The sequence below is a fragment of the Adiantum capillus-veneris genome, chromosome 7 (assembly GCF_014529385.1).
Source record: "Adiantum capillus-veneris isolate H3 chromosome 7, ASM1452938v2, whole genome shotgun sequence".
NCBI classification, from domain to species: domain Eukaryota; kingdom Viridiplantae; phylum Streptophyta; class Polypodiopsida; order Polypodiales; family Pteridaceae; genus Adiantum; species Adiantum capillus-veneris.
In genome coordinates this window covers 25266002-25367313 of record NC_140937.1, presented here as the reverse complement: position 1 = coordinate 25367313, position 101312 = coordinate 25266002, and the positions used below count along the sequence as shown (strand labels likewise).

Below are 101312 nucleotides of genomic sequence, written 5' to 3'. Positions count from 1 at the left end.
AGAGTGCAGATCCTCCAAGGTTGCAGATCTGCCTTCTCTCCCACTCTCTCTTCCTTTATTGTCTCTCTCTCTCTCCCTCCCTCCCTCCCTCTCTCTCTCTCATGCTTCTCCCACTCCAACTCGAACTGAGAGCAATGAAAAACTCCATTACCTCTGTGTTCAGCAGCATTTCTCTCTCTACACTCATGATCAACAATTCAAATTCAAAGGAGATTGAGCTGCACTCCCTCTCTTTCTTCCCTCCACAACATAATCATTTTCTCCTATCTCTATGTACTCTCCACTTCTATCCTCCATAGCAACCTTCACCTACTTGTACAGTCACCATTACACATTCTCTCTAATTTGCTTGATTAACTAACACAAATGTCATTCAATCCCCTACCACTGCAAAACATTACTAACAAGTTAAAACTGTAAAGAAAGAGGATGCAAGAGAGCTACACAAGACAAGCACAAAGCACACATAGATGGAAAGCTTCTTCTTCTTCTTGGATAAGAAAAGAGAGTACAAAATGACTTAGTGCTAAAGCTGAAAAGTAGCACATATGTACATGCGGTCACTAAGTGTGAACTCGCTAGAAGCATACTAGGCTGACACTATAAGTGTAGTCCAGCTATAGAATCACTGGCAAAGATCCTCCATGTCGGTCACCTAACGCGCCAGTGAGTAAATTCCGTATGCGGCCAAGACCCGTAGTGGATGCCAGCTCAAGATGTAGAGCTCGACATCTCAACACTCCCCCTTGAGCTCTGCATGTCGCAGAGTCCAAGCATAGTTCGAAAACGTCGAAGCTTCTCAGCTCCGAGGGCCTTGGTAAAGATATCCGCTATCTGCTCCTCTGTGCTGACGTAGACCAAGTCGATGTCGCCCGCCAACACTCGCTCTCGAACGTAGTGGTAATGGACCTCTATGTGCTTGGTCCTGGCATGGAACACTGGGTTCCTAGCCAACTGCATGCTGCTGAGGTTGTCACAATGGATGACAATCTGCTGGTCCACCTGCACTCCCAAGTCCTCAAGTAATGTGCGTAGCCAATCTACCTCACACGCCGCAACTGTTGCACCTCTGTACTCGGCCTCTGTGCTCGATAAAGCAACCATAGGCTGCTTTTTGTTGCTCTAGGTAACAACAACACTCCCAAAAGAGAACATGAAGCCACTCGTAGATCTCCTATCAACAATGATACCTGCCCAATCTGCATTTGTATACCCACACAATGCTAAGGGCGCATCTGCTGCATAGAACAATGCGTAGTCAAGAGTCCCTTGCACATACCGAAGTGTGCGTCGTACTCCATCCAAATGTGGCTTCCTCGGAAGTTGCATGAACTGACTCTCCAAGCCTACTATGTAGCTCAAGTCTGGCCTCGTGATAGTTAAGTAGATTAGACTACCCACAATCTTCCTGTACATCTTGACATCCTCAACAACATCACCCTTCTCTGCACTCAGCTTTGCATTCACAACCAAGGGAATAGAAATTGGCTTACAATCAGCCATACCATACTTTGACAACATGTCCAAAGCATACTGTCTCTGTGCCATACACCCTCTGGAGTCCTGATCACCTCAATGCCAAGAAAGTAGCACAACTCGCCCAAATCTTTCATTTCAAATTCTTGTTTGAGAAGACCCTTCACATGGTCAATCTCCATAGCATTGTCACCCACAATAATAAGGTCATCCACATATATGGTAATGACCACAATCCCCATATCACTCTCACGTACATAGAGTGAATGATCAGCATGAGCTCTCCTAAAACCAATACTGACAAGATGCGTGGCAATCCTGTCATACCATGCTCTAGAGCCCTGCTTCAAACCATACAAAGCTTTGAGAAGCCTGCATACATAATCTAGGTAACCTGGATCAACATAACCAGGTGGCTGATCCATATACACTTCCTCTTGCAACTCACCATTCAAGAAGGCATTCTTTACATCCATTTGATGCATAATCCATCCTCTAGATGCAGCCACTGCTATGACAGCTCTCACAGTCGTCATCTTTGCCACTGGAGCAAAGGTCTCCTCGTAGTCTATGCCATACGTCTGTGCATAACCCTTTGCGACCAGCCTTGCCTTGTGACGCTCAATGTTACCATCAGCCTTATGCTTGGTTTTATACACCCATTTACAGCCAATAGCTTTCTTGCCACTTGGCAATGGCACCAACTCCCATGTGTCGTTTGCTTCCAATGCAGCCATCTCTTCATTCATTGCATCATCCCAATGCACATTTCCAACTACATCCTCAAAACATGTGGGCTCCACATCCTGTATCACCTTAGCCATGTAGGCTTGGTGATGCGCTAGATACCCATCATAAGTCAATTTCTAAACTGGATTTCTGACTCTGTTAGATCTGCGCGGTCCTGGGTCACTCCTTTGCCTTGTAGCATCTTCTTGTACTTTCCTTACACCAGGTGTCCTGACAGCCGGAATTCCAAATTCCTCATCAAGACTTTGTTCAGAACCATCTGAATCCATGTCTACATGTGAAAAACCTGATGATGCATCAGCCATAAAGGGAGGTTCATCAACCTTTTCCTTCCCTTTACGTGATACATTCTCTGTACCTGCTAGTGGAGTGACCTGCGTACGTAGTCTACCATTCCGTGGCTTCTCAATAGAGCCACGAGAAGAGGACTCTTGTGGTCCACTCAAAACCTGTGACTGTGGCCTCACATTTTGTACAACCACATCATCTTTTACATCAGCCCCAATAGTGCCATGTGCATTACTGTACCAACTGCTCATCTCATCGAATACTACATCTCTGCTCACTCGTAATTCTCATGTAGTAGGATTGTAGCACCTGTACCCCTTTTGTTCAAGGGAATATCCCACAAGAATACATTTCTCTGCTTTAGGATCCAATTTCCTACGCAACTCATCTGGTACATGCACGTAAGCTATGCAGCCAAACACTTTCAAGTGTGCCGAATCAGGCTTTGTACCTGTAAACTTTTTCTCAGGTGTCACATCATGCACCGCAGCTGTAGGTGTCCTATTCATAATGTACATAGCTGTATTTACAGCTTCATCCCAGAAATGATGAGGCATGTTCTTCCCATTCATCAATGCACGTGCAACCTCTACAATGTGCCTGTTTTCCCTTTCTGCGACCCCATTCTGTTGTGGAGTATATATGCATGTAAACTGCCTGCGTAAACCATGCATTCGCAGAAAATCTGAAAAATCGTTGGAGAAGTACTGTCCCCCTCCATTTGACCTCAATGTATTGATTTGTATATCTGTCTCCTTCTCAATCATGACTTTGACGTCCTGAAAGTGACCAAACACTTCACTTTTGTTATGCATGAAGTAGACCCATACTTTCCTTGTATGGTCATCAATGAAAGAGACATAATACCTACAACCATGTATACTTGCAGTATCGGTTGGACCCCAAACATCTGTGTGCACCACCTCAAGTGGCTTTTTACATACATTGCGCTCATGTGGAAATGAGCCCTTTGACTGTTTTCCAAACTGGCATGCTGCACACACTTTATGCATACCATCCACCTTGGGGCAAATATTTTACAATCTGTTTTTGATTGCATGCTGCGCAATCTCTGCTCATTGACATGGCCAATGCGGTTGTGCCAAATGTCAACATCAGCCACAACACCTGTGCCCTATGCAAACAATGCAGCTTTTACCTCAGACATGTCTACATTCAACGTAAACATTCTGCCCACACATTTGCCCTCTATGATCAGCTTACAGCCATTCTGGAAATCTTCTACATAACAGCCATTCGGATTGAAGCGAACCTGCAAACCCTGCTCAACCATTTGTCCAACAGAAACAAGATTCTTTGTAATGTTTGGGACATGAAGTACATCTGCTACGTACTTTGATTTCCCATTCTTTGTATTTAGAGGTATGTCCCCTACATGAGCAATGGGGTGAGCTGTGTCATCTCCTGTCCGCACATAGCCTGACACATCTGGTTTGCGCATATCTCTAAATCACTCTCCACGAGACGTCATGTGATTAGAGGCACCTGAATCCACATACCAAACATCATCTTGGGTGGAATTCTCTGCAGTCATTGTATTCATTACATGCTGCATAACAAACATGCGCTCGCTTCTGCTGTCATCTGCATCTCTGCTAGTAGATGCATAGTTGCCATGTTCTCTCTTTCCACTTGCTTTTCCCTTTGGACAGTCACGTGACATGTGACTTTTTTCCAACATTCTCTGCTATCTGCAGTATGTTGCTTCCTGCTTGATCCTGCACCACGACCTCTTTGACTCCCCCTGCCTTGAGACCGGTTTCCCCTGCCACCTGTATTGTTTTGATTTGATTGACCTTCTCGAAATTGGCCCCTGCAACCACTTGGGCCTCGACCACGACCTCTACCTCTGTTGGAGTTAGAATAGAAGGTCTGTTCAGACCTATTTCTGCACGAGAAGAAGATGTGTCAAGACCAAGGTTCTTCTCCTCAAGAATAAGCATAGAAATCAAATCTTGGAACACGGGGATGTCGTCTCTTGTATTCATGGAAGACCTGAAATGTACATACTCATCTCCTAAACCATCCAAGCATGCACGGACAATGTCATCGTCTTCCACTGAGACTTTAATAGATCCAAGAGCCTCAATGATACTCTTGATCTTCAAGGCATAATCATTGATGGAGAGGTTGTTCCTCTTAACCTGATTTAGCTTTGACTTTAGTTGAACCTTCCTGGCCTTGGTGTTCACCTCGAACACTCTGCCTAAGTTTTTCCATGCAATGGCGGGGGTTTCAGCATCTTGTAGATAGCCCATCATGCCATCTGTGATGCTTATAGAAAGCCAATACATCACTTTGCTCTAGCCTTGTTGCCAGTCCCTCAAAGCTTTTCTTTGTTCTGCTGTAGCATTTTCTTCGGGAATCTCTGGTTCCTTTTCATTGTCTCCTTCTACATAGTCCCAATAACCTTTTCCTTTTAGGAAATTTGTTATTCTGAACCTCCATGCAGGGTAGTTATTTTTCTCAAGATTCTCAGTGACAATCTGACTGAAACCGTCAGACATCTTGAAGCACTAAGACAAAATAGCTGCAATTTGCAAAAACCTGCAAATCTGTTGAACCTGCTATCGTGGTACCGTAACGCTTTCTACACTCAACGAGTGTCCACAATCAAGCGTACATACAACCATTGTACTTGTACAGTAAATCTCTGTATACTGCACTTTGGATTGCGAACGAAGAGATTGTGATGCTCTTGCTCTCTTAGCCTCTCTTGCCTGCACCAGGCTCTGATACCATGTAAAGAAAGAGGATGCAAGAGAGCTACACAAGACAAGCACAAAGCACACAGAGATGGAAAGCTTCTTCTTCTTCTTGGATAAGAAAAGAGAGTACAAAATGACTTAGTGCTAAATCTGAAAAGTAGCACATATGTACATGCGGTCACTAAGTGTGAACTCGCTAGAAGCGTACTAGGCTGGCACTATAAGTGTAGTCCAGCTGTAGAATCACTGGCAGAGATCCTCCGTGTCGGTCACCTAACGCGCCAGTGAGTAAATGCCATAAGCGGCCAAGACCCGTAGTGGATGCCAGCTCAAGATGTAGAGCTCGACATCTCAACAAAAACAATATCGATTAAACACTGATTTACAGCGGGAGTACGCTATTGTGCGACTTGGCACATCTAATCTCAATGCTAGAGATCAGCTACAAAACCTTGGGTGCAAGGCAATCAATTTATGGGTTGATGGCAATATTTACCGTGGCGATCCAATGACCAATGCATCACCACCTTTTCATAATATCACTGAGCTACTGAGTTTTATTGGAGATGGGAGAGACGGATTGTTTGGCTACTGCTAGAGATTAGATTTAACTTTTGTCAATGAAAGGGAAGCAAAAAAACATCTCTGTGTTGCCTATTCATCATTGCAAGAGAAGTATGTGAAAGACATTTAGCAAGTCAGAGAGGAAGACAATGAGAAGACGAAGCAGCTAAACGACAAGATGCCAAAGCTTGTTAAAAAAGCAGAGCATCAAAAAATGGAGCAAGAGCACTGTCTAGACAATTATGTTCAGATACAACACATTGTGCGTAATATGCGTCGGCGAATCGATCATCTCACACACATCCCATTGGGCTACCACATTCACAAGCGTAAGAGACATGCGATGTCTATGCTATCTTCAAGCAATGGAGCTCGAAAGAAACATATCCGTCAAACTCGGTAGGAATACAAATGCAAGCTTCTAATTTCTTACATTTTTTGCAGGTTGTTGTAGTATCATTTCAATATGCAGGAACTTGGCTCGGATGATGATGGGGATCGATATGCTCAAACGACTGGACATACTCTACTGGAACATATCATCAAATCAAAGGAGTCGGTGGAGCTATTGGATGATCCATCCAATCCTAGCATTGCTAATGTTTATGCTAGGAGTATTTTAGTGAGCGAAAGAGCATTGTGTCGCATTAGGTGATGATGGAGGTGTGTGACAGCGCAGGAATAAGTTTCAAGGCCTACGAAGCTTTGTATAGACTTGTAACACTAGGTCACAGAGCAAAAGGTTATAGTGTCAGCGTTCCGAAAAGGTGCACCTATAATGATGTTGCAAGCTTATTGGGTGGATTTCAATATGTAGAGGATGCCCTGCCATTAGAAGAGAGCAAATCCTTCTGTTACAACGAGTTCAATAATGCCTATGTTGACTTGTTGAAGCTTTAAGAGTAAATGATTAGATTTTATGGCTTGACACAAGAAGAGTGTGATGGAAAAGTCATATTTGTGATGAAGCTTGATGAGTGCCAGATTGTCAAAGGTCAACGACTCAAAAGGGTAAGCGTTACGCTTATGAACAGAGCTTTAGTGGGCGTCGATGTTGAGCTAAATGCCAACAAGAAGGAAAACACATGTTTAGGTGTTCAGTCCGAGAAGAATATTTGGTGGCTGACAGTTTTTCATCTTCCACACGAGACACATGAGTCCCTCAAATGGTATTTTAATCACACCCCAATCGTTGATGTCATTCGGCAATAACAAGAAGGACAACGATTGCAGCTTTCAGGTTTGGGTACGTTCCAAGTGGAGTGGTAGTTGACAGGAGACTTGAAAACTCTCAAGTATATGTTAGGGTGCAAGGAAGGTGCAATGATCCTCTTTCCGTGTATTTATTGTTGCCACAATAAAGTCTCTTTAGGAACTGAGGGCAAGGGTTCAAAGGTCAGCAAGTCAAAGGGCGGTAAGGATAAGGGTGGCAAAGCTGTAGTCAACTCTGTGAAAGGTATGCCCACTACACAAACAATGGGTAAAGCACTACAACAATGGTTTCAAGGTATCCTCAGTTGTAACCAAAGTGTACCTCCTAATCCAGGCATGGACGATCCAAATTAGGATCCTATTCTATCGATTCCTCTAATAAGTGTGCATGTGTGCACTCTTCATGCCTGTCTACGAATTCGTGACAAGTTGCTTATACTCCATATTAATTATGCTTGGAATATGGAGCCTGCAGAAAGAAGGAAAGAGTGTATCAGAGAACTCGAATCTATTCCTATCAAGTATTGGCCTACATGGGGGTGCAGTAGAGTTATCAAAGGACAGGAAGGCATCTAGAAGTACACGGGGTCGTTTTAATAAAATATGTTTGGGTGGTAGTAAATCTAGGCATATGCTTTCAGACTATTCTGACTCCCAAAGTCCCAACGAGTTTTAATTGTGGAAAAAGGTGTGTGACATTACCACCTACAAGGGTAACGAAGCAGCCCTATGAATTAAACGTGATCATGTGTGGCAATTTGTAGATGATATTTTTCATTTGCTTGAAAAGGTAAAGCTAACCTGTGCTGAGATATCCACTTTAAAGTTTGTAATCAATAGTTTCACAACGCAAATGGTGGATGCCTGAGGAGAGACGCACATAACACATTACATGGTGGGTTGAATACTTTGTCTTTGCAGTAAAAAAACATCAGTGTTTAAAGTAAAGTTTTATTATTTTTGTAGCACATTCTTTTTTCTAATAGTTCATTTTTTCTCGACACATTCGGTTCATTGGGCATCTGGAGTAGCCAAGGAATGGAGCGCTAGCACTATCAAGCAAAAACAGTGTATTTTAAAAATACATGGCTTGGAGGTGGGAGGAAAAAGAGTAATTCCCTACACTAAATGTTCAATTGGTTCTACAGAGTTTTAGCGCGAGGAGAGAAAGAAAGAAGACTAGAGTCCAAAGAAGTTTGAAATGCAAAATAGAGAAAGTGGTTAGCGTGAGACGATCACAATAATATCATGCTTCTAGTGCAAAAGATTGATTTCGACGATGGTTGGAGACAAGGCAACGAAATGGCAACCGTTGGGTGAAAAACCAATAAATTTCTGACACTAAGCACTTCTATAGTAAACATACATTATAATGCCACGTGATTTGTTGACGCCCCAATCAGTAGTTCCATGGGTCAAATTTCACCAATTTTTGAGTTTTTATTTTATTTTATTAATATTATTGATTTTTTAAGGTTTTTTTAAAATTTAGTACTATATAAGTCAAAACTCACAACTTGAATTTCATTTCTTGTTTGCACATTCTAAAAGATGCTCTCGAGCACAAACGTGCACGCACTCATATCTTACACCACATAGACGATTCACACGAGCAGACTGGCACTACGTAGAACAATACCATCACAGCCACTCACACCGCAAAAAATCCACAGCCAGAACCCCATGTAGAATCTACGGCTTTAAATCCATATCCTCAACAACAAGTGGATAACCCAACGTCCCAACCCGCTCCAGACACCTAAGAGCCTCCCCAACCATCGAATCCAGATGATTTAACCACCATGCGACACAGTTTTGGAGATCTCAAAGAATTAAACCATGCCAATCACACACCTCTGCCAGATTCCCCACTAATTTCATCTCTACACAGATCCACGCAAGAGACAAGAGCAACAGAAGAAGAATACCAAGGTCCGCTTCAAAATCTGGCAAATCATACGACAAAGCATTGAAGGACACCAACATTGAAAGTATGTGTACTCCACATCAAAGAAATTGCACATTTCAATCAAAAATTTGAACAAGTTGAGAATAAACAAGTATGCACAGAAACGAGATTCAAAATACCGTATGTATTAATAGGAGCAAAATCCCTATCAGTGACAAGCTTTTACAAAATATATCGCAAAAATGGAACGTTCTCACACAGAAAGCTCTTCTCTTTTCTGGAGCGAACAACCTTTTCATTGATTAAAAAGAGAAATTGCTTCGACAAGGTATATTTGAGATTAAGATACTCACGAAGGTGACTGAGGTGCCAGTCATTGTTCACTGTAATGTGGTGCGTTGCATTGTCATGGAGACGTATTTGTAGGTCAAATGATTCTCTAGCAGCAACCTGAGAGTCTAGTGCCTCCTATTCTCCCATCGTCGTCTTCCATCTTCTATAGGGAAAGACCATCGACAAGATTTGCTTCGCAATATGGTATCTGAACACCACATTGTCAGCAACTACAGAGTACTTGATTCTATCTCCCTGGTGGTTGACCACCTTAGTTTCCCATCCAACTACAAGGAATTCGTTGATCGCACTTCCCCCTTTGCAAGTCCACATTGTTGGTGTCCTGTGAACACAGCCTGCCACCGTGGTAAGTCATGGCAGAGCTGCCTTCGAAGTCATTCTGCAGTATTTTGTGAAATTCTCCATTGCTGTTCCTCTTCCCCCTAAGCACAAATCCTTAAATTCTCTCCTCTTCGTCTTCTTCTTCTGTCAAGGAGTTAGTCAGTAGTGCGCGTCAGCTGGGGTGCACGAGTAAAGTACTCGCTCTCTCTTTTTCAACAAGTCTTGAGTTCAAGACTCGTCACTGGATATTTGAGGCCTCCTCAGATCCTACCCTCTTCGCCAACACGTCGGTAGATCTGAGAGGTTCCTTGGGATTGTTTTTGACCCTGTGTGTGTGTGTGTGTGTGTGTGTGTGTGTGTGTGTGTGTGTGTCCTAGGATGACTTGTTTTGGACATGGAATTTGATGTTTGCTACTCTAGTTTTCTACATGCGAGAGATGATGACGAGCAGACATGCTATCACATTTTGTCTTGCAACCAGAGTTCACCAAAAACCAGGGTGGGTTTGGTGCATTTCTAATTGGCTAAAATTGCAAAATCCATGCTAGGTTTCGAGCTTACCATAAGAAAACACAAAAAATTTAACAAATTTTAGTGTAATTACCAACAACAACCTAAAACTAGAAGAGTTTTAAGTGTGCCCTTATATTCTTCCGTTAGGAAACACATTTTTCGCAAGCCTTGCCTACAATGTGCACCTAGGTGTGTTCTAGTATGATGTAGTACACTACTGAAATCTAACATAATCCAACCTGCCAGCCCATGTGTATCCACAGCCCAAACATGGTGCCTCTCTGGTAGCATTCATATGATATGGTTTGAAGGTTCCTATCATGCAAGAGAAACAAGAGGTTTACTATCCATGAGCTAGCATGCCACAAGTGTAGCAAAAAGCCTTTGATGAGTGTCCATACACGATAACCTCTGACAGTGGCAACTTCCTTAGTTGTTCTGCTCTACGATTATGGACTCTATCCACAAGAGTGTGGCACCACATTCAATGCCATAAGCAAAAAAGAACTCGAGGGGTTGTCAACATAAGGGAGAAGAGAAAATCTCAATAAGCGAGAAAAACTTGCTTCTTTCTCTATTGGCCTAATTTACCTACACCTCTTATTAGGCACATCTCCATAGAAAGAAGCAATAAGGGGACTAGTCCAACAAGTTTTTAGAATGTCCCTGCTTTCTACTTGATTTTCATACACGGGAGGCTATAGGACCAGTACACGAGCCAGTGTCATAGGAATCTTGGACTTCATGACTGATGGGGCATTGCTAACTCTTATGGAAAGTCATGGTCGACCTATGGCCAAGTCTTACAACCCATATTGGGTACGATTTCAGAGCTTTGCCTACCCATAATAGTCAAGTTTCAAAAAAGAATGAGCATTCTCTAAGAAGTTGAATTTACGAGTTAACGGGCCACATTTGTTGTTCAACGCTTGAATGCAATATCTTATGTGCTTTGCTATGCCGGTAAATGCAGAGCAAGAATGGCTAAACGTTTAGTCATGTAGAGGTGTAGTTTCTGCTTTGTAGCACTATAAATAAGTGTTCAAGAAGGCCACAAGTTGACATCATTGCTCGAGGCTAACATGTAACTTCTTTGCTCGAGGCAGGTATGCCTCTAGTAATGTTTATAGTCCACTTTGTATCAAGATGATTCTGAAGACAGTTTCCTGCTGAGTTGGTAGTTCTTCAACAGGACAGAACTTAACATATCTTTTTAGTCTTAGGGCTGCCTTTCGTACAGATTCTCCATCTTTCTGTTTGAATTTATGGATCTGTGAGACGGTATTATGAGCGATTCCCCTTTGAGATAATTCCTCGATAAACTCGTCAAACACTTCCTCCATCGACTCAAAGTCTCTACGCTCTACAGAGTCAAACCAAGTGGCAGCATCATCCTCTAGGGTTAGTCCAAACCCTGCAAATTGGGTAGGAAAATCTAACACCTCTTCGGCCCTAATTACACGCACAAAGGCTGCTACATGATCTCTTGGGTCTCTGCTTCCTGTGTATTTCTTGTTTACCCATTTTTGTACTTGAGAAGGTCTAATCCTTCGATGTTCTACAAACCTCATCATTGGATCTCCCCGTCCTAGTCGATATAACTCCTCAGGCCTTCTGTAATAGGCTGGTTCCTCTCCCAATGGTGCTCCTAAGCCATAATTTCTAACGGTTCTTGTTGGAGGTGGTTCTTCTCTTCGAACTCGTTCCATGGGTGGTCATCTAGGCTCTATTGACCCCTGTGTCTTTGGCTTACTCTCTGCCTGATACCTTGAATAGAGTGGTGGTTCTTACAAATCCCTGAGCCCTCGTGAGGCTTGATAACCATCTCGGTTTCGGTCTGCTTCCATTGTTGCACTCTGTTGAAGCCATGCCTACAATGATGGCTAGTTTGCTGGTTAGTCTTGGTTGTTGAATGCTTGCGATCGGGTGGAATGTGAGGTAGCGTCATACTCATCTGAAAAAGGATTCGTTGACTTGCTTGGGGTGTAGGCGGCTCTTGGCACTTCCTCAAGGGCATATACTGATGCTCCTGGACCTGTTGCTCTCTCTACTTCCTCTGGGAGAATACGTTGGTATTCTCGCCCGTATCTATCAACAAAAACTATGCCCTTCCCCGTAGCAGTTTCATAAGAGAATAAGTAAAGAACCTTGTTTTTGCTTAATTCGTTTACGTATGGTTCTTTGCTGCGAAAGTAAGAGACTATACCCTCACTCTCATGCTTGTAGATTCCCACGTTTTCGTTATAAGTTGGAACCCTGGTTGTTTTCTTATCATACATAAAAATAGCTCCAGGCCGATCAATGTTTGGAGGTGGTTCTTGAGTTTCTGAAATCATTTTCCCTTTCGCCACGTTATCTCCATATCTGTTGTAATCTTCAGGGTTACTAACTATTAAATAGTGGTTCCCCTTTTCGTCTTGGAATCTATCTCCATCATCATACACTCGGATTATCTCCAATCTTTGAGCTAGCCTCTCTTCGATACAAATGCACTTGCGGCCTCGATAGTCAAAATAGACTAGGGCTCCTCTCGAGTTTGTTCCCTCCAAGAAGATCATCGTGAGCTTAGAATCACTCAAAGGATTTTGGGAGGTGCTTCCTCCTCGCATAGGTCCATCATAGGTGAAACCTCTTGGCTGTTGACTACCCATCATGAAGAAAGATTTTTCTGACGAAGTGTCAGTATCACTACCTTCTTCAATAATCGGTGCTAGCGGATCTAGCCGTGCTTGAGTTACACTCTCTTCGGTGGACACTAAGCTACCTTGGTCACCTACCACCTTCTGGTCTCTAACAATGTATCTTCCTGATCTTAAATTCATCAAACTTATCAATGCAATTTATCACAAATCCAATCACTCACCTGGCAAAGGTCAGTTTCTGCTCAACTTCTTGCTTTGTTGCTGAATATACCTGTACATAAGCATTTTAATTTCGGCAATTTGAATCAAAGCATTTATCTGTTAGGGGTTATCTTAGTAATGATTGTATAACTGGAGAGTTAATCTCAATTACTACTGTATTTTATACACTGCTGTTGTTCTGGATTAGGTTTGCTAATCTGAAACAGTACTACCCTCAGATGTTGGTCAATTTACGCGAAAAAGTCTGAATTCAGTCTTTGCTTCGTCAAGTGGGCAAACAAGGTCCAAATTCACTTCTGAAAGAAGTTCTGGAACCCTTAAGCCAAATGGAATCTCACTGTCTATACCAGGTCAAATTTTCCTTGCAGTATGCCCCAATAGACATCCTACGCGTAGGATGTCTCCTGCTGTGTTTTGCCTGGATTTTTGCACTGTTGTTTCCCCTTGTTGTGCTGAGCCTACAGCTGCTTTTACTTTTTGGTTTGGACACCTATTAGCTGGTCAATGAGTCAGAGATCTGTTTCGACGGCTTGTTGTTGGTATTGATCAGTCTAATCAACTCCAAATTGGACCAAAATTGACTAGGAGGCTTGCCTTAGGCTATATAACACCTTACTATGCTCAAAGTCAAAATCTGGCTTCATTTTCTTGCATTAGACATCCTACGCGTAGGATGTCTTTTTCATCTGAATGGCTTCAAACTCAATGCTCAGGCTCTCCTTGAGTTGCTGATCACTTTGGTATACTCAGAATTCAGTTTGGAGTCCCAAATCACTCAGAAGACTTCCTACGCGTAGGATGTCTTTTTGGCTTGTTTGACCCCAGATTTGTCCCACAGCTTCCCCTTGATGTCAGTAACCCAGTGGTATGCTTAGATTTTGGTTTGGATGTCAAAAGTCCCAAATTTCAGCTGTTTTTGTTTTTTCAGTCAAAAGTGCTAAAGTCCGCTTTGAATCCAATTTTCTTACCCAAATGAGGTGAAACCCCTTTCAGTCACTCAATATATCATGAAAGACATGCTCATGTAGCCATCTTATGGTTTTGTTCTCAAAATAATGTTTTGGCACTATTTGGGTAGGTAGTCTGGTAATTTCATTCTATCTGGCCTTATCCTGTCAAGATATGGCCAAATTTCCAGTTTCCAGTTGAAATTAGGGTAAACCCTACCTTCTGAACACACTGGTCAACTCAAAATCCCAAAATTTCTCCCAAATTAGCCTGTAGATATCCTACGCGTAGGATGTCTACTGGCTTAAAATTAAAGTTTTTTCTGACAGGAATGCTCCTGATGCTCTGTAGATCTATCAGACACACTCACAGTAACTTTTGGACTTCAATTAGGCTTTCAAACACACTTTTACGTCTTTTTGCGTCTTTTGCAAACTTGTAATGATTTTACCAAGCAAGTGTACATGCATGAAATGCTCTAGATCCTAAATCATGATGTCCTACTTACTCTACTCCTACCTATCATGTGAAATGGTGATAATGGTGTTTTTGGTTGCTTTTTGGCCTCTTCGGACTCTCAAGCTCTCCTCTCACCGCTTCTACCACTCCAACTCCTACTCTAGAACTCAACTACCACCTAAAACTACCTAAGTCTACCTCATCTACTTAAGTCGAAGGATCTAGGCCAGACACACGCTTCCTAGACTCCCTCTAAGACCTAGAGAGTCCTTCACCCTCTGATCCTATCTAAATGTAAAGCGAGACTCTTGGCAAGCCAAAAATCCCAATCCTCAAGGATTAGTCTCGGTCACCTACCTAAGGTTTTCGTCCCCGGCAACGGCGCCAATGTTGGACGGATACGCAGCGACGGACGTCAGCACAGCGAGAACTCACCTAGCATGTAATGTCAGCTAAGGACGAAGCTCGACCCGTAGGCGCGTGGAAGCAAGCATAAGGTGTCAACCTCGACTCCTAACTAATTCGTACAGAGGTCTCTACCAATTGTCTAAGTCACAGCCCTCTAGAGTGCATAAGAGGAAACTTCCTACAACGCTTTCTAGAGCCGAACACCCATCAAACAATCTCGAAACACCATAGAACTTGAAGGAGACCCTACTAATACCAATAGGTCGCTCTCCCTAGGGTCTATGAACCAAAATCCATACCCAAAACACCCGGTGCAGAAACACGTAGGATGTCTGGCTGAAATCTGCAGGTCTTTGTTTCCGAAATCTAAAGTGCCTAATGTGTAGTTCTACTCAATGTGAACGCGTGGATATGCTGCAATGCAAAATCGGACAATGTATACTCACCCAAACACCCGATGAAGCTCCTAGAAGGAGCTCGCAAGACCGAACCGTACACGCGCAATGTAGGTATCGGCGCGTAGCTCTCGTCGGGGGCAACACGCTGCACCACTCCGCACTCAATTCCGACCACCAGAGCACACGTAGCGTCAAGATGAAGCTCACACTCTCTCTCTCTCTCTCATACACAGTACGCTCACTCACAGACTTCAAACTTGTTTTTAAAATGACAAAAGGTTTTTTCATTAAGGTCAAAAAGTGGTATATATACCTTACAATTTCTCAAACCCTAAAGTTCCAAAATCAACCACCTACTCAATCTAACTATCAAAACTGGGATACAATCTGGAAACTTCTGTAAGTCCCAATAATTACAAGGTGAAAAATCAGGTTTTCCTCAATGAATGAATAATTACAAAAAATAAGAGTCCTCCGAGTAGTTACTGCCGTGGGGTGTGTCCAGCTTCTAACAGCCAATGTAACTATTCGTTTGTCTAAGCTGTTGATGCCATAGCTCGAAAGGAGCATGGCTACCTATGTAATCTTTTTTGGTTTCTTGATATAAATATACACTCACTATTGTGAGTTTGGGAAAAAAAACAATGACATATAGTGCCAAATGAAAATGTGACAATGCCAAAGTGGAATGACATATAGATATAAACATGATTGTTGAAATACAAAATTAGAGAACCATGTCATCCCTAAATAGATAAACACACACACACACACATATGCACATGTGTGTGTGTGTGTGTGTACATGTATTAAAAAAGAAACATATGAAATCATATGAGTGTGCTACTCCGGTGAAGAGGTCTCATCATGTTGCAACAACATTTAAGTTAGATTCTACAAATAAAAAAGAGACAATAAAAAAAGTTTGAATAGCAAAACTAAATACCAAAACACCGTGCTCAAAGTTTTTATAGCTTACATCATTGAGTCAAAATCTCAAAATGTCCATGAGCACATTGACACCGTCTCTTGTTCCATAACTGCACTCGAGCAGAGTAGGATCGCGATTGTTCATCGTCCATTGTTTAAAAGCGTTTAAAAGCAACAAAAAAATAGATCAAGCAATTACAAATTGACAATTTTTAACCATAAAAGTAATGCAAAAACGCTTGCAAGTCACCCTCGGAGCTTACCCATCTATTGATGCCCAAGTGATACGAGCTCATCAACTTCACTCACACTTTAGCAACCTCTCTCTATCGGCTTCACTTATTGGGGTTTTGCGTCTTTTTTTTTTCTTTGTCAAGGAAAAACAACTTGCATTTATCATGCTTTACCGCTTTTTATACTTTTGAGTGCTTGTGATTGCAATAATTGTGTCTCTTTGTGTGCATCCCTTTGGTGGAAACACGATTTTCCACATCCTCCATGTAAAAGGCATCGTTAAGTAGGGTTATGAACTTTTCCTTGTGGTAAAAATGATATTTCTATCAATTTTTTCATGATGTGGTGACAAAATACATGTAAACAAAAGCCACGCATGGCAATAGTCACCTTTCTACCGGGCTCATTGATGGGTATCTTACTAGTGTCAATATGTATGGTGTAAGGGAGCTCCACCCATGTATTATGGGGGTATTGAGGGGTCACAATGGTAGTCTTGACGAGGGTGAATCTAGGGGTGAGCCGAGGTGGTGGCAATTCTAAAACAAGTGGTGTTAATTGGTGTGGTCTTGACGAGGGTGAATCTAGGGGTGAGCCGAGGTGGTGGCAATTCTAAAACAAGTGGTGTTAATTGGTGTGGTCTTGACGAGGGTGAATCTAGGGGTGAGCTGAGGTGGTGGCAATTCTAAAACAAGTGGTGTTAATTGGTGTGTCTTGAATGTGAAGCAAGGAGTGGCCACTATTGATGGGCAAAAGCCAAAGTAGATAGCGATCCTATAACAAATGTGAAATCAAGAAGAGAGGGGGGAGGTATGGGCACTGGCTGTGAGGTGGAGTGGAAGCATCAATGGAACCCCTTCCACAACATTCATCTCCTCCACCATTGGAGCGTTAGCCTTGCAAGAACTCCCGTAAGTGTTGGATGGAGATGGATGACTCAGAGCGTTACGGTCACTCCAAAGATATAGATGGTGAATGGGGTGGTAGTGTGGTTGGCCGGCACTACGATGGTAAGTGAAGGGAGTGGATGGTGTGACTGGCCAATTCCATGGGATGGTAAAGAGAAAGGTTAGTGTGATGGGCCAATACCATTAGTCATGGTAGGGTGAATCTCCTCATACCATCTCCTTTTCTCGGGTGACAAAGATGCTAAGAAGTGCTCCATGCCCCCTGACCATAGCCACCCATGTGTGAATGGCTATGAGTAGTGAAAAATGTACAAAAAGATAAAGAAACAAAAGGAAAGTGTAAGAATGATTGCTAGCCTACATAATAAACGAGCAAACCTAGAGGTAAAAACCATTTTTCTTCAAACTTTGCAAAACCATCACAAATTTTAATTGCCTCAATTTTTCTTTTGCAAAACTCACCATTGTGAGTATATTATATTAACATAACCAAAAAATTGCAAATATTTGCCATGTTTGTGACGAGCCATGATACACCATTGGAAATGAGCATACATGTGCTATTACGCATGTGTAAAAGTAACTTTACATAGCAATCCGGCTCTTTCTCATCCAATGAAATGCGATCATACAAGTGAACTTCCTCCAACTCCGTTAAAATTTATGGCATATCAAATTGTTGAGTATCATATTGTAATGTTTTTGTGCGAGCATTCATATCCCCAAAGACAATAACATCACCTTCACCTTTAAAATAAGCAATATCCTCCTCTAAATAAAAAATGTCTGATCTCTATCCATGCAATCATAAAAGGGGTAATCATAATGAGGAATGTAGAAACCGGCTACAAAAATGGGTGCTCTTTTCGGTGTCATAATTTTCAGCCATACATAACTTGTACTTGTCATCTTTCACAATTGATACAAAATCTTCTAATCCTTTCTTAACCATACATGCTACCCCTCCTTGCTCTCTTTGTTTCTTGAGATCCTTTGACCACATCAATGAATGTACATTGTAATCCTCCAGCCCGTTAATCCTTTATGTATCATGCTCCCAAGTTTCAACAAGAAGTACAAATCGACTTTGTTTGTTAAGTCATCAATGTCAACCCCTGCATTCCATGGGTATCCATTGCAATTCCAAAAGCATACTCTGAATTGTAACTTGGGCTCATAGGTCGCGCATTCCTATTTACTCGAGGGACTTGCATCCTCCTTGGGCACATTTTCTTCATGAGAGATCTCCTTGTTTTTCTTATTCTTCTCCTCATATGCCTTGCGACACATATTTTATTGCTTAATAGTGTGATCTTCACATACAAAATATTTTGTATCCCTCAAATAGATCCAACTATTGTCAAGGATAATCTTTCGTCTGGTCTCATCCGGCATGGTGCATACAATTGGCCGTTCTCCCGACCGAGGAGCTCCTTGCTTACCCACTCTAGTGCTCCATAAACCATAACTCCTAGCATGTCAAAGTGGGTTTTGAAGAAGTCTTCAAGAACAATGGCAAGAGAATGATGTGTCTCTAACTTCTCTCTGGGAATCCCACAAATAACAATGTTCTTGGAGCATGGCTCCTGTTCCCTCAACTCCTCTACATCCACATTCTCAACATTGTTTGTTCTAGCCATAGCTTGCATGAGGGAGGAATTAGGAACCACATTGCTACCACATACATCAACCCAAGACTTGTTTGTGTATACATTTTTCATGTCGCATACGTCCCGACTCATGGTGTCAAATTTCTCCTCTTTCAATACATGGTCATGCTCTACATTGCTCATGCGCTCCTTCAAAGAATTCAAGTCTACAAGAAAGCATTTACATTCTTAACTTCCTCTTCAAGTTGCATCTGTGTTGTTTGCATCTCAAGTGTCCACTTGAGATTCTTATTTTCTACCATAAGAACCCTTAGGGTGTCATTCTCCATTGCAAGCGCTCGTAAGTGTTCACCTTGTTTGTTTACGGTCTCTTGCAATGATACCAAGTATGCCATGATCATGGTTTTCGATGTCGTCGGTGAGTGGTTGTGTTGCAACCTCCACACTTATGAGATTTTGGATCACTTTTTACAATGGTTGTGGACCTTGTTGAAGAAGAATAACCCTTGCAAGTGCCAAAAGACATTGTATGTAAAATACGAGATGAGAGTCAACTTTCCCGAACCTGTTCACTTCCAAAATGCTGTTACATGTTTTTGTTTTTACATCAATGCATAGAGGGAGTCGTTCCCTTCAATTGAGGCTATAGATCACTCAAATCGAAGTTTGGATGAAGAAGTTATGATCAAAAGAGTGAACTGATATCTACTAGGTCAAAAACGGCTGCACGAGAGAGAGAGAGAGAGAGAGAGAGAGAGAGAGAGAGAGAGAGAGAGGGGGGGGGGGGGAGAGAGAGAGAGAGAGAGAGAGAGAGAGAGAGAGAGAGAGAGAGAGAGAGAGAGAGAGAGAGAGAGAGTGGGTAATGGGGGATGGGGGTGCAGAGAGACAAGGGGGTAGGAGGTGGCTGCTTAGGAGAGGAGAGGGAATGCAATTTTTATAAAAATTATTCAATTTAAATTTTAAAAAATTATTAAATAATACTAATAATCACTAGGATTAATATATGTTGGAATTAGGGTTGCAGAGAAACACACACAATTTGGAGAAGACGAAGAAAGCTCAAGGCACACAATAGAGAGTGTGTTACTTAGTATGCAATGGAAAGATGGATAGCCCTAGAGTGATGGGCGTATATACAATGCACGGGGGAAAAAACCTCCTAAAGAGGGAAAAAATACCCCGCGGTCCTCGTGTCTTCACACATATCACTACCACATGTATATGGTAACAAATCCCCCCTGGAGTGACGCGGTGAACGAGAGCTGGCACATGAGTAAAGGGAAGTGCCATGCCCCAAGGACATGATCAGTCCACAAAGGGGAGTAATCCCAAAGCTTTGCGGAAAGCTTCAAGCTTCTCACGAGACAATGCCTTTGTGAAAAGATCTGCAAGGTTGTCCTGTGTTGGCACATAAGCCAAGCTGATCTCTCCTGTTGAGAGCCTCTCCCTGACATGGTGATAATGCACCTCAATGTGCTTTGTGCGAGCATGAAAAACTGGGTTCCTCGCAACTACCAATGCGCTCTGACTGTCAGTGTAGATAGTGTTGGCAGTGTCCTGTCCAACACCCAAATCAGCCATAAGGCGTCTGAGCCATACACACTCGACCGTAGCTGTGAAGACTGCCCTGTACTCAGCCTCACAACTTGAAGTGGCCACAGTAGGTTGCTTCTTGCTCAACCATGATATACATGAACTGCCAAGCATGAAACAAAAACCACTTGTGGACACTCGCGTGTCAAAACAACCAGCCCAATATGAGTCCGAAAAAGCATGTAAGTGTGGCGGCAATGATCCCCCCTTGGGATAAAACAAGCCAAGATGTAAAGTGCCACTAAGGTAGCGAAAAATCCTCTTGACAGCCTGCCAATGCTTAGACCCTGGGCTATGCATAAATCTGGTGACCTATGAGACTCCAAACTGAATATCTGGCCTTGTATTGCATACATAAATGAGGCAGCCAACAGCTATTTGGTAAAGAGTGACATCACCAGGATCACAAGCATCATGTAGACTCGACTTCAAACCTATTTCCATGGGAGTGGCAATAGGTTTGCAATCCTCCAGTCCAAACTTACATAGCAATGTCTCTATGTAACTTTTCTGCCTCAAGGCAATACCACCATCACACTGCTTAAACTGTATACCCAAGTAATGATGCAACAGCCCCAAATATTTCATCTTGAAAGTAGCATTCAAATCAGCCTTAAATTCAGCAATATGTCTCTCATTTGGTCCAGTGATCAACAAACCTTACAATTGGTGGAGTGTCGTAGAGTCCAGCACTCACGCACAGTGCACAGTAAGATGAGAGCACATATCCTCGTCAACGAAAACCATTCTTAAAGGAGTGCCAGATTGCAAAGCTATGTCATATGCTTTTATAGCTACACTATCTTTCTGAATAACCCCTCAAACTCTTTCTTGCACAACATATTGTTTCCCATGCATTTTTGTGTATGCATAAATAGGATGTCCCATCATCGGACATATGCATTAGACACTCTTTTTTGCTTCCACCTATGCACCTTGAGTGGACTACAACAGGCAAACCAATGTTCCATCATGCTCCCCTCTCACATATGCTGCCTCTTTATTTCCATGTCTATCAACAAATAATCCCTTCTGTACTTTATTAATATTTCCCATGCTAATAAGTACTCCAATAATTCGCTTATCCCAAAGGAACTTTTTTTCCACTTGGTTTTTTTTCCTTTGGTCATCCTGGTATTAGACCCTAATATAGACTCATCATTCTATTTCTCTTGTACATAATTTTTATAAATAAACAACAACCTCATCATTATGCTATCACAATGGACAAATGCAACATCAGACATATTCAGACCAATGAAGATGCTACAAAAAATTGAACCTCATCAATGAATTCAATGACAAATGAAGACAATCAGCCCATCAAAAACCAATCAAAAACCTTCCACGGCCTCCACAGACACTTTTCAACAGTGCCCAAGGACGGGCACTAAAATAGGAAGAGGGGAATGTTAACTGAGTCAACGTTAGTTAACAGAAGCTGCTAAAGACTGAAGACGTACGAATACACATCGAGGATGAAAAGAACCAGTAAAGATTAGAGTTGCACATTTTCCACGTTTTTCCAAAATGGTCACGTATTGTAAATTCCCAAATTATTTCAAGCCATTGTAATATTTTAATGTGTTACGGGCTCAATGGGAGTTCCAAGTTGTAAAGATAGTCCACTTATTGTGCCTAGGTTGCAGATTCAGTAAGTGGTGAGCCCTAAAGGCCTTGGGCGGCCGGACATTGTATATTTTTACCCTAGGTATATAAGGCAGTGTAACGGAAATTAGGGTTTTAAGTCATTTGTTGAGAGCACTCTTTGGTGAGAGCTCTTGAGGTGTGTGGCTATGGAGTCCTTGAGCTTCTCCTTGCTCATGAGATTTGATTAACACTAATCAATGATTCATTCTCTCTCACTATGCCTCTCTCTTACTTCTTATGATTGCTTATGATGCTTAGATTAACTAGATCTTAACTAATTAGTGGTTAATCCCTCTCTAATCTCGTGTGATTGCCCTCTTTTTCTTGTGTGTGCATGTAGGTTTGATTGGAGTGTGGTGCTCGATAGATCTATGTGTGTGTGCTTGCGATTAGTGTGTTGCATGATAGGATTAGTGTTGTGTGCGTCTTGCAATTGTAGTGTGTGTGATTGGGTTGATTAGAGGTGAAGAGGAGTGGATATGGAGATTGCCCTTCATTGCAGCTTAGCTCCTCCATAGGCCGAGAAGCTCACCTAGTAGAGTTAACCATTTGTGTTGCCACAATTAGCTCACTAACCATGTGAGTGTTTCCATGTCCTATCCGAGTAGCTCATCCCTCCGGATTGATAATTTTGTTGGTCATTGGAGTTATCGCAACGATGGGACCCCCAACAACGACGTCTCCCAAACACCAAGTAGAATTTGTCACTCTACTTTGGAAAGTATGATATGGACTAAAGAGCAGACATGCTTGTGGCAGCTAAGCCTCCCAAGCACCAAATGGATTAGTCATCCATTCTGGAATGATGTCGTAGGGTAAAAATGGATCCTCTACCCGCTAAGAAACATAGACCAATGACTAAGGCTTTATCTTCTCTACCTCATAGTCAAGGACGACTATGATTTCAAGACAGAAGTAATGGCATAAAATCTAATATCTAACTAGCCCAAATGATTTTCTCATATTGAACTGATCATTTAATGTGGGAAAATAAACGTGAACAAGAGTTAGACTATAGACATGTGCTTTTAGATCTATCTCAACACGAGGCCAAAGAGAGAGAAGGCAACGGGTCCAAAAGGGAGATGGTCTATCAAAAACAAATGATAATGGAGATTAAAAGATCTTAGAGATAGCTTCATTAAAGACCTCCAAAGGTTAGTGTTAAAAGTCCTTAGACCTAGGACCTTAAGCAAGTTGGAGCTGACCTTGAGGTGGGAACCTTGCCCAAGCTTGAGGTGCTTGTCGTGCTTGCTGACTAAGGTGCTTGAGGTGATTGTCGTGCTTGGTGATTAAGGTGCTTGTAATGCTTGAAGCCTAAGGTGCTTGAGATGCCAAAAGTATCCCTACACAAGGGGGGGCGAGCCCTAGAAGTAGGAGCAAGAGAGAGAATACTCACACACACTCTCAAGGCAAGCCAAGACTTAAGAGGCAACAAAGACACATGTCAAAATCCTACACATGCTGCCCTCATGTTGTGCCTAAAGCCTATTGGATGGCCTCTACAGGGGTCCAATGAGAATTTAGTTTATTTATTTATTCATCCTAGCTTTATTCAAGCCCTCTCTCTCAAAGGGGAAAGGAGGACACTGGTCCAAATGCTACCCTTGTTGCTTGATATGACTAAAGCATGTGATTGGCTAGGCATGGTGAGGTCTAATCAATGACAAGCTTGAGCTAGAAGAGGGGGTCGACCAAAGTAAGAAGGGGGTATGCTTGAGGGTATACCCTCTCTTCCACACACACACTCATAAATTCATTCTCATTGTGTGTTGAGCAAGAACTCCATCTCCATCTCCAAGCTTGAGAAGTTGAGAGCCTACACCAACAACTCTTGGCTATGGAATGCAAATCCAACCAACAACCATGCTTTCAAGCAAAATCTTGTCATCTTCTTCATCTCCATTACTATGCTACTCTGCTATGCTAAGCTACAAGAGTAATGAAAGTGAGGAAACTATTTATTTCTTGTATGCTACTTCTTCTTCCTCTTCCCTACCCTCACTCCTTGCTAGCTCTCAACACTTTCGAAGGCGTTTGAGGTCTTGGGACTGAGGGAAGTAGGTAACGATAACAAACATAGTTAACTGTGTACATAATGATGGGAATCAACTTGAAAAGTTGATTTTGTCCGCTACCGCTACCGCGGGGTAGATTGCGGAATTCTTTCCTTGAAAGTATAATGCGAATAGATCAAATTGTGATCCGCAATGCCTATGGAGTGATTTAGTAAGCACCCACTGGGTCTTACCCCAAAACGATGCATCCATAGACACTCATAGTGCTATAGAGAGAGCAGGAGATCCGCACAAGTGAAATGCCTAGCTCTTATGGACAGCCATGTTGTCACAATGGTTTGTTGCATCTAGACGCTGTGGTAGAGATCAACTAATGTGAGTTTATGGTTATCAAAAACTCAACTCAAGCGTCGCACTGAAAACATGTAGTGCAAAAATGACACCCGAGACATTCGTAATGACAAAACTCTTGCTTGTCCATTAACGTCGATGTGTATTCCACTGGGTAGATCTGTTCAATCGTAAGAACAGTCACCCAAGGAATGCCAACAGTTGGGTCGTACCGGAGATCTGATAATGACTCTTAGGCAGCGTGTGTGGCTCATAGCCCTTATGGCAATTAGTGTTCAATCGATGAAACGATGAAGACTAATGGCGAGGATGTCTTGCCCAATTTCTAGCTGAGAGTCAGAGCACCTTGGCTTAGGCTGACTCCCAAACAAAACATGTATCAAAAGATTCTGAAAACGTCTTCATTATTCTTCAAGAGAAATGAGAGAGAGAGAGAGAGAGAATGCTGGGCTGCGGAACTTTCCTTAAGCTACTACCTTGTATATATTGCGCCCATGCTCGTGTGTATCTTATACGTAGCATGCAGCTTATCCTATAAGCATGCAAAAATCTGGTTGTATAACACTCTCATCGAGAGAGGTAACAGAAAACACAAGTCACATCTTGCCCCACCTACCGTGTAGGGGATCGTGACTATACAAAAATGACTTAAATATGGCACTTTTCCAGTGAATTAAGTCTTAGATGTAGGTTCCTTTTAGTGTTCTTGTGCGTTGATAGCAAGCAAAAAAACATGTTAAACAATCCAGAACTTATCTTCTCTGTGACAAAGTGTCTGGTGTTATAGCGGAAGCATATTGCATAGGTGGTAGAATTGAATCTACCTAGCTAGCATGCCGTGCATGCAGAATTTTAAGCCCTTGGCAAAAGTGATGGCCTCAAACGTGAGAGCCAAAACCATAAGTGCCTTGCACAGATGTACCAGTAGGCATTCTGTGAGTGATATTCCCTATTTTGCCAGTTCCCCAAACTTGTGTGTCACTGCCCTTGATGTAAATTCATTGGGCGGTACCTTGGCACAAGGGAAAAGCCTTGCTTCATGTAAAATTGTCAACGCACTGTGCTTTGCACAAAAGTAGTAGTTTCCAATGTAAATGTATAAACATGGAAAGATAAACAAAATATTGAACATGGTCTAACCCGGTCCTCCTGTTGTAACCAGTTGTCTGGAGATGTGGAAGGAAAAGCTTGCTCAAATGTAGATCATAACCATCTCTGTTGCGCGAGAGAAAGTTGGTGTATGTATCATTTACAAGCCCTCAAATATCCTGTAGGCAGATGGAGAAATTCCCCAAGGGCGTGTGCTCATATCATACCCCAAACGGGAAAAATCTCAATGCAAGATTCCTAAATTGAAGCCTTGCTTCACATAAAGATGTTTGTGCTGAGAGCCAACGGATGTGGCTACATATATCATGACAAAAGAATCGACCGTGTCGAGCAATTTCAATTGAAATTAACCAGTACTATGTGGTAAGCATCCTCTGTCAGCTTGTAGAAACAGTGACAAGGAGTCGGCCATGCCGAGTAACTTGCTGCCTTCAACAAGTCTAATAGGCCATGCTTGTCTCCTTGAGATACTAAAAAATTGGCCCTTGGCCCTGCCTTTGAAGCAAAATGTAACCTTTGACGAGCGTGCTCTGGCAAGGTACTCAAGAGAAGCCATGCTGCGGGTCAAGACTGTGTGTACTCAAGCTGTGTTTGATTCAGGTTTGCAACTAATCACATTGATCCTTGCCATCAATGTATGCAACAAAAGTTGAGTGCTTATGATAATTGTCACAAGCCGTGCTTGTGCTTGGAGTGCTTAAAGTGCACTCACCTTTGTTGCTTGATAGAAATATTTCCTGATTGCATGAATGACAAACAACTGGCCTACAAGTCAAGCCCGAGCAACTTGCTTGACAGCGTCTTGGAATTGCAGTTAATGATCGGCCCTGCCGAATACCCTGCTGAATACCTGTGCCGCCTTTCGCACTCGAGCCTGGCGTGATGGCGAGTGGTGGTTGTGTATCATGTGCTCAAAAACCAAAATACCATGCTTGTGGGAATGCTCACAAGCTTTGCTACCACGGCAACATAAATACCGGAGTAAGTGCTCCTGCCGCCCGATCTTACTGTCGGACAAATCGAAGGAAGAAGGAAATCAAGAAAACCTCGATGTTAGATGTCGTTTCCCTTTGCTCGCATGCCTTGCATGTGTTCAAAAAGAGCTTTGCAATACTTTGCCTCCATGGTTCTTGAATTGGCTTCTCCCCAGCAAGCTATGTCCATGGTTTCCTTATCTATGATGACTATCCTTGACTGCACTTTCGTGCATGAAAACAAAAAAAAGATTTGATAACAGAAATAAATTCAACAGCTCAAAAGAATTCTGCAACTCGTGGCCGTTGAGCATGCATGCCTTGGGTTGCATGCTGCTCATCTGCCTTGGCGGGAGTCCCACTGTGGGAACAAAGCCTTCAAGGTAATAAAGCCCAAACCATTGGGCGCTTAGTGCGAAAAAAAGAAAAGGCTGCCCAAGCCTGGCGTGCGAAAAAAAAACGGGCCTAGCGATGGCGGCTCTGTGTCGGCGAGCAACAGAGAACAACACCCCTCCGCCTGAGGTGTTGAATGCAGCGTGCTCCAAAGACATGATGTTCTTGCTTGGCCGACGCGAGTACAACAAGCCTAACACCACAGCTTGTTGTGCCTGTTGTCCTGCAACCAATCCCATGGTGGGGCACCATCCCACGGACCCCTGTTTGCCTCTCGTACATAGCAGGGGAGGTTTCGTGCGGCATAAGCCAGGCGGCCACAGCCAAGCAACTGCTCCCATATACGGTACTCGAAACCCTCTCCATGGCGTGTTTCTTGACGAGTTTAAGGGAGAAAACCCAACCGAGCAGCCCATGCCTCTTCCATGCTTCATGAGAGAGAGAGAGAGAGAGAGAGAGAGAGAGAGAGAGAGAGAGAGAGAGAGAGAGAGAGAGAGAGAGAGAGAGAGAGAGATGCCAAGAGAGAAAGCTCATGCAAGTTCATCCTTCCCCATCCTCCATAGCTCCCTGCTTCTCCCTCCTCTCCACCTTGCTTTGATACCAATGTAAGACGCAGGGGACTAGACCATGCAACTCTCCACCCAACCGCTCCCTATATAGGCCTTGCCTGTGTCAATTTAGGGATCCCCTTGACCGCATGTCTGTCTTGGCCCTTGACCTGATAGTTGGTTTTCACAAGCATAACCTTTGTTTTGGATCCATTCACAATCAGCCCACTATGCAAGCAAACGATCTCAAGGACAACCATAAGCTTTTGTGCACCTTCTAAAGTGTGTGCTAGAAGCACTACATCATCCGCATACAACAAAAGCATGATTACTGCATGCAGATAGTGACCTCTTCAATGCCTTCTTCTTGCATAAAGTCAAGTACCATTTGTTCCAATTGATCGATGCATAGACCAAAGAGAGTTGGTGACAACGGACATCCTTGTTTAACCCCAATAGTGCTTATAATTTTTTTTGAAATTCTTCCCATGCGCAATTGACAAATCACCTTCTCATAGATTCGAGAAACCGCAAGCATAAATTCACTTGGCACTTAGAGTTCTTCCATCCTTCTCCACAAATTGTTATGTGGAATCATATCAAAGGCTTTCTTAAAGTCCACAAAACAACAATACAATCGCTTGCCTTTCAACCGACTTTCCTCCGTGAGAACACGAAGAGTGACAAGATGATCAATGGGGCTATGACATCAACAAGAACCCGCTTGTCCTTGTGCACGCTTGTTATTCTCTTCAGCTCAATCACTCAATTTCATCTCCATTATGCACCCAAACAACTTTGACATAAGAGAACCCATCATTATAGTCCAGTAGTTGTTTACATTCTTTACATCCCCTCCTTTATGTAAAGGCTTAACCCAATTAGTACTCCAATCATAAGGCATACCATGTTGAAGTGCAAGGTTGAACATATCACACATCCACTCCTGGGTAAAACCTCTCGTCCATTTGATCATCTCCGGCTTGATATCTTGAAGATCTCCCGCTTTGTGAGTGGCTAATTTTTCAAGCCCACCGCATACATCCTCAATAGTAAAAAAAGAGGGCATACATGGGAGTGAACCATAAAATGACATTTTTTCAGCATTTGCTTGCTCATATAATTGCTTACAATGTGTGTACATATCCACAAGACTCAAGTTACCAAATTTCTCAACCCGCTTGCCCCTCAAGTTTCTCCAAAATCTTCCACATGCATGTGCCTTTTCTTGGAGTTGAAAAAGTTGTTGCTTTACGTCCCATCTTCTTCTCTTCTTTTGAATCAGTGCCTTTTATGTATGCAAATGACTTTCATAGTTGTTTTTGTTTATAGTTGCATCAAGCTTTATCAAGGACTTTCGGGCATCTTGACATTCTTTATCAAATCACCTTTTGCGTGATCTATCTCTTGTTGATACCATGGATATGCTTTATGGCTAAGTATTCTTTGGCACAAGAACAAATAACTTTCTTGAAAGCTTCCCATTTAGTTTCCAATGGTGCGTCATATTAAAGCTTTGTCATCCATAACTTTCGTTCAACCATTTCAATGTACATTGGTGCCCGTTTGAAATCCATACATAGTGATAAATTCTCTTTCCTTTGGCGGAGATTATCATGCTTAGTTGCTTCTCCACATGAAAGGTCAATACATAAGGTTCGATGGTCAGATTCCAAGGTCCATTGTCCAAACATAAAACTCTTTATGCGATACATGATGGCTTCAGAGAGTAGCATATAGTCAATCACATTGTCTCCATTATGTTTCCTACATGTAAATCCATTGGTTCCACTCCACAAAGATACACCATTGGCAATGAGCATACCCGTGCTATTACACATGTGTAAAAGTAACTTTCCATAGTGATCCGGCTCTTTCTCATCCATTGAAGTATGATACAAGTGAACTTCCTCCAACTCCCTTGAAATGTATGGCATATCAAATCGTTAAGTATCATGTTGCAATGTTTTTGTGCGATCATTCATATCCCCAAATACAATAATATCACCTTTGCCTTTGAAATAAGAAATGTCCTCTTCTAAATAAAAAAATGGATGATCTCTATCCATGCAAGCATAAAAGGAGGATCATGATGAGGAATGTAGCAACCGGCTACAAAAATGGGTGCTCTTTTTGGTGTCATAATTTTTAGCCATACATAAAATTTGTACTTGTCATCTTTCATAATTGATACAAAATCTTCTAATCCTTTCTTAACCATACATGCTGCCCCTCCTTGCCCTCTTTGTTTCTTGAGATTCTTTGACCACATCAATTAATGTACATTGTAATCCTCCAAGCCGTTAATCCTTTGTGTATCATGCTCCCAAGTTTCAACAAGAAGTACAACATCGGCTTTGCTTGTTAGTTCATCAATGCCAACCCCCACATTCCATGGGTATACATTACAATTCCAAAAGCATATTTTCAATTGTAACTTGGTCTCATATGTCACACATCCCTATTTGCTTGAGGGACTTACCTCCTCCTTGGGCACATTTTCGTCGTGAGAGATCTTCTTGTTTTTCTTATTCTTTTCATCACATGCCTTGCGACGCATATTTGTTGCTTAATAGTGCGATCTTCACATACAAAACATTTTGTATCTCTCAAATAGATCCAACTACTATCAAGGATAATCTTTCATTTGGTCTCATCCGGCATGGTGCATACAATTGGCGGTTGTCCCGAGCGAAGAGCTCCTTGCTTCCCCACTCTATGTGCTCCATAGACCATAACTCTGGACATGCCAAAGTGGGTTTTGAAGAAATCTTCGAATTCAATGGCAAGAGAAGGAGGTGTCTCTAAATTCTCTTTGAGAATTCCACGAATAACAATGTTCTTGGAACGTTGCTCCCGTTCCTTCAACTCCTCCATATCCACATTCTCAACATTCTTTGTTTGAATCATAGCTTGCATGAGCGAGGAATTAGGAACCACATTGTTACCACATACATCAGCCTGAGACTTGTTTGTGCATACATTTTTCATGTCACATACATCCCGGCTCATGGTGTCAAATTTCTCCCTTTCAATACATAGTAATGCTCTACTTTGCTCATGCGTTCCTTCAAAGCATTCAAGTCCATAAGAGAGCGTTTACATTCCTTGACTTCCTCTTCAAGTTGCATCAAACGCGTTGTTTGCATCTCAAGTGTCCTCTTGAGAACCACAAGTACCCTTAGTGTGCCATTTTCTATTGCAAGTGCTCGTAAGTCTTCATCTTGTTTGTTTACGGTCTCTTGCAACGATACCAAGTATGCCATGATTATGGTTTTCGATGTCGTTGGTTGGGTGGTTGTGCTGCTATCTCCACACTTAGGAGATTTTGGATCTTTTCCACAATGGTTGTGGACCTTGTTGAAGAAGAAGAACCCTTGCGAGTGCCGAAAGACATTGTATGTAAAATAAGAGATGAGATTCAACTTCCTTGAACCTGTTCACTTCGGAAATGGTGCTACAAAAATTCCTTCCATAACTCTGAAAATTTTTGCCTTTACATCAATGCGTAGAGGGCGTCACGCTCTTCAATTGAAGCTATAGATCACCCAAATTGGAGTTTGAATGAAGAAGTTATGATCAAAACAGTGAACTGTTGTCTACTAGGTCAAAAAACGGTTGCATTTTTTGGTTGAAGGGGAGAGAGAGAGAGAGAGAGAGAGAGAGAGAGCACGACCTTGCATCAACTTTAGATACTCCTCCTTGAATACTCACCTACTCTCTAATGATACTTTCTCATGTAATCATAAATCTTCTTTGGACAAATAAAAGACCAAAGAGAGAGAGAGAGCACGACCTTGCATGAACTTTGGATACTCCTCCTTGACTACTCACCTACTCTCTAATTATACTTCCTCATGTAATCATAAATTTTCTTTGGATAAATAAAAGACCAAAAAGAAATTCTGATTTTTCATTAGCAAACAAGGTGAGGAGTCATGATGGCTAAGGGGTGGGGAAGATTTATCAAAATTAGGCCTTAATCATTGCTACAATTGTATTGTTTTATTATAAAACTGTATTGTCTACATACACACACAACTACAAACTAGTGGTTCCAAACTGACCTAGCCATCGGTCTGGGCCCACCATTGCCTTCGATGACGGATTATGGATATGGAAAATATACTTTCTCTTCGTCCCCAATCCCCCCATGCGCAACATCTACATAGAGGTGAAATGGTCAATAAATAGTGATGTTAAAATTTGTGTCAATGTAAAAAGAAAAGGGGAGTTTTTTTATGACCTTCAAAATGGAAAAAGTGGAGTCACCCTTAAGCTGACACTTGGATGCTTGAGGTCTTAGCATTTTTCCCAAGCTCCATAAAGAAGTAGCAGGGTAAAAGATCCAATAAGTGGACAAGTCCCTGAATAAGGTCTGTCTCACCCCTAATAAATAAAGTTTTGGACGCTTCAAAAGGAGTACAACAGCGGTCGTGTGCTTGGTTTACTTGACCTGACACGTCGTTATTCTATAGGTCAGGTCATGAGTTTGGTTGTCGCTATCTGTACTTCTTTTGGCATAGGGTGAGTCTTGCAACATGAACCCTTTTTTTAACGCGACGAGGCACAAACACTTGTTGTGTTTCTTGCACACTGAGCTAATGCATTCAACAATTCTTTTCCGGCTTGGTGACTTCTTAAGCTACATGCACTGCCATTGCAACCTGAGAATATCACACCACAATGTGAGATTTAGGCATGACATTTTCATTGTCCTTAAATAAGGGCTTTTATCCTAAAGATACCTTGTCTCTTACGATGGACCCACTTAAACAACAAGATAAAAAGATCACATTGGCATTCTAAAATAAAATAAAATAAAAAGATAAAAAGAACAAAATAAAGAGACCCAATTACAAACTAAAAAGTAGATTTAATAAGCATAGATAATAATAAAATAATTTCTTTTAAGAGATTCTTAAATAATTTCTTTTTTCACAATTGAGATATTGAGACATCTTACATCATGGGATCAAACTTCTATTAATGCCCTCCTTAATGTCTTTTTCTTTAAGGACTTTTTTAGCAAGCCGATAATAATTTTTTGTAACAATTCGAGCATTTCTGTTTGATCAGATACAAAGATACATCTTCAGGTATTGCTCAACGAACCCATAACCCCAATCATAGAGATCGAATGCTCAATAGCTCCTATCATCAACTGACAATATTTTAATGCTTTCATAAGAAAAGACAGATTTGATAAGCATAAAAAATAAAATAATAATTTTATATAATGTCTTTTTAGCAAATACTTAAATAATAAGATTCTTTCATAAATCAAAATATTGCAATATTTCACATCATGAGATCAAACTTCCATGAATGCACTTAATTTTTAAACAATTTAAATAAGCAAAAACAAAAAAACAAAAAAAATCAAAAAAGCTTTTAACAAAGGACCAAATTGCAATGATGAAAAGATCCACTTATTATCTTTTAAAAGAATATAATATTTAAAAAGTTTTTCTTTCAATGGCTCAAACATTTCATCATTTCTTCCTTTAGCCAAAAAAGAGTCTAGAGAGTCTAACAAAGCAGTTCAGGTTTTAACAACATTGCGCGCCCCACCGCACCTGTGTCGATGTTGGCCCGTCCAGTAGAAGAAAGGAGGGAGACTATACAGGAAGGGGACGTCGTAATAGTCTATGAGAGGCATGACAGAATGAAGGCAGTCTCGGTGCGGTCAGGAGAGGAGCTAAGCAACAGGTATGGGATTTTCAGGCACGCAGATTGGATTGGTAACCCCTTTGGGTGCAAAGTTTCCGGCAAGGCAGGAGGCTTTGTTCATCTTCTTGCACCTACTCCTGAGCTTTGGACCTGTGTGCTTAGCCACAGAACCCAAATCCTCTACATTGCCGACATCAGCTTTGTTATCTCTTACCTTGAGCTTAGGCCTGGTAGCCTTGTTGCTGAGTCAGGTACCGGCAGTGGCTCTCTCACTACTTCCCTGGCCCGCTCTGTGGCTCCCACTGGTCATGTCTACACCTTTGATTTCCACGAGCAAAGAGCCAACTCTGCAAGGTTTGATCATTTCCTTCTCTTCATTCGTCTTTCTTTCAACATATTTTATTAGCATTTGACTAATTATACGATTTACCCTCTCATGGGAGCCCAAGTTGCTCATGCTCTTTTTGTGGGACCAGAAAATCAAGATTTTCTGAGTAAGGCTACAAGTGCAACCATCACACTTCTCTTGAAAGACTCGTTAATGTAGATCGTATGTGTAACCGGAAAACCATTGGCAAGGTGGTGAATTAGCAGCAACATACAAACAAAATCTTGATCACACTTGAACTTCAAACAACTTCAGACAAAACCCAAAGTCGCGGAGTTTCACTTTTAGATGCACTGGCCCCAAAATCTGGTGCCCCTTTCGGTACTTTATATTAATCAATCCATAGATTACAACTAATGTCACTATGCAGGTGTATAACCATACACTGAAATGACATAACTGGGGCACTTATAAAATTGGCACCTGGCCTTAGTTACAAAAGTAGGCGTCCTCAAAAGTTTGCTTTGCTAAAAACATGACGCTTCTAAAGTCAATTACTTTTATAGGCATAAAGGTTCCCACGTCAGCGACAGGCCTGCCATGTCAATCTGCAATTTATGGTACGAATTGTGGCGGGAATCTTGACGCGTTTTTGAGGTTGTATTGTCCGTCTCTCTCCCTCTGCCGTCTCTTTCCAGCTGATGGAGTTGCCACATCATTGTTTTGCGACACCATAAATTCAATTAGGATAGTTTTGTCACCCTGTCAGCACCCCCAATATGTGAAAGACAAATCGGGTAACTCTATTCTCTTCTAGATAATATGTGACAAAGGAGTGTAGTGGCTCCCCTCTTCGAAAGCACACTTTGCACCAGATTCAACGTGCACTTCTGCAAGCTAAACCAAAAATATCAATGTAAAGCTGTAATTTCTGATGAGTATTTGTCAAGTCCTCCTCTATTCAATTTGCATCAAGAGCTAGATAGTTCTTGAACTTGTCGACCAAATATTTCTGGACCACCTTACCCTCCAATTGGCAATGAAGACAAGAACTGGCTCGTGATCTGGTGGGTACCTCGACTCCGATCTAGAACACCTGCAATGCCAAACACAACAACAAGGCACACCTGTGGAGAAGAGAGATCACTGAGGTAGATAGAGACCGGACATCTGAGAATGAGAGAGAGAGAAAAAGAGAGAGAAAGAGAGAGATCTGGGAAAGGCTCTCCATGCTGATAACAATCTGTAAACAGACTTGGGCACCACAAGTTGGAATCACTTAAAATACTTCACAACTTTATCACACTTTAAAAAAAATAGAGTTGACACGGCCCGACGTAATTCCGTGCCCTGAGGTATTGGCCCCAAAATCTGGTGCCCCTTTCAATATTTAATTTTATATTAATGCTTCAGCGAAGTTACAACTCCCGCGGGTCCTCTCTGCTCAGAACCTCGTCTGCTAACTGAGGGAAAGAGTGGCCCAAGGTTCATATTTAAAGGCCCTTGGTCATTGAAAAGCAGTTACATAAAATATGGAACATTCTACAAGTATGAGATGTGCTTGTATGTGGAGGTAACTGTAAAAGCAACTACAACTAGCGTGAATCATGGAAATCCGTACAGCCTGCCACATGGCATGTCAGCGCAAAACGCGACGGTTTTGTACTGCTACCACGTCAGCCAGTTACAAATTGATAACGTGGCAAACTGCTCGTGGATTTGCGGTGATTCATGACGTGGCGGCTTGGACGGATTTTCGCAAATTGCGTTGACTCCTTTTGGCATTTTTTGGGACCAATTGCTTTTTGCTTTTGAGTTTAGATGTCACGTGCACATCTAACCCTATGTGTATGTTGCTAAATTGGCTTTATCTTATAGAAAAATAATTCTAAATGAATTATTGGATTTATAAGTGAGAGGGTTTTCTCGCTTGGAACACCAAGGAAAAATAATTCTAAATGAATTATTGGAATTTTAAGTGAGAGGGCTTTTCTCATTGGAGACATCCGAGTACAGAGTATTCCTAGTGCGTCATTGAAAGTATTCCTTTTTGCGCGCAAGGATATTCCGACACGAGAATCTCTATTTGAGATGTGTTCGGTAGAAGGAATTTGAGTTTCTCTACGGAGAAGAGGTTTTCTTATGGTCGTGATCATTGAGTACGCTATGTGCTTTTACCATTACAGTAGCAACTTTTGGTTGCGGTATATGTTTCTCCATGAGCAGGTGAAGTAGCATTTACACGCTGCTGGAATAAATTCGAACTATTCTGTTCGTAAGAATATAGTTCGCCAACCGTTTCAAAATGGTAAGAATTACATATGGGAGAACATCCCTGAGAATCAAAGAGGGTTCGCTCTATTGTGAACCGGGTTTGAACGTACGTTCAGAAAATGCTATGGCTAGAATCCTATCTGCTTGAGATTTTGCAATGCGTCATTGATGCTCGCAAGGTCAATCATTTTTTATGATTCTGTAAGGAAGACACTCTAATGGGCGTTTGGAAAACACTGCTGGTGGTAATAACTCGCAGGAGGAAAAAAATTGGAAGGAAGTGCCGCCGTGCACAAGAAATCTTCGGATTGGAACCGTCCGCCTACGGTGAGCGACGGCCCGGAACAAGAACTGAAACTAATTTGACTATTTTGTTTCTAATTTCTATTTTCTAGAATTAGGACTTTAATAAGAAATGTGCACAAGTTAACTAATAAGTTAAGGAATCACAGATCTGCAAGAAAAACCATCAGGAAACAGACAACTTTGGTGTGTCATATGATGGGTGACAAGAAGCACCGTGAAGGAGTTGGCCTGTTAGTTCGGTGGGAGAAGACCAGGTAATGGTGGTCCCTGATGAGTCACAAGATGGGTGACAGGTTCATCGGTAAGGGGACACACTAAGGGTCTAAGGAGGAAATCCGAACTGAGTAAGAAAATACGCGTAAGAACGCAAGCACAAGAATAAAAATGGGTTCAATGAAGCTTTTTACGAAAAGCAGGAACAATCGCGGGAAGGCAGACGCTTTCCCGCGAGGAATCTATGTTTGCATTGCATTCGTGCATGTGGTTGCATCCAGGGACGCCTGGGAAGTGTTGTTAAATGCATTGGTTTTAACTTATAAGGTTTTATTGAGTTTTTGGGCAGGTTCAGACCAATTTTAAAATATGCCGAGCTGCCCACTTATTAAGTGGGCAGCCACTTAGAAGATAAAGCAACAAAACCAGCTAGCGAATTCTCTCTCCCTATTTCGGGTAGAACAGCGCCAAAAAAAAAAAAAAAAAAAAAAAACAAACGATCTCTACGCGAGCAGTTATTCGTGCCGTGGCTAGGGAGCTATAAAAGCACCACATGCCCTCACTCACGGGAGGTACCAACATCAGCAAGAGAAGACTCTGCCGCAAGAGATCGTGAGACTACGAAGCACGGAAGTCGCTTTTCCCGCGCAAGAGCGACAGGTATCTATTGTGGATTCGCCATACGAATTGTTGTCACGTGTTTGTGTGGTTTGTTTTGCAGGAATCTTCCGTCTTACGGGAAGGCCCTTCACGGGAAGTACGGCTTCACGCCTAAGCCCCTTATGGGAAAGTACGGCTTCACGCCTAAGTCCCTTACGGGAAAGTACGGCTTTGTGCCTAAGTCCCTTACGGGAAGAAACAGCCTTGTGCCCAAGCCCTTTACGGGAAAGCATGACCTTCGGGTCTAAGATTACAGAACGGAGGGGTTTCCTCGGGTTCTCATGCTTGTATACGAATTCTCCCTGAATAAAAGAATACTCTTAACGGGGGGGGACCAGCCCATCTTCTGGTCCCCAATACTGTGGTGATCTTCTCCCTTATCTCATGTTTGCAAAGTATTATAATTTTCAGATTTTCTAAGTGCTAGTGTACGCTCCCATTTTGTGACAGTGGTATCAGAGCATGGTCTCCTCTCTTTCTCTGTAAAGGTGGACGACTCTGGGAAGATACGGAAAGAAGCCATGACAAGCCAAGAGAGAAGTAAGCAGGCAGAAACCTAAGTTCTGCAGGAAAAGCTCGCAGAGTTGGAATTTTTTTTTTCTCTCTGCAAGAAGGCGACACAAGACTTGGGATTCTTTGAGAAGGCGACAAGAGCATGATGCTCAAGAAACTAGAGAATCTGAGAAGCGGAATGCTCAAGATACTTCAGAATCCAGAAGATATCCATGAACATCAATCGAGAACCATAGCCAAGAAATCCCATCATTTCGGGAAGGATATGAAGAAGGTCTTTAGACCTAGGAACACTCCAATCAAGCTTGATACTTTTGACGGAAGGGAAGATGTCTTGAAAGCTACTGCTTTTATTCGACAGTTTGAAGTTGCCTTTGCAAACGGCAATTTATGAGAAGCCTCGAAGGTGAGGCATGTGACCAAACACCTCCAGGGGATTGCAAGTACTTGGTGGTATACCAAAGCTCTGCAAGGAACTTACAACAACAATTCAAGGCTGAATTCTCCGACAAATTTTTTTTCCTCTACGCATTGAGGAGGGCATTCAAGAAGATTGGGATTGGTTTGCCCAATAGGAACACGAGCGAGTCAAAGCAAGTAGTGGTTCACTCTTGCCAAGGTAGGTCCATTCTTGATCCTCTCTGAGGAAGGAAAGATGAACAAATTTAACGAAGGACTTTTGCCCGAATTTTGTAAACCCATCTGCAAGATACTTTGCAGCAGATGGTGGAGTCAGCAATAAAAGCTGAAAGTGTACACCTTGATGTACATAAAATACAATCCCCGCAGTGGGACGAGAACCATTGAACTCAGAAACAACGATTTTTTGTTACCTCTGCTCGAAGGATACATTGCTATCCGGAGAAAGTTTGGAGTAACAAAACTCAATCTAACTCTTGAATTTTTGACCCTCAAACTTTAAGTGAGAGGGCAGATCTTTGATCAAAGTTAAATCTTTGAGGAACTCATAAAATGCGTATTGCTTTTATGCACGACATATGCACGTGTCTAACCAGGACAATCACTCTCGAGTGTTGAGTCAGAACATTGTTTTATACGATGAATTGCTTTGCTTAACCATCCGGAAGGCCCATGATTGATCTGGTATCCAGTAGTTCTCCAACAAATTGCCTTCTAGTGCGGGTAGGAAATTATGAAGGAACCATTCTGAGCTTTCAAGCAAAGAACAACTTTTATCAAGCTTAAGTACCTTACAAACCAACACTCCCTACCCGGTAAGGGAAGACCAATCTTTGCAAGGAAGAGATGCTGCTGCAGATTTCAGCCGTAAAGATGTAACAAACTGCTGATGTGTCAAAGCCTAAAGAATGGAGCCAACTTACAGATGAGAGCAGAAACCCTAACCCTAATTTTTGCCAGAAACCCTAACTGTTGAAACCCTAACCCTAAAACTTGCAAACCCTAATTCTAGAAACCCTAAGAAGAACAAGCAACAGAAGAAGAAGTCCTACCAACTTATGGGGATCCCGTCCGATGGGGTCCCAAGTGGCATAAAGGCATTAAAAATAAAGCAGAACACACTCAAAAGACTTTGCACATCAAAATATGATGATGTGGCACCTGTACGGACGTCCCGGAATTCGCGGCGGATTTTTAGGGAAATCCCGAAATTTTAGGAAAGTGATTTTTTGGGGTCAACTTTTCATATTTGATGCTTTTAGGCTTTGGGCCTTTAAATATGAGCCTTGGGGGCCCTCTCTGGCACTCTTCAGCGCGCAGATTGCAGAGGAGGTGCTCCCCGGCTGTTGTACTTTGCGAATCAGCAGTAATATAAAGAAATACCGAAAGGGGCGCCAAGGTTTGGGGCCAATACTCTCTGGGGTGGAATTTCGCCACTCCGTGTCGCGTGTCGTCTCTCTCTCTCTCTCTCTCTCTCTCTCAGTTCAGTTGTTATTGAACAGTTGTTATTGAAGTGCTAAAAGTCTGTTCAGTCTGTTCTTTTCTATTGGCACGTGGTGCCTGCCTTGTGACAGTGGTATCAGAGCATCAGGCGTGTGCTTTTCTGAAAGCATACCGGTCCTACAAAAGAGCAGACAGAGCTATTGGAATTGAATTATATTTGAGGTATCAGCCACTCCCACCCTTACTTCATCGCGCATCGGGCGCGCTCCCGTCTTCACCGCTCATGTCTTACATGGCATAAGCCATGCAAGAGAAGGATCCAGATTTGTTTCAAGTCATTGTTTTTCTCAGAAGCAGTGCCATGCAGATGTTGATGTCTATAGCTACCAAGCAGCATACTCCAAGTACTTGGCAAGCTTTCAAGAAAATTTTTGCCCGAAGTTATATGGTTTCTGACATCTTCCTTCGGAGTGCAACTTCTGGCAGAGTGGGGTATCCTGAAATGCTTGCCATGGAAACCCTAGCAGATCATAACTTGAAATTTCTCGACATCTCTCAGTAGATGTCTCTTCACAAGCAGATGACCTTGGAGATTCGGTGCGATTGCTATCTTGGGACTGCCATCGCCGCCAAAGAAACACTGTCTGTCCAAGAGCTGATGGACCATGCTGTGCTCAGCTACGGCCTTACGGAATGAACCTAACCCTAATTTTTGGTGCATGTTCCAGAATGGAAAGTCCGTCGACTTTTCGAGCTCGACTGATGTCGAGATTGCGTTTTTAAGTTTGAAATCTGTTTGAGAACTTGTTTGGTGATCCTGTTTGAAATTTGTTTGAAATGGATGGTATCTTTTTTGAACCTGTCTTGGTGCCGATTTGAATTGTTTGACTCTGGTTTTAATACTGGTTTCAATGATTGGTGATTTTACTCCCGAGTGGAGTAGTGAGAAATTATGTTTGAGAATGCTTGTTCATACTCATGGCCCGGACCCTTGTGGTTATTTGCGGGGGGAGTATTGAATGATTGAAAAGTGTTGTTGTTACTCATGGCCCGGACCCTTGTGGTTATTTACGGGGGGAGTATTGTTGTTGTTACTCATGGCCCGGACCTGGATGGTTATGCGGGAGGAGTATTAAGAAGTCTGAGCAGTGGTTACTCTCAGCACCTCCAAACGACGCAGGCTGCGGTCTGGGGGGCGTTTGGTTGTAAAAGGCCTCTATATCTCATGGCCCGGACCTTTTTAGGTTATTTGCGGGAGGAGTGATGAGGGAGTCATTGAACAGCTCATGGCCCGGACCTGGATGGTTATTTGCGGGGGGAGTGTTCATCGGTGGCTTTATGTTTCTATGTCTTGTAACATGCATATGTGAGCATTTGTGTTGCATTGTGATGTGCCAACCACTGAATATTCCTAATTGGATGAGATTGCCTGGGTATGTAATTTTAGTGCATCAAGACACCCGAGGAAGATCAGTACGGTCTGGGTGTGATGGCTAATTTTACTACGCCGGAATATCAAGAGTTCCGATTTGGACGAAAGGAGAAGCTAACTCCTTGATCAAAACAGCCGATAGGAGCAGCTAACTCCTTGATCAAAAGAGCAGAAAGGAGAAGCTAACTCCTTATTAAAAGAGCAAACTGATTGTCCCTCGGAAATTTTTTGAGCTAACTTGAGTTGTTTTGCAGATATGGTGTAATCGCGGACGATTACTCTTTCAAGAAGGGGGGATGTAACAAACCAACACTCCCTACCCGGTAAGGGAAGACCAATCTTTGCAAGGAAGAGATGCTGCTGCAGATTTCAGCCGTAAAGATGTAACAAATTGCTGACGTGTCAAAGCCTAAAGAATGGAGCCAACTTACAGATGAGAGCAGAAACCCTAACCCTAATTTTTGCCAGAAACCCTAACTGTTGAAACCCTAACCCTAAAACCTGCAAACCCTAATTCTAGAAACCCTAAGAAGAACAAGCAACAGAAGAAGAAGTCCTACCAACTTATGGGGATCCCGTCCGATGGGGTCCCAAGTGGCATAAAGGCATTAAAAATAAAGCAGAACACACTCAAAAGACTTTGCAAATCAAAATATGATGATGTGGCACCTGTACGGATGTCCCGGAATTCGCGGCGGATTTTTAGGGAAATCCCGAAATTTTAGAAAAGTGATTTTTTGGGGTCAACTTTTCATATTTGATGCTTTTAGGCTTTGGGCCTTTAAATATGAGCCTTGGGGGCCCTCTCTGGCACTCTTCAGCGCGCAGATTGCAGAGGAGGTGCTCCCCGGCTGTTGTACTTTGCGAATCAGTAGTAATATAAAGAAATACCGAAAGGGGCGCCAAGGTTTGGGGCCAATACTCTCTGGGGTGGAATTTCGCCACTCCGTGTCGCGTGTCGTCTCTCTCTCTCTCTCTCTCTCTCTCTCTCAGTTCAGTTGTTATTGAACAGTTGTTATTGAAGTGCTAAAAGTCTGTTCAGTTTGTTCTTTTCTATTGGCACGTGGTGCCTGCCTTGTGACAAAAGAAGACGTTGCCGGTGATGCCCATGGCTGCCCCCAGTGTACCAGATGTCATCAAGACTCAGTGCGCGAGTTCCCTCGCGAAGAAGTACCTACGGAGTGTGTTTTCATCTCAACAAGCTGCTGTTTTTCTCTGTTTTCAGCCCATAAACGTCGTAGACGGGGCTGATTTACGAGAAGGAACCCGAGAACACACCTCTTTTGTGTGTAGGATTGGAAGAGAGGATTTTCTATGCAGAGATCTCTTCCGGGGAATTGCTTTTTTGAGAACCGAGTTGCGTTACGAGCGTCGTGACTTTGAAGGTACGATTTTTATGTTATGATCTCTATGTATTTGATTGCAGGTGTCCTTCCTCTTCGTGAGGGAGTAGGAGCAGAGGAAGGCATGAGCCTCTGCAGGATAAAAGTGCTCTGAGGAACTAGAGCCAGATCAGCCCAAGGGTTTCGTACCCAAGTTCGGGAAGCAGATCCACGGATTGAAGAGAGGTAGACTCTCAAGATGTGATCCGGAAGTTGAAATTCCTAAGGAAAGGACTTCGTGTCCAAGAAAGCGGAGTTACTTTGCAGGAACAGGACTCTGGAAACAGAGTCGGAAAAGCGTAGCAAGGATGCCATGCCCTGAGTAGGACGGCAGAAAGGAAGGAACCATTCCGAGATTCCAAGCAAAGAAAAGCTTTCATTAAGCTTGAATACTCTTTAAGCCCACACCCCCTACCCGGTCAGGGAGGACATGGTAGTGCTTTTTGCACAAATGAATGAACACTCTCTCTATGAGAGAAGGAACAAGCGACGACTACGGCCTGTGCTCGAGGAATCCAAGGATTGAAATCCTAGTTATTTAATGAGCAGGTTTTGCTCTAAGATCGAGCCAAGGGATCGTCAAGTTGAGCGTCTTCGCTGTAAGGATCTTACGAAGGGAAGGTAATTTCCCAGGTTCACGAAAACTCTAACACAGCTTAAGAATTATGTACACCTTTGGGTACATGGATAACACACGAAGATGTAGACCTATGCCAAGGAACTGGACGAGAGTTTGTTATACTCTCTTGAGCGCCTTTTTATGCGCAAGGATATTCCGACATGAGAATTAGATGTGTTCGGTAGAAGGATTCTCTACAGAGAAGAGGTTTTCTGATAGTCGTTGATTATTGAGTACGCTATGTGCTTTTTTATTATTACAGTAGCAACTTTTGGTTGCGGTATATGTTTCTCCATGAGCAGGTCAAGTAGCATTTACACGCTGCTGGAATAAATTCGAACTATTCTGTTCGTAAGAATATAGTTCGCCAACCGTTTCAAAATGGTAAGAATTACCTTAACCACATATGGGAGAACATCCTTGAGATCCAAGTGGGCCAAGTTTGAACTTATGTTCACAGAATGGTATTGCTAGAATTTTATATGCCTAAGATTTTGCGAGGAATCCTAGATGCTTGCAAGGATGGCCTCTGTAAGGAAGAGACGCTAGTAGGCGTCACGAGAACACTGCTAGTGGTAATAACTTACATGAGGAAAAGATTGGACGGAAGTGCCGTCGTGCACAAGGAATCTTCGGATTGGAACCGCTCGCCTGCGTTGAGTGACGGCCCGAAACAAGAATCTTCTTTAAGGTGATCGAAGACCTTGTTTGTGAAGGAAGATATCGAAATTAATACTCTTATGACTTGGGCATTCCCTATGTGGGAGGACACAAGAGGTTTAATACCCTCTGGACTAACAGCGCAGGATTATGCGCAAGGACAGATACCTAGATTGATTTCTAGGAAGATTATTCTTCTCGAATTTGAGAAGACGGAATCAAGTTAATAGAGTCTCGGATAAGGAAACTTTGGATCAGAACAATTGGCCTACCCAAAGCAAAGGCCCGGAATAAGAACTTACTATGGTAAGATGACACACTTTGTCTGCCACAGGACGATTCACATGAGCTTAATGCTCTCGACATGCCCTATGCGGGAGGACACAAGAGGTTGAATATCCTCAGGACTAATAGCGCAAGGTCATGCGCAAGGACATAGACCTAGATTGATTTCTAGGAGGATTATTCTCCTCGGAATTGAGAAGGTGGAATTGAGTTAAAAGATTCTCGGATGAGGAAACTTCCAATCTATTGGAAAGACGCGAATGACGAATTCTTACATGGCTCGTAACTTTAATGAAAGGTGAAGGATATCCTCGAGGTCCTAGAGGAAAGACATGAACCGGTAAGGTAAGTATTGAATTATTGAATTTTTGTTTAATTAAATTTTTAAGTTCTCTTTTGAGAAAGGACTAGCTCAACTCACCATTGAGCAAGATTTGGAATCTTTCCGGTTTCTCCCCGGCAGTTTAGTTGGACCTCTACATTTGAGGACAACTGTTTATAAGTGAGAGGGATGTTGCTAAATTGGCTTTATCTTACAGAAAAATAATTCTAAATGAATTATTGGATTTATAAGTGAGAGGGTTTTCTCGCTTGGAACACCAAGGAAAAAATAATTCTAAATGAATTATTGGAATTTTAAGTGAGAGGGCTTTTCTCACTGGAGACATCCGAGTACAGAGTATTCCTAGTGCGTCATTTAAAGTAATGACGGGAACACTGAGAACGGGAATATCTGTAAGGCCACCAGGACGGAAGTTCCTTGGAATAGGGTTTTGCCCTAGGAATCGGAAGCTAAGGCTTCCAGGAACCATCAAGTCTTATTCTAGAACGAACGTGGTAATACGTTCGGTTCAAGTGCTTGTATAGACTTCTCCTCAGTAATAAAGATACTATTACGGGGGGGACCAGCCCATCTTCTGGTCTCCAGTACTGTGTCGATCTTCTCACTTTATCTCTCTCTCTCTCTCTCGATCTATTTCTCTCTATATCCTCTGGCTTAAGTAATAAGTGATAAATCCTATTTATCCGAATGTATTTTATATTGTTATGCGCTCTCGTTTGTGACAGTGTACGTGGACAAGCTACTTCATGACATGGGTTCAGTTCAGTTAGATTAGGAAGTGTTCTGACACTTTTGTGAGTCTGTTCGCAGACCGTGCATGTCCAGACACTTAGAATAGATGCATATCCTCTGGTTGCACACAACATGATCATCAGATTTCCATCAGAACCCATCAGGAGCATTTTTACAGTGCATAGACCTATTTTCCCTATTTTAGCCATTCTTTACTTATTGTTTTTTAAGTGACTTTTGTTGGGAACTAGGTAGGGCAAATTTAGCAAGCAAGTATATAAGAAAACCCAGCGCTAGCACTTTTTGGCAGAAGAGGTAGCAGGGACCAGACATCCAACAGGCACCTTCTCAGCAAGATTCCCCCACAGGACTCCCCTAGCGTTTTCATCAACAACCAAGCCTATCGTTTTTGCATGGCAGAACCAGCCCTGGCGTTGTGCATTGCAGATCAGCCCTGGCATTAGCAGAAGCAGTAGATCCATAGCGTTTTTGCAGCAGAGCCCAAATCAGCCCTAGCGTTTTTGCATCCGCCTGACAAACCAGCGTTTTGCAGATTCACCGTGACAGATCCCAGAAGAGCACCAGCGTTTTTAGTTTTCAGCACCTAGACACTGCAGAAGAAGTCTCAAAGTTCGCAGATCTCACCTTCCTGTAGCAGATCCTCGCCACACGGTCAGATCAACGAGCATTTACAGTTTCAGCCCGGAAAATGCAGATTTCAGCATCTGAGTTTTTCAGCGCGTCGTCGTCGCATCGTCGCCATCGACATAGTCACCGACATAGAGTCAGAATTCAGTAGATAAAGATTTGCAGATTTCAGCCATTAGCATTTTCAGATTTCAGCCAGTCTCGTCATCGTCGACATTGTTGGCATGTCCAAAGCATTGTAGAGATTTGTGCAATCAATAGTAGACCGCTCTCGCCATAGAGAGTGGGGCCCTTGGAGGAGGGTTTGACAACTTGTTTGGTGTCGTATTCTTCTCTCTCTATCTCTCAGTCTCAGCACCTTCATTCACAGTGTTTATCCACTCTGTTTGTGATCACTTGCACTCTCTTCTTAAAGGCACGGAAGGCTCTCCCTTCTATAAGCAAAAGGAACCTTGAGCACAGTTCGGAGCACTCATCTTGAGCAAAGTTCAACATTCACTTCCGTTGCACCTTACATTAGAAGCTCCTAGGGCTCTGCTTTTGGGGCATCCCTTGTAAGAATAAATAAGCCCAAGGGGCCTCACTCTTCAGAGCATCTGGATGTAGAGTCTGAGAGAAAAGGACCCCTCAGGTGTTGTACTTTGCTCAAGCATTAATGTAATAAAGAAATATCGAAAGAGGTGCCAGGTTTTGGGGCCAACACCTTTGCGCACGGAACTACGTCAGGCTATGTCGACTTAAATTTTTATAGTTGTGAAGTATTTTAAGCGATTCTCTCGTGTGTCGTGCCAGATTCTCGACTTGGGGTGCCCAAGTTTGTGACAGTGGTATCAGAGCACAACCGATTTCTCTTCTACCAAGAAATCCGATCCTCTTACCACGACACACATGGATTCAAACGACGAATCCTGCAAGAATCAAACAAATCCTCCTGACACTTCGGAAACAGGAGACAACACAACATATCCATTGATGGAGATGCAACGTCAACAACAGGGTAATGATTGTGCAAAGCAGATACTTCAGTTTGCAAAGGATCCCCAGTATGCCAAATTTTTGACTCAACACCCGATTGACGAGGTGCATACCTATCGGCAGAACGCCATCGATTCCCCGATAAAGTCAACCCTCAAGAAACCTCCTGTCCCACGGATGTTTACTGAAGATGAACTCGAGGACGTGGTTGAAAGACGAGTCAACCAACTGTTGGGGGTAAAGAAGCAGCAGCTAAAGAAACGCAACAAGGGAACGGAATTGACTTCCCTGGTTACTTGGGCCGAAAATCCTCTTTTGTGACTGCAAGGAAACAAAAGAAGCATATACGTTTCGAAGGATTGTCCAGTTCGTCCTCATCTTCTTCTGACAGCTCATCCTCTTTTGATTCGAATGATGAGCATAGAAAGGGTAAGAAACGACGAAGGGACCATACGTTTTACTAAAAAAGGAAGCACTTTTATAGAGCCAATCAATATGATTTTCTCGAAGACAAGGGAAAAAAGACCAAGGAATTAAAAAAGAGTGGACATGCAGTAAAGTTTGAATACTTTTTAGGGTTTTGAGATGCTTCCAAGGCATTAGTCTTTATCCAACAATTTGATATAGCGTTTTTAGGAGGCCGCTATACAAAGCACTCCAAGATTAGACGAACAACATCCTTTTTGAAAGGCAATGCATAGACATGGTTATTGGGTTAAGGGCCTAAATAACCCCTTTTTGTACATGTTTATACTTTGTCCTATCCAGGTTCAATATTGTCCAGGTTCATATTGAACCTGGAAACATTTTTTTAAAGTCGCTTATAATAAAAGTGGGAAAACCCAAAACTCACTTATTGAGTTTTTTCCATAAACGTGAGCGCTCTCTCTCTCTCTCTCTCTCTCTCTCTCTCTCTCTCTCTCTCTCTCTCTCTCTCTCTCCCTGCTTCGATCTCTAGTGCTAGCTCTCTGTTGCACTCCGCCTCCTGCTTCTTGCCCCAAACTTGCACTACATCGCGACACGCACCTAACGGTACCTTTTGCTTCGCGCTTTCAACTGGTATCAAAGCCCTAGGGTTTCAAAGCAGCTCTGCGCATCCGCTGGACAACGAGTTAAATTTGCTCTCCCGCGTTCAATTTCGCTTCCATCGGGAAGCCCCTTGCTTTTGGGGTTGAAAAGGTCACCGAAACAACCAAAACAGGCTGTCTTTAGGTCAAAACAGGTGATTTACAGGTTATTACAGGTCAAAACAGCAATACGAATGCGTACTAAAGTTGTGGGATCACATGTATTGATGTTTGTCGGGAGAAATTGAGCGAAAAGCTGAGTACAGGTGCTTGAAATTGCACATTTCAGCTGAAATTTCAGATTTGGACAGTTTTATTGTGGTCTATCGTATGTAAAGTGTCACGTGACACATCCAACCCTATGTGTCTGTGGACAAGCTACACCATAGCAGGGTTCCCGTCAGTCCAGTCAAGTATAGATTAGCAGTGATCTGGCACTTTTGTGAGTCTACTCGTAGACCGTGCATGCCCAGTCACTTAGTGTAGATGCATATCCTCCGGTTGCACACAGCATGATCATCAGTATTCCCTTCAAAATCCAACAGATTCGGCGAGGAGAATTTTCCAGTGCATTTAGCCTATTTTCCCTAATTTTGGTTATTTTCACTTATTATTTTTAAGTGACTTTCCAACAAAAGTAGGTAGGGCAATTTTGCTAAGTTAATATATAAGCAAACCCAAGTCAGCACTTTCTGGCATAAGAGGCAGCAGGAGCTTCCCGCTCAACAGGCAACTTCTTAGCAATACCCCCCCCCTCAGCACCCCTAGCGTTTTCAAGCATTAGACCAACCTCCCCTTCCTGGCGTTTCCACCTCTTGCATGGTTGCCTTCACTTCCCAGACCCCCAGTAGTTGCAGATTCACACCATCGCCAACAGTGGGCAGTCCTAGCGTTTTTCAGCCAAAAACGCTACAAGTCATCATCAGCATTTTCAGCCCAAAAACGCCAGCCACACTTGCAGACCTCAGCGTTTTCAGCCAGCGATATCAGCAACAAAAACGCAGAATTTCAGCATTGAAAAACGCAGGTTTTTCAGCAGATGAATCGCAGCAGAACCGCACCAGATTGGTTGCAGCAGATCCCCCATTTTCAGCCCGTAAAAACGCAGCAAAAACAGTCATTTTCAGCCACCGAAATAGTCCCGAAATTCAGTGATTAAAAGATTTCAGATTTCAGCCATCAAGTCGTCGTCGTCATCACCATCATCGTCATTGGCATAGTCCAAGTTGCATCAGTCCATTGCATATGCATTGTACCACTTTGTGCAATCAAAAGTAGACCACTCTCGCCGACGAGAGTGGGGCCTTCGGAGGAGGGTTTTACAACCTCTCGGGTGTCGTATCTCTTCTCTCTCCTTCTCTCAGTCTCATACACTTGCACGCACAATATCCACTCACTTTGTTCGTGATCATAGCACTCTCCATAAGACGGAAGGCTCTCTCCTTCCCTAAGAACTAAAAGGAACCTTGAGCAAATATAGATCACTAATCTTGAGAAAATACAACATTCATTCCGCTGCACCTTACATAAAGTCTTGTGGTTGCTCCTATTTGCTGAAATTTTCAGCCTATTGCATCTCTCTTGTATACACACTTGTGGTTGAATTAAAATGGCTTCTTCCTCCTCCGCATCTGACACTAAAAGTTTGATAGAAATCAAACGGTTCGATGGTCAATCTAAGGTGCAGCGGAATGAATGTTGTATTTTCTCAAGATTAGTGATCTTTATTGCTCAAGGTTCCTTTTAGTTCTTAGGGAAAGAGAGAGCTTTCCGTCTTATGGAGAGTGCTATGATCGCGAACAAAGTGAGTGGATATTGTGCGTGCAAGTGAATGAGATTGAGAGAAGGAGAGAGAAGAGATACGACACCGAGAGGTTGTAAAACCCTCCTCCGAAGGCCCAACTCTCGTCGGCGAGAGTGGTCTACTTTGATTGCACAAGGGTGTACAATGCGAATGCAATGGACTGATGCAATGGGACTATGCCGATGACGACGAGTCACGACGTTGATGACGACGATGACTTGATGGCTGAAATCTGGGATCTTCTAATCGCTGAATTCGGGGACTGTTTCGGTGGCTGAAAATGACTGTTTTGGCTGCGTTTTTATGGCTGAAAATGGGGGAGCATCTGCTACCAACTTGGGGGGAATCTGCTACGGAGTCTGAGGCTGAAAATCTGCGTTCTTCAAGGGGCTGAACTGCAGATAAAAAACGCTGATTGGCTGAAAACAAAACGCTGAAAATCTGCTCTGTTAGGCTGGCGTTTTTGGGAAGGAGAACGCTGCTGAAGCTGTGGCGATTCTGCAAAGAAAACGCTGGCTGAATTGGCACTCTAGGCGATCATGCAAGGGGGACAATGCGGGGGGATCTGATGTGGTAGGAAAACGCCAAGGCTAGGCAAGGATGGCGATGGATCTTGATGGTGAGGGGGTACTGCTGAGAAGTTGCCTGTTGAGCGGGAAGCTCCTGTTGCCTCTTCTGCCAGAAATTGCTAACTTGGGTTTGCTTATATATTAACTTAGCAAAATTGCCCTACCTATTTTTGTTGGAAAGTCACTTAAAAATAATAATCGAAAATCCCAATAAATAGGAAAATAGGCTAAATGCATTGGAAAATTCCCCTAACTGATGCTAATGGATTCTGATGGGAATTCCGATGATCACGCTGTGTGCAACCGGAGGATATGCATCTATGCTAAGTGACTAGGCATGCACGGTCTACGAATAGACTCACAAAAGTGCCAGATCACTGCTAATCTAGACTTGACTGGATTGACTAAACCCTGCTGTGGTGTAGCTTGTCCATGGACACATAGGGTTGGGATGTGTCACGTGACAGTCAAGGCTTCAACCTTTGGCAAGAACGCATGCAAGGTATCCTTTTCTTAAAGGATTGTGAAGATGCATTGGAAGAGAATAAGCCGCAAGGTTTGTCTGACGAAGAGTGGGCCAGGTTAAATAAGAAGGTATGGCCTACATCAAAATGGCTATCAATGATGACATTTTGCGGACATCAAGCGTTTGGACTCTGCTTATGCAATATGGCAAAAGCTAAAGTCCAATTATGAAAACACAACGCCTGTGAACCAGTTGCATTTGATGCGAAAGTTGGTGAATATGCAGCTTGATGACTCGAAGTTAGCGTCTGAGCATTTGAGTGCTTTTACAGGTGTGTTGAGTCAGTTGCAGGACAGTGGGCTTCAACAATTCGATGATAAGCTGAAAGCTATTTTCTTGCTTATGACATTGCCAGATACTTGGGAAACTTTGGTTGTCTCCTCGAGCAACAGTGCCACCCTCACTTATGACGGTGTGAGAGGGTCTATTTTCAATGAAGAGATTAGATGCAAGTCTAGTGGGGAAGGTGGCAGTTCTGCCTACAATGCAAGAGGTAGAAATCAAAAGCGTGATGCGGACAACAGGACTCAAAATAGAAGTAAGAGGAAGACAAAAGATAAGGATGTCACTTGTTATCAATATAGCAGAAAGGGTCACAAGAAACCCGATTGCAGGAATTTGAAGAAAGAGCAGGAAAGGAAGAAGGAAACGCAAGATAAGAAGAAGAAAGATGAGAAGAAAGGGGAAAAATCAGCAGGTGATTCCTCCAGGGATGCTGAGAATGCAAATGTATCCTCTAGTGTGGTCATTGAGGAGTTGTCAGACGTTGAGGAAATTTTGGTTGCGGCATGTCTCTCAGATTTGTTGATAACTAATGCAGAAGACATGCTTATCTCGAAGAAAGATGTCATTGATGCATTATTTAGTGTTAATGTGGCCTATCCTAGTCTTGGATAGTGGATTCTGGTGCTTCATTCCATGTGACTCCATCTTTGGAGTGTTTTGCTACATATGTTGCTTGCAATTATGGCAAGGTGTACCTTGGTGATAATTTTGCTTGCAATATTGAGGGAATGGGTACTATGCATTTGGCTCTTAACAATGGGCAAGAGCTTGTGCTGAATGATGTTAGGTTTGTACCAGGCATTAAGAAAAGTCTGCTATCCGTTGGCCAGTTGGATGCACATGGTTATACGACCATTTTTGTTGGGGTTCATGGAAGTTGCTTAAGGGCTCTATGCTTGTTGCAAAAGGGTCTAAAAGAGGTACTTTGTACTATCTTCGATGCAAAGCTTTGCCTGTCAAGTTTCTTGCTGTTGCTAGAGTTGCTTCACACACGGGATTGTGGCATAAGAGACTTGACCATATGAGCCAAAAGGGTATTGATGTGCTTTTCTCTCTGAAGAGGGTTGATGTAAAAGGGAAAAACTTGGATTTTTGTAATGATTGTCTTTATGGAAAGCAAAATAAATCTTCTTATTACTCTGGTGTCTCTCGCAAAGCTAATCCTCTTGATCTGATTCACTCCGATGTATGCACTATGCTTGTTAAGTCTTTTGGTGGTGCATTGTATTTTGTTACATTCTAGGAAAGGATGGGTGCATTCGTTGAAAAGTAAGAGTGAGACTTTTAATGCTTTTAAGAAGTTTCATGCTGTTCTCACTACGCAAAAGAGTACTAAGCTAGTAAGCTTAAATGTCTCAAATCTGATAATGGAGGAGAGTATGTATCTGTTGAATTTCAACGTTTTTGTGATGAAAATGGGATTAAAAGGGAGTTGACAGTCCCTTATAATCCGTCTTCTAATGGTGTGGTTGAAAGGTATAATCGTACTTTATGCGAGAGTGCGTTACATGTTGTCTATCACTAATCTTTCCCAAGAGTTTTGGGGGGAGGCATTGAAATTGCAGTTCATATTTGCAATCGCTCTCCTAATAGTACGTTGAAAAATGACATTCCAGAGGAGGTTTGGTTTGGCAAACCTGCCTCTTATGATCATTTGAGAGTATTTGGTTGTGAAGCTTTTGTTCATGTACGCAATGACTTGAGAACAAAGCTTGATACGAAGTCGAGTAAAAGAGTCTTCCTAGGTTATGGGGAAGAAGGTGAAATGGGCTATAGAGTGTGGTTACCACTGGTTTAGAAAAGTAATACGCAGCCGAGATGTAGTGTTCAATGAGGCAAAATTGCTTAAGAATGCTACAAAATCTGATGCTGACAAGGAAACAATCAGATTTCAGCCTTCCATGCCACCCATTGATGTTGAAAAAGAGCCTCATGATGCATTACCTGTTAGGTGCAGCGGAATGATTGTTTGCGCTTTGCTCAAGATGAGTGCTCCGAATTGTGCTCAAGGTTCCTTTTGTTCTTATGGCAGGTAGAGCCTTCCGTTCTTAATGAGAGAATGCTATGATTACAAACAAAGTGAATGGACACTGTGTGTGCAAGTGTATGAGACCGAGAGATAGAGAGAGAAGAGAAATACGACACCAGAGATGTAAAACCCTCCTCCGAAGGCCCCACTCTCGTCGGCGAGAGTGGTCTACTTATGATTGCACAATCTGGTACAAATGGTATGCATGAGACTGATGCAAGTCTAGGCTATGTCGGTGACGACGACGACTTTAGGGCTGAAATTTGCGGTCTTCTATGTGGTGTCCATAAAAACGCTATGGCTGAAAATCTGGGACTGTTTTCGATGGCTGAAAATGACTGTTTTGGCTGCGTTTTTGAGGGCTGAAAATGGGGTACTTCTGCAATGATCTAGGGCTGAATCGGCTGCTGTGTTGAATGCTGAAAACGCTGAACCATTTGTAGCAGATGAGGCTGAAAATGGAAACGTTGGGGCTGCTTGTAGCCTTAGTAAAAACGCTAGGGCTCTGGACTGTTGGCGAGGATAGCATGGCTGGATCGCCAGGCTAGGGGGACTGTAGGTGATGCCAAAACTGAAAATGCCAGGCTAGGGGTTGATGGCGAGGCTACAAAAACGCTAGGCTGAAATCTTGGCGATGAGGGTTGACCAAAACGCCAGGTGCTTGTGGGTGCTGATGGGTTCTTGGTGAGAAGGTGCCTGTTGAGCATGTGCTCATGTTACCTCTTCTGCCATTTAGTGCTAACTTGGGTTTGCTTACTTTTGTTGGAAAGTCACTTAAAAACAATAAGTGAAAAATGTCAAAAATAGGGAAAATAGGCTAAATGCATTGGAAAATTCCCTAACTGATTCTAATGGATTCTGATGAGAATATTGATGATCATGCTGTGTGCAACCAGAGGATATGCATCTATGCTAAGTGACTGGGCATGCACGGTCTACGAATAGACTCACAAAAGTGCCAGATCACTTCTAAATCTAAACTGACTGGATTGACTGAACCCTTGTCGTGGTGTAGCTTGTCCACGAACACATAGAGTTGGATGTGTCACGTGACATCCCCTCCTTTTCAAAGTGAGGTACTGGTACCGAACTGTATGGCGTCGAGGGAGATCGCCAATAGCATCCGGAATCCTGGAAGTGACTCTTTGCTGGCCCACTTTGATGTGTGGGTCGTGCGGTACTTGAACTTCATAAAGGTCTGCAATGCTTGCTTCTTTGGGCCGCGCCGAAAGCGACACAAAGTCTTCTGTGGCTTCTTCCTTGCTTCAACTTCGTCTAGAGTCGTGCTTCTTCTATCTTCAAGAATCTCCATGGCTGAAAATTCCTGAAACCATTTCCAACACAAAACCATGAACATACCTATGTTATGTGAAGTGACTGGAAAAAATCTTGTCTTCCTCAAAGATTGTGCATGCAATGTAGATGAACAAAGAGATGGAGTGACAACCCGTTCATCAAACACATGCAAACAATGAGATTGAATCTTTCTCTTATGATCTAGATCAATCAACTGTGGCAAAACATAATGGAAATGACCATGCTTGGTGCTCATACTTTCATGTGCTCGTTCGGAAACTGTGTCATGCCAAGGAAGAGACATGGAATGTGACTTCCTTGAATGCATACTTTTCAGCTTTTCATGAAAATTCCGCATACATTCGTGCCCATCCATGAGTGAAATGTGCTCAACGTACAATATGTCATGCCTAGGAAAAGGGATCACATAAAGATGCTGATGAAAATACAGGAAACGATCACGAATGAAACATTCGAACAATGCGTGCATATCAATCATGCGAACACATAATACTTTCTGTGAGGGTTCTTTGGACCTAGGCTCGAGAACCAAGATCGGTTCTTCTTGAATGATTGAATCGTCCTGTGGGGGTTCTGTGGACCTCGACTCAAAAGCCAAGATCGGTTCTTCGTGATTGATCGAATCTACAACGAGGTTAGCTTTGCTAGAAAAAGCATCCACTAACACATCATCCTTGTGAACAATCACATCATCTTCATGCAACTCATCATGCTTGTGAGAAATCACATCTTGATCATCATGCTTATCTTTGTCATCCAAATCATCATGCAAATCATTGTCATTCAAATCATGTGTGTCTTGCTTTGGAGAAGAAGAGACTGAGAGAGTCTCCTTTTCCTGATTCTCTTGCATCTGTGCCTGAACTTGAGAAAAGAGTCGCAAGAACTCTTGCATTCTTGCTTTGTTCTCGCGATCAAATCTTGCTAGTCTTTCTTTGTTCTCGCGATCAAATTTTGCTTCTCTTGCTTTGGCTTCCAAGCGTGCTTGCTCGCTCTCACGCGCTATGGCTTCAATTCTTTCTTGGTATTTTCGCTCTATGGCTGCTATTCTTTCTTCGCTTTCTAACTTCCTGTCCATCATCCTCTTGTCAAAAGCCTCCATAGGAGTTAGTGCAATCCTTGTCGTAGATGGAAAAGGGGGAGGGTCGGAAAAACCTCCTGATGGGGAAAATTCTTCTTCGCCTCTTTCATGCTCATCACCTCCAAGCGAAGTATCCATTCCGCTTCGAGTGATGACCATTCTGAAGTCGTGGGTTCTTGTGGGTCTTGTGTTCTTAAGTTCACGAAGAACTTGGGTTCTTGGGGGTCTTGGTTCTTGGGTTCTTGAGGTTCTTGAGGTTTTCTTTCGCTTGCAAATCGTCTTTGAGAAGGATCTTCTCTTCACCCGAGTTCTACTCCTTTCTGCGGGCGCACCCCTTGGCGACCATGCGCTTGCGCTCACACCAAGGTAGCTTTTTCCCACCTCATGTCGATGTGCTGGTCGCTAAGTGCACGGTCCACTCTCAATGAGTGAAAAGAGACACAAGGGGAGGCTGGACAAGCCCTTCTTTCCTGGGATTCTTGTCACTCTTCAAAAACACGATTAGAAATCGACACGCCCAAGCGAACTTGGGTTCGTGCGACCGCAACAAGCAAAAAAAAATTCTTGTGATTCTTGTGGTTCTTTCCTTGAGTGATACAGAACACTACCAAAGCTCTGATACCAATGTTATGTGCAGCAGAATGATTGTTTGCGCTTTGCTCAAGATGAGTGCTCCGAACTGTGCTCAAGGTTCCTTTTGTTCTTATGGAAGGGAGAGCCTTCCGTTCTTAGTGAGACAATGCTACGATCACAAACAAAGTGAATGAACACTGTGCGTGCAAGTGTATGAGACTGAGGGATAGAGAGAGAAGAGAAATACGACACCAGAGACGTTGTAAAACCCTCCTCCGAAGGCCCCACTCTCGTCGACGTGAGTGGTCTATATAACCGGCTTGTACAACGTAGAGGGCGGTACTATTTCAATTACCTGTTAACTTTACACAGAGCACTGAGAAGGGAAGAGAACACAGGTGCGACACAAGGGGGCGCCGGCCACTCTCCGAACTCGCAATCTTTCGCGATGGAACTATGCGTACCTGTGGGGGATTAGCAATTAGCTAATCAGGTTCCTGTTCAGAAGGCTCTTGCCTTGGCAAACGCGCATAAACCCCCAGAACTGTACATGTTCATCTGAGTAGCCCAACTAGTGGGGCATTACCATATGTGCCAAAGGGGAGAGAGAGATGCACGAGAGCAAATCATCGCGCTACATGAGTCAGAGGAGAAGGCAAGCTTTCCATTAAAGCTGTAGACCTACACCCACTACTCACACACACACTGTAGGTCACTTCTGAGTCAAATCAGCCTCCTCTCTTAAATTGGGTGCCCCCTCTTGCTGATGGAAGTGGAAAACTGCACCAGGTGTCACCAGCGTGTGACTACTATCTATCCTTTTTGCTGATTTCTTTCTTATTATCTATTTACTTTCACTTTTTGGAAACACCCCTCGGGAAATCTAACTGCCCTGCATTGCATAGCTAGTGTGGAACTGTTCAGAGGGAGTCCAGGCCTGAGGGCAAGAGAGCACTAAGGTTGGACAAGGACTATGGTTAGCCAAGTGGGGTCATTGACTAGCCAAAGTGGAATCCTTTGCTACAGAGGCTACATTTCAATTCTGGGTGTGGCCACAGTGTACAAAGAGGGTCGGATGACCTAGAAAGATACAATGGCAGCATCTCCTAAAATTTAGGGAATTGCTATTTTGGGACCTGAAAATGTGTTGACGTCATTACCTCCGGAATGACAAAGGGAACATTTTCTTACTCTGCCGTGAAGTCAACTGGGCAACCAGTTGGGATATTTTTAGACGGCAACCCCGAAACGGGAAAATGCTTATAAATGTACCAAGTGGCGCCTTTTGGTGCACTTGCCTCATGCAACAAGAAGTGGCGCTGAATTTAGGAGGGGGAGAGCCTCATTTTCAGTTTTTGTCACAGGTTAAGAGCTATGGAGTGCTTGCGTTCCCTCTTATGCACAGTGCGGTGCCAGGAGTGATGCCCTGCACGCTACGCACTGCCCTCTCTCTCCCCTTTGGCAGTATGTAATGCCCCTCTAGTGGGCTCTTCATTTGACCAATGTACAGTTGTGTGGGTTCATGCGCGATTGCCGAGGCAAGAGCCTCTTGCACAGGTACTGGATTAGCTAGCGGCTAATCCCCCCGCAGGTACAGGTGAATTAGGAGAGGTTTCACGCGAGAAATCTCGTCCGATTCAAAGGGCAAGTAGCCCTACAGGTGCGGGAGCTCGAGGACTTGCTACGGATGCGACCGGCATGCGAAACGGAGCCCGAAACAGTAAATTACAGCCTGCTGTGTATTTTTGCAGGTTTAGGGTTTTGGCCCTAAACGGACCCTAATACCCCCAGGAGGTTCGGGGACGCAAGGGGACCGCTGTACAGGCGATCTGGCGCATTTTCAGGGCTGAAAACAGAGAATTCAGCGTGCTGCAGATTCTCGCCAGGTTTTGCAAAGTGCCCGTATGCGTCGGGAAAGTCGGTCAATGCGTGGGAATACTGACTGTGAAGGGTTCTAGTACAGTTATGCTACCGAAATTGGGCTGGAACAATGGAAATTCAGCCGAGTTTGTGCGGTGCAGCTTGTAGGGAACCACAACGTTTATTCCCTCTTTTAAACAATAAAGAAATACCGAAAGGGGCGCCTAAGTTAGGGGCCAATCTGGTGTCGGTCTTCTCATACAGGTGCATTCTAGCATCTGTATCCCATTCCCCTCTCTTGTGTCACTATAGCGCAGGTAAAATAGACGACTAATAATGGGTGAAAGCTAAATCAAGGTTTGAAGTAAAGTCTACCGCCCTTTTTGGATTGAACAGGCCGGTTTCATGGTTCCATCGACGGGATTAAATCACTTTTTCCCATAGAAGTGAGCCTTGGTCAATTTTGGGCTTGAAGACACAGGGAATCATAGACCAGGCACAGGGAATTGCAATTATGGCTGACAGACCAGATGATGTGACTGAAGAGGTTTCCTCTTCACAGGGTCAAGAGACACATGAAGTGGGTGAGTCCTCAAGACCACCACAGACGGATGATGATATATTCAGGACCCAGTTGGCTACTGCTGTGGCTATGTTCACACAAGTAATGCAGAACCCGAGGTTTTTAGCCTTTCTGCAACCTCCTGTTCCGTCTCAGCAAGTTGGGTCACTGGATCATATTCAAAAGCCTGTTAAGGCTCGAGCACAGGTGATTCATACCGCACAGTCAATGGAAACACTTGTACACTTGACGGAGAACATGCAGTCTCCACAACCTATGCCTAAGGTGCAAGAACAGGTGGCTGAGATGCCAGTCTTTCAAGCTGTACCAGTTCAGCCCGCCACCTTTCAGCAGCCTATAGCTGGTTCTAATGGGCAGGGAAGTACCCTACAGGCTATGCAACAGGTCTTCCCACCACCTTCAGTACACCCTGGCTATTTTGGAGGTGGATCGGTATTCCAGAGCATGGCTGGTCATGCACCTGGAAATCAGTTTTACACGCCAGGAACAGTGTTTGGCGGTGCTCAAACGATGATGCCTAACCCCATGTACAGCGTCATGGGTATGCAACCAGGGTTTCAGAGCACTCAGGGCCAATTTGGGATGCCACAGGCAAATTTTGGTATGGCTGGAATTACAAATCAGCAACCAAATATGGCATTTCCAGGTCAAGTTAATAGCGGCCAAGGAACACAGATGAACCCTAATAGTGTTCCCATGTTTCAGTCACTTCCATATGACAATTTAACGCCGCTGGAGAGGCCAACTCCGTACAAAGAAGGTGGCAAAGGTGTGTCATTCACGACCTTTACAGGGTTTGATGACAGGAAGAAGGCTCTCTCATTCCTCCAGCAGTTTGACAAGGCCTATGCAGGGGGAAACTTTACAGAGGCTTCAAAGGTCCGCAAGGCAGCCACTTTCTTGACAGGGAATGCGGGACAATGGTGGACAACTTTATTGCTTCAAGGGCAAGCTCCGGCCACATGGATTTACTTCAAGCAGATTTTTGTAGCAGCATGGTTATCTGATGACTTTGAAGCAGATGTCATGACAGAATGGCACCAGCTAAATGCTGCCACTTGCAGAAATCTGGATGATTACAATCGGAAGTTTTGGAAAGCTCTACTTCCAGTAACTTCCTATAGGTTTGTGCCATTGACAAAACAGATTGAAAAATACTGTTGTGGCCTACCCAAAGGATTGAGAAAATACTGCACGAAGACAAAAGTCACTACTTTGACGCAGCTCATCGAGGTAGCAAACACTGGCAATGGTTTGCTCAAGGGAGAAGATTGTGAATTTAACACTGGCGTCAAGGCAGGATCAAGCAAGAAAAATTCAGCCAAGAAGCACGTTCCCAATGAGGCTCCTAAAGGGACTCAGGAGTCAGCCAACGCAGGGAAAGACAAAGCTACGGCTGAATCAGAAAAAGGACCAGCAAAGAAATGGAAAAGACGTTTTCCTCGCAAGTCAGAAGAGCAAAAGAAGGTCCTGAGGACAGAGAACAAATGCTTTATATGTGAGCAGGCTGGCCACATTGCTTACAATTGTCCTACAAAGAAAAGGCCAGCTGATTCTGATGACAAGGAAGACAAGAAAGGAAAGAAGCCCATGGCTGGTCTAGTGCCAGATATGGTGGGCGACAAGCCAAATTTAGATGCAAGTGAGCTTTGTAGAGCATGGGGAAAGGTCAGGGATCAAACAATGCTTATCTTCTTTGATCCAGGTGCCAAAGCCAACTTCATTTCCCCAGAATTGGCTTCAAAGTTGGGAATCAGACCTGAAGAGATGGGGTATAGAGCAGAGGCAGGTTTGGCATGTCCTGGCCATACAGAGGCTGTGACACCCATCATTGGAAAGTTGCGTCTACATATCCAGTCCTATGTAGATGCTGAAGAATTTTACATCATGCCACTGGACGGATGTGATGTGTTGTGAGGTATTCCTTGGTTGTTTCGTGTACAGGGAATCATGGATGCCTACAACAAAAAGATCACTGTACAGAGCAGGGGAAAGACTCATATTCTGGATGTAAAGCTTAAAGGGGAGTCTATTCGTACTGTATCAGCTTCTGCTATTACTTCTGTAACGAAAAAGCATCTTTCTGCGTACTTGGTTTTTGCACGTGAAGTGTCAGATTGTGATGAATCAAATTTATCTGTGCTAGATAAAGAAAGGTCAATGTTTTTACAACAGTATAGTGACTGTTTCTCCGATTCATTACCATCTCAATTACCGCCAGAGAGACCCGAGGATCATGCGATAGATTTGGTGCCAGGCAGTAGCCCACCAAATAAGCCTCCGTACAGGGTTAGTGCGGCTCAGCAGAAAGAGATAATGGGCCAAGTACAGGAGCTGTTAGAAAAGGGGCTGATTTAGCCCAGTTCATCTCCATTCTGTTCTCCAGTGTTGTTGGTGCAGAAAAAGGATGGCTCATGGTGTATGTGCATCGACTACCGTGCACTGAACAAGAATACCATCAAGAATAGGTCCCTATACCTAGAATTGATGATATTATGGACAAATTAGAAGGAGCAGCTATGTTTAGCAGGATAGATCTAAAGAGTGGGTACCATCAGATCCGCATTAGATCAGAGGATGTGCACAAGACTGCTTTTAGAACAACGTTTGGCCTTCACGAATTTTTAGTGATGCCCTTTGGTCTCACAAATGCTCCTGCTACGTTTAATAGGATGATGGACAGAATTTTCCGTCCACACCAGCAGTTTGTTGGTACATTCTTTGATGACATGATAGTCTACTCAAAGAATGAAGAGGAGCATAGGCATCACTTGGCCATTGTGTTCAAAGAGCTACGCAGTCATAGGTTGCTCATCAATGCAAAGAAAAGTGAGTTTTTTCTGGAAGAGATTCACTTTCTGGGACACATTGTCTCAAAGGATGGTGTCAGAATGGATCCTGCAAAAGTTGAAACGATCAAGTCATGGCCAAATTTGAAGACGGTGCATGATGTCCGAAGCTTTTTGGGACTATGCTCCTATTACAGAAGGTTTATCCGAAATTTCGCTGAGATTGCTTCACCTTTACATGCTCTTCAAAAGAAGGCAGTCACCTTTAGATGGACACAAAAAGAGATTTCAACTTTTAATCTCTTAAAGGAAAAGATGACTTCAGATCTAGTCATTGTGTTGCCAGATCTTAGGAAGTCATTTGTGGTCCAGTGTGATGCCTGCGGTAGTAGCATTGGTGCAGTGCTAATGCAAGATGGCAGGGTAGTAGCCTATGAGAGCAGAATTTTGCAAGGGCCAGAGATGACCATGCAGGTCTATGAGAAAGAGTTACTGGCTGTGATTCATGCGCTCTTAAGTTGGAAACACTACCTGCTAGGTGCAGATTTCGTTGTCCAAACGGATCATCAGACCTTGCGATACTTATTGACACAAACAAAGTTATCTGAGAAGCATATGCGATGGGCAAATATCTTGTCCATGTTCCATTTTCAGATTGTGCATGTGGAAGGCAAGAAGAACGTTGTGGCTGATGCCTTGTCAAGGAAGCCACAAATTTCAGCTGTGTCAATTTCTTATCATCATGAACTTGATGATATGAGAGAACAGTATGCAAATAATGAAGATTTTGCAAGGGTCTTCAAGCAACTAATGAATGGACAACGTCATGAACACTATCTTCTTAAAGACGGGTTCATGATGATGCATGGCAGATTGTGTGTCACAAAGCCATTGCGACGCAAAGTGATGGAAGAGAGTCATGTCCCACCGTATGCAGGGCATCGTGGTATCGATGCTACAGTTAAAGCGGTTGAGACATTCTTCTACTGGCCTACATTAAGAAGAGATGTGGATGCCTTTGTGCGAGAATGCCTAATATGCCAAAAGGTCAAGTTTGACAGGCAAAAGGCACCAGGGTTATTGCAATCACTACCTATTCCAGATAAACCATGGGAAAGTATTGCTATGGATTTTATCTTTGATCTTCCGAGAACGCAGACAGGAAACGATGGTATTTGGACCATTATTTGCAGATTCAGCAAACAGGCTCATTTTATTCCTGTCAGGAAGAAGATAAAGCCAGATCAGATGGCACGCTTGTTTATGAGCAATATTTTCAAGTATCATGGCATGCCACAGTCGATTGTTAGCGACCGTGATCCACGCATGACAAGTTTGTTCTGGAGAGGCTTGTTTGAGAATATGGGTACCACGCTCAAATTCTCTTCGTCATTTCATCCTCAAACAGATGGGCAATCAGAAGAGGCAAATTCTACTGTCCTAGATCTGCTGAAGTGCTATGTGTCAGAGCATAAAGGAAAGTGGGAGCAGTATTTGCCATTGGTGGAGTATGCATACAATAATACAGTGCATTCATCAACTGGCAAGGCACCCTTTGAGATAGTTGAAGGTGGCAAGAAAGTTCCTCCCATACTGCATACAAAGGACAAGATATTTGAAGCAGATAAGTATGTTCAGGACATGGATGAAATGTACAAGAAGGTCAAAGTGGCCTTAGAAAGGACTCAAGCAAAGCAAAAGAAAGCAGCTGGTCGTCATCGTCGTGAAGTGGTATATTCACTTGGTGATTGGGTGCTTTTACGCTTTGAAAAGGCAAGGTTAAAGAAGATGAAGGGCAAGGAAAGACTGTTTCCAAAGCTCAGCATGCGTTACTATGGGCCTTTTCAAGTGTGCGACATAATCAGTGATGTTGCATATAGGTTGAAATTGCCCGACAGTTGGAAGATTCACAATGCGTTTCATGTGAGTCTTCTCAGACCCTATGTGGGTGATGTGCCAGAAGATGTGCCAGTTGAAGATCAGCCAGAAGTCGAGGAACTTGATGAGATCTTGGTCCCTGAACAGATTTTGGCACACAAAGAAAGGAAAGTGAAAGGCAAGGTTGCTAGGCGTTACTTGGTAAAGTTCAGAAACTATCCACCAATGGATGCTAAGTGGATGGAAGAAGGTGAACTTGCAGAGTCACCAACTGTGTTATCACTTTACCTTGAAGCCTTCGATTTGCAACCTACCTTGACCCCTTGAATTTCAAAGCTACATGGATTGTCAGTGTGACAATGGCTTCTGAAACAAATGATGTACATGGTATTTAAAGTGAGCTCAAATGAAATACCTGTTACATGAATGTTAGAGCTGTACAGATTGTCAGTTTCGCAATTGCTCTTATGGAATGTCGAAAAGTTTGGTTAGTGCTATAGAAGTGAGTATTTCTTGTCAGTTTGTCAAGGATACAGTAATTGCTTCTATTAAAGAGTACATGTGTAACTACATTCTTAAACTGTCGGTTTGGGTATGCTCGAAAGTGTTGCGGGATCCAACGTGTACTATAAGACAGTGGCAAAATGTACAGCTACCATTTTGTCATTGGAAAGTTAGTGACTCAAAGCAATGGCAGAGTGCGAAGCTACCACTATGTCATTGGGACAGGGTTCACGCGCAAGCAATACATGAGTCGACGAGGTGTTGAATACACCAGGGTTGACAATGAGCATGTATGTGTCATATATGTGTCGACAGGTGTTGAATACATCAGTGTTGACAGTAAGCATGTACGACATAGATGCAAACGAGGACGTTTGAGATTTCAAGAGGGGGGTATGTCACCAGCGTGTGAGTACTATCTATCCTTTTTGCTGATTTCTTTCTTATTATCTATTTACTTTCACTTTTTGGAAACACCCCTCGGGAAATCTAACTACCCTGCATTGCATAGCTAGTGTGGAACTGTCCAGAGGGAGTCCAGGCCTGAGGGCAAGAGAGCACTAAGGTTGGACAAGGACTATGGTTAGCCAAGTGGGGTCATTGACTAGCCAAAGTGGAATCCTTTGCTACAGAGGCTACATTTCAATTCTGGGTGTGGCCACAGTGTACAAAGAGGGTCGGATGACCTAGAAAGATACAATGGCAGCATCTCCTAAAATTTAGGGAACTGCTATTTTGGGACCTGAAAATGTGTTGACGTCATTACCTCCGGAATGACAAAGGGAACATTTCCTTACTCTGCCGTGAAGTCAACTGGGCAACCGGTTGGGATATTTTTAGACGGCAACCCCGAAACGGGAAAATGCTTATAAATGTGCCAAGTGGCACCTTCTGGTGCACTTGCCTCATGCAACAAGAAGTGGCGCTGAATTTAGGAGGGGGAGAGCCTCATTTTCAGTTTTTGTCATAGGTTAAGAGCTATGGAGTGCTTGCTTTCCCTCTTATGCATAGTGCGGTGCCAGGAGTGATGCCCTGCACGCTACGCACTGCCCTCTCTCTCCCCTTTGGCAGTATGTAATGCCCCTCTAGTGGGCTCTTCATTTGACCAATGTACAGTTGTGTGGGTTCATGCGCGATTGCCGAGGCAAGAGCCTCTTGCACAGGTACTGGATTAGCTAGTGGCTAATCCCCTCGCAGGTACATGTGAATTCGGAGAGGTTTCACGCGAGAAATCTCGTCCGATTCAAAGGGCAAGTAGCCCTACAGGTGCGGGAGCTCGAGGACTTGCTACGGATGCGACCGGCATGCGAAACGGAGCCCGAAACAGTAAATTACAGCCTGCTGTGTATTTTTGCAGGTTTAGGGTTTTGGCCCTAAACGGACCCTAATACCCCCAGGAGGTTCGGGGACGCAAGGGGACCGCTGTACAGGCGATCTGGCGCATTTTCAAGGCTGAAAACAGAGAATTCAGCGTGCTGCAGATTCTCGCCAGGTTTTGCAAAGTGCCCGTATGCGTCGGGAAAGTCGGTCAATGCGTGGGAATACTGACTGTGAAGGGTTCTAGTACAGTTATGCTACCGAAATTGGGCTGGAACAATGGAAATTCAGCCGAGTTTGTGCGGGGCAGCTTGTAGGGAACCACAACGTTTATTCCCTCTTTTAAACAATAAAGAAATACCGAAAGGGGCGCCTAAGTTAGGGGCCAATCTGGTGTGGGTCTTCTCATACAGGTGCATTCTAGCATCTGTATCCCATTCCCCTCTCTTGTGTCACTATAGCGTAGGTAAAATAGACGACTAATAATGGGTGAAAGCTAAATCAAGGTTTGAAGTAAAGTCTACCGCCCTTTTTGGATTGAATAGGCCGGTTACACCAGGAGCCGCCATGTGTCCAGTTTGTCCCTTTTGCGTTAATTCTCTAGTTCCCACTGACTTATAAAGTTGTAAGTGACTTTCCGAGTGGCCCGGATTTCATTTGGCGCACACAGGCTTCCATACTTATCAGAATTCAGTGCTAACTGGCCCGACCAATCCCTGACTGACCGACCCAGACTCCCGTTGTGAGAAACCTATTTGGCCACAGCCGTTTCACACTGGCCATGCAATGTCCACTTGCACCTTTTCAAGGGTTCCGGGGAAAACAAGTAAAAATAAAAATAAATAAAAATATTTAGTACTTATTTACGGAAGGCAACAGGAAAAATACACCTCCTGGTGACACACCCCACCCTTGAAATACTACAAGCGACCTCGCTTGCATGCCAATAATACATGCAGTATCTCTTGATATCTCATATATTCTATGATGGGAATCCAAGATATACAGGCTTCCGGAAATGTAGCGTTGGACGATTAAACAATCCCACCAACCTTGCTACGACACATATATCAAGCATAGAAGTCTTCTAGTGTACTCTCAAGCACAAACTTCTCTAGCTAAATTCTGTATGGAAAGAGTAGATACAATTGCTTAACTACTCTCTTGAGCATCATGAACCATGCTCTTGCCTTGCTCCAAAAAGGCTGCATCAAGTCACTGTGGGTTCCATTTGAAAGGCTTCAAGATACAATTGCAATAGCTGAGGTGAATCAAGCAATTCAGACTCTTCCATCCATTTGGCATCTAATGATGGATAGTTCTTGAACTTCACCAAATAGCGTCTTGCAACCTTTCCTCTAACCTTTCTTTCTTTATGTGCCAATATCTGTTCAGGAACAAGGATTTCATCCAATTCTTCCACTTCGGGTTGTTCCTCATCAAGCATATTCTTTGGCACATCACCAACAAAGGGCCTTAGAAGGCTGACATGAAAAGCATTATGTATTTTCCAGCCTTCTGGTAGCTTTAACTTGTAAGCTACATTGCTGATCTTTTCTGAAATTTGAAAAGGACCATAATATCGCATACTGAGCTTAGGAAACAAGCGTTCCTTGCCTTTCCTTTTCCTTAACCTGGCCTTTTTAAAGCGCAAAAGTACCCAATCACCAAGTGAAAATACAAGTTCACAACGGTGACGATTAGCAGCTTTCTTTTGCTTAGCCTGAGTCTTCTCAAGAGCAATCTTTATCTTCCTGTATGTTTCATCCATATCTTGCACATACTTGTCTGCCTCAAATATCTTGTCCTTAGTCTGCAAAATGGGCGGGACTTTCTTTCCTCCTACTATCTCAAATGGTGCCTTACCTGTTGACGTATGCACAATGTTATTGTAAGCATATTCAATCAATGGGAGATGGTGTTCCCAAGTTGCCTTGTGCTCTGAGACATAACATTTGAGCAGGTCCAAGATAGTAGAATTTGCCTCTTCTGACTGTCCATCAGTTTGCGGATGAAACGAAGAAGAGAACATGAGCGTAGTGCCCATGTTCTCAAACAATGCCTTCCAGAAAAGACTCGTCATACGTGGATCCCTGTCACTGACAATTGACTGAGGCATCCCATGATATTTAAAGATATTGCTCATGAATATCTTGACCATGTGTTCTGGCTTTATCTTCTTCCTAACAGGAATGAAATGGGCCTGCTTACTGAACCTACAAATGATAGTCCAAATCCCATCATTTCCTGTTTGCGTCCTTGGAAGATCAAAGATAAAGTCCATTGCTATACTTTCCCATGGCCTATCAGGGATCGGCAATGGCTGCAACAATCCCGGTTGCTTTTGTCTGTCAAATTTGACTTTTTGGCATACTAAGCATGATCTTACAAATGTGTCAACATCTTGACGCAAAGCTGGCCAATAGAAGAATGCCTCAACCCCTTTCACTGTCGCATCAATTCCACGATGCCGAGCATAAGGTGGAGCATGACTTTCCATCAAAATCTTTGGCCGTAACTGTTTAGTAACGCATAACTTTCCATGCATCATGAGAAAGTCATTCTTAAGCATATAGTGCTCATGATGTTGCCCATCAACAAGCTGGTCATAGATCCTTGCAAAATCTGAATCTTCAGCATATTGTGTCTTTATTTCGTGTAGTTCACAATGGTACGGAATTGACATTGCTGAAATTTGGGGCTTTCGTGACAACGCATCAGCCACCACGTTCTTTTTCCCTTGCACATGCACAATCTGAAAATGGAACATTGACAAGATGTTTGCCCATCTCATGTGCTTCTCAGACAACTTCGTCTGTGTGAGAAAATATCGCAAGGTTTGATGATCCGTTTGGACAACAAAATCAGCCCCTAGCAAATAGTGTTTCCAACTAGTGAGAGCATGAATTACTGCGAGCAATTCTTTCTCATAGACTTGCAAGTTCCTTTCAGTCTTCAAAAGAATTCTGCTCTCATATGTGACTACTCGGCCATTCTGCATCAGAACTGCACCAAGACTATGGCCACACGCATCACATTTAACCACAAAAGGTTTAGAAAGATCTGGTAAAATAATTACCGGATCTGAAGTCAGCTTCTCTTTCAAGTGTTTGAACGCTAAAATTTCCTTGGCTGTCCACTTGAAAGTAACTCCTTTTCCTTGCAGTGCATGGAGTGGAGAAGCAATCTCAGCAAAAGTTCGGATGAACCTCCTGTAATAGGAACATAAGCCTAGAAAGCTTGGAATGTCTTGTACGGACTTCAAGTCTGGCCATGACCTAATTGCTTCCACTTTAGCGGGATCCATGCGTACGCCATCCTTTGAAACAATGTGTCCAAGAAAGTGAATCTCTTGCAAAAAGAATTCACTCTTCTTCGCATTAATGAGTAGCCTGTTCTTACGTAACTCATTGAAAACTGTAGTCAAGTGATCCCTATGCTCCTCTTCAGACTTCGAATAGACAATCATGTCATCATAGAAGGTACCCACGGAGTTTCTATGTGGTCTAAAAATTCTGTCCATCATTCTATCAAACGTGGCAGGAGCATTTGAGACCAAATGGCATGACAAGAAACTCATAGAGACCAAATGTTCTCCTGAAGGCAGTCTTATGGTCATCTTCTTGCCTAATGCGTATCTGATGGTAGCCACTCTTTAGGTCTATCCTTGTAAACAATGACGCTCCCTCAAGCCGATCAAGAATGTCATCTATCCTCGGTATGGGGAACCTGTTCTTGATGGTATTCTTATTCAAGGCGCGATAGTCAATGCACATACGCCATGAACCATCCTTCTTCTGCACTTAGAGTACAGGCGAACAAAAAGGGGATGAACTGGGCTGAATCAGCCCCTTCTCTAAAAGCTCGTTGACCTGACTCATAATCTCTTTCTGCTGGGCTGCACTAACCCTGTATGCTGGTCTTTTCGGTGGACTAGAACTTGGCACAAGATCTATAGTATGATCCTCAGGTCTCTCAGGAGGTAACTCCCCTAGCAAAGAGTCCGAAAAACAATCACTGAAACCACTCTAAAAATTTGACCTGTCTTTATCTAAGGTAGACAAATTAGATACAACTTGAGGTACTTCTTTTGGAAAGATCAAGTACGCAGAAAGATGTTTCTTTATTGTAGATGAAATAGAAGAAGCAGAAACAACTGGAACAGACTCGCCTTTAAGCTTTACATCAAGGACATGAGTCTTTCCTCTATGTACAAGGGTAATCTTTTTGTTGTAAGTATCCACCATAGCATGTAACCTGTAACACCATGGGATACCCAATAACACATCACAGCGCTCAAGTGGCATAATATGAAACTCTTCCGCATCCACATAACTCTGAATGTGCAGACGAAGCTTCCCCAAAATGGGAGTAACGGGCTCTGAATGACCTGGGCATGCCAAACCTGCTTCCCCTGTCATACCCATGTCCTCTGCACGAATGCCCAACTTTGATGCCAATTCTGGTGATATGAAATTTGCAGGGGCTCCCGGATCAAAGAAAACCAGCACTGTCTGGTCTCTAACTTTGCCCCAAGCTCTGCACAGCTCCGTGGCATCTGTGTTTGGCTGGTCTCCAACCAAATCTGGAACAAGTCCTGCACTCGGCTTTGGCTTCTTCCCTTTATGGTCCGACTTGTCATCCTTATCCTGTGACTTCTTCTGTGGGCATTCATTTGCAAAATGTCCTTCCTGTTCACAAATGTAGCATTTCTGGGCCTCCCTAAGAGCTTTCCGTTCTTCAAAGGTTTTGCCAAAAAAAAGCCTCTTTTGTCCTTGTCCTCGTCCCGAAGAAGACTTAGACTGCTTCTTGGACGTATCACCTTCTTCAGTGGAGGGCTCTTTGTGGGAGGCTCAGAAGGCTTTGCTGCAACATTGCCCTTGGCTGAAAACTGTTTGCCCTGGGACCCTTTCTTGTGGCTATTAAATCCATCGGAATCTCCCTTCGACAGATTGCTAGCCACTCTTGCATTCTCTATCAACTGAAACATATTCATGACAGTAGTCTTTGTGCAGTAGTCCTTGATTTTCTTGGGCAATAATCAACAGTACTTCTCAATCTGTTCTGACAATGGCAGAAACCTGTAAGAGGTGACTTGCAACAATGCGGCCCAAAACTGTTTATTGTACTCTTCCAAGTTCGCACATTGTTTAGCATTCAACTCGTGCCATTCTGTCATCACATCCATTTCAAAAGTGTTTGTCAACCATGCAGGCGCAAAAAGCTGTTTGAATTGGACCTACGTTGTTGGGGCTTGACCTTGGTTCAACAATGCGGTCCACCATTGAAGCGCATTCCCTTTCGAGAAAGTGGCAGCCTTGCGTATCTTTGAAGATTCCGTGAAGTTTCCTCCAGCATAAGCTGCATCGAACTGCTGTATGAAGGTCAAAGCCTTCAGTTGATCCTCAGTTTTCAAACTTCATTCCCATCCCACCTTCCTTGTAATCCTTCAGTTGACTCAAAGGAGCCACATTATCATAAACAGGTGCCTGTATCAATGGTGCTCCATGAGTGTTCATTCCAGCACTCGCATCAACTGTTTTACCTGTCATATCTGCATTTTGTACGTATGGCTGCGAAAAACCAGCCATACTAAATTGTGTTCCAGGCACTCGAAACTGGCCATAGGCACCCTGAAAACCTGGTTGGACACCCATGTTCGCGTACATAGGGTTACCCATGCCTGTTTGCATTGTCCCGAACACATTCCCTGGCATATAACCTGTGGAAGGTCCAACCATAGCTTGAAACACTGAACCACCTCCAAAATAACCAGGATAAGTATTAGGTAATGGAAGGGTCTGACTCATAGCGTGTTCATTACTCCCTTGACCATTCACAAACGGTTCCTGTTCAGCTAAAGCAAGCTGCTTTGGATCATTGGACACCGCTAGTTGCTCAACCACATGGGCTTTCCCTCGAGCATCATGAGTCCTTTGTGCATTGGAAATCTCCTTTTCCTGCAACGGCTCAGTCATGCTCTGTGTAGGAGGCTGAGAACCCTGTGTCGGAGCTTGTAAGAACTCCTGCATCCTTGGGTTGTTAGCCAACTGCTGAAACATGTCCATGCAGCAGCGCAATTGAGTTCTAAACAACCTGTCCTCTTCTTGAAGAGTTGAAGGAACTTTCTCCATGCCATGTGATGAAGATCCCTCTTCAGGTACTTGATCTCTCTTCTGTGCCATAACGACAAGCTTTGTGTTGCTTTCACCCACAACAATCCACGCTGCACTTTTTGAAGAAAAAGTGACTATCGCGTCGATGGAACCATATAACCGGCCTGTACAACGTAGAGGGCGGTACTATTTCAATTACCTGTTAACTTTACACAGAGCACTGAGAAGGAAAGAGAACACAGTTGCGTCCAGCGACTAGAATGTCACTGCGCACACGAGACCGACACCCTGTAGGCCCCAAAGACTGGCGCCCCTTTCGGTATTTCTTTATTCAAATTAAGGTAGACGATCCGACCACTTCGCACAAGCTTTCACAAAGCTGTCCAAACCTGGTGAGGGCTGAAAACGCAGTTTTTCGACCTGATTTTGGTAGCATACCGGCGCAAAAACCCTTGGAGGTCAAAAGCACCTGTCTAGGACGGATTCCCTCGCTATCTGGAAGCTTTCTGGTGAGCTGTCACAGAAATTCAGCGGGCTGTAATTCCCTGTTTTTCAGTGTCGGGTGCCCAAAAGCTTGTACACGCATCCCAAGGCTCTCACGAGGCTCCCCCGGGGTTCCCTTGCAGTTTAGGTGCGAAACCCTAAACCTGCAGAAAAACACAGTAGGCTGTAATTCGTTGTTTCGGATCGTTTTTAGCGGAGCGAACACGCCTACGCGTGTCCCAAGGGCTCCTGCACACAATGGGACAGTTCCCTTGTGAATTGGACGAGTTTTCACGCGAGAAAACTCTCCGAACTCGCAATCTTTTGCGATGGAACTGTGCGTACCTGTGGGGGATTAGCAATTAGCTAATCCGGTTCCTGTTCAGAAGGCTCTTGCCTTGGCAAACGCGCATAAACCCCCAGAATTGTACATGTTCATTTGAGTAGCCCAACTAGTTGGGCATTACCATATGTGCCAAAGGGGAGAGAGAGATGCACGAGAGCAAATCATCGCGCTACATGAGACAGAGGAGAAGGCAAGTTTTCCATTAAAGTTGTAGACCTGCACCCACTACTCACACACACAACGTAGGTCACTGCTGAATCAAATCAGCCTCCTCTCTTGCACCCACTACTCACACACACACACTGTAGGTCACTCCTGAGTCAAATCAGCCTCCTCTCTCAAATTGGGCGTCTCCTCTTGCTGATGGAAGTGGAAAACTGCACCATGAGCTCCCATGTGTCTATTTTGCCCCTTTTGAGTTAATTCTCTAGTTCCCACTGACTTATAAAGTTGTAAGTGACTTTCCGAGTGGCCCAAATTTCATTTGGTGCACAAAGGCTTCCTTACTCATCAGAATTCAGTGCTAACTGGCCCGACCAGTCCCGCTGTGAGAAACCTATTCGGCCACAGCCGTTTCACACTGGCCATGCAATGTCCACTTGCACCTTTTCAAGGGTTCCGGGGAAAACAAGTAAAAATATAAATAAATAAAAATATCTAGTACTTATTTACGGAAGGCAACAAGAAAAATACACCTGTTGGTGAGAGTCTACTTATGATTGCACAATCTGGTACAAATGGTATGCATGAGAGTGATGCAAGTCTAGGCTATGTCGGTGACGATGACGACTTTAGGGCTGAAATTTGCGGTCTTCTATCTGCTGTCCATAAAAACGCTATGGCTGAAAATCTGGGATTGTTTTGGATGGCTGAAAATGACTGTTTTGGCTGTGTTTTTGAGGGCTGAAAATGGGGTACTTCTGCAATGATCTAGGGCTGAATCGGCTGCTGTGTAGAATGCTGAAAACGCTGAACCATCTGCAGCAAATGAGGCTGAAAATGGAAACATTGGGGCTGCTTGTAGCGTTAGTTAAAACGCTAGGACTTTGGACTGTTGGCGAGGATAGCAGGGCTGAATCGCCAGGCTAGGGGGACTGTAGGTGATGCCAAAACTGAAAACGCCAAGGTAGGGGTTGATGGCAAGGCTACAAAAACGCTAGGCTGAATTCTCGGCGATGAGGGTTGACCAAAACGCCAGGTGCTTGTGTTACTGATGGGTTCTTGCTGAGAAGGTGCCTATTGAGCATGTGCTCCTGCTGCCTCTTCTGCCATTTAGTGCTAACTTGGGTTTGCTTATATACAAACTTAGCAAAATTGCCCTATCTACTTTTGTTGGAAAGTCACTTAAAAACAATAAGTGAAAAATGTCAAAAATAGGGAAAATAGGCTAAATGCACTGGAAAATTCCCTAACTGATTCTAATGGATTCTGATGAGAATACTGATGATCATGCTATGTGCAACCAGAGGATATGCATCTATGCTAAGTGACTGGGCATGCACGGTCTACGAATAGACTCACAAAAGTGCCAGATTACTTCTAAATCTAGACTGACTGGACTGACTGAACCCTTGTCGTGTTGTAGCTTGTCCACGGACACATAGGATTGGATGTGTCATGTGACATTACCGCAAGCTGAAATCGATAATCAGCCGGTTAACCTTGAGCCATAAGAGGTAGGACATGATTTTGATGCTCCTAATGAGGATGGACAACCACCTGAATTGGTTGAAAATGATTTTCAGCAGCATGATAGAGCTGAAAATGAGTTGCCTTATGATGTAGAACCGTTGCCTGAGAATGTAGATCATTGGGTACGCAGGTCAACTCGTTTGAGAAGGCAACCGCAGAGATTTAATCCCTCTTTGCATCATGTAATGTTGACAGATGAGGGTGAACCTCTTACTTATAAAGAGGCTAAGTCATGTGAGTCAAGTAGTAAGTGGGAGCTTGCAATGCAAGAGGAAATGAAATCCTTGCATGCAAATGATACTTGGGATCTTGTGCCATTGCCTAAAGGGAGAAAGGCTCTTTCTAACAAATGGGTATACAACGTTGGGTTAAAGGCCCAAATGGCCCCTTTTAATGTACATTTTAAAGGTTACTAACCTTTGGCCAAGTTCACATTGAACTTGGCCACTAACTTATAAAATTGGTCCTTATACAAATAATAAAGGGTAAGTGAGTTTTCAAACAACTTACTCACTTATCCCCTTTGAAGAAAGCGTGCCCTCTCTCTTCTGCTAGCGCTTCCTCTCCTGCAGGCCTTCGTCTCCCCTCTCTGCACACACACTGCACTGCCTCGCGTGCTCTTTCACTTGCACACATCGTCGCGCGCTCATCAACTGGTATCAGAGCCCGATTAGGGTTTGTCCCAAACTTGCAAACACTGAATTTCAGCCAAGAAGGTCAACTTTCACGCGAGATTTTGCAATTTCGTTGCCAAAACGACTCGTCCCCGAACACTAGAGAGCTCCCGGCAACCAAAATTGACCTAAAACAGGCTGAAACTAGGTCAAAAATAGGAAATTACAGGTTATGACAGCAAAATATAGGTTTTGCAAATGATGTATTAAGGTGTGGGAATACTTTTGCTAAGTCCCCGCTACACGAAAACACTGAAATTGCCGAAAAACAAGCCCTAAAACATGTGTTTTAAGCAAATTTCAGATTTACGCAGGTTTTTGCAAGTGTTTTTATGGTGCGATTACATTGGGGAAAGTGCAAATTGATGCAATCTACGCACATTTGACAAATTTTGTCGATGTATGACTATTTGTGGCTCAATTTCATGCAATTTTGATGCTACAAATTGGGGCTTTTGTGCTTACATGCTTCTAAAGGTTGTGTAGTAGCCTTATGTATGTCTTCTGAGGCTAAAAACAACTAAATTTGTTGTTTTCGAGCACAAATTCGCTCGCTAAAATTTCCTGTGCATAAATTTCAGAAATTGAATGTTGCCCAAATCGACCTATTTTGCCCCAAATTGCTCCTGTGACCATTTGGAGCTGTAGTGCACATCTCTGTGAGGCTATACTCCGATTTTTGCGCATTTTGCCCAAAAATTCAGCGTATTATCCCTCTTATTTTGTGCAGCTATGGCCTCATCTTCTTCGGATGTGAAGAACCTCTTCGAGATTAGGAGGTTCGATGGTACAGGTTTTGATCTTTGGAAAGACAGGATTCAAGGAATCCTGTTTCTTAAGGATTGCGAAGGGGCACTTGAACAGGTGAAGCCACAGAATATGACAGATGAAGCATGGGTTAGCATGAACAGGAAAGCTGTTACATACATTAAAATGGCCATGACAGATGAGACCGTCATTGATGTGAAAGGTCTCACGACTGCTTTTGATGTGTGGGAGAAGTTAAAGGGAATGTATGAAAATACAACGCTTGTCAATCAAGAGCGCGGCAGAGCAGTTGTCATTGTTCGCAGGTACTTTGTCGCAGTTACAAGATTCTTGCTTGTCCCCTTTTGATGATAAGCTGAAAGCTATCTTCTTGCTTATGACCTTACCTGAGTCATGGGAAACTTTGGTGGTTTCGTTGTCTAATAACCCCAATTTGACCTTTGATGGTGTTAGGGGTTCTATCTTGAATGAAGAAATCAAGAGGAAAGCAAGTGGAGAGGGAGGCAGCTATGCCAACATGGTTAGAGGTAGGACAGAAAAGAAGAATGCTTATGCACAAAGGAGTAAGAGTAAGAGTAAAGAAAGGGGAAATGCAAGCAAAGGCAAGGGTGATGTGACTTGCTATCAATGTGGCAGGAAAGGTCACAAGAAACCCGATTGCAGGTACTATAAAGCTGAGTTAGAAAGAAAAAAGAATGGCGGAGACAAAAAGAAAGAGAAGAAGGAAGTCAAGGCAGATGCACATGATAGCTCAAAGGACAAAGAGAAGGCCAATGTGGCTTCTAGTGTCGTGATTGAGGAGCTGTCCGATGTAGAGGACATCTTGTGTGCCACTTTGTCAGATGATGATGCTTATGACTATGATGCCTCTCTCAATGTTCATTCACAGGACATGCAGATCACCAAGAGTGACCTTATTGATGCTTTGTTGACTGTCAATGATGCATTGTCCCAGACTTGGATTGTTGATTCCGGTGCTTCATTTCATGTGACTCCTATCAAGGAGTGTTTCTCTACTTTTGATGCAGGCAAGTGTGGCCATGTATACCTTGGAAACAATCATGCATGTTCCATTGAGGGTATTGGCACTGTGCATCTCTCCATAGATGGCACAAATGAGCTTGTCTTGCATGATGTTCGATATGTGCCGGGAATCAAGAAGAGTTTGCTTTCTGTTGGTCAGATGGATATGCATGGTTACAACATCTTGTTTGAGAGAGGGTCATGGAAAATGACTAAAGGCTCAAGGCTGATTGTAAAGGGCACAAAGAAAGGGACACTTTACTGGATGCATGGAAAGGCCGTGTTGGGTAAGTTTATTGCATTGGCTGAAATTAACTCTTACATGGAGTTGTGGCATAAGAGGCTTGGCCATATGAGCCAAAAGGGCCTTTCTAAGCTTTGTACTTTGAACAAGCTTGATACTAAAGGCACAAAGCTTGACTTTTGTAATGAATGTCAATATGGCAAGCAAGTAAAGCGTCCTTATTACTCTGGTGTCTCTCGTAAATCTTGTGTGCTTAATCTTGTACATTTTGATGTATGTAGCATGCCTACTAAGTCTATGGGTGGTGCATGTTATTTTGTCTCTTTTGTTGATGATCATTCTAGGAAAATTTGGGTTTATTTGCTTAAGTCTAAGGATGAAGCCTTTGCTGTGTTTAAGAGATTTCATGCATTTGTGACCACCCAAACAGGTAGAAAGCTAAAATGCTTGCGTACAGACAATGGGGGGGAGTACACAAGTGCTGAATTTAACAAGTTTTGTGAAAATTTGGGCATTAAGAGGGAGTTTACTGTGCCATACAGCCCCTCTTCTAATGGTGTGGCTGAAAGATTCAATAGGACACTTTGTGGGTGAGATGCATGTTGTCCACAGCTAATCTCTCTCATGGATTTTGGGAAGAAGCTTTGAAAACTGCAGTGCATATATGCAATCGATCCCCTCACATGTCTATGAAAGGTGACATCCCTGAAGAGGTTTGGTCTGGCAAGCTTGCTTTATATGATCACTTACGCATTTTTGGTTGCGAAGCTTTTGTGCATGTTAGACCTGAGTTAAGGAGTAAACTAGATGCGAAGTCCATTAAAGGCCTCTTCATGGGATATGGTGAAGAAGGCGAAATGGGTTACAGGATTTTGTTACCTCAGCTCAAAAGGGTTGTACGCAGCCGGGATGTTGTTTTTAACGAGGCAAGGCTGCTTCAAAACAATTGTGCCTCAAAGCATGACCATAAAAGGGTGAAATTTCAGCATGACCAGCCACCTGTTAGGCCTATTTTTGACCCTTAGGATGCACCACAAATGGCTGAAAATGTAGATAATCCAGTGGTGTTTGAGCCAGATGATGTTGGACAGCAAATTGAGGCTCCTGAAGGGCATTTGCAGCCAAGAAACAATGCTGAAAATGGTGCCGAAAATGATGTACAGCAGTCCATTGTTGATAATTTTGTCGTGCCACCTGATGTAAACCCATTGCCGGATAATGTGGATCATTGGGTGAGGCAGTCTACTCGTCAAAGACGGCCTGTGAGTTGATTTGACCCCTCCGTGCATCACATTATGTTGACGGATGAGGGAGAGCCTCTTACGTATAGAGAGGCAAAGACATGTGAGCACATCGACAAGTGGGAGCTTGCTATGCAGGAAGAGATTAAAGCTTTGCATGCTAATCATACTTGGGATTTGGTTGAATTGCCCAAAGGAAGGAAGGCTATTCCTAACAAATGGGTGTATAAAATCAAGACTGTTGATGCAAAACCCAAGTATAAGGCAAGGCTTGTTGCAAAAGGATATGTTCAAACCAAGGGCATAGACTTTCAGGAAGTGTTCTCTCCTGTTGTGAAGATGACCACTTTGCGTGTATTGTTTGACATTGTGGCTGCTCTTGATTTGGAAATGGACCAAATGTACGTACAATACACTTTGCGTGTATTGTTTGACATTGTGGCTGCTCTTGATTTGGAAATGGACCAAATGTACGTACATACCGCTTTCTTGCATGGTGATGTGGAAGAAGAGATTTACATGAAGCAACCCGAGGGTTTTGTCATCCCTGGCAAGGAACATTTGGTATGTATGCTCAATAGAAGCTTGTATGGGCTGAAACAATCATGTAGACAGTGGTACAAGAAGTTTGATCGCTTCATGCTTAAACATGGTTACAAAAGAAGCTATGCAGACCATTGTTTGTATACCAAACGTGATGAGGATGGCAGCCCCATCATTCTTGTGCTCTATGTTGACGATATGTTGATAGCTGTAAAGAAAAGAAGCACTGTTGATGCTCTTAAAGGGCAGCTGAAATCTGCGTTTTCAATGAAAGACCTTGGGGCAGCTGAACATATACTTGGAGTGCGTGTTACACGTCAAAGAGACAAGCGTCTATTGTATTTGTTGCAAGAAAAGCACATTGAAAAGGCGCTGGACAGATTTAAGTTTTAACATGGCTGAAGCAAAGCCTCTTGGTGTGCCATTACAACCATATGTTAAAATCTCCAAGGATGATTGTCCCAAATCAAAGGCAGAAGCCAATGACATGCAAAGTGTGCCTTATGCTTCAGCTTGTGGTTCACTTATGTATGCTATGGTTGCTACTAGGCCTGACATAGCCCATGCAGTGGGAGTTGTGAGCCGGTTTATGGCTAATCCAGGCAGGTTGCATTGGGATGCAGTGAAGTCCATTATGAGATACTTGAAAGGGACTAAAAACAAATGCCTCTGCTATGGTAAAGGACCAATGGAGTTGAAGGGATTTTGTGACTCTGACTTGACTGGTGATGTGGATACACGGAAATCCACAAGTGGCTATGTATTTACTCTTGCGGGAGGTGCTGTTTCATGGTGTTCTAGATTGCAAAAGATTGTTGCATTGTCTACGATAGAGGCTGAATATATTTCAGCCACTGAGGCTTCCAAAGAAGCTATTTGGTTAGCACGCCTATGCATTGAGTTTGGTTTGCTTGCCAAGGCACCTATGCTTGGTTGTGATAGCCAGAGTGCCATATGTCTGGAAAAGAACGCCATGTTTCATGCACGCACAAAGCATATTGATGTGCGGTATCACTTCATACGAGAAGTGCTTGAGGATGGCCTTATTACATTGGTTAAGGTCCATACATCACAAAATCCCGCAGATGCTCTCACTAAGTGCTTACCCAAAGCACAACATCATCTATGCATAGAGATGATGGGAGTCATGTAGCTTAAAGGCGCTATTTATGCCTTTAAGTGAGAGGTTGTTGGGTTAAAGGCCCAAATGGCCCCCTTTAATGTACATTTTAAAGGTTACTAACCTTTGGCCCAAGTTCACATTGAACTTGGCCAAATGTGAACTTGACCACTAACTTATTAAATTGGTCCTTAAACAAATAATAAAGGGTAAGTGAGTTTTCAAACAACTTACTCACTTATCCCCTTTGAAGAAAGCGTGCCCTCTCTCTTTTGCTAGCGCTTCCTCTCCTGCAGGCCTTCGTCTCCCCTCTCTGCACACACACTGCACTTCCTCGCGTGCTCTTTCACTTGCGCACACCGCCGCGCGCTCATCGTACAAGATCAAGATTGTGGATGAAAAACCCAAGTACAAGGCAAGATTGGTTGCAATAGGATATGCACAGAAAGAAGAATTTGATTTTCAAGAAATCTTTTCTCCTATTGTAAAGCTTACAACTTTACGTGTCCTGTTTGCTCTCGTTGCCGTGCTTGATTTGAAATTGAATCAAATGGATGTAAAGACAGCGTTTTGCATGGTGACATTGAAGATTATATACATGAAACAATCTGAAGGTTTTGTAGTTCCTACACGTGAGGAACTTGTATGCAAACTGAAAAGGGCTCCGTATGGTTTGAGACAATCATCACGACAGTGGTATAAGAAGTTTGACACTTTTATGATGTCTCAAGGCTTTAAAGGTAGCCATGCAGATCATTGTTTGTAAACGAAAAGGGATGAAGATGGTAGTCCCATCATACTTGTTCTCTATGTTGATGACATGCTGTGTTAGGAGCAGTGGAATGAATGTTTGAACTTTGCTCAAGCTAAGTGCTTCGAACTGTGCTCAAGGGTTTCTTTTTCTTATGGAAGGGAGAGCCTTCCGTTTCTTTAGTGAGAGAGTGCAATGGACACAAACAAAGTGAATGGACACTGTGCGTGCAAGTGTATGAGACTTGGACATAGAGAGAGAAGATAAATACGACACCAATAATACATGCAGATATCTCCTGATATCACATATATTCTATGATGGGAATCCAAGATATACAGGCTTCCGGAAATGTAGCGTTGGACGATTAAACAATCCCACCAACCTGGCTACGACACATATATCAAGCATAGAAGTCTTCTAGTGTACTCTTGAGCACAAACTTCTCTAGCTAAATTCTGTATGGAAAGAGTAGATACAATTGCTTAACTACTCTCTTGAGCATCATGAACCATGCTCTTGCCTTGCTCCAAAAAGGCTGCATCAAGTCACTGTGGGTTCCATTTGAAAGGCTTCAAGATACAATTGCAATAGCTGAGGTGAATCAAGCAATTCAGACTCTTCCATCCATTTGGCATCTAATAATGGATAGTTCTTGAACTTCACCAAATAGCGTCTTGCAACCTTTCCTCTAACCTTTCTTTCTTTATGTGCCAATATCTGTTTAGGAACAAGGATTTCATCCAATTCTTCCACTTCGGGTTGTTCCTCATCAAGCATATTCTTTGGCACATCACCAACAAAGGGCCTTAGAAGGCTGACATGAAAAGCATTATGTATTTTCCAGCCTTCTGGTAGCTTTAACCTGTAAGCTACATTGCTGATCTTTTCTGAAATTTGAAAAGGACCATAATATCGCATACTGAGCTTAGGAAACAAGCGTTCCTTGCCTTTCCTTTTCCTTAACCTGGCCTTTTTAAAGCGCAAAAGTACCCAATCACCAAGTGAAAATACAAGTTCACGACGGTGACGATTAGCAGCTTTCTTTTGCTTAGCCTGAGTCTTCTCAAGAGCAATCTTTATCTTTTTCATCCATATCTTGCACATACTTGTCTGCCTCAAATATCTTGTCCTTAGTCTGCAAAATGGGCGGGACTTTCTTTCCTCCTACTATCTCAAATGGTGCCTTACCTGTTGACGTATGCACAATGTTATTGTAAGCATATTCAACCAATGGGAGATGGTGTTCCCAAGTTGCCTTGTGCTCTGAGACATAACATTTGAGTAGGTCCAAGATAGTAGAATTTGCCTCTTCTGACTGTCCATCAGTTTGCGGATGAAACGAAGAAGAGAACATGAGCGTAGTGCCCATGTTCTCAAACAATGCCTTCCAGAAAAGACATGTCATACGTGGATCCCTGTCACTGACAATTGACTGAGGCATCCCATGATATTTAAAGATATTGCTCATGAATATCTTGACCATGTGTTCTGGCTTTATCTTCTTCCTAACAGGAATGAAATGGGCCTGCTTACTGAACCTACAAATGATAGTCCAAATCCCATCATTTCCTGTTTGCGTCCTTGGAAGATCAAAGATAAAGTCCATTGCTATACTTTCCCATGGCCTATCAGGGATCGGCAATGGCTGCAACAATCCCGGTTGCTTTTGTCTGTCAAATTTGACTTTTTGGCATACTAAGCATGATCTTACAAATGTGTCAACATCTTGACGCAAAGCTGGCCAATAGAAGAATGCCTCAACCCCTTTCACTGTCGCATCAATTCCACGATGCCGAGCATAAGGTGGAGCATGACTTTCCATCAAAATCTTTGGCCGTAACTGTTTAGTAACGCATAACTTTCCATGCATCATGAGAAAGTCATTCTTAAGCATATAGTGCTCATGATGTTGCCCATCAACAAGCTGGTCATAGATCCTTGCAAAATCTGAATCTTCAGCATATTGTGTCTTTATTTCGTGTAGTTCACAATGGTACGGAATTGACATTGCTGAAATTTGGGGCTTTCGTGACAACGCATCAGCCACCACGTTCTTTTTCCCTTGCACATGCACAATCTGAAAATGGAACATTGACAAGATGTTTGCCCATCTCATGTGCTTCTCAGACAACTTCGTCTGTGTGAGAAAATATCGCAAGGTTTGATGATCCGTTTGGACAACAAAATCAGCCCCTAGCAAATAGTGTTTCCAACTAGTGAGAGCATGAATTACTGCGAGCAATTCTTTCTCATAGACTTGCAAGTTCCTTTCAGTCTTCAAAAGAATTCTGCTCTCATATGTGACTACTCGGCCATTCTGCATCAGAACTGCACCAAGACTATGGCCACACGCATCACATTTAACCACAAAAGGTTTAGAAAGATCTGGTAAAATAATTACCGGATCTGAAGTCAGCTTCTCTTTCAAGTGTTTGAACGCTAAAATTTCCTTGGCTGTCCACTTGAAAGTAACTCCTTTTCCTTGCAGTGCATGGAGTGGAGAAGCAATCTCAGCAAAAGTTCGGATGAACCTCCTGTAATAGGAACATAAGCCTAGAAAGCTTGGAATGTCTTGTACGGACTTCAAGTCTGGCCATGACCTAATTGCTTCCACTTTAGCGGGATCCATGCGTACGCCATCCTTTGAAACAATGTGTCCAAGAAAGTGAATCTCTTGCAAAAAGAATTCACTCTTCTTCGCATTCATGAGTAGCCTGTTCTTACGTAACTCATTGAAAACTGTAGTCAAGTGATCCCTATGCTCCTCTTCAGACTTCGAATAGACAATCATGTCATCATAGAAGGTACCCACGGAGTTTCTATGTGGTCTAAAAATTCTGTCCATCATTCTATCAAACGTGGCAGGAGCATTTGAGACCAAATGGCATGACAAGAAACTCATAGAGACCAAATGTTCTCCTGAAGGCAGTCTTATGGTCATCTTCTTGCCTAATGCGTATCTGATGGTAGCCACTCTTTAGGTCTATCCTTGTAAACAATGACGCTCCCTCAAGCCGATCAAGAATGTCATCTATCCTCGGTATGGGGAACCTGTTCTTGATGGTATTCTTATTCAAGGCGCGATAGTCAATGCACATACGCCATGAACCATCCTTCTTCTGCACTTAGAGTACAGGCGAACAAAAAGGGGATGAACTGGGCTGAATCAGCCCCTTCTCTAAAAGCTCGTTGACCTGACTCATAATCTCTTTCTGCTGGGCTGCACTAACCCTGTATGCTGGTCTATTCGGTGGACTAGAACCTGGCACAAGATCTATAGTATGATCCTCAGGTCTCTCAGGAGGTAACTCCGCTGGCAAAGAGTCCGAAAAACAGTCACTGAAACCACTCAAAAAAGTTGACTTGTCTTTATCTAAGGTAGACAAATTAGATACAACTTGAGGTACTTCTTTTGCAAAGATCAAGTACGCAGAAAGATGATTCTTTATTACAGATGAAATAGCAGAAGCAGAAACAACTGGAACAGACTCGCCTTTAAGCTTTACATCAAGGACATGAGTCTTTCCTCTATGTACAAGGGTAATCTTTTTGTTGTAAGTATCCACCATAGCATGCAACCTGTAACACCATGGGATACCCAATAACACATCACAGCCCTCAAGCGGTATAATATGAAATTCTTCGGCATCCACATAGCTCTGAATGTGCAGACGAAGCTTTCCCAGAATGCGAGTAACAGGCTCTGAATGTCTTGGGCATGCCAAACTTGCTTCCCCTGTCATACCCATCTCCTCTGCACGAATGCCCAACTTTGATGCCAATTCTGGTGATATGAAATTTGCAGGGGCTCCCGGATCAAAGAAAACCAGCATTGTCTGGTCTCTAACTTTGCCCCAAGCTCTGCACAGCTCCGTGGCATCTGTGTTTGGCTGGTCTCCAACCAAATCTGGAACAAGTCCTGCACTCGGCTTTGGCTTCTTCCCTTTATGGTCTGACTTGTCATCCTTATCCTGTGACTTCTTCTGTGGGCACTCATTTGCAAAGTGTCCTTCCTGTTCACAAATGTAGCATTTCTTGGCCTCCCTAAGAGCTTTCCGTTCTTCAAAAGTTTTGCCAGAAAAATGCCTCTTTTGTCCTTGTCCTTGTTCCGAAGAAGATTTAGACTGCTTCTTGGACGTATCAGCTTCTTGAGTGGAGGGCTTCTTTGTGGGAGGCTCAGAAGGCTTTGCTGCAACATTGCCCTTGGCTGAAAACTGTTTGCCCTGGGACCCTTTCTTGTGGCTATTAAATCCATCGGAATCTCCCTTCGACAGATTGCTGGCCACTCTTGCATTCTCTATCAACTGAAACATATTCATGACAGTAGTCTTTGTGCAGTAGTCCCTGATTTTCTTGGGCAATCCGCAACAGTACTTCTCAATCTGTTCTGACAATGGCACAAACCTGTAAGAGGTGACTTGCAACAGTGCGGCCCAAAACTGTTTATTGTACTCTTCCAAATTCGCTCACTGTTTTTTATTCAACTCGTGCCATTCTGTCATCACATCCACTTCAAAAGTGTTTTTCAACCATGCAGGCGCAAAAAGCTGTTTGAATTGGACCCACGTTGTTGGGGCTTGACCCTGGTTCAACAATGCGGTCCACCATTGAAGCGCATTCCCTTTCAAGAAAGTGGCAGCCTGGCGTATCTTTGAAGATTCCGTGAAGTTGCCTCAAGCATAAGCTGCATCGAACTGCTGTATGAAGGTCAAAGCCTTTAATTGGTCCTCAGTTCCTCTGAAAGTTTCAAACTTCACTCCCTGCCCACCTTCCTTGTAATCCTTAGGCTGACTCAAAGGAGCTACATATCATAAACAGGTGCCTGTAACAGTGGTGCTCCATGAGTGTTCATTCCAGCACTCGCATCAACTGTTTTCCCTGTCATATCTGCATTTTGTACGTATGGCTGCGAAAACCAGCCATACCAAATTGTGTTCCAGGCACTCGAAACTGGCCATAGGCACCCTGAAAACCTGGTTGGACACCCATGTTCGCGTACATAGGGTTACCCATGCCTGTTTGCATTGTCCCGAACACATTCCCTGGCATATAACCTGTGGAAGGTCCAACCATAGCTTGAAACACTGAACCACCTCCAAAATAACCAGGATAAGTATTAGGTAATGGAAGGGTCTGACTCATAGCGTGTTCATTACTCCCTTGACCATTCACAAACGGTTCCTGTTCAGCTAAAGCAAGCTGCTTTGGATCATTGGACACCGCTAGTTGCTCAACCACATGGGCTTTCCCTCGAGCATCATGAGTCCTTTGTGCATTGGAAATCTCCTTTTCCTGCAACGGCTCAGTCATGCTCTGTGTAGGAGGCTGAGAACCCTGTGTCGGAGCTTGTAAGAACTCCTGCATCCTTGGGTTGTTAGCCAACTGCTGAAACATGTCCATGCAGCAGCGCAATTGAGTTCTAAACAACCTGTCCTCTTCTTGAAGAGTTGAAGGAACTTTCTCCATGCCATGTGATGAAGATCCCTCTTCAGGTACTTGATCTCTCTTCTGTGCCATAACGACAAGCTTTGTGTTGCTTTCACCCACAACAATCCACGCTGCACTTTTTGAAGAAAAAGTGACTATCGCGTCGATGGAACCATATAACCGGCCTGTACAACGTAGAGGGCGGTACTATTTCAATTACCTGTTAACTTTACATAGAGCACTGAGAAGGGAAGAGAACACAGTTGCGTCCAGCGACTAGAATGTCACTGCGCACATGAGACCGACACCCTGTAGGCCCCAAAGACTGGCGCCCCTTTCGGTATTTCTTTATTCAAATTAAGGTAGACAATCCGACCACTTAGCACAAGCTTTCACAAAGCTGTCCAAACCTGGCGAGGGCTGAAAACGCAGGTTTTCGACCGGATTTCGACAGCATAACGGCGCAAAAACCCCTGTAGGTCAAAAACACCTGTCTAGGATGGATTCCCTCGATATCTGGAAGCTTTCTGGGGAGCTGTCACAGAAATTCAGCGGGCTGTAATTCTCTGTTTTTCACTGTCGGGAGCCCAGAAGCCTGTACACGCATCCCAAGGCTCTCACGAGGCTCCCCCGATGTTCCCTTGCAGTTTAGGTGCGAAACCCTAAACCTGCAGAAAAACACAGCAGGCTGTAATTCCTTGTTTCGGATCGTTTTTAGCGGAGCGAACGTGTGTCCCAAGGGCTCTTGCATGCAATGGGACAGTTCCCCTGTGTGTCCCAAGGGCTCCTGCACGCAATGGGACAGTTCGGATCGTTGTTTCGGATCTTTTTTTACGCGTGTCCCAAGGGCTCCTGCACGCAATGGGACAGTTCCCCTGTGAATTGGACGAGTTTTCACGCGAGAAAACTCTCCAAACTCGCAATCTTTCGTGATGGAACTGTGCGTACCTGTGGGGGATTAGCAATTAGCTAATCCGGTTCCTGTTTAGAAGGCTCTTGCCTTGGCAAACGCGCATAAACCCCTAGAATTGTACATAGGTCAAATGAGAAGCCCACTAGTGGGGCATAACATACTGTACGTAGGGGAGAAAGAGAGCAGTATGTAGCGTGCAGGGCATCACTCCCGTCACCATACTGTGCATAGAGGGCAAGGTAAGCATTCCATAGCTTCTGTACCTGCTACAATCCACCTGAGGCTGAAAATGGCGCCCCCTTTGTTGCTATGTAGCTCGTTTTTGCCTCCCAGAGTGGCAGAATCGCTCACAGGCTGACATGTTGCCCAGTTTTCGAGTTTGGGCTTTCCCTGCTAAAAATATCTCAATTGGTGCGTCAGTTGACTTGACAGCAGATCGATAAAATGTTCCCCTTGTCATTCCAGAGCTAATGACGCGAACACATTTTTCGGTCAAAAATAGCAGTTCCCTAAATTTTAGGAGATGCTTCCATGGCGTCCCTATCAGTCTCCTGACCATCATTGAAGACTACCATTTGACCAACATCTACAATGTGGGTTAATTACTGGCCCCTTTCAACTTATAAAGTTGCAGTGACTTGACGAGTGGCCCAAATTCCAGTTTGGCGCACACGAGCTTCCATACTCATCAGAATTCAGTGCTAACTGGCCCGGGCAGTCCCTGTCTGACCGACCTAAATCCCCGATGTGAGAAACCCATTTGGCTGCAGCCGTTTCACAGTGGCCATGCAATGTCCACTTGCACCTGTTCAAGGGTTTTGGGACAAACAAGTAAAAATAAAATAAATATATCTAATACTTCTTTACGGAAGGCAACAGGAAAAATACACCTCCTGGTGACATTCTTGCTGAGAAGTTGCCTGTTGAGCACTGATGCTCCTACCGCCTCTTCTGCCAATTAATGCTAGCCTAGGTTTGCTTATATACAAACTTACTCAATTTGTCCTACCTACTTTCCAATAGAAGTCACTTAAATTAATAATTGAAAAATGTCAAAAATATGAAAAATAGGTCAAATACACTAGAAAATTCCCTTGAAGGATTCTGATGGATTCTGATGGGAATGCTTATGATCATGCTGTGTGCAACCAGAGGATATGCATCTACACTAATTGTCTGGGCATACACGGTCTGCGAACAGACTCACAAAAGTGCCAGATCACTTCTAAATCTAGACTGACTGGACTGATTTAACCCTTGTTTCGTGCTGTAACTTGTCTACGGACACACACGGTTGGATGTATCACGTGACATCCCCTCCTTTTCAAAGTGAGGTACTGGTACCGAACTGTATGGTGTCGAGGGAGATCGCCAATAGCATCTGAAATCCTGGAAGGGACTCGTCGCCGGCCCACTCTGATGTGTGGGTTGTGCGGTACTTGAACTTCATAAAGGTCTGCAACGCTTGCTTCTTTTGGCCGCGCCAAAAGCGACACAGAGTCTTCTGTGGCTCCTTCGATGCTTCAACTTCGTCGAGAGTCATGCTTCTTTCTTCTTTAAGAATCTCCATGGCAGAAAATTCCTGAAACCATTTCCAACACAAAAACCGGAACATACCCATTCCATGTAAAGTGAGTGGAAAAAATCTTGTCTTCCTCAAAGACTGTGCATGCAATGTAGATGAACAAAGAGACGGAGTGCTAAACCGTTCACCACACACACGCAAACAATGAGATCGAATCTTGTCTTTCTGATCTAAAGCAATGAACTGTGGCAATTCACAACGGAAATGCTCATGCTTGGTGCTCATACTTTCATGTGCTCTCTCTACAAATGTGTCATGCCAAGGAAGAGACATGGAGTGTGACGTCCTTGAATGCATACTTTTCAGCTTTTCATGAACAATCCGCATACATCCTTGCTCATTCATGAGTGAAACGTGCTCAACGTACAATATGTCATGCCTAGTAAAAGGGATCACATAAAGACGCTGACTAAAATACAGAAAACAATCACGAATGAAACACTCCGTGCAATGCGTGTTGACTAACCATGCAAACACATAGTACTTCCTGTGAGGGTTCTTTGGACCGAGGCTTAAGAGCCAAGATCGGTTCTTCTTGAAGGTGTGCTTTGGACCTAGGCTCGAGAGCCAAGATCGATTCTTCGTGATTGATCGAACCTGCAACGAGGTTAGCTTTGCTAGAAAAAGCATCAACTAAACCATCATCCTTGTGAACAATCACGTCTGATCATACAAATCATCATGCTCGTGAGAAATCACATTGTGATCATTATGCAAATCATCATGCTTGTCATTGTCATTCAAATCATCATGCTCATCATTATCATTCAAATCATCATGCATATCATTGTCATGCAAATCATCATGCATATCATTGTCATTCAAATCATCATCATGCAAATTCTTTGTGTTATGCTTGGGAGAAGAAGAGACTGAGAGAGTCTCCTTTTCCTGAATCTCTTGCATCTGTGCCTGCCCTTGAGACGAGAGTCGCAAGAACTCTTTCATGTGTTGGTCGCTCTTTTCTTTTCTTGCTTGGTTCTCGCGATCAAATTTGGCTTACTTTCTTTTTCTTCCAAGTCGTACTCACGCTCTATGGCTGCCATTTCTTCTTTGTAGGCCTTTCTGTCTGCTTCTCTTTCTGCTTTTCGTGCTTCGCGGTCTAACTTCATGTCCATCACCATCTTGTCGAAAGCCTCTATAGGAGTTAGTGCAATCCTTGACGTAGATGGGGAAGCGGGAGGGTCGGAAAAACCTCCTGGTGGGGAAAAATTCTTCTTCGCCTCTCTCATGCTCATCACCTCCAAGCGAAGTATCCATTCCACTTCGAGTGATGGCCATTCTGAAGTCGTGGGTTCTTGTGGGTTCATGGGTTCTTAAGTTCACAAGGATCTTGGATTCTTGGGGTTCTTGGGGTTCTTGAGTTCTTGAGGTTCTTCTTTCGCTTGCAATCTGTGTTAGAGAAGGATCTTCTCTTCATCCGAGTTCTACTCTTTTCCGCGGGTGCACCCCTTGGCGGCCTTGCGCTCACACGAAGGTTGCTTTTTCCCACTTCACGTCTATTGGCCGGCCGCTAAGTGCACGATCCGCTCTCAATGAGTGAAAAGAGGCACAAGAGGAGGCTGGACAAGCCCTTTTTTCTTGGGTTTCTTGTCACTCTTCGAAAACACGATCAGGAATCGACACGCCCAAGTGAACTTGGGTTCGTGCAACCTCAACAAGCAAAAAGAATTTTTGTGGTTCTTGTGGTTCTTTCCTTGAGTGATACAGAACACTACCAAAGCTCTGATACCAATGTTAGGTGCAGCGGAATGAATGTTTGAACTTTGCTCAAGATGAGTGCTCCGAACTGTGCTCAAGGGTTCCTTTTTCTCATGGAAGGGAGAGCCTTCCGTTCCTTTACTGAGAGAGTGCAATGGACACAAACAAAGTGAATGGACACTGGTCTACTATTGATTGCACAAACTGGTACAAACTGAATGCATGTGATTGATGCAAGTCTAGGCTAGGTCGATGTCGATGTCGGGGATGGCGAGACCGATGCTATGGCTGAAATTTGCTACTCTTTATCTGCTGTCCCAAAAACGCTATTGCAGAAGTCTGAGGCTGAATGGCTGCTGTCCTCAAAAACGCTAATGGCTGAAATGATCTGACACCGAAAACGCTGATGTGGGAGGTTCTTAATGGCTGAAAACTGCTGGTCTTTAGGGCTGAAAACTGCCGGTCTTTAGGGCTGAAAACGCCATGCATGTGGGCGATCATGTGATGCTGAAAAACACCAGCTAGGATGGTGATCTATGGCGATGACTGCTTGCTTGGAAAAACGCTAGAGGCTGGGATCTGCTGGGCGATGGGTATCTGTTGAAGAAAACGCCAAGGTTGATGCTGAGGAAAAACGCTAGGGCTAGGGGAGTCTTTTTGCTTGGAGGGAAAACGCCACCAAGGGAGGTTCTTGCTGAGAAGTTGCCTATTGAGCACTGGTGCTCCTGCTGCCTCTTCTGCCAATTAATGCTAGCCTAGGTTTGCTTATATACAAACTTACTCAATTTGCCCTACCTACTTTCCACTAGAAGTCACTTAAATTAATAATTGAAAAATGTCAAAAATAGGGAAAATAGGTCAAATACACTGGAAAAGTCCCCTGAAGGATTCTGATGGATTCTGATGGGAATGCTTATGATCATGTTGTGTGCAACCAAGGAATATGTATCTATACTAAGTGTCTGGGCATGCACGGTCTGCGAACAGACTCACAAAAGTGCCAGATCACTTCTAAATCTAGACTGATTGGACTGATGAACCCTTGTTTCGGGCTGTAGCTTGTCCAGGGACACACAGGGTTGGATGTGTCACGTGACATCCCCTCCTTTTCAAAGTGAGGTACTGGTACCGAACTGTATGGCGTCGAGGGAGATCGCCAATAGCATCTGGAATCCTGGAAGGGACCCGTCGCTGGCCCACTCTGATGTGTGGGTCGTGCGGTACTTGAACTTCATAAAGGTCTACAACGCTTGCTTCTTTTGGCCGCGCCGAAAGCGATACAAAGTCTTCTGTGGCTCCTTCGATGCTTCAACTTCGTCGAGAGTCATGCTTCTTTCTTCTTTAAGAATCTCCATGACAGAAAATTCCTGAAACCATTTCCAACACAAAAACATGAACATACCCATTCCATGTAAAGTGAGTGGAAAAAATCTTGTCTTCCTCAAAGACTGTGCATGCAATGTAGATGAACAAAGAGACGGAGTGCTAAACCGTTCACCACACACACGCAAACAATGAGATCGAATTTTGTCTTTCTAATCTAAAGCAATGAACTGTGGCAATTCACAACGGAAATGCCCATGCTTGGTGCTCATACTTTTATGTGCTCTTTCTACAAATGTGTCATGCCAAGGAAGAGACATGGAGTGTGACGTCCTTGAATGCATACTTTTCAGCTTTTCATGAACAATCCGCATACATCCTTGCTCATTCATGAGTGAAACGTGCTCAACGTACAATATGTCATGCCTAGTAAAAGGGATCACATAAAGACGCTGACTAAAATACAGGAAACAATCATGAATGAAACACTCCGTGCAATGTGTGTTGACTAATCATGCGAACACATAGTACTTCTTGTGAGGGTTCTTTGGACCGAGGCTTAAGAGCCAAGATCGGTTCTTCTTGAAGGGGTGCTTTGGACCTAAGCTCGAGAGCCAAGATCGATTCTTCGTGATTGATCGAATCTGCAACGAGGTTAGCTTTGCTAGAAAAAGCATCAACTAAACAATCATCCTTGTGAACAATCACGTCTGATCATACAAATCATCATGCTCGTGAGAAATCACATTGTGATCATTATGCAAATCATCATGCTTGTCATTGTCATTCAAATCATCATGCTCATCATTATCATTCAAATCATCATGCATATTATTGTCATTCAAATCATCATCATGCAAATTTTGTGTGTCATGCTTGGGAGAAGAAGAGACTGAGAGAGTCTCCTTTTCCTGAATCTCTTGCATCTATGCTTGTCCTTGAGACAAGAGTCGCAAGAACTCTTTCATGTGTTGGTCGCTCTTTTCTTTTCTTGCTTGGTTCTTGCGATCAAATTTGGCTTTACTTTCTTTTTCTTCCAAGTCGTACTCACGCTCTATGGCTGCCATTTCTTCTTTGTAGGCGTTTCTGTCTGCTTCTCTTTTTGTTTTTCGTGCTTCGCGCTCTTACTTCATGTCCATCACCATCTTGTCGAAAGCCTCCATAGGAGTTAGTGCAATTCTTGACGTAGATTGGGAAGCGGGAGAGTCGGAAAAACCTCTTGGTGGGGAAAATTCTTCTTCGCCTCTCTTATGCTCATCACCTCCAAGCGAAATATCCATTCCGCTTCGAGTGATGACCATTCTGAAGTGGTGGGTTCTTGTGGGTTCTTGGGTTCTTAAGTTCACAAGGAACTTGGATTCTTGGGGCTCTTGGTTCTTGGGGTTCTTTAGTTTTTGAGGTTCTTCTTTCGCTTGTAATCTGTGTTAGAGAAGGATCTTCTCTTCATCCGAGCTTTGCTCTTTTCCGCGGGTGCACCCCTTGGCGGCCTTGAGCTCACACCAAGGTTGCTTTTTCCCACTTCACGTCGATTGGCCGGCCGCTAGTGAAAAGAGGCACAAGGGGAGGCTGGACAAGCCCTTCTTTCTTGGGTTTCTTGTCACTCTTCGAAAACACGATTAGGAATCGACACGCCCAAGTGAACTTTGGTTCTTGCAACCTCAACAAGCAAAAAGAAATTTTGTGGTTATTTCCTTGAGTCATACAGAACACTGCCAAAGCTCTGATACCAATGTTAGGTGCAGCGGAATGAATGTTTGAACTTTGCTCAAGATGAGTGCTCCGAACTGTGCTCAAGGGTTCCTTTTTCTTATGGAAGGGAGAGCCTTCCGTCCTTTTAGTGAGAGAGTGCAATGGACACAAACAAAGTGAATGGACACTGTGCGTGCAAGTGTATGAGACTGGGAGATAGAGAGAGAAGAGAAATACGACACCAAGACGTTCTAAAACCCTCCTCCGAAGGCCCCCCTCTCGTCGGCGAGAGTGGTCTACTATTGATTGCACAAACTGGTACAAACTGAATGCATGTGATTGATGCAAGTCTAGGCTAGGTCGATGTCGACGACGGGATGGCGAGACCGACGCTATGGCTGAAATCTGCTACTCTTTATCTGTTGTTCCAAAAACGCTATTGTTGAAATCTGAGGCTGAATGGCTGTTGTCCTAAAAAACGCTAATGGCTGAAATGATCTGATACCAAAACCGTTGATGTGGGCAGGTTCTTAATGGCTGAAAACTGCCGGTCTTTAGGGCTGAAAACGCCATGCATGTGGCTGATCATGTGATGCTGAAAAACGCCAGCCAGGATGGTGATCTATGGCGATGACTGCTTGCTTCGGAAAACGCTAGAGGCTGGGATCTGCTGGGCGATGGGTATCTGTTGAAGAAAACGCCAAGGTTGATGCTGAGGAAAAACGCTAGGGCTAGGGGAGTCTTTCTGCTTGGCGGGAAAACGCCACCAAGGGAGGTTTGTTGAGAAGTTGCCTGTTGAGCACTGGTGCTCCTGCTGCCTCTTCTGCCAATTAGTGCTAGCCTAGGTTTGCTTATATACAAACTTACTCAATTTGCCCTACCTAATGTCCAACATAAGTCACTTAAATTAATAATTGAAAAATGTTAAAAATAGGGAAAATAGGTCAAATACACTGGAAAATTCCCCTGAAGGATTCTGATGGATTCTGATGGGAATGCTTATGATCATGTTGTGTGCAACCGGAGGATATGCATCTACACTAAGTGTCTGGGCATGCACGGTCTGCGAACAGACTCACAAAAGTGCCAGATCTCTTCTAAATCTAGACTGACTGGACTGATTGAACCCTTGTCGTACTGTAGCTTATCCACGGATACATAGGGTTGGATGTGTCACATGACATGCTGCTTGCCGGAAAACATAAGACTAGTGTTGATGCTCTGAAACGTAAGCTAAATTCAGCATTTGCTATGAAGGATTTTGGGTGATACAGAGCATATTTTGGACATGCGTATTAAAAGAGATAGAAAGCTGAAATTGCTGTTTTTATATCAAGAAAGGTACATTGCAAAAGTACTTGACAGGTTTAATATGGCTAATGGTAAGCCTCTTGGAGTACCTTTACCTCCATACACTAAGCTTAGTAAGGCAGATTGCCCAAAGAATGAGGTGGCATTGAAAGCAATGAAGGGAATGCCTTATGCATCAGCTTGTGGTTCTCTTATGTATGCTATGGTTGCCACTCGTCGCGACATTGCTTATGTAGTGGGAGTTGTTAGTTGATACATGTCGAAAAGCGCATTGAGAAGCTGTCAAATGCATTCTGAGATATTTGAAAGGTACATAATCAAAGTGTATTTGCTATGGCAAAAGTGACTTAAAGCTGTAGGGATATTGCGATGCAGACATGGCAGGTGACATGGATACTAGGAAATCTACCAGTGGATATGTATTTGCTATTGTTGGTGGTGCAGTCTCTTGGTGTTCTAGGTTGCAGAAAATTGTGGCATTGAGTACTACTGAGGCTGTATACATTTTAACCACAGAGGCTTCAAAGGAGGCCATCTGGTTGGGCGGACTTGCAAAAGAACTTGGCATGCCTGCTCATACACCTGTGTTGGGTTGTGATAGCCAGAGTGCTGTCTACTTAGCCAAAAATGCCATGTTTCATGCGCGTACCAAACACATAGATGTGTGGTACCACTTCATACGACAGGTATTGGAGGATGGTCTAGTCACCTTGACTAAGATCCATACATAGGATAACCCTGCAGATGTTCTCACCGAGAGTCTTGCTAAGGCTCAACATGAGCATTGCATACAGCTGGTGGGAATTGGTTAACTTAAAGGCGTCATTTATGCCTTTAAGTGGGAGGTTGCTGGGTTAAAGGCCTAAATAATCCCTTTTTATACATTTTTATACTTTGTCTGGACATATTTTTTTAAAGTCACTTAAATGAAAGTGAGAAAACCCAAAACTCACTTATTGAGTTTTCCCCAAAAACGTGAGCTCTCTCTCTCTCTCTCTCTCTCTCTCTCTCTCTCTCTCTCTCTCTCTCTCTCTCTCTCTGCTTCGATCTCTAGCGCTAGCTCTCTGCTGTACTGCGCCTCCTGCTTTACCGAAACCTTTTAAAGGTGAGGTGCTGTACTCCGTCTCCTGCTTCCTGCTTTACCGAAACTTTTAAAGGTGAGGTGCTGTACTCCGTCTCGGTATTTTAAATCTCACCTTTAAAAGGTTTCAAGAGACGGAGTACAGCACCTCACCTCTAAAGACGGAGTACAACACCTCACCTCACCTGAGTACAGCGCCTCCTGCTTTACCGAAACCTTTAAAGGTGAGGTGAGGTGCTGTACTCCGCCTCCTGCTTCGATCAGTGAGGTGCTGTACTCCGCCTTCCTGCTGTACCGACGCTCTAGACACGACACATCTAACACTTGTACAAAGACGACAGTCACATCACTGCTCATGACATTACAAAACATCAATGACAAATCAATCATAGAAAATTCATTCCAAATCTCAGACCATGACTACCGGTAACGTATTTAGTAACCGCATCTAGATCCATCCCGGACCTCACTGATGCCGGATTAGCTAATCCTTATCGCGATCATGTCTATAGAGATTTATGAGAGCGAAATGTTGCAGCCATTTCGTCTTTCAGTTCGTGCACTCAAACAAGTCAGATCAGAGAGTACGAATCATTCATATTCAATTTCGAGAATTCCATTTCATAAAGTCATACAACAGAATACTGTCAGCACAGCAGTATCCCTGAAACCGAAAGGGAGCTCTATTCAATCCAGGTAATCTGTGACAAAGGAGCGGGTGACTTCCCTCTTGTGTAATCCCTCTGCACCAGATTCAACCCTACTAATCTGCGGGATCTCTCGGAGTAGGCGCAGTTAAACTGAATGCTTCAAGGTAAAGTTCCATAATCTAAGGAGTATCTGCTAGGTCCTCCTCCTCCATTCACTTTGCATCTAATGCCGGATAGTTCTTGAATTTAACTAAGAACCGCCGAATCACTTTACTTTTCACTTTTCTTTTTTTGTGTGCCAAAATCTGTTCAGGAACAAGTTTCTCCTCGCTCTCTTTCTCTTCGAGTTGCTCATTAGGCTCCCCATCAAGTGGCACCTCACCTTTAAAAGGTTTCAAGAGACTCACATGGAATGCATTGTGAATCTTCCAAGTATCTGGCAGCCTGAGTCGAAAGGAGACTTCACTTGTCTTTTCTTTAATCTGGAAAGGGCCATAATACCTCATACCAAGCTTTGGAAAAAGCCGCTCCTTCCTTACGCGTGCCTTTTCAAAACGTAAGAGCACCCAATTGTAACAAACTTGGACACCCCAAGTCTAGAATCTGTCGCGACACGAGAGAGAATCACTTCAAAAACTTCACAACTTCAAAATCACAGTTCAATTCGATCAACATATCCAGACGTAGTTCGTGTCCAGAGAGATTGGCCCCAAAGACTTGTGCCCCTTTCGGTATTTCTTTTATATTAATCTTTGAGCAAAGTACAACTGCCGCAGGGTCCTCGCTCTCAGAGTCTGCATCCAGATTCTTTGAGAAGTGAGGCCCTAAGGGATGCCAAAAGCAGAGCCCCAAAAGCACTTACACTCAAAAACAACTTGATCCAAAAGCTTTAAACTTAAAAGCAATAATCCCCCAAAAAGCAATAGGCTCCGTAAGTTGTCAAAAAGCAGTCAGCGTAATTTGCGAAAATCCGTACAGCCTGCCATGCCAGCAGCTGTCAGCGCAAAACACGGAAATCCGTACTGCCCACGTCGTCATCCGTTTGTGACACAATCGTCTTCCTTTAGTTTCAAGTCTCGTTGATGCCGATCTGCTGCCTTCTTATGTCGTACTTGAGACTTCTCTAAAGCCTCGTGGACCTTGGCAAAAGCAGTGTCCAAGTCCCTCGTGTATTGGTCGGCTTCAAAAATCTTGTTTTTAGTGCTAAGAAAGGGTAGAACCTTTTGAGCACCTTCAATTATCTCAAATGGCGCCTTCCCCATCGAAGAGAGTGAACCGTGTTATTGTAGGAAAATTCCACCAAAGGCAAAAAAATTTCCCATTTGAGTCTTCTGATTAGAGATGTAAGACTTCAGTAAATCCAAAACAACTGAATTTGCGATCTCAAATTGCCCATCTGTCTGCGTGTGGAATTGCAACCACGTGCCAATGTTCTTTCAAATAGCCCTCCAAAACAAACTCGTGAATCAGGGATCTCTGTTGCAGACGATTGTCTCAGGCATGCCATGTAACCAAAATATCTGTGCAATGAACAGTCTCGTCAAATGGTCCGGCTTGACTGTTTTCTTCACTGGAATGAAGTGAGCTTGCTTGCTAAATTTGTCAATGACAGTCCAAATGCCATCGTGCAGACTCTGTGTCTTCGGGAGATCAAAGATGAAATCCATTGCAATACTTTCTTAGGGGTGGGTGGGAATGGGTAAAGGCTGTAGTAATCCTTGTGCCTTATGCTTGTCAAACTTGACCTTCTGGCATACTAAACAACTGCGAACAAAGTCGTCCACATCTTTCTTGAGTCTCGGCCAAAAGAAATAACGCTCCACCCCTTCAAGGTGGTGTCGATGCCGTGGTGACCCGTAAATGGTGGACAATGCCACTCTGTCAAAACCTTTTCTCTCAAAGGCTGTGTAACACACAACATTGTTTTCTTCATCAAGTAGCCATCCCGTATGGAATATCATGGCACTATCTCCCCATTCTGTATCCGAGTAAAAACATCGGTGGTAAAGTCCGGATCGGTGGCATACTGGTCAACCATATCCTCTAAGCCTTTGTGATGTATCACGGAAATAACCAAAATGAGGGGCTTCCGAGACAATGCATCTGCCACTAAGTTTTTCTGTCCCTGAACACGGACAATCTGGAAGTGAAACTGTGACAAGATGTTAGCCAACCGCATCTGCTTTTCCGAAAGCTGCTTCTGTGATAAGAAGTAGCGTGTAGACTTTGATGATCAGTAAAGACCGTGAAATCGGCTTCTAGTAGATAATGTGTAAGAGCATGGATCATTGCCAATAGCTCTTTCTCATAAATCTGTGCTACCAATTCTGGCCTTGAAAACATTCTTCTTTCATAAGCAATCACATGGCCTTCTTGCATCAAGACAGCTCCCAGACTACGACCACAAGCATCACAATAAACTTAATGGCTTTTCCAAGTTTGGCAAAGCCAACACTGGTCCAATAGTCAATTTTTCCTTAAGTGTCTGAAAAGCAGTCATCTCTGTCGGACCCCAGGAGGAAGGGACTCCTTTCCGAGTCAACAAGTGCAAAGGCGAAGCCATCTCTGCAAACTTCCGAATGCATCGCCGGTAGTAAGAACACAAGCCCAAAAAGCTTCTAACTTCATGAACATTCTTCAAGTCAAGTGTCACGAGGATGTGGTGTCACGTGCACATCTAACTCTATGTGTACGTGGACACGCTACTTCATGACGTGGGTTCAGTTCAGTTAGATGAGGAAGTATTCTGGCACCTTTGTGAGTCTGTTCGCAGACCGTGCATGTCTAGACACTTAGAGTAGATACATATCCTCTGGTTGCACACAACATGATCATCAACATTACCATCAAAATCCATCAGGAGCATTTTCGAGTGCATTAAACCTATTTTCCCTATTTTTGACATTTTTCACTTATTATTTTTAAGTGACGGTTGTTGGAAATTGGGTAGGGCACTTTGCATAAGACAATATATGAACCATGATGAGTGATTGAATAGAACTGTCATGAGCGCATCAAGAGTTCCTTCGGGATGAGATGGCCACACAGCTAGAACCGATTGATTGAACCACTCTGCTCAGCATGAACTCAATGTGTGATTGATGGATTGGGATTCCCGAAAATGATTACTCGCACATGACAGTGCTTGAGTGCAGAAGGAATGATTGACCAAATGACTGCATTATTTCGGCCTCGAGAAATCTATGAACATGGTCGCAATATGGGATTAGTTAATCCGACATCAGTGAGATCCGGGATGGATCTAGATGCGATTACTAGAGAAGTTTCATTTGCAAAATCGCCATGCCATCTAGATTAGATGGATGATTAACAATTTGTGGACAAGAGGGATGGCCCTTGGACATGGTTTTAGAGAGAGGAGATCCTAGCCAGACTGAAGAGAGAGTGATGATGAGTATAACATAACACTCGTACCAATGTTGAAAGAAGCCTATCCATATCTTTTGAAAGTAAATTTGGGCTGCTCTTGGATTCAATTAGGTCTATTTTTGAAGCATATTAGCAAACATGCAGCATTGTTGACCTCGCACTGAAGTTTTCATCCCAATTGAACTTTGTGCTAATTGTTTTCGTCTCTAGCAGTGAGTTTTTTGTTTCCCATTAATTTCTTGTATATTCTTGTGTGTGTTTCTGATTATAGGTTGATACCTAGTTCAGCTGCGCTAATGCGTAGGTGGGGATGCCTAGTCTTAGTCAATGTTGCATCACATAGCTGATGGTTGTGTACAACTACCATGAGCTTATAACTTGCAGTTTCTAAGGATATATCTTATTTCTTCATTTGTTACCTCCAACTGATGTAAAACCCATTTGGAATCATTTAGGTACATGTATTATTAGTGAATTTGCATGATGAGGAGTGCACTTTCTTGTCTTTGTTTAACTTTCCATGATAGAGAGGCACGGAGTTACATTTTTGGATTGTCTCATAATCCATTCTTTAGGTCATTTATCTGCATGTTTAATTGCAGTTCATGAATGCTCAGATTGTAACTAAGTCTCAATTCATGTAGTTGCTCAAACATGGCTCCTGCAAAAAGAGTGGTTAATTTGGTCATGAGCTAGCTATAGCTGTTATAAAGACTGAGTTATCACAACACATCTTGAAAGGCACATGCATTATGTTCGTGGGTACCATACGTTTTGGTTGACTTGGCTATGCTACATTGTAAGAATTGACTTCACTAATGATTTTTAAACCTTGAGTGGGTATGTTGGTTGCTTCGGTGCAGTCCTGCCAATGCAAGGCTTTAGTAAATTGTGTTTCCAGAGTTTTCAGTCTTGAACTAAATTTCTGTGACTTATTGGTCAGGCAGGATTTTGTCAAGAATGGCTTGGAGGGGATTGTAATGGTTGACGTTCGTGACGTACAAGGTCTTGGGTTTCCAGACACACTAAATGGGAAACTAGACGCAGTTTTTCTTGATCTCCCTCAACCTTGGTTAGCAATTCCCTCAGCTGTGAAAGTTCTACGGTGCAATGGTGCCTTGTGTTCATTTTCGCCATGTATTGAGCAAGTTCAGAGAAGTTGTGAAGCATTGCGGAAACATAAATTTACAGGTGTGTGATTTGTTTGTGCACCCCTCTTACAGAACTAACTTTACTTCGATTTGCATGCTCACATTCTATGGATTATGGACCAGATATACGAATATTTGAGGTTCTTATGAGAACTTATGAGGTTCGAGAAGAACATTTGAAGCCTGTGCAACAGGAAGTAACACGGCAAGAAACTCTGGAAGCAAGTGAAGACAAGCTCTCCTCACCTCCACACAAGAAGGTGTGCTTGAAAGGTGGAACGGGCCAAGCAAGTGAATGCCCTGATACCGTCCGCACTTGTGAGGGATTAATTCGTAAAAAACCAGGCTTCCGAATGGCAAAGCCTGTGCCAGAAACACGAGGTCACACAGGCTACCTTACATTTGCTCTTGCATACACCAGCTAGAAATGGCTGAGTCTCTGCTTTAGCAGTGATGCAAATGCTTGCATTGTCTCGGTTTTTCTTTCCCAGGTTGTGGCAGAGCTCTCAATGTGTACTTTCAGGGCAAGCCTGGCTATACATGTCATTTATGTGATTTCCTCGGATGTCGACTGTCAACTGACTATCAAATTTAGTGAATCCTCAGTTTAGTGCAAGCAATTTGTATTCATGCTTGTGTATGCTAAGTTTTTGTGCGTGCATGTGTGTGTGTGTGTGTGTGTGTGTGTGTGTGAGAGAGAGAGAGAGAGAGAGAGAGAGAGAATTTTTAATGTTGTAGGAATAATCCCAAGAGACCTCAAAGATCTATCCACCCAATGAGTATTCAACGCAAGACTTGATACTTCAAAGGGAATTGGGTTATCCAATCTACCACACTTGGGTTGTGTGTGTGTGTGTGTGTGTGTGTGTGTGTGAGAGAGAGAGAGAGAGAGAGAGAGAGAGAGAGAGAGATTATATTATCATCCTCGAAAGTCAAATATGACCCATGGGACCAAAGATACATGTGATGTACTATGTATGGGGTTGATAAATGATTCTCGATGCTCCAAGGTGGTGGTAATGAAAATTGCAATGGAGAGCACACGCCGTGGCTGGGACTCATGATTCTTTCATCAACTGTCTTAACAATTCTTTTTCTCCTCTTCAACTTGTGAATGCAACATGTATGGTTTTCTCACTACCTAATTTAATATTGTTGACTATTTTGTAGTTTGAATGAGTTTAGGCTCATTATTTTAGGAAAACAAAATCTCTCAAGGAAGTTTAGGAGGTAAGCACATTAGATGGATTTAATTAGTACATGTTAGGTGATTGTTCCAAGCGACGGATGTCTATAGCATAACTATCGGACATTAATATACTCAATGTCATTACTCAGGGAAGTGACTTTGGGTGGAAACACACTGGAGTGTCAATCACAACGGAGTGAACCTACGTAGAAAAATATGAAAGAGCAATTAAAAATCAATAATGAGTTCATGTTTATCATCAATTCTTATGTCAATTAATCACTTGATGCTTTTTTAG

The 101312-nt window shown here is 43.3% G+C and overlaps 1 protein-coding gene across 1 annotated transcript; it reads left to right on the top strand.

The window, feature by feature from the left end:
• The first annotated feature begins 33029 nt into the window (after positions 1-33029).
• On the top strand, positions 33030-100453 carry LOC147453578 (S-adenosyl-L-methionine-dependent methyltransferases superfamily protein). Its single transcript, XM_086517166.1, has 3 exons — positions 33030-33539; positions 99618-99865; positions 99949-100453. Exons 1-3 carry the CDS (start codon positions 33100-33102, stop codon positions 100248-100250), a joined length of 990 nt encoding a protein of 329 aa, XP_086373292.1. The 5' UTR covers positions 33030-33099; the 3' UTR covers positions 100251-100453.
• The last annotated feature ends 859 nt before the right edge of the window (positions 100454-101312 follow it).

Coding starts and splice junctions, on each gene's coding strand:
- LOC147453578 (XM_086517166.1), top strand. CDS start 33,100: ATGTTGGCCCGTCCAGTAGAAGAAAGGAGGGAGACTATACAGGAAGGG. Junction 33,540..99,617: donor CAAAGAGCCAACTCTGCAAG/GTTTGATCATTT, acceptor CTTATTGGTCAG/GCAGGATTTTGTCAAGAATG. Junction 99,866..99,948: donor GCGGAAACATAAATTTACAG/GTGTGTGATTTG, acceptor ATTATGGACCAG/ATATACGAATATTTGAGGTT.